At 39.2% G+C, this 117,464-nt stretch overlaps 2 protein-coding genes and 1 long non-coding RNA gene across 3 annotated transcripts; 2 read left to right on the forward strand and 1 right to left on the reverse strand.

Moving 5' to 3' along the window:
• The first annotated feature begins 4,529 nt into the window (after window positions 1-4,529).
• LOC124262615 (cortactin-binding protein 2-like) lies at window positions 4,530-85,317 on the forward strand. Its single transcript, XM_046697122.1, is given in 24 exon segments — window positions 4,530-4,806; window positions 10,256-10,357; window positions 27,613-27,852; window positions 31,236-31,343; window positions 32,460-32,564; window positions 32,567-33,062; window positions 33,064-33,629; window positions 41,842-41,959; window positions 60,008-60,238; window positions 61,199-61,298; window positions 62,217-62,367; window positions 63,435-63,632; window positions 64,361-64,478; window positions 65,516-65,815; window positions 67,162-67,257; window positions 68,343-68,419; window positions 72,631-72,717; window positions 73,729-73,828; window positions 75,978-76,127; window positions 77,207-77,294; window positions 78,458-78,754; window positions 79,736-79,905; window positions 80,746-80,941; window positions 83,117-85,317. Coding segments are annotated over 24 exon segments (4,566 nt in total). The 5' UTR covers window positions 4,530-4,734; the 3' UTR covers window positions 83,517-85,317.
• A 5,346-nt stretch (window positions 85,318-90,663) lies between these two features.
• LOC124262616 lies at window positions 90,664-92,389 on the reverse strand. The gene is made up of 2 exons (XR_006894653.1): window positions 92,145-92,389; window positions 90,664-91,229 (listed from the first exon to the last, which is right to left on the reverse strand). It is a non-coding gene; the product is annotated as an uncharacterized LOC124262616 (long non-coding RNA).
• A 9,837-nt stretch (window positions 92,390-102,226) lies between these two features.
• On the forward strand, window positions 102,227-110,100 carry LOC124262605 (betaine--homocysteine S-methyltransferase 1-like). The gene is given in 8 exon segments (XM_046697111.1): window positions 102,227-102,265; window positions 105,037-105,243; window positions 106,324-106,410; window positions 106,412-106,519; window positions 107,355-107,466; window positions 107,588-107,766; window positions 108,230-108,311; window positions 109,747-110,100. Coding segments are annotated over 8 exon segments (1,098 nt in total). The 3' UTR covers window positions 110,031-110,100.
• Window positions 110,101-117,464: the final 7,364 nt, after the last annotated feature.

A 117,464-nucleotide genomic window follows, 5' to 3' on the forward strand; every position in this document is an offset into this window, starting at 1 on the left:
TCACATTTATGTACATACACAAGACACTGTATTGATGTTGGTGTTATTATTTTTAACAGATTAAGACGAAAATGCAGCAGAGAGGGGTAGGGTGATCCTGGCACAGTCAGGCTGGTAAGGCTCATCATCAGCTCAGATCTTGCGAACCCACCAAGAACGTTCCGGAGAATATGATTTTTTATGTTGTTATTATTATCATTTTTATTGGTATTATTGTTGTAAGTGTTTTTGTCGCCATGGTACAGCCGGACAATTGCTAAAAGGTAAAAAACACAACCTTGAGATAAACAGCTTAACACTTAACGGTAAAGAGTGCGGGCAGTCAGATGTTACATATTGTTATTCAGTTAGTTAACTAATTCATTTGGCGTCCCGATGTCTGTGGGTAAGTCATTGAACATCACACGGCAAGTAAAAGGCGAACCGTCAGCCATGACAAATAACAAACCGACGTTAATGGTCTGTCTATGTACGCGAGCGTTATTAGTAATAATTCGAATGTGCACTTAGCATGCTATCGTTATTGAATATCGGAAACGGGGTGGGGTTTGAGAGGGTGTTTGTGAAACGGGAACGGGAGGGGTGGGGGTAGGGAGGGGTCGTGGAGGGCTCGACTGAGCATGTATTGGGGCAATTTTCACATGGTGCATAACATAGATACAATATTCTAATTATTATAAAACAAAAAGAGATTGTACTTCAAAATTCATACAATATAATATTATTCTATGAGCTCCAATGTTAACGGCCCGTGAAGATCCGGGTTATAACTGGTCTTGATGCTTGTCGTAAGAGGCGACCAACAGTATCGGGTGGTCAGGCTCTCTGACTTGGTTGACACATGTCATCGTATCCCATATGCATAGATCGATGTTCATGGTGTTGATCACTGGATTGTCTGGTCCAGACTCGATTATTTGCAGACCGCCGCCATATAGCCAATATTGTTGATTGCGGCGTTAAACAACAGACAAACAAACATAGCAAACAAAACCCTTGTTTCTATAGTCATGAGCCAACGTATTAATGAAAATAATTATATTTTGTTGTGGCTATCTACACCGAAGGAGGTGTACAGCCATGTTTGAACTGAATCAACGAAGAAATGGTTATTCGGTGATATGATAATTTATTCCATGCGATGTCGTGGCTACGTAATTGACCTTAAACTAAAAATGTGGTAAGCTGGGCCCCGTCTGGCATATAGCAATATAGGCGCAAGGTGGCGCGCGCAAAGGGAGCCGGGAACCAGGTTAACAGTGTGGAGGTGACTGTTTTTCGGATTGGAGTGTTTACAAACGAATTGTTAATTTTCATAAGATTTTTGTCAAATGCAATTTTCAGTTGTATACTTTTTCCCAGTCATTTTATATCCACGGTAGTTTGTGTTTGTACAAACACATAGAGAGGGATGGCAGCAAAACATAGACAAACACTGTATGTTTTTATGTATTTATGTATATAGGTAAATGTTATGTATAGTGTCTAAATCGTCTTTATATTATGGGATAGTTTTATTTCGTTTTATCCATATAACTCATTTTATAAGTTTATGTTTTGTATACTGTTGTGATATTTATAATGATGCTTTTGTGATATGTTAATATTTCATAATAAATAGTTTCTCATAATTCACAAAGGGTGGCTTTTGTTACATCGTAATATATGACTCATAGGCGGATCCAGAAGGGGTGGGAGTGGAGGGTTTTTTTGCAGGGTGCGCACCCTTTCTTTGTCCTGAAAGTTTATTAAATGACCATTGAAACTCTCGTGAAAATGAAGTGTGCACATCCCCTGTCTCAAGAGTGTGCACACCCCACACCCCTCCCCTTTCTCAAAAAGATGTACCCGCTCCTGTTATGTTCTTATGTGTTTATGTAAAATTTTAATTATGTAATGTAGCAAGGTGAGACTTCTGTCTGGGACGAGATACTTTGAACAATCCGAAGTTCGACACAAGCCCAAAATTACGAAATTAAGAATACGCAGGGACCAAGCTCTTTCTTCGAGGCAATAGTGGGGCGGTGGGGCCCTAAGTGGTTAGTTGGCTTAAAGCCGTTCACTCGTCACGCCGAGCATGGGTAGTATGCCCAGTCCCCTGCCGTGATATTCTTGGAATGTTTCTAAAAGCCGTAAAAACCACTCAGGTTAAATCGTCAACTCGTCATGCCGAAGGCCCGGGTTCGATTCCCCACATGGGCACAATGTATGCCCATTTCTGGTGTCCCCGCCGTGATATTGCTGGAATATTGCTAAAAGCAGCGTAAAACCCAACTCACTCGAGACAATAGTAAGTTTAACAGTAAGTTAAATCATTGTTGTAATGGATTCCTATCGTAATCGTACAGCGTAGTATGTCCATGAATAAAGACTGATGTGTAAGTATATTTATATATTAATTCGTCGTGTTAAAAGTTTAGCCTATTCTTCACCATATAAATAATTCTGGATCTAGTGTGTGTTGTCAATAAAGCCTCGCTTCAGGTGTAAATGCGGAAAATCCCGGTCAGTGATATACCTGATATTACTGCATTAATAGATACCGTTATCAACAGCTGTTGAAGCCCAGCTGGTATCATATTTCCAAACACATGTCCATATATATGTATGTCTTTGTATGATTTGTAACTGTAGATCACACGAATAAATTTTATTACAAATAAATCGGTCTTAAAATTCAGACTCTTTTGGTATTATTCTATCTTTTAACTACATCCGATTTCGTGAGGTGAGGTGAGGTGAAGTGAAATTGGGTTTAACGTCGTGCTTGAGAATATTTCGCTCATATGACGACGTGCATGCGTGTGTATGTGTATGTGCGGCTGCTTGTATTAGCCCAGACTATATAGTGCTAGCCCACTGAGATACCATGCCGCAGTGAAGCATGAATACCCCACTCAGACACATTATACTGACTCCGAGCCGACCAGTCCTTGTTGTACCCATTAATGCCGAGCGCCAGACAGGGACCAACAAGTACCATATTTTAACGTCGGGGATCGAACCCGCGACCTTCCGCTCTCCGGGCGGACGCTCTAGCCACTACACCACGGATGCGGTCACATCCGATTTCGTAATATGATCACTTCATTTTTGTTATTAATTATCATTATCGTCATCGTCGTCAACATTATCCTCATCTTATTAATTTTGTCGTCGTCGTCATCATCATTATCATAAGCCAATATGTTCCGTGAAAAGGATGTTACATTTGGACAAATATATGAAAAAAGAGTTACGTAGAGTAGCTATTATTGTTTGTTTTAGTTTTGTGTGAAATAATACGCACGCACGCACGCACGCACGCACGCACACACACGCACTCTGTACTAGTATTGCTGGTCAATAATAAGTAACTGGTCCTCTTTCGACTCAGATAACCTGTGAAGATCCGGGTTAGAACTGGTCTTCAGCAACCCATGCATGCCGCAGTTTCGAAAGAGGCGACTAACGGGATCGGGTGGTCAAGCTCGCTGACTTGGTTGACACATGTCATCTTGTCCCTATTGCGTAGATCGATGCTTGTGATATCAACCACCGGATTGTCTGGTCCATTCTCGATTTACAGACCGCCGCCATATAACTAATATACCATTTGTTATTCTAAGTGCACACTCGGAATGAGGATACTTGCATCGTTTCCAAATGAGTACAATTTATTAACCTGACATCATGACATAAGTAAACGGACCCAAAGAAACAGCCGCAGTGTTCTATGAAGCGTGGCGCGAGGGTTTCATGCAGTGTTGATTAGACGCGGCACTTATCGCAAACTTATCAATGTGGAGCTTTAAGGACAGACTGGCATTTATATGGCAGAATCTACAACACGCACCTGCTCCTCTCAATCTCAGTGATGAAAGCGTGGCTTTAACGTGGATGTGCCTTGGAGGGTTTTGATCAGCTGAAAACTGAAAAAGAGATAATACGATATGCTTGTTTGTTTTTGTGAGTGTGGGGCCTGAATAGGAGCGTGGTTTGACCTTCATATTGATTAAGGAAGAACTCACAGACGTAACTCATGAATTGTCATGGATGTTTAATAAAATAATATATTTTGAGAAAACATTAAAAGATTACAGTATATATTTTACTGATACATTTTAGTTCTGAATTAGGAACAATAACATATAAAGAACTACTCATAGGACTGTTTTAATTAAATGGAATATATATATGTACGTGAAAACATTTTTTGACTTATTGTCAATGAAGTTTCATCCAAAGAAGTAAAATGGACGTAACTTAATAAACAGAGAGAGAGAGAGAGAGAGAGAGAGAGAGAGAGAGAGAGAGAGAGAGAGAGAGAGAGAGACATTTGTACGCAACTATGGAGAAGACCCTTGTCGATAGCTCCGCGTGTGATTATAGCTCACTCTTTGTACCACCCAAAGTAATAAATGCTAAAAGACGAAAAGAAGAGTGGTTGGGGTGAAAGCATAAACATTTCATAAGCATCAGCATCACAATATACCAAGTTATTGTCCAGTCCATTGTTTCGAATTTAATGCATCAATATTGGTCACGTGACCAATGATGGACGAGAGATCTTGTGGCGGAACAATAATGTGATACCATTTACGGGCTCCGTGCTTTCCTTGCCATGTGTTTTTGGCGTCGTGCAATAACTGTGCCATTCATTGAAGTCATTTAAGTAATCATGAAGAAGAAATGCAGTGATTTTCACTGTTGATCAAAAAAGATCCATTTCTTTGACAAGCTTATTGTTCCAAGATGGCGTCTCGAAACGTCAACCCGATTTCTGGGCTTGATCCTTCAGGCAAACTTCAGTCTAATACGTTAAAGGTAGGATAAAGAACGTCTTTCTTGTGTTTTGTTTTATGGAAATACACACACACGTGCATCATTTCAACAATTACACGTAGATTGTATACCGATTCTGGTCCTAGTAGAATCGAAGCAGTTGCTGGACCTGAGAGTGAGACGTGAGGTTGGAAGTTCGTCGTGTGATAAAAAATATAACAACACAGATTTTGATGAGACAGTGACTGACAGTGTTATAAAACGTTAAGAGTGCCCTTTATATTCTAATATGTGAAATATTATAACCATCAGTTGATGATACACGACCTTTCTTTCCATTTGTATGATGAGAATTGAGATTGGACATAGTGAAGCATGCATTGTTAACAGTTGCATGTAGATAACTTTTATCATGAACAGAAACTGAATGCATACAACTGATATTTGAACATATTTCGAAATAGAGTAACATTTATGATACTTCAACTTTTCAACACAGATTTCATGTGCTGATGGAAAAGATATGAAAGAATCACAACTGAATTACAAATTCTATATCCCAAGAATGGAAATTGTGAGGTTCCAAATTTATACAACTAGATATTTGAACAATAGATTTTCTCAGCTCTCACATTGTAGATGTATGTACTGCTCCACTTTTCCCTTTATAGCCACTGCTAACAAACAAGTTGGAGGATCCCCTCCTCCATAACCATTCTCATTGATTGCAGTAAAGAAAATAATTAAATAATAATTCAACATCTTCAATATCCTGCTTTTCGAAAATTTGGATGGAAGATTCTTTTATGTCAGAAGTGAACAAATCTCTGAACATTTTGGATGACAATATGTCATTGTCCTAGAAAATGAGCTAATATGAAACAGTACGGTCTACCAAAGTCATCTTGCAGGAGTCTTTTCAAATTTCATGAGAGTGCACATGATAACATGATATCATAGATTTTGTTCCCAAACTATTTGCCTGGGAATACAGCCATAAAAGTTACCATGGTATTCTTTAAACTGATAATAATTAAAATTCTGTCATGTCAGTGTAATTCTTTCATTCTGATTTGCTGAAATGGTCATTCATTGTTATTGCATTCATTTCCCATTGATTGTAAAAAACAAAGAGCCACGCCCAATAAAGTGGACTATTTTCACCACTGTAGATTGTCAGAGAATCCCATTTATAGTAGAGGGAGTTCCCTTTCTGTTTACTTGTTCATTCGTGCACAGAACATTTTAGCGATATTCATACATATTCTGGTTTGCTCGGAGGAATGACGCTGGCATGTTTTTTTTGTGGTACCATCATCCAGGTTGTAGGATAGCCAATGGTTAAAGCATTTTCACCAATAGGGAACAATGTGTTAAGCCCATTTCTGGTGTCTTCAGTCGGTTCCCAATTGTGTAGAACGATGCTCATGGTGTTGATCACTGGATTGTCTGGTCCAGACTCGATTATTTACAGACCGCCGCCATATAGCTGGAATATTGCTGAGTGCGGCATTAAACATTGTTAAAGAACAAACCAACCAACCAGTCTGGTTTCTTCTGCCAACACCTCACATTTGACAGTACCATGCCTTCTTTGATTGGGTGTATTATGTTAAATAAGGCATATTTATATGTAAAATTGTAATGCAGGCACTTGGTGACATATTCCCGTAGATCCAATATCGACACATTAGAATTATGAGCTGCCGTCGTTAGGGTAATCCTTTTAAGGGTCCCCATTACAGTAAAATACCTTTATAAAGAACTCCAAGGGACCACTGAAATTAGTTCGTTATATCCGTAGTTCGCTATTCACTTTTTTATATGATAATATAAGGTTTATTCGGGACTTTTAAAACAGTTCGCTATAGCCGTCAGTTCGTTATATCCATGTTCATTATAAAAGTATTCTACTGTATATCATTGACAATGAAAAGTCTAACCACTGATGTTTTTACGAGATTAGGTGTTAGTACTGTTACTTATAATTTGAAGTACCCCAGTGATGACAAAAATCATCATTCTTAGAGATGACTCTCTAACATTGTGCTTACATGCCTCTGGAAGAGAGCTCTATGTGCATCTTCAGCATATTAAGTTCAGTGTTCAAGTCTTTACTGACTCTTTACATTCACAGATTTGCCGAGACTATGATGTTTGGTTTGTGGACACTGTGTCCATGCTTATGGGTTTCGTCAAAGGAGTCAATTTCTAACACTTACTTTTAAACTTTAAAATTTCCCCAATATAGCTGACACTGGAATATCATTCAAGTGCTATTTTGAAGCACTGTTAGATCCAACATTCACATTCAACAAAGACAAAATCTACCCTTCAGATCTCCATATATTTTCAACACTTGGGCAAATTATTCTATAGCATTATCATATAAAGCAGCACATGTACCATATTTTACATGGTACCTCAATTGCCATCCAGTGCTGACTTGGTTGACATGTCATCGTATCCCAATTATGTAGATCGATGCTCATGCTGTTGATGATGGGATTGTCTTGTCTCTATTATAACAGACCACTGCCACACAGCTGGAACATTGCAGAATGCAGCATAAAACTAAACTCACTCACTCACACCAATGACCAATGGATAATTTGACACATCCTCAAAATGATGAATGTGCTTTTAAACGAGTAATTTTCTTGCTGTTATCAATGTCCTTTTTATGCTTAATGAAGTAAACCAGAACCCCGGCTGGTTTAGATAGCTTATCAAAATATGATTTTGAAAGCCATATCATATTGAAAGCCTATTCTATCAAAATCGATTAGCCATGGTTAACGTAATTTGAAACTTGACCTACTATAGTTATTATAACAGGATCTGTGGCAGTATGACATTCTCCAGTGATGCATTTCCACTGAATAAATAATCCCTGAATACATTGATGACAGTTAACAAGAACTGGGTCTCGTTCCACAAAGTGTTCGTAATGTTACAAGCTAAAGTTTATCATAAGCCTACAAATGGCATAGTATTACAAACGCTTTGTGGATAGAGTTCTTGAACTTTACGACATGTTTTTTATGAGATGTAGGCGCAAGCAGTAGCTCTTAAATATTATTACAAACAAGAAATAAGTTGTTATCCATTAAAGTTTCATGCCTGCATGTTCTTTTAACTTCTAAATGAAAAGATTTGATTCTTTATGTGCTCAAGAGTGTCAGCAGTGAAAGGGATACTGAATTTTAAGATTTGTAAGACTTTGACATCTGGCACCACCTGAAACGACTCTTCTTTCAGTTTCATCCTTACCCATATTCACAGTCTTGATGAAAATAAAGCTAGTAGAGTGAAAGGTTGGACAAAAGTAAATTGACTAAGTGCGTGTGTATAGTTTCTTGTAGTCGGTCATACCCTGAAACAAATACACCAAAGATAGTTCATGCAAGTCTAGAATATGTGTCATTAGTGGACTGAAGAAATTCTCTACAATCTTTTTATTATATTATATGAATATACTTTAGGAACCAATTTTTCTGTAATATGCTCATTTTGGAGACAAGATGTTTCCTAACGTTTCATGCCACTGTTAGCTATATTTCAGCAGTTGCTCAGTTGGATGAGTGAACATTTAAAACCACGAGGCTGTCCTACCGCCCCTGTGTCATTTACTTCTGCTTGCCCAGACTTGTTACTTGACATTATTTCTAGTAGGTTTTCAGTTATCAATAAATAATTATTTAGCCTTCAATACATGACATATATGCTCTTTATTTGGCTTTAGCTCAAAAGATCATTGATTTTGCTTGGAACAATTGATATTAGGACATTTTCATGATTTTTCGTTTTCAAGTTTTCACAGGATATGAAGTTCAATGTTCTGAATGTTTCATTTTTCCAAATTCTGAAATATGTTTATGAATTTTGGATGGCAAAAAGTCAGTATCCGTGAAAATGAACCAACTTGAAACCCAGCTTAACTGAAAGAATTTTGACTAGACCTGGCTGTGGTTCAGTGGCTAACCTCACTGTCAGTTCGTCAGCAACATTCCACAAGATCTTTTCACTATTATGATAGGCAAGTGGGTGGTTTGGATTAACAATGGTAATATAGGTGTTTTCATTCTCTTGTTTGCTGACCAAAATGATGCAAGAATTTCATACTCTACTTGACATTGTGTCTGTTCAAATCAAGAATGCATGAGTGAATGTTTGGGATATGCAGCATCAGCAGGTTTAGAGCTATTCGTGGTGAGCTTATTGGAAATTCAAGTGTAAAATTTATGAGACTTTGACAAAAGGGGGATGTGGTGTTAACCTGAAGAATATTACAGCGTGGCCATTATAAGTGAATCTTCTTCATGTACGGGCGTCTCACACCCAAACACCCTGCCTTGCATCTTGTGATTCTCTGTGAATCATTTTTGTTATTTCCTTACACAAGTGATAGATCGAAAATATGTCTCCATTCACACTGCAGTAAATGGGTACCTGGTAGGATAATATGATAATGTAACTGATTACCTTAAAGTGCTTCAAAGGCAGCTTGAGTTGTGTAATTAAAGCTGAGAATTAGAGTCACACAAATGTAAAGAAGGGTATAAATGTAGCACTTTGAATATAATTGAATTTGGTGCTTTATGAATGTGCACATATTTATTATAATTAAAAGCACTTCATGTGTTCTTTTCTTGTTTTGATGAAATGCTCTATAAACATGATACACATTGTCTTCCTCTGTTGACAATTAACGTATCTACCATATTCATTGTTTACGGTAAGTACAGTGCTCCAATAACCTCACCATGACCAAATTCTTGACAAATCTAGGTGATGGGTTAGCTTAGGGGCACTCCCGAGGGGCAGTGGCGTAGCCTTGTGGTTAAAACGTTTGCTCATCATGCCGAAGACCAGGGTTCGATTCCACCCAATGGGTACAATTTCTGAAGCCCATTTCTGATGTCCCTGCCATGATAATGCTGGAATATTGCTGAGAGCTGCCCAAAACAGTCACTCGTCATGCCAATGCCCTGGGTTTGATTCCCAAAATGGGTACTCTGTTGGAAGCCTATTTGTGATGTCCTCCCACCATGATATTGCTGTTAAAGTGGTGTAATGCCATCCTCACTCAGCAAACATTTGAGAAAATTGATCTAAATTAAGCAAATCTTAACTTACTTTGGCAATGTGTGTGTGTGTGAGCGAGTTCTGTTTTACTCCGCTTTTAGTTTTAGCTATATTCCAGCAATATCTCGGTGGAGGACACCAGAAATGGGCTTCACACATTGTACCCATGTGGGGAATCGAACCCAGGTCTTCAGAGTGACGAGTATTTGGCAATGAAGTTAATTATCAACATGGACAATATTTGTTGAAAGTGATGATCTCAGCCGAGATATGCGCTTTGTTAATCAGGATTTACTTTAGAACATATTTTCTGACCAACAGCAGTTGGCAGGAATGAAACATTTGCTGCATTCTCATTGATGTCAATAGTAAATAGTATTTAATACTTACTGCCCCTTTCCAGAGACAACCCAATCCGGACTGGAGTAAAAATGATTTGTTGCGGCTGTTGAGCTACTTTGAAGGGGAACTTCAAGCTCGAGATGTTACCATTGCAGCTCTAAGGGTAAGTAATTTTTAATATACTTCCAGAATTCTTCTTATGAAATGGGTCATCTGAATAAGTGGATTGTAGTGCTTTTGCAGCAAGTTCATTTTTGGTGACTGTGAGATAACAAAGGCAAGGATTAAGTAAATGATCATGATGTGTGAATAACCTGAAGTACTTGAGTAATGAGGTGGTTGGAATTAATTCATTAGTGTCTTGGACGTGTTAAGTGTACTTATTTGTACCCTTTGAGGACTCTTGGCTATATCCCCAACAACCTATGCTTGTTGAAAGGCTACCAAATATTGGGTGCCCATACTTGCTGAATTGTTTAATCTCATGTCATTGTATCCCAGTGACATGGTTCGTTGTTCACTCTATCAGTCACTGGATTGTCTGGTAGACACTTAGTTATTTACAGGCTGCCATCATGTAGCGGGATATTTGCTGAATGCAGCATTATTAACAAATATAGTTGTGATGACTTTTTTCAGGCAGGTTTTCATTAGGTTTTTGAATTAGAGAGTATTTACACAGCGCTCAGTCACACTTTCGGTTTTTGTGTCTCACATCATGCTGATATTCTGGAACATGTTTTTAATATGCATTATCTACGAGGGTGAACATATCGGGGTTCATATTTTTCATATGATGCCCTAGGGCAAAATATCACTTTGTCATGGTGACGTGACGTCATGAACAAGGCTATGACGTCACGTTTCTTTCTGTGACGTTGCGTTCTACATTCAGCGACGGCGGGGAGCCAGCCTATGTTTGAAAGTAGATTTGGGTTTATTTTCCTCAATTTGACGACTTCGGTAATAAACAGAATATCATATTTGTGCCCATGTCATACTATGTTTACTACTCTCGTGCCTAAATATGGGTATATCCCTCGCTCGGGAAATACCAAAATTTAGGCACTCGTGTCGTAAACATAGAATGGTATGACATGGGCCCGAATATAATATCCTCTATATAGTTGTGATGACTTTTTTCAGCCAGGTTTTCATTAGGTTTTTGAATTAGAGAGTATTTACACAGCGCTCAGTCACATTTTCGGTTTTTGTGACTCACATCATGCTGATATTCTAGAAGAAGGTTTCCATTGGTTGGTGTACTAATCTGTGATGTGGGATAGAGGTCTTGCTAGTCATGGACCCACAACATATTTTTAATATATAATTTCCAAGTTCCCTTTCATTTACGTATCTGATTTATATTTCCCTGTATTAGTTTCCGTTCATCAGTGAATATTCAGATTGCTTAAATGTAAATTAATTTATTAAAACTTACATGGGCTGGGCAGTCTTTTAACATGGTGTGATAAGTGCATATCCACTGATGCTATATAATCTTAATTCAGGGTAGCTCACTTTTGATACAGTCAGTAATGAAGTCTTTTTCAATACAAAATATGCACATATATTTTGAATGGTCCAAAATAATTTACTTTGAAGACTGGTAATAGTGGTATCCATTCTTTCCAAACACTTATGAATGGTTCATGTTTTTTTATATCTACAGCGAAATCCCAATTTAACCTCATCCCCATCTTACCCCACCTCAACAACCTCATCGACACCCAAACATTAACAGTTAGATCTTTTTTCCCGATAAGATACCACTTTGTGTCAAGATCAGAGGTTACATTGGCAGAAGGTTGCATCAGGCAGACTATCTAATCAGCCAATCAGAGGCTTCTAAAGTTTTGGTACAAGTCAGTAAAGCATGCAGATCAACATAGCTGATTTCTGTATGTGGAAAGCAAGCTCCAGTGACCTTTCTCCAGTGAACATAATGAAGACTGCCATTATTTTGTTGTGGATATTTTATACACCCTGTTGAGTGACTGAGGTCAGTGGCATCTACACTTTCAAGGGAGTACGATCAAAGGATATGTGTGTCCTACTTGTATTTTCTTTTGTCATAGTGCATTGTCTGTAATATGTGCTGGGTGCTTTGAAATTTGCCAAGTCGAACAGAGGGGTTTGCTTATGTAAACCTTTCATGAGTGAGTGAATGAATTTGGTTTTATGCCGTTTTTAGCAATATTCCAGCAATATCACAGTGGGGGACACCAGAAATGGCCTTCACACATAGTACCCATGTGGGGAATTGACCCTGGGTCTTCGGTGTGATGAGCGAACGCTTTAACCACTAGGCTACCCCAACGACCCTGTGAGCTATGTTTGTTTAAAGATTTAGTTGTAATGAAAACTTAGGATGAAGCTTAATGTTTTTAATAATAGTTACTAGGCAAGTATAAAACCTTTCTGTGCTGCTTTTTTGCGTAAAAAGTGAATCTGTGATATGCACAAGAAAATAGTAAATACTGTCATATCAATTTTCATTCAAGTTGAGGGTTGATTATAAGGATGACTTACACTTACTAAATTGGTCAGTAGCGGTTATACAGGAACAGGATGCTTGATATGGCTACTGATTTATATTTCCATACAGAAGCATTGCTTTTGGAAAGCTTACGTCTCAATTTGGCTCAAGAACCTATACGTCATTCATAGTCTGTTCCAAATTTGTGTGATCCGGGGTAGAATAGGTCTTCAGCAACCCATACTTGCCACAAAAGGCGACTATGCTTGTCGTAAGAGGCGACTAACAGGATCGGGTGGTCAGGCTCGCTGACTTGGTTGACACATGTCATTCATCGGTTCCCAATTGCGCAGATCAATGCTCATGCTGTTGATCACTGGATTTTCTGGTCCAGACTCGATTATTTACAGACCGCTGCCATGTAGCTGGAATATTGCTGAGTTCGGCATAAAACTAAACTCACTCACTTACTCCAAATCTGTGTGCCTGATTTTGGCTCATAGCATTATTTGTTTTGTGGTATGATGTGCACTTCAATTAGCTAAGCTTACTAGACCAAACATAATGTTACTAGATTCAGGCTTCAGACTAGTGACTAAAGTTACAGATTACCTTCAGTTTCACAGGCAGGTGAAAGGTCATTCAGGGTTCACCTGACAGCCCATGAAGTGTCCTTCCTTGCTGGACTACAAGATCTGATTTTCATGAGATTGACCTAGGTAAATACCTATCATTTGTAGAGCATGTCAACAGTGACAGAAATACCTTTGGACTTCTGTGTAAATCATGTCCAGTTTATGACTTGTTACACGTCTGCTATATGTTTGTGTTGATAACAAAGCTGTATAACCGTCTGCCCAAGAGGCCAAGGGTCCTTCAAGCATCAACTCTTACATCAGTAACTTCTTTCTGCGATCTCATGTCACTGATCCAGGCTATAGTACCTGGGTGTTTACAACCAGTGTGTTTGTGTGTATATAATATGCATTAATCGGTTGAAGTCCAAATCATGATCCTTGGATGCAGTACATGTTGATGGTGGAGGTATTTTGATACAGCAGTATCCTCAAGAGCTTCCATTTAATCTAGTTGATTTTCTCATTTGGCACATTTTCTCTGTAAGTGCTCCAAAACATATAATATTTTGCATGCATTTTCAGAACAGAATAATTTTCAAATTAAGCATGAAAATCTAGTACTCTTTGGCATAACCCAAATATACAAAGCAAGCATCAAGATCCCCAGGAACTTTTAACGCTCATGTTGAATAGTCTTCACATGATCATCAGATGCTATAATGCCTTAGGTCTTTATGTTTTGTCCTGCTTTACAGATCCACTGACCTTAATGAAAAAATTCGGAAAATGATATGATCAGAAAGGCAAGATTTTTACTTGTAATCCTGACAGAAACGACCACTTTAACAAAAAACCCAAAACAAAGTCATTTTTACGTGACTAAAATAAATTTTGTCATTTTTATGAATACATGATATAACTCGTTTATATTTATAAGTAGGCTTATAGCTAGGTCTCTGTAGTACATAGCCATCAACACCGCAGGCCATGCCGTTGAGCTACAGACACATACAAATAAACCAGCTTGTTACAACAGTTTTCATGATGGATTCAATCTTCTATTATGTGCAATGAGATGAAAAGGTAAGTCCTAATGGCCTGAATGGCACCAGTTGACATATTGAAGCATGCTGGACTCCCTGCACTCAGATTTATGTCAGCAAATCTCCCACAGTTGTGTTGATCATAATGATGCAACAAAGCCCTACCATCTGTTTGCATTTCGCTCACTCGCCCACAGTTTTTCCATCCAGGCTCACCAATTATCCCCAATCAATTTCCATCCCGCTGTCAATAGTCTGTTGAGGGTTATAATGACGCATAACTATTCTCCTGCAGCCTCTGTTTATCCCTGTCGTTTTGGTATTTCCAAAGGCAGAGTTTGTTGTTCGGAAGCACGGTGTTGGAGTCTCCTCGGGGGACTTGTGAACCTTCGCTCCTCATCGCTCTTGGCACTTGCATGCATTGGCTGATAAAAGTCTTCATAGCTTCTGATAATCCTCCTCCAAATACATGCAATATTTTTTATGTTTCCAGATGAGTCTTTGAACTTGATGTCAGTGTATCCATTCTGACAATACACGATGAGGTTTCTTTAGGCTATTTTAGATCAGAGCCCTCTGATGTTGTTTGATAACTGGAAGGAAGTTTGAGTTTTGGTTGAAAAATACCTTGGTTTCCTAAACTTTGTCAAACTGAAGGACAAGATAATTAAGTCTGACCCGTTTTGAAAACTGATAAATCACTACCATATGCTGAACCACTTGCATGGATTTGTACCGTGTCCCAAGACGCAGGACTCCAGGAGGTAAATGAAAATTGATAAAAATACTTTGGATGTTGCTGGTAATTAGAAATGTGAAAAACTTCAATATTGATAACATTAGAGTTCAGACATCATTTGTAGCTGGGTTTCTTGCTGAAGTAGAATCCTACACATTGTGATGCCCTTGGCCAAAATTAAGAAAATGTTTCTCATTGTTGTGCTGGTCGCCTTAGAATAAAACTGGTGGGTCAATGCTTTTTACCCAGTTCTGAATTCAACCATTCCTAAGTTTATGCATTTAGATTTTTCGTCTTTAAGTAGAGTTATCTTTCCCTTACTGTATGTGCCATGTTGTGTTCCATCTCAACAGCCCAGAGATCATGTAGCTTTTAATGTTTGAAAACTTCCCTTTTAATTAAATATTTGTATTTAAGTTTTCTTCCATAATCTGATCTTCTTTCATTCACTGATTGCAACCAATGTGATAAAATACGAAAGGTCAACTTGCCATTTTTAAAATATTAATTGATCGGAAACATTAATTTTTATAAATGTCCTTACGTATGACACCTGATCTCAATATGCACAACATCTTATTCCATAAGTTTCATTCAGTTGAACTAAAACTGGAAAGACAACTTGGTTACACACTCAGAAAATAATCTTTGACTGTTGAGCGCAGTACACTAAAGTGATGTATGTCACAGTGCAGAATTACATATCTTCAGGGCTTGACATTCCCCCAAATTCCCGAACAAGACCACATGACCAGTAACTTTTAAAAATCACTGGTCCTTACAGATTCTTACTGGTCCTGCTAAGCAACTCCTATTGACAGCCGTAAATATCTACTAGACCGTCGGGATAGCACTTTCCAAATTGCACTGGTCCTGTGAACATTTTACTAGACCCGGGCCAGTGGGATAGCATGAATGTCGAGCCCTGATCATAACATTTAATCGTAGGCTGGATCCTGGTTCATCCTGATAATGTTATGCACCACATTCATACTTGTAGGTTTCACCATAGACTAACGCTTAGTTCTTGAATATATATAATTTTGATAGTAACAAATAAACCCATTTAAATTGAAAAGGAGCCCCAGTGAGTTAGGAAATTCTAGACTTACTTCATTTAGGGCTTTAGCATTGTAGGGAGGGCTGGGCAGTAGGGATAATAATGTGGTTCAGGGACTGTGACAGGCTAGTTTCACCAAACTGGTAACCAGATCACTTCTGGCTTTCCTCCTACATGCACACATGCCGTGATATAACTGAAATAAATACCGTTGAAAGTGATATTACTCCACACTCACTGTCTCACTGCTGGTCATTGGCACATTACATAATAGCTGTCATGTAGGTATCTATGACTGCTAATGTGTGTTATTTACACGACTTCACACTTACAGTATTATGATGCACATGAACATGTTCTATCCTGAGCGATGCTTATGCTTAAGACTTATTTTGATTGGATGAAAAAATATGAATTACAGTTCTAGTTTACCATTTTAATGTTTCGTAGCTAATGGGAAGAAACAAGTTGGGTACAAGAGAAACAGGCATTTGTCATAATTTGTTGTGAAGTTTTGAAGTATGTTAAGATAAATTTTCAAAACGTTATGATGATGATATTTTTGTTGTTATTTATGTTTATTTCATTTCAATTTTATGGTGTCAAAGATCCGTCAAAGTTTTAATAAAGTTTGGCTTTAGTGGGTATTGCATTCTTACAAAATGTGCTGTTTATGCTTGTTAAATGCGAGTTCATGATGGCCATTAGTGACATTAAACTTATCCCAGTCATAACATTTGGAGCTCTACTCAGTATTGCAGAAAACAAACACAAATGTTCCTGCTTACTGTCTATTCAGTGAATGACATAGTTTAGAAATGAAATGGACACGATAATTGCCCATCAGTAAGTTTAATGTGCACTTGAAAAATTGAACGACAAGAAAAGTGCAATGGTGCTACTAAGAACAAACTAAAGGTATAGGACTTACATAAGCGTTTTGCTTGCATGGACTCAGCCATTGATTAAAAAGAAATGTTGTTATAAAGAGCTAGTTGAAAACATTTTGTAGGCCATATTTAAAAGAATATTCCATTGGTCCGAAGAAGTGAGATGAAATCACTTTTTAAAGTTTAGGAGTGAAAATAATAAAAGAGTTAAAACCAGGGTTCCAGATAAGGGCCGTATCAGCGAATGTACGGATAAAAAATATGCACAATACAGTAGGAATTAATTAAGAAAACGCAGCAGATACGCACCACAGCAATCAATGGTTTACGGTCTTAGAATCATTTACAGACGTATTTATCTGAAAAAGTATTGTTTTATTATTTATTGACCTGTTTACACAAGAGCAGCAATGTTGTGGTGCACATATGAAACGAAACACAAGATTACTGATACTCCATTAAATTCCATTCAGTACTCTAAATGTACTCTTAAGGTTTACCAGTACTCCTGATGTTAAAAAATTATCTGGAGTCCTGTAAAACATAACTGGATCTTTTGTTTTATTGTATTGAACTCTACTACTTACCATTCACGTTTAATGTTTAATACATTAACCAGAGTGATATTGTTGTATTTGACTGGTGGAAAATTGTAAACTTTATTCCAAAACATACTGCAGTGTTGAGTCAGCTATGCGTTACACACACAGGAAACAGGTTTTGATTTGTTTGGTCATCGTGACCACTTCAGTTGTGAACAAGTGTTCACTAACAGTTGACAGACATGAAACTCATGACAAACATGAAACATGAGTTTCATGCGGTAGTCACTGGTGATTTTGATCTGCTCGTTATGCTGTGCATGTCTCATCACATCCAATAAATTACCATATCACTCACTTCCTGTCAACATGCTCAACTGACATTTGTACTTCATAACAATATTGTTTTTGACAAGTGGTGACTGATATTATCACATGTTGTTGGTTTTGCTCTTGATATTTATAGTACCTCCTACATGCTTAGACACCATGCACTACATCGAACCCGTCCACTATTGCTTTTGGGCTTAACAGCAGTTGGTGCCAAAAGCTTTCGCGTCTTCTCACCCTAACCTAACTCCTAGCATCAATTTTAGTCCTTTAGTGTAACATTGTCAGGGATAGAAATACTTTTTTTCTAAGTGTGCCTTTGGGCACCAAGAAAATATTTTAAATGTGCTTTTCAGAAATCAAGTGTGCCCACGTTTTTAGAATAAATACCTGTAGCAATGATGATGATCTCTTGAAATATTTTTGTTAATACACAACAAATGTAACCTGTTTTCTGTTAACACTGATATATCTTCTGTTTCAGAAGAACATACACAATTTCTGTTTCAATAACCGAACTATCAGTACTCCCAACACTCTAAATGGAAAAACAACCAGATTTCTTTACAGTGATTTCCGGGGCGATAAAGTCAATAAATGTTTTTGCTTGTTTGTCATTTGCCTCAGTGTTTTGTTTGGGGATTAAATGACTAAAGATGAGTTATGTCTATAAAAAATTAGGCGTGCCATAAGGGCACCGGGAACATTTTTATCCATGCCATTTCAATATTTGCCGTGCCATGGCACGCTAATATATGGAGTATTTCAAACCCTGATTGTCTTACCTGGTCCTACAAGACTTGGGTCAGGGGACATCCAATTTCAGTAGTCCTTAAAGGAAACGTGAAGGCCCTGTAACATTATGGAATGGTGTAGTCTACTGAAACGTAAGATTATGTGATTGTTTGGATTACAAGGACCTTATATTTTTTGTCAAGAATTTGGCACAATAAATATTTTGCATACCTCGGGACGCAATGTGTTTTTCTGCATCCATTCTGTTTTTTTATTGGACACACATTATGTGACACATAGAACCCTGGTGTTATATATATATTATGTTAAATAAGCTTGGACGTATATGAAAAAATGCATTTTACTAAAGCTTTTTTAACTTGTGGCAGAGGTTGCAGACTGGAACAGTACTTCATTTTGGGAGAAAACTACTTGCGCTTTCATCCTTTTATTTATGTGTGACTGGCTGAATGTCTCTCTAGAGACTGTCTTAGACCAATTTTGTTTCCGTTGAACTTTATGACCTTCAGATGGAATTATGCACTTCACCTGACCCACCAAGTTGATCTGCTGCAGAGTTGCCATCTACCTTAATGGTGAAAGCAGTAGTCTGCCAGGAAATGTTACGCGTCCTTCCTGAATTTTACTTGTCCCGGACTTGCAGACCTATGTTAATGTTGAACCTATTTTGAGATAATATAGGATCTCTTTGATTAGATAGAAAGAATATGTAAATTAATTGTTTTGACTGTCACTTTTGATGCAGGTGTCACGAGCCTTTTCATGAAAACTGTCATTTCTGAAACATTTGTTCCAGATGATGTTGAAATATGTGAAAATGTGCATATTTTAATTGCTTGGAAAGAACAATAACAGTGCTAGATTATTAACTCTGTAGATAAGTATGCACTTGATTTCTTTTCTTAGCTGCCAAGGGCATATAGAACTCAAGCTGGCAGTCACATTACCATCTCATCCTACCAGGTACCCATTTATGACTTGGTTAACAGAGGTATATTTCAAACAAAGTCACTTGGAGGCACCATGTGTTACATGGGCATAGGGGCGGTGGGGTAGCCTAGTGGTCAAAGCGTTGACTCGTCACGTCGAAGACCCGGGTTCGAATCCCCACATGGGTACAATGTGTGAAGCCCATTTCTGGTGTCTCCTGCCGTGATGTTGCTGGAATATTGCTAAAAGCGGCATAAAACCAAACTCAGTCAGTCAGTCAGTACATGGGCATAAGTCATTAAGTGAAAGGGAGAATCCAAGCTGCCGAACATGGTCACCCTTCCAACCACACTTCATTGTGAGGACGTCGGGGTAGCCTAGTGGTTAAAGCGTTCGCCTGTGATGCCGATGACCCGGGTTCGATTCCCCACATGGGTACAATGTCTGAAGCCCATTTCTGGTGTTCCCCGCCATGATATTGCTGAAATATTGTGTAAAACGCAACTCCCTCACTCGCTTGCTCTTCATTGTGTACCTTCACCTGATTTGTGGCATGTGCACAGTTTAGAGAAGTACGTGTGACCAAATACACACAAGAAAATTGTGATTGTTAGCTGATGTTTATTTCTGCTTGACCTCACAGTGACACATCAATACAGATTTTTGTCCCCTGCTTCCATACAGGAATCCTCACCTCTTTGCTTAACACACTGTGCTGGTACAACACGAAAGTAATTGTAGATCATGTATTGATTTGCTTTCATCTAACAGTCTGGACGATGTCTTCAAGGTACGGCTGCCATGAGTCATACCACGACATGTGCGAGTTAAACCTTTGTGTGCGTACATCACGCTTTTACCAGGACAGTGGGATAGTTCAGTGACAGTTTGTTGTCAAGGACGATCATGTCCGAGCCGATTGACCGGGAAAAGTGTTAATCCTTTACCCAACAGATGTGTGTAAATGATTCTTGTGCAAGTATCCGATGATGTAATTTATTGATTTGCCGGCCAGTGGATATGATGACATGAGGGAAGGGAGGAATGATACATTGGAATCAATTGGCTGAGTTCTGCCGACTTAACCAGCATGATAAATTTATAGCTTTAGAATGGGGAACTAGTTAAGTGCTCTTCTCAGGTGATGGTGTTTGAACATTGATGCAGGTGGTTCACCTTGTCGACTAACGCTGTAACAAATCCATTAAGAGGCGAATATGATACATATCACGCTTTTGGATTGCCAGATACGAATATTGGGTAACAAATACATTGACAAGCAGGGATGGAAATAACTTTAAAATTGCTAGCGTACTCCGGTACAGTGGCACATGTAAAATCACTTGTCCCAGAGGACCAGATAAACTGCATATCCGGGTAAAATACGCATAGAAAATTTCCAATTACGCACTGAAAAATAATTGTTGCGTACCAATTACGAATTTAAAATGTTAGATACGCAAAAGGTTTAAAACAAATGCGTACGGAATATATTTATAAAAATCGCTTGCGTAATGAAAAAGACATCGATTGCTATCAAGTTGTACTGTTTTTATAGGACAAGTGTTGTACAGTCAGTATAGGATGAGTGATTTTTTATGAAATCATTTCCATCATATTTAACTTGGTTTTAATTAGGTATGTCATAAGGCAGACCATACCTGCTTAGTAAACTTACTCAATGACATAATACTTAGGTGAGTAATATGACTGAAATACGCACATATTTGAAAGCAGTGGGTAACGGAAAATGAAATACCCACTCAACATTCATAATACCCACTCCAAAAAAACACAGTGGGTACAGTACCCACATGAGCTAAATCTTATCTGGAGCTTAGACTGCTTGTCCTGATAATTTTTCCACTATACCGGCCATTTTCTTGTTGATTTTTTAAATAAACAACATAATTAATGTTGGAAAGTCAACTGGACACCTGTACAGTGTGATACACAAATTTGCTTGCCCGACAGAAAAAAACACTGGACTCTGACATCGGGCAATGGGTTATTTCCACCCCTGACAAGGTTTATGTATTTTTCATTGTATTGAGTAAAACAATAAAATAGATTGTTTGACACGTTTTGATCTTGCTGACAGTAGTAATTTATCACGGCAGTGACCAGTGACCATTTTAGTGTCATATTTATTATATAAGAGTGTTGACTGTTATCCTGCCTGGCTTGGATATGTTCCATTTTCAATCTTTGTTTTGATAAATAACATCAAAATTCATGTAAAAACAGTCCTTTTTAAAACATTAATGAATATTTGTTTCTAGTTAATTGCATGATTGCGAATAACCAATTGAATTCGTGACTTGATACAGTTGGATTCACTGAGTATGTAAGTGAATTGTGACAGCATGTGACGGTATTTTGTTTATGTCTTTCAAATGACAAGTTTTCTGAGTCTATTTTGGACTGTTTAATGTGGTTAGTACCATGTTTGTCCATAGTCAAACTCATGTAATTTAATAAATGTGACTCTAATTTCTTCTTACCAGTCACTTGTTAGTCTACAGAACTGTAGTTTCAGGAAGGACGGTCGTCTCGTGCACGACAGATATTGAAAGCTAAGGTGGTGATTTGGTTTCATTGATCTTGTTGAGCATTCAGGTTCCAGATATGTCTCGGGGAGGCAAGACCCGACCCGACAGTAACTGAGTCACAAAGCCATTCTTAGTCCTATTACTTACATCTCTAAGTAATTCATCATCATGACTCAGTAAATCCTCTGTGCTCCCCTTTAACCCTTTTGTTTACAAGAACAGGGTTAAGAAAAGCATGTGTAACAGGAGCACAGATCGGTAGGTGCAATCATTATTAAACCGTCATGTCAGTGATATTCAGGTAGCCTAGCTATACTAGTCTGTTTGCAGTGAAATTTCACTTTAAACAAAAAAGTGAATCATATAAAGTGAAATTAAGATTGTGAATCCTCATAATTTTACCTTGCCAACTGAACATTTAAATCTCAGAATTTTATTCAACTTAGGATAAAAGTTGTTTAACAAACGATCATAGTTTCAAATCACTAATATTGGTTTGTTAAAGCGTTCGATCGTCATGCCAAAGACCCGGGTTCGATTCCCCACATGGGCATAATGTGTGAAGCCCATTTCTGGTGTCCCCCTGCCATGATATTGCTAGAATATTGCTAAAAAGCGGCATAAAACTGAACTCACTCACTCACTCCAGGTCAAGACTATTGCATCCTATTCATTTGTTAATTGAGAAGAGGCACAAACAATTTACATTGGCAAGCCCTGATCATGATATTGCATGACTATTGATCAAACACAAGAGAAAATGTGAAAATTATATTCGTTTTTGAATAGCTGAAGTATGCGTCAACTGTATGTTGGAAGTTATTGTTGATCAGCTAATTTTGTGTTTCATGGATCATGTTATTGTATGTCAGATCAGTGATAAAGGCTGACAGTCATGATAATTACTACAAGACACTTCTTTTGCAACATGAAACGCCTTTAAAAACAAGAGCTACAAAGGAATACCGTATTCACCATTATAAGAAACTAGAAAAGTCATTTGGAGCATGGTGTTTTATGTGGTACATGCACTACAAATTTGATTTTGGCGTGGCACAGGCAGAAACAAGAAATATGTATATCAAAAGATAATTGTGCATTTTTTCTTATTCGCTGAGTGATTATCCTTAAAATGTGAAATTACTAAAACCATTAGATATTTGCTGCCAAAGAGCTTGATGATATTCTGACTGGGGTAGTGTTTAGATGAGACTTGATACTGTGTGTGGGTGGCTCACTATTGGTGAAACTGACCACATTCTCTGCGATATAATCCCAGGACTCTACAAGTCTTGGTTGATATTCTGACTGGGGTTACTAAGTGTTTAGATGAGACTTGATACTGTGTGTGGGTGGCTCACTGTTGGTGAAACTGACAACATTCTCTGCTACATGGTCCCAGGACTCTACAAGTCTTGGTTGATATTCTGACTGGGGTAGTGTTTAGATGAGACTTGATACTGTGTGTGGGTGGCTCACTGTTGGTGAAACTGACCACATTCTCTGCTACATGGTCCCAGGACTCTACAAGTCTTGGTTGATATTCTGACTGGGGTAGTGTTTAGATGAGACTTGATACTGTGTGTGGGTGGCTCACTATTGGTGAAACTGACCACATTCTCTGCTACATGGTCCCAGGACTCTACAAGTCTTGGTTGATATTCTGAGGGTTACTAAGTAGTGTTTAGATGAGACTTGATACTGTGTGTGGGTGGCTCACTGTTGGTGAAACTGACCACATTCTCTGCTTATGGTCCCAGGACTCTACAAGTCTTGGTTGATATTCTGACTGGGGTAGTGTTTAGATGAGACTTGATACTGTGTGTGGGTGGCTCACTGTTGGTGAAACTGACCACATTCTCTGCTGCATGGTCCCAGGACTCTTCAAGTCTTGGTTGATAGTGTTCATCCCAACCAACATTACACATGACCATCCAGCTACCATCCAGCTCCCATCCCTCCAGGCTTTAATTACCCTGATTGCATGTTGAGCTGTATTAGCTGAATCAATAAGTAATCCCACAAGACATCGGAGGTGGCCTACAACCCACTTTGTGTCATACAGATATGTATTGATCACTAAAACACCCTAAATGTTAGCGTTATCTATGGTTTCATAAGTTGTCAAAGCAAATCACTGATGTGCTGAAATGCGTGTTCTCCGTTCTGGGATGCTTAGACGTTTGTTGTAATTTGTCATTGAATGTGAATCCTTTGTCCATAGAGCCATTCATATGGCTGGTATGTGTGTGGTAAGTTGTTATTGAATGTGAACCATGGCTCCAAGAGATGGCCATTCATCTTGGCAGTATCAGTGTAGAAGATTCTGGTTTTCTACTTGATAAGCACATCCTCAGCTATAGATATTATGGTAAGAATTGAGGTCATGTTTGATGATTGAGGTTGATCTGGATCATGGTTTTGGGTTTTATTGAAATGTTTGCTTGTTTTCTCATTCAATGTTCCCTGGTGTTTGGAGATAAATATTGGTTTATTATTGAGGTTCTGATCATCTTAGTTTCGTGAAGTGCAAGGAGGTGTTGATGAGGAAAGGTCTGATCACATTTCGAAAAGAACCTGAATCTGTGAATGGAAGTGTATAGTATGCTGGTTCTTCTGATTGATTTCAACAATCACTGTCTGCTAGTGCTGGTTATCGCTGACAATATGCAAATAGATAAACAGAGCTGAGTAATCGATCAATAATCATTGTAATCGTAAACCCCACCACTAAACTCATGTGGGCAATAAAGGAATACAATCATAACACTGTACTTATGAAACAGGCACCGATTGATAATACTGCGATCAAGGCGGGTCGAGGATACTTCGTTTTGAGACATGTTTGCGAGTATGTTGTTAAATTGCCGTTTTAAGAGTCGGGAAGCTGTGTGTGTGTCTGTTTGTGTCTTGATGTAACAAACATAACAATAAGAAACATACTCTCTGAAGTTTAGTTTCATGTTTCATTATTTTTGAATGTCAGTTCCTGAGCCCATCAACAGTCGGGGGAAGGTGGGTTAGCCTCGTGGTTCAGGTGTTACCTCGTCACACCGAAGATCCAGGTTTGATTCCCCATACTGGTTCAATATGTGAAGTCCATATCTGGTATCCCACAGGGATTTACATGGAGTCCTGTATTTGAGGGTCCCTGGGACTCATACTCTTAATTTTCAGGGGTCGCGGACTACAAAATATGGGTCCAAGACACTTAAATATTATTATCAATACTGTTATTGTATTGTGTATCATGATCATCACATTGTTACAGTAATTAAATTGCAAATAATACCACAACCCAGCTAGCAGCAAACTCAGTGATAACATATTGTCACTTGATTGGAATTTTTAAAAAGTATTTAGACTATTTCTGAGTACCTGTGGACGTGCTAATATATTTGTTGTGTCTATTTTCAATTTTTATGTGTATAGGCTGCAGGAACTCTCGTCCTGTAAACCCGTCCACTGCCATGTTACTGCTGCAGTATTGCTAAAAATGGCATAAAACTAAACTCACTCACTCACCTTCGATAATCATTCACGCAAGCAAGATTGATCGCAAACTGTCTGCCATGATGCATAACTTCTTTTAAGATGTATCTGTATCCGTATCATGTTCTTGAAATGTTTGGGCATACCACATGATCTTGCCAGATAGATGAAAGCATTATAAGGTCATATCCAACTAGCAATTTGTACTATGGTTATGTAAAATATATTAGGCCAGACCAATTTTATTTCTTGTTTTACAGATTTTTGTCCTCAGAAAACTTAAAGGCAGGAGGAGGAAAATTGTTTTTAAAAAATCACCAGTCAAAGTAATATTCCTTTTAAATGCTAAAGTATTTTACTTTGGCAATTCATGAAGTGTATATACGGCAAAAGCAATCTAAAAAACAATTTCTTGTAAGTTTACATTTTTTGGCCAATAAAACACTTGGATTTTATTTTTTGAGCGGGGAAAATTAATTTTTTTTTTTTCTTATTCTTGAAAAAATGCCACCGGAGAATCCGTAAAACAAGAAATAAAATTGGTCTGGCCTTATTTGTTTTAATGAAACAACTAGCCCTTCCAGATTTTCATTAGTCTATGACTAACAGACTACCGTCCATGTCTGTTCCTGATCTGAATCATGTTAAAATGTTCTGACCTGTATTATTATGATTATCCCAAAGAAACCTTGTGTGGTATTTATGTTTATAATTACAGAAATCATCCTAGTACTAGGCTTTGCATTTAGCTCACCTGGTCTGTACTGTTGACATTTGTCTCGAGCATGATCACTGGAAATCTTGACCTCTGAATTTGTTTCAGAGCTTTGAATCTGATTTTTTAAACACATTGTCATCGTGATAAAGTGCCAAATCTATTTATGGCGTCTTCTAAGTCATTTCTTCTTAAAATGTATTGTCATGATTTTATATTCTCTAAAATTGCAGTTTGGGCTTTGTAAACATCTCTGAAATTGCCATATGAAGGGAGCTCATCTTTGGCTATTAATGGTTAAAGCGTTTGCTCGTCACGCAAAAGACCCGGGTTTCAATTCCCCACATTGGTACAATGTGTGAAGCCCAATTCTGGTGTCCTTCGACGTGATATTGCTGAAATATTGCTAAAATCGATAGTGTCGTTAACATCGTCAATAACGCAATACGAGTGCATCAATACAAAAGACATTTAGACCACATATCAGGATATTTATATCACAAGGGTCTATGATACATTGATGTATCGCCTCAAGAGGTGATCTTTCCCGATACAAGTTTTAGTCATTTTATCTACAATATCTGTTCTGTTTTTAGAAATTGTAAAGTATCGGGATACTTATCGTATCGCCACCATTTATCGTGATGATAAATGTCTCGCAGGTTCCTTGCTAATACTTTCATGATAAATCGTCTGGCCTTATTAAACGGTATCCGGATATATATATATATATTCTCGCCACTTAGGCCACAATACACAGCTCTACCATATTTTGTTTATATCATGAGAATTTTAGCAAAATAATGATGAAAATTGCATGTCATTATAAGAATATTTTTCTCAAATTACGGTTTTTGAGGCTTAGAGTTAAAACTTTGTTTTGTTTCAATGTTTACACAAGTCCATAATTACAGAAATCAATGAACATGGCGAAATTGTTGGAGTGGAAAAATTACTAAAAATGAACTGAAAATCAATACAGAATTACAGGAATTAAAAGTTAAACACGGTTTGTATGAAGATTCATTTCAACAATGTTAGATTACGAAAAGGAAAAAAATCAAATCCTGTAATGAAAAAAGCTTCACAAGACTGTTGATCTCGTGAACGGGATCTCACAGATCTCTCCAAATCTTGAGCCCTGTTTCGAAGCTGTTCTTTGAATTCTGAAGTTAAATTTGAATTTGTTTAAAGTTGCCATTTGATGTTTTCTCAAAGCAGAATCACTCCACAAGTCAGCAGTTTTAGATTGCTAACAGTTTCAGGAGGAGCAAGATGAGCATCATGAAGTAATTATCCCTTCTTCTTTCAGGCTGAGAAGGCTAAAAACCTTCTGTTTCAAGCAAAGTATGGTCGTTTTGGACTAGGCGATCCCTTCATTGCTCTGCAGCGGGACTCAGAGAACATGAAGGATAACAGTTTTGATGAACCAGCAATCAAATCAATGTATGACAATCAGCTAGCTCAACTAGAAAACCTCATTGCTACACAACGCAAAGCTCAGCTGAAGATGAGGGAGCAACTGGCATCAGCCGAGAAACGCTACCACAAGGTAATGTATTGTCTAGGCTATGTGTAATTCAGGATTTTCTTTCGGGACATGTTTAAAAGAAAATGAAAAAGATCATTTTAGATGAATCACTCATTAAGCTTGATTGATAAAAATTGATTAGTGTGACTCATTTTGGAAAGAAAAATGTTGGAAAGAAAGCAGTGAATGTAATGTCACTGAGTACAGTGTAGTGTTACGAGAAGGCAATTGTTAAATAATGAAAAGTTCTATTCCACAATTGGTCTAGTGTCCTACAGAGCATGGGACCCGTGAAGATCCGGGTTAGACTATTGATCTTCAGTAACCCAGTTACCAGTCGTAAGAGGCGACTAACGGGATTGGGTGGTCAAGCTCGCTGACTTGGTTGACACATGTCATCGGTTCCCAATTGCGCAGAATGATGCTCATGCTGTTGATCACTGGATTGTCTGGTCCAGACTCGATTATTTACAGAGCGCCGCCATATAGCTGGGATATTGCTGAGTGCAGCGTACAACTAAACTCACTCACTACAGAGCATGGGTTCCCTTGGCACCTGATGCACAGCAATTGGCTGTACGGAGTTGCAGCCCTTGTGAATGCCAGGCACCTATGGTCATGAACTACCAATTTGCCCAGATGGTTCTTTTTGGATTCTTGCCTCCCTCTGGCATGATGTGATATAACTAAGGCTGTAGCGATGCATCAAATTATCGATGGATTGCAATTGTTGAATCTCCGATAGCAATTAATCGATGGTAGAAACGAAAAACTATTGATGCATCAAAAGTATGTGTGACTATCGATAGTTAAGTAATTGACTTCTGTTGATAGATGTGCAGCACAAAACACAGGAAGTACCAGATTCAATCACTTTGATTTAGAATTATCTGCCCTTGTTACCTCTTAAACAAACATGGCGGCAAACATGGTATGCAACTCGGAGTTTGAAATTGTGAATAACAATGTTTGTTTTAACTGTTTACTTGATATCAGATCTGGGTTTCAGGTTTTCTTGTCAGTTGTTAAAAGAGACTGAAACTACTTCAACTTGTTTCTATTTCATATAAACTGTGGGTTCATTTGGGAAATGACTTCAAATGAGACAACTTAAGGAGAAAAAAACTACCAATAGTATTCTACCGCTATAGCAATAGTTATTTCCCCCACAATAGTCACCCCTAGATATAACAGGAATACTGTTCATGCACTCAGTAGTTGCCCATTATAAATTGAGAAGGATGAAGTATGTCACACCTACATTGTCATCATGCTAATTTCACTATTGCAGTGCTACTACACAATTGCAGTGAGTGGTTGGGTAGACTAGTATTTAGAGCATTTACTCATCACACAGAAGACCCGGGGTCGATTCCCCACATGGGTACAACGTGTGAAGATCATTTCTGGTGTTGCCTACCTTGATATTGCTAGAATCGTGCTATTTGGCCAGACCAATTTTATTTCTTGTTTTATGGATCCACCGGTCATATTTTTTCAAGATTAAGACAAAAATGAAAATTAATTTTCCCTGCTCAAAAAATACAATCCTAATGTATTGGCCAAAGAAATTTTTTTAGATTGTTTTTTTTTTCCCCCTATATACTCTTCATAAATTTCCAAAAGTAAAATACTTTTAGTATTTAGAAGGAATATTACCTTGACTTTTTTTTTTTTCATTCCTGCCTTTAGGTTTTCTGAGGACACAATTTGTAAAACAAGAAATATAATTGGTCTGGCCTAAGCAGCATAAGACCATACTCACTCGCTCTTAATGACAGTCACTCACTGACACTATATTTAGGTAGCCTGGATCACCATGTTCACTGGTAGTGGGTCTCTTAACTCCAAAGTTATTCATCAGTTTAAATACCCTTGAAGATGCGGATTAGAATTTGTCTTCAGCAAACCCATGCTTCTTGTAAGAGGCAAGTATCGGGATCGTGTCTGACGTGTCATCTATCCCAACAGCATAAATTGATGCTCATGCTGTTGATCACTGGATTGTCTGGTTCAGACTTGATTACTTCCAGACTGATGTCATATAGCTGGAATATTGCTGAGTGTGGCATTAAACAATTACAAAGTTTATCAGTTTGAATTTGATCACTGTCAACAGATCAATAGTAACTAGTGCCTGTATGGTTGGACAAGTTAAGACGCAGAAACTACAACAGGGGTGGAAATAACTTTAAAACTGCTAGTGTACCCCGGAACAGTGGCACATGTAAAATCACTTGCCCTGATAATTTTTCCACTATACCGTCCGTTTTCTTGTTGATTTTTTAAATAAACAACATAATTAACATTGGAAAGTCAACTGGACACTGGTACAGTATACAAATTTGCTTGCCCGACAGAAAATCACTGGACTCGGACGTCAGGCAATGGGTTATTTCCACCCCTGTACAAGATCAGCCAAATGCAATTAAATCTGTGATATGCAGATTGGTGTCAGATTTCTGAAAATTTATGTCCACCAAAATTGTAATCATTTTCAGCCTAAGAAATTTGGCAATTTAATGATTATTGGCCTCAGTTGTAAGTGTGCATTAAATTACATAACTTGTTTTCATTTGCCCAGATTTCATGATTTGATTTGACAAGAAAGCAATGTTCATATGATGTCATTGTGAGATTACGAAGACTGAAAGTGTTTGCTCATATCATGTGAACTATTTGTGGAAGTAATATAATACTTATTGTGTATATATAACACTCAGATCTACATTGGACTCTGGTGAATGTTTCACTCAGCTATCATGAGACCATGACAATCATAACCCTGTGGCATAAGATAGAGTTACGACAGTCGTAGGGATATGATCAATTTCTGAAATGGGACCCAGATCTGTTGAAGGTTACCTGCTGCATGTTACGCTTCTATTGTAATATGTTGTTGTTACAAATTAATCTGTCATGAAGAAGTGCCTTAGTGGCATGAGGTTAACTCCTGCATGACAGGTCATGGAGAAAAGATGTCATGGTGGTATTGATGTTATTTTGTTCACATTGCAGTTTCACGATTCAGGAAACTGCCTCGGTTGTTTATGTCTTGATTTAACAAACATAAAAATATTTTAAAGTTTAATTTGATGTTTCATTGTTCATGAATATCGATCAGTCTCCGGAGCCGATCGATAATTGCTGACTCAAGCGAGATCAATTGATTGACCGATTGTTCCATCAATCGTTCCAGCACTAATTGGAGGCATAGATTTTGCTAATTTAAACATCACTTGGCCATGATCTAATGTAGCAAGGAGCTTGTTTGACTTTAGGAATAAGAGATGGTTCATTATACACTAGACTTGCAACTTGTTAGCATGGTGAAGATATGTGTAAGGAGAACATGTTGTAGGCAATGGTATTCTAATGTCTCCTCTGGCAATTCTCTGTGGTAGGTTGTGGCTGAGCTAGAAGACGAGAAACGTAAGCATGCTCAAGACACAGCTCAAGGAGACGATGTCACCTACATGTTGGAGAAGGAGAGGGAACGCTTGAAACAGGAGGTGGGCAGAAGGGTAGTTATATGTTCACTGGTCTCGAGGGGGACATGGGCTGATGTACCCATGATTTTTGTTTATGTTCCCTAAAGAAACATTGAGGGTACATCAACCCGTGGGCCCCGAGGGACCAGTGAACAACGTATTTATCTTACCGAACACCTCAATGGTAATTTTGAACTGTTTGAAGCACGGGTATCCTAGTATGGAGTACCAGACGACAAGCGAAATAAATTTAGAGTTATCTCCCTTCCATCGATTTGCATTGGCAAAACATCGGTAATTTCCATACATCATACATGATTCAATGTTGTTCGAGATAAAGCATTGCTACTACGAAGTACAAAATGAGTTCGGCATTCCCAGCGAGGTACATAGAAAATGTTACTTGCTTGTAAGCGGGGTTCATCGAAAATAATAGAAGAGCGCTCAGCCAATTAGAAGACAACATTTATGTGTGAGGCAAGATAAACTTGAATGTAGGATTATTCTTGTATATATATGTACTAGACAAATTCATAACTTTTTCTTAATGGTAGGTCTGGCAAATAGTGTTGAAGGGGTACACAGTTTCTGTATATGGATCATGGTGACCGTTTACCTTCTGTATTGCAAGAAGCAATAGTACTTCTGTCCTATGGGGATTTGAGGATAGAATGGGTTTCAGAAATTTATGCTGGTTCTGAAAAATGGCCGAAAGGATATGGGTCAGGCTGAGTGACTTAGTTAATTTCCCATCTTCATACTCCAATGGGTGGGTCATATATTAAATGGATTGTCTGGCCCTGAATAGATTATGTGCAGGCTGCCATCAAGCTGGAATACTGCAGAGTTCTGCATTGTACAACAAACATTTTACTCCTGAATGCAATAAGATAAAAAATTCAGCATATCGGGTAACCTTGTATTTCTTATGCCTTTTATTACTTCTCATAAGTTTAAGAAAACCAACATGAAACAATAAGAACCTTTGTTCTTGGACAATTTTCATTTTCATTTGACACAAATACCCATAGCTGACTAGAAAATATGGATTGTATATAATTTCCTTTTGGAAAATTATCTGTATTCTTGGAAAATCTGTCGTACAATTGACTTCATTGCAGTGAAATCTGTTCACAGGTTGATTTTGAGAAAGGACAGACCAAACGTATGGAGAAAGATCTGAAGAAGACGTTGGCAAGCCTTGAAGAGGAGAGAGCTAACTCTGCCAAGCACAAACAGGTGGCGCGCTGATGTTGATAAAGGAACGTAAGCGTCTGATGGAACGTGTGTTCAGTGAAAGGAGCAAGACGAGCCAGTTTGAACAGATTCTTGGGGAGGAGAAAGACAAGGTGATGAATATGGCCGAGGGACTTGTGCAGGAAAGCAAGAAGAGTCTCAAGATGGAGGCTGCCATGGAGAAACAGCTCAGCGAATTTGATGTGGAGAGGGAACAGCTTCGCAGCAAGCTTGGGAGAGAGGAGAGCCGCAGTAAGGAACTACAGGCCACAATAGACTCTCTTAACCTGCAGATTGATAACTCTCAGAAACAGATGCATTCGATGATGGAACGTTCCGCAGCCAGAGACGCTGTACAGAGCATTGAGATCAAGTCCAGCGTGACCCCACCGAGTAGGGGAAGTAACTCTGGCACTGCCAGCCCCATGTTCGTTGCAACTCCCGGGTCTGAAACCAGTTCCCAAAACTGCCAAACCGGGAAGTATAGACAGTCGTGGTAATACCAGTTCACCTGAGAGAGACTTTATAGCTAGGCCTGATTCTGGTCCGCGGAAACCTGTGGCATATGGGAGCCCAAATGTGTCATCTACCTCTTTGGAGAGAATAGACTCTCGAGGCGAGCAGCGTTTAGCGCCAGTTGGTGCATCTGCAGCAGAAAGGGCAGCTGATGGCAGCCCAGTGCATCGTGTGAATATACCTCCTGGTTCTAGTGCTACAGTAGTGACTCCGTCTGGCGGCAAAATTCAACTCCATGTTGGAGGCGGAGGGTCGCCCAGGAAGGTAATGCCTGCTGGCAGAGGTGCTCCACCCCCCATCCCACCAAATAAACCAATTCTCAACCCGGGCACCCCAGGACCAAAACCTGCTCCCCCTCCCAAAGTGGGATTATCTATGTCCAAGGACCGTGTTAGTGTTTCAGGGGCCGAAGTGGGAAGTGGGGAACATTCTAGTCGGATTACAGCATCGCAGAAATCGGTGCAAATTCCAGTGAATGTAGTTGGTGGACAGAACGTGGCCCCTGGGTCTCGTACGACGTCCAGGGACAGCTCTCCCATGAGGAAAACTACCCAGGTTTGTGTCAATGCAAAATGAAGGGAGGGCATGGCAGGTGGTTGAGGAAGCAATTCTGTAGACATGTAATGCAATACAAATTTAGCCACCATTGTGAGCATTTGTCCATGTGCTGCCTTGACATTGTTCTGTAATAAGGAACAACCATCTATATCCAGTCAGTTTAAGTAATTGTTAACGGAACTTACCCACTGCCCCTGTTGCTAATGTTGACTCAGTTATGCTTAATTCTGCCTTTCTCCCTTCATTTTTGTTTGAAATTTCTGGGTGACTGGTCTTGAAGTTTGTTTTGCTTACCTCAGCTTTGTTTTCTGCCATTTTGCACACATCTTCTCTTTTCCAATATTTATTTTCAAGCATCTTTCCACCACAATTCTCTGCTTCTGTTTCCGCCTATATGGAAGCAGTTCACCTAACAGTTTCACTCATAACCATGAGGGAAAGGTCAAGGCTGTATGAGCGTTAAGAACTGATATAAATGCCAAGTTTGTGTTTGTCTCTGTCCACATGATAAGAATTAGACGTCGGTATCGGATTGTGCAATATATTATGACTATTAACAGAATCTCATTGTGTTCAGTACATATTTTTAAACCAGCATTTACTCTTTTAAAAAACATATTATATTGCTAATAATGATGATTTATTATAAATTTGTTATTGGCGTAATGGCATAATATCATTAGTCATAATGAATTGTGTTAGATGCAGCTCACACATGAATAGAATTCTATGAATTCCATTACTTGTTTATTATGTTAGTTTTGTTTATATGTTCAACATAAGTGATAGACATTAGAATGCAGTACATCATGACTTTGACAATCATTAGTTGCAGTGCTTTGCATGTGTAGAAGTCACCTGATTCTGTTGTATAGCAAGGCACAGGCTTTGCGTAAGACGTAACTTTGACCAATTTGTACACAAGTAATGAATAAACTAAGGATATCTTTGTATCTCTCTCTTCTTTCAAATCTATACTGAACTGGAAGCAATCCCCACTTTTCAAACTGTCCATGTTTCAAGTTGACTGTGGATGCCTGTGCTTGAATGTTCCTTGAGTGTCACAGCCTTTGCAGACATTCATCCATTTCTAGTTTCAGTCCATTATTATTATTGTCATGATTTCAGTTCGAGATATTTTGTGAGGAACATAGTGGTGAAATCTGGCTATCATCATGAACATTTTGTTGTGGATTTTGGAATGATCATTGGGAGGTGTCATGCAAATATGTCATTTATGTTGGGTTCATGATGTATAGCTTGCATGATTTCATATCCTTTGATCATTGTTGATGAAAATGATAGTGTATACCAACATCAGGTTATCATGGAAGTGTCATCTTCATGCTGTCGCTCCATCAGATGTTCAGGTCACCATCAACTTCACAATAACACAATGTATGTCAAGCTTTCTCCTTCTGCATACTCTATAGCTACCTTGACCTGACCCACTTTCCTTTGGCCTTCACCTCTCCAGAAATTGACCTTGTGTTTCGATGTCCTTGACCATGTTCACAGTGAAATTCCCTATCAGTAGTTGACCTTGCTAAAAGTTGACCTTTATGGATTCATGAGACACTTGAATGATCGTGTATCCATAGCTTACTCATGTCAAATGACCTTTCCACAGAACAAGTCAGTCCAGTGACCTTGACCCTAATTTCCACATCCCCCCCCTCAACTATGTTGACATTTTCTGTCCCATGTTTTGTGGATCTTGATTAAATTCTTAAGTTATTAAATAGTGTGAAAGATCATAGAAAGATACTTAAGCCTGCTTGAAAGTTAGCGTATATTGTAGGCAGGTCTACTGTAATCATGACATAATTTAACCATTTCCCATAAGATCACCCTGCTGGATTGAATCCCACATGTTTGTCCAGAGTTAATGGATGTTCTGAAGAATCTACACCATGGGAATAGATTCCCAACATAACCATGATTACCGAGACAATTCTGCAGGTTTGCAAGACAGCCAGGTTGTTTCTGTGAATGGTAGTTCCATCTCAATGGCTACAAAGGGTCATTCTGGTGGTTAAACTTGAAGTGTTTGCTTGTCACGCTGAAGATCCGGGTTTGATCCCCCACATGTGAAGTCCATTTCTGGTGTCCCCTGTTGTAATATTGCTGGAATATTGCTAAAAGCAGCGTAAAATTAAAGTTACCCAATGGCTATTACTTCCTGGTTAAAAAAATGATCCACTATTGCCCACTGGTCTTTTCCAATTTGCTTCCCTTAAATCTGAAAGATATTGTGTGAGTCTTATTATGGTAAGTATAGAGTATGTAGACATTTGGTAGATTGACAACCACATAGGGTGTAAAGGGTTTCACAGACTCATGGAAATAGTTCAGTGATGGTGCACCACACATGCGTGCTCCAGGTCAAGCTCTTCATCCATCGGACACATTTCACTTTAGAGATTAGGAGCTACTATCACATGACAGCAACTCTAAAACAATAGTCTGTCTATATAACATAAAAAATGTTTCGTTTGATAGTAATTAGATTATTTTTGCAAAAGTGAGTCATTTCGTATTACATTAGTAGTTTTTATGACTTAGAAAATTAGTCTACTTTACAAATGAATAGATAAAGGGATGAAACAGATTTGCTAGGTTGTAGTTGACACAAATACACTCCAGAGGTTTTCCTTTTTCTGGCCCGGCATGAGCTGCAATGCTACTGGGAGCATGTGACTGTTCTGTGGTGCAGTTTAACCACAGACAGGTTGCCATGTGTGCATGTAATCCGTTCATGCATGATTCAGTAGACAGTGTTTGTTGTCAGACATTTTTATTGACTAATGATAAGTGGTGGTTTTATGACACAGGGCAGAAAAATAATAGGTCAGTGTCATCATCATAAATAACTGATTAACTAATAATGCTAGGGAATAGATACTGGAAAAGAACCTGGAAGGTGGATGATGATGATGATGATGATGATGATGATGATGATGATGATGATGATGATGATAGGGTGTGCATGGACCAGTCTTAGAAAAATCAGATCTTTCACTCGGACACACAGGGATAAGAATTTTTCCACGGATCCGCAGAATTCTGGGAATTTCATAAGGCCAAGGGTCATTTTTGTGAATTGTCTAAATCCGAGGAGAAAGAGCTCGTGCTCATTTTCCTCTTTTTTCACTCATACCCATTCTCATCCCTGGACACCCTACTTCTCTGTGTGGACGTCTGGCTTCAACTCCATAGAAGGTTGTGTCTGGTGAACACTGAGCATACTTAAGCCAACCAGTTACATTTTCAAAACCATTTGGCGTAATTTTTTAACCGCTTGGTTAAATATTTTGGTCATGGCAAAGAATACTGCGACATAGTGAGTAGTCTCGTAACACTACACCCTTTTTATATGTAGACGCCATACTCTTGAAAACAATACTATTTATGTTCAGGACAATAGTATGTTGGGTTTTTTTGCATTTGGTACTTCACATTTATGTGTGTTTTCAATATAAAGAAATCTGATATGCTTGTCTGTATGCTTCTCTCGCTCACACTGAAAGTTCAGAAGCCTTGATGCTGATTGGCTGATTAGAACGTTCACCTTGACCTCCTCTTGGGCTGTCCTCAGATCTTCACACAATGAGGTAGCATCTTGGAATAAAAGATCTGAATGTGATGAGATTGAGCATGGATTGAATGAGAAATTCTAAACAAAAGTATCAAAAAAGTTACTGATGTTATGAACTGACCATGATGATTAAATTTAACAATGACTAACTAAATTATTCTAATTATCATTCTTATGATCATGATTATTGAACAATTTGCATGGACTAAATAACGTAGTGTAAGACTAAGAAAATTAATCTTACAAACCTGTTATCAGTCTGATATGAATCATTGTGCATGAAATGTTAGTATTGAGAGCATGAGAATTTGAAGCTATATTTTTGTGTCGCTATAATTCTACTAATTTCACTGTGGATATTATCATGGTTATAGGGCCTGAGACATTCTAGACGTTATTACAATAGAAGCTCTACCATTAGGCGCTTGGCTGCAGTATTTGAACGGCCATGGGGCTCATCTGGATCATGGCAGTCGGAACGGCCCAAGGTACTCGAGAATGCATTCATGCATGGCCGAATCTCTCACCATTCCAGAAGTCATGTTTTTCATGCTCTGTAGATCCTTAGTCTCTCAAGGTTTTCAATTTGCAGTGAATGGCAGTTGATTTTTTTGCTACAACTATATCATCCTCTGATATTTGTCTTGTAGGTGCTTTTTTTTTTGCATCCCAACTTTTTAAGTTTTGTTTCTAGAAAAGGTTTGACATAGATTGGTGTAGATACCGGTTTGAAGGTAGGTCGTGTCTGATTGATAGCTTTTTAGCAGTCTGTCGCAGTCGTGTGTTATGGCTTGAACTCCTCTTCGCCCAAGCTTTGATTGGCTTAGGATGATGTATGGCATAGAGACAGTGTAATTTTTTCTTGGTATTACTGATTTTATGCCACGTTTCTATCTTGTAATCATATGGTTTCTGATTTTAACATGGTAAATACTAAAAGTAGAGTAAGATCTTTAGATAAGGCATGGAATTATGTTCACGTTGACAGTATTTTTCACAAATTTCAATGTGTTTTGGTTAGTTCTGGTTTTAGTCTGGTAACCATGGTAACATGTTTTTGTATTGTAATCAGTTTGTAAACTATGCTCATAATCATGATAATATCCTGGTACAAAATGTTTAAAATTTGTTGAATTAATCCTTGAGTACATCATATTCATATAGAAATAACATATTTTTTAGTTAGAAAGTTTTAGCATGAATACCTTTATGTAGACCCATGCTCTCTTGAGTAGAAATATAGCAATAATTACTAAGTAATCGTCTTTTCAGCATGATGCCAACTGTAGGCAAAATAGTTACAGGCAATATTTTGGTGGATAAGGTTGAACAGGTTATTGTTTTGTCTGGAGCCTGTGAGGTGAAGCAGTGGATAGCTAAGTTTAAAGTCTGATAACTGTAATCATTATATTGTAATATACAATCTTGATATGTTAAACACGCTGAGTCATACTGAGATAAATCGGGCAGACCTGTAGCTCTATATACTTTAATTATTTCTGGACAGATTTCATCGCACATCACTTTCACTCAGGAATTTATATGCTCAGGAAGAGCTTATAAACATGCTTATTTATAGAAATTAAAACCACCTCTTTTATGAAAGACATTTCTGAAAACCTCTTTGTATGTTATTGAAGCTTAAGCAGTTGTCCAACTCACCAGACCATGGCTAACCACTTCAGAGAAAAATGGCACATTATGCTTCAGTCAAAGTATGGGTGTTGGTGAAAACACATACAATAAACTCTCTGTGTGCTCCACTTAAACGTTTTCTTTCTCAGTTGGGATCAGATATACGCAGTTATAGAAAACTGATGTAGAGGTATTCAGTGAGAACACACAAATGTGAAAATGAGATTCCAGGTGGGGTTTTCATGAACAGTTAAGTTTGTCTATCATTCAGACATTTTGTTTTGGGGGTTTTCAGGTTGTTCAGTCTAATACTGCTTAGTAATGAGATAAAAATACATAAAAGGCTTGGTAAAGACTGCTGTCTTAGAGTTTTGTCAGTGTAGTGACATAAAGGAAAACTAGGTTGAAGAAAATGTATGATGAGAGTTACTTCCCTTCCTTTGACATTGACATTGACCTAATAGTTTTTTCTATTTCTGAAATCAGTCTACAGTCAGAGTTGGTTTCGACATTTATAAATTTTGGAAAGAATTTTGATCTGTAATTTCGTTAAATTAGATCATGCTAAATTCAACATTGAAGTTGAATAATATGTAGCTTCAAAAAAGAAAGTATTTACTTAAATATGTGAAATTTTATTTACTGATATAATCCAAACCTGGGTTCCACTGGAGATATCACTTAGTTGAGATCATGCAGTCTCTGCAGATATAACTAACATGAAACCAATTTCTTTGCCACTGAAGCTTGTTAGATTCATTTTTTATTTTTACACTCAAGACAGTGGTTTGTACTGTTCACAAAGTGAAAAGTTTGAAGAAATAATTTGCTTGAGAAATAGATGTTACCTCACCTTTGTGTCTTTTGAAATCAAATATATTTATATATCACTAAAATTTTAAACCATCTGCAAGTTTCAACTTTTATTGACTGTCATGATATATTTAAGGAAACTCTTTTTCTGTCGAATCTTAACTGATATGCAAATTGCATCATTAACTATGAATAATTGTAAACTAGGTAAAGGAAGGAGTTTGGTCCATTAGACTAAACATTCAGTTATGTGAAACACCTTTTCATTATCGTCAATTTCCATCAGTCTTAGCTTCATCACAGGGTTGTGTTTTGTGGCTTAGCATCTTCATCATAATGTTCCCACTTGCGTATCATATCATGTCATATCATTATCATATCTCATATCATATCATCTATCACATCTCATATCGTATATCATATCATATCTCATATCATATCATCTATCACATCTCATATCATATATCATCTCACATCTCACATCTCATATTTCCTATAAAGAGGTAACTAACGGGATCGGGTGGTCAGGCTTGCTGACTTAGTTGACAAATGTCATCGGTTCCCAGTTGCGTAGATCGATGCTCCTGCTGTTGATCACTGGATTGTCCAGTCCAGACTCAATTATTTACAGACCATAGGCATATAGCTGGAATATTGCTGAGTGCGGCGTAAAACTAAATCACTCACTCACTCATATCTCATGTCATGTCGTATTCTAATAGTTGTAGGATCATGGTTGAGTTGTGGCATTTCATATCACCATGGAAACTAATTTTGCAAAATATTTCAGAAATTGTAGAAAGTTTTGCTTTGTGTTCCTTCCAGTACACGATCTGGTGTCCCCCGCCGTGATATTGGTGGAATATTACTGAATGGACTTACTTAGTTAAATAGCTGATACCTTTACTGAATGGATGAACCATACCGATGAATGTTGGAACTTGTGCAATCGTTTTTGATTGGTAGTAATTAGTTTGTCATGTGCTTTTTGTCAATTTGTTGCACAAGCATGCTTTACAGTCACCAACATAGATTTCTCAGATGATTGATTTCATGTGTGCAAAGATTGTCACTAACAAAGATTTGTTTTTATTAGAAGTAATACTTTTGTTTTTGTATTTGGTTCTGTTTTGATATTTTATGTGCTTGGTTGAAAATGTAATCATTACCTGGAAAATCAGTGAGACTTAATCTTGATGCAAGTTTGGAAAGATTCAAATTTGTCCCTTTTCCAGGAAAATGACCTTCCAAAATTTCCAGAAAATGTTTTGAAATAGAGTTATGATACAAAGAAATATTTTTTTGTTCAAAAGTGTACAAAAGGAACATCTAGGGGAATATTTTATAAGAATTGCTGGGGAGAAAATTCAAAAGTCCTGATGTCCTGACGTCTATTGTCTCCAACAAAATCACCGGTTCATGCTAAAATCTAACCTTGGGCAAGACCAATTATATTTCTTGTTTCACGGATTTTTGTCCTCAGAAACCCTAAAGGAAGGAGGGAAAAAAATAAAAAATAAAAATCACCAGTCAAAGTAATATTTCTTTTGCAAACTAAAATTATTTTATTTTTCGCAAGTTATGAAGTGTATATGGGACAAAAAACAATCCAAAATTTTTTTTGTAAGTTTACATTATTTGCCAATGAAAGCGTAAGCATTTTATTTTTGGAGCGGAAATAATTTTTATTTTTTTTCTTATTCTTGAAAAAATACGACTGGCGGATCCGTAAAACAAGAATTAAAATTGGTCTGGCCTTGTTAAAGAAATCATCATATTAGATAGGTCAGAATTACAAAAAAGACATTGCCCAGTAGACGTTATGATTTGCCTGTTGAATATTTCAGTTTCCTCCTCGACCTACGCCTGCTTATTTTGGCATCTATTGATCATAAAAGCAAAGATGGTGATACAGCTCTGGAAGGAAAGTCAGATTTATGTTTGACTGTGTTGGAGCAGTGTGACCTAGACACAACAAGAAGCCCATGCAGTACTTGTTCTGTTAAGCCTGTCATGTTTAAGATGAATTACAGTAAAACAAGTGGATTTTTCGAAGAACGCTTTCAACCAAGCACATTTTAGTTGATGTTGTCTTTATTTCATCTTTATTTGCATGATTTCAGTTTTGAGTGTGCATGTCGGCATGTGCTTGATTTCTTGCAGTTAATGCCCGGTCAGGCTTTCCAATCAGCCGGAATTGTCTCCCCTCACACGCCCGCGTTGGATTTTCTGGGGCCTGAAATGGCCGACTTGCAGCAATTGCTTGCCACAATGACCAAAGGTAATCGGGGCAACAGACAAAACGCAAACCACAAACTAAAACCTACAGTACTGTGTTCGAGCTCAGGCTGCTTACAAGCTGCATTGCTTTCAATATTAACCTGCGAAATCATACGATCAGTGGCGATTTTCACACAGTTTCGAGAACCTGTTTAATACATGCCTCTGTAGAGAGACCAAGCTCGGTGCTGAATCTGAAAAACATTTGGCAGATGGTGCTTTGCTTTAGTTGTTTAATGGAGTAGAGCTTAAGGATGTCTTTTTTTTATTTTATGAGTTTAACGCTATTTCTTACATTATTTAGAATCAATTTTAATTTTTTGGATTAATTGTGGTGATTGATGTTTATAACCTCATTTATTATGCAGTTCATGTATAATGATTAACAAGTCCAAGTCATCAAGTTGTGAGGGGCATAAGTTAATTAGCCATCTTTCAGAGGATTTACATGTCTTCTTTTATAGGTATAACACACTTTAGCATGATGAAATCTTGAAAATCTCTGCCAATTTGTAAAGTGTAATTTTGCAGTATCACATTATCAGACACCTTTGACTCTTCAGGATAAGTGATATCCATCATTTCTAGACGATACACAGCCCCAATTCCTGCATCATCACCAATACACTCACATTGGATTGGCTGTGCATGTTCCCTACATGTGTATTTATGCTGCTGTTGGTGCTTAATTTTGTACAGTATTGTATTACGGGTGTATCCTTTCAGACGTGGTGTATAGCGACTAATGTCCAAGGTTAAGAAAATCCAGAGAAAGTATTGTTATCGTTTGTAAGCCATTGTTCCAAAAAGAGCTGTAGACATATCTGATATTTATTGACAGACAGATCATTTCCAGTTTCACAGACACACACCAACACATCCCATTGCCAGGCTTTGAAGGGTTCACCAAAGCTGTGAATGTTTATGACTATTACTTTCACAATGCATTCAGCCATCATACAAAGCCATTCTGAAGCAAAATGATTTTCCAGACAACTTTCGACCACCCTCACTAGCTCACCATCAAATCCCTCTATGAAACCAGAACACTAACTCACCATGATATTCCTCTATGGAACCAGAACACTAACTCACCATAAAATCAATCTATGAAACCAGAACACTAACTCACCATCAAATCCCTCTATGGAACCAGAACACTAACTCACCATCAAATCCTTCTATGAAACCAGAACACTAACTCACCATCATATGCCTCTATGAAACCAGAACACTAACTCACCATCATATGCCTCTATGAAACCAGAACACTAACTCACCATCATATGCCTCTATGAAACCAGAACACTAACTCATCATCATATTCCTCCATGGAACCAGAACTTATCATCATATTCCTCTATGGAACCAGAACTCATCATCATATTCCTCTATGGAACCAGAACTTATCATCATATTCCTCTATGGAACCAGAACTTATCATCATATTCCTCTATGAAACCAGAACTTATCATCATATTCCTCCATGGAACCAGAACTTATCATCATATTCCTCTATGGAACCAGAACTCATCATCATATTCCTCTATGGAACCAGAACTTTTCATCATATTCCTCCATGGAACCAGAACTTATCATCATATTCCTCTATGGAACCAGAACTCATCATCATATTCCTCTATGGAACCAGAACTTATCATCATATTCCTCTATGGAACCAGAACTTATCATCATATTCCTCTATGGAACCAGAACTTATCATCATATTCCTCTATGGAACCAGAACTCATCATCATATTCCTCTGTGGAACCAGAACTTTTCATCATATTCCTCCATGGAACCAGAACTTATCATCATATTCCTCTATGGAACCAGAACTTATCATCATATTCCTCTATGGAACCAGAACTTATCATCATATTCCTCTATGGAACCAGAACTTATCATCATATTCCTCTATGGAACCAGAACTTATCATCATATTCCTCTATGGAACCAGAGCAATACAGCAATTATTCTCATTATTTATCCACTAAAAATACATTTGATCTTTAAAACAACATGTCACAAAACAGAAGTCGTTACATTGACATCGGTGCAGTAAAATGTGCTATAAACATCCGCTATAAGCAGTAAAGGACCCACGACCATATTACCATAAGAGAACCTCTTGGCACTTTCATTCCTGCTCCAACATGCCGAGTAGATGCAATCAATTATTCCGGTATGTGCATTGTTGTGTGTGCATAGCCCTCTCAGCCCCAAGCTCCGCAGCACCATCACTGGTCAATAAGCATGGCTTACGCCACTAGTAGATGCCCGAAACAAATATGCCCAGCAGTGTTGATCAGCCACATTCATGCAGTATTCATACATAAGTCACACCATGCTTGTCTTACGGCCAACATCTCCCATGTATTTATAGCTGAAAAAAAGTAATCTGAAATGTAACGACTTGTAATTTTTTAGATTTGTGATGACTTGCGACAGGCATCACATCAATCAAAATGTGTTAAGGCAATTTGGTAATTGTACACCCATTACTGCTAATGGTTGCTTCTGATTTACATTAATAAAATTGCTCCTTCCTGCTCACATCAGATTCTTTTTCAAGATGGAACCTAATATTTAAAGTACATTATTTGAGTACAAGGATTTGTATAAATTGTATTGATTTTGTTGGGGGAGTTGGTGAGTGTTAAGAGTATTTGTATCTGGCAAGGACGAGAATATTTGGTGGAGTTGGTTTCAGCAAGAGCAGCTTGTCTTACATATGCCATTATAATACACATACAGATCATATAATGCATCAGATACCCTGACTAATGAAAGAAAAACGTCATCACAGATTATGACCTGTGACAAATTTGGATGACTGACATATCTTAAAAGTGCTTTCAAAAAGTTTGGTCAAGTAAAGAGGAAAGTTGGCCTATGTCAAAATATCAATGTCTGTGCAGCAGAACTTGAACTTTTCAATAAATGTTCCAGTAGATCTTTCAATGAGTCTGTGAAAGTAGTTCAGGATTATATTCAGTGTATACTCAGTAAGTCCGTAACAAACTGTTTCCTTGTGTCAAGATTGAAGAAAAAAAACCTTGGCCATGAAAAAATATTATGCCCAGTGCATTTGGATGTTCAGCCTGAAAAGAAATTGTACAGCCAACACAAAATGGGTGCTTCTCACTAGCTGAGTGGTATTCAGATATAATCAGGATATTGCTCCATCTTTAAGTGCAAAGTTATGTGGTGTCGTGATGTGCAAATGGATCTAGTGTCACAAAGCCCTGATAGATTTATACACTTTCTTCAAAAACAACTTGAAAAACATGTCCGTCTGCTCTGTTCTTGAAACACAGCATGTCCTGCTGTCAACCCTTACATCAGTCAGTGCAAATATTTTAGTTTCAGAATAAAAACATGGATGAAATCCACTTCCACACAAAAATTGAGAATAGTTGACCTGTAACTCATTTGATTTTAGTTCTTTGAAATCTGTATCTAAATCCTGAAAAAATTGTAGTTGATATTAAATGACAGACAGGGCTGTTATGATGGGAAGGTGATGGTGCACGAGAATTCAATATGACACTCAGGATGGACAGGATTGTAACTGGATTTCAGTAATCTAGTTTCTTGATTAGAAGCTTAGCTGGCCATTATAGACTAATGGAACAAAAGGGAAAGTGGAAGCCCCGCATGAACTGTTGATGGTGTTGGTAATCACGTTATCATCGTTTTCGGTAATTTGACTTGAATATAGTTGTACTCCAGTAATATTAAGTCCAGTTAACACTCAGCACAAGATCCCAGTGTCTCATGAAGCAGAAAAACTTACAGCAAAGGAGAATCGTTCACATGCTCTTGGGACTAAGAAGTCTGTCTGTTTATCTTTATTTGAATGAATGGCTAAGTCGTATTTGATGTAAGAAGCACTCAGGGTGTTTAGAAAATTGCAAATGTTGTGCTTATTGGGACTATTTGCTGGGGGTTACATTTTTCATCATCTGCAGATAAATTTTTGTCAGAGATGGGCGATAAAAAACAAGCTCACTCAAAGGTTAACTTCACTTCAAAATAGAACTGATTTATGTAACCATTGATCATTGTATAAATGGGTTAAAACATGGTAGAAATTCTCTTGCAAATTGTGTTTTCTTTGTTCCATATAACACAGACAACTCAAGTAATTATGTGGAGTGATTTAAAAAGTACAATGCACATCTTAAATTATGACTTTGTTTTAGTGGACCTATGTAACCTTTAGGTCTTTGAAAATGGCCGAAGTAGTGCAACCCTGTCATGTGAAACACTGATAACAATAAGCAGTGATATCTGAAATGAACCTGATACTGTGACCTGTTCGATTTTACAATTGTCTGATTACCATGGCAACTAACATGACATGAATTACTGGGCTGTCGACATCCAGGTAACGAGTGACATGCTGCTTATCAATTAGCATGATGAATTCTGATGTTAAATGGTTGAGACTCATGATGGTTGCTGACAGTGGTGTGGCCCGACTTCGCTGGCTTTGAGAGGCTGTCCTGTTGAAGATTTGTGATATATCATGATATACACTAATATATCATGTCTTCTCTCTTTGTTATGAAATACACTACATATATCACAATATTCACTATATATCATAAAATACCCCACATACATCAAAATATACACTATATACCATGAAACAAAACACATATATTATGATATCCACTATATCGATATCAGGATATCCACTATATATCATGAAATACACCACATATATTCATGGAAACGAATAAGAGAACACATGAAAGTACAAGTGTTCCTTTAATCTTTTTCCAGGCTCTTCACAAGGTATGTATTGCAATGAAGTATATTACTTCATTTTAATGCATATTTCATCTGAAAGTGACATTCAACGACAGATTTTATTCTGGTGTCATTTATTGTCAAAAGCGTGGGAAATAATGTACAGTTTGTGAAAATGAATAATAATACATTAAATATGTAATTTTAATTGTCTACAGTGAAGCGACTCATTTGAAATTGATTCACATTTGCATAAAGAGATATATCATGTTCTAAGAAATCGTTATACATATGCATAACACTAGCGAATTGCTAAATGATCCGAATATTGATAGTTATTGTTAGTAAATCATGGAGTTACGTGAATCTGTTCATGAATCCATCCAACATCATTTGTGGCCCAGTATGGCTGTTTCCTCTGCCAGAGTAATCATTGTGGTTGTGAGGGGAACATTGTTGTCTCACTTGCCAAGGCTCTGTAATTGGACTGGATTTACTTCCCTTTGCCGTTCCTGAAATCTGATCTCGGATTTTAAATCCCAATTTGCTCTGACAGCGGATTTCATAACCTGCACCATAGACACGCTGTGATGTAAACCAGAATACTCTTGCAGCATTACAGCCAACTCACCCATATTTCTAATCATTCCAGGGGCAGTGGGGTAGCCTAGGGGTTAATCCACATGGGGTTGAAAAGCGTCGGATATTGCTGGGATATTGCTAAAATTGGCGTAAAACCCAACTCACTCAACTCTAATGCTGAAGGCCTGGGTTTGATTGCCCATATGGGTCCAAAGTATGAAGCCCATTTGTAGTGTCCCCTGCCGTGATATTGCTGGGATATTGCTAAAATTGGCGTAAAACCCAACTCACTCAACTCTAATCGTTCCAGGAATTAACAGACATTCTAAATCATCAGTTGCTCATCGTGCCATGGATACTCACTCATGCTATCAACCATCGTTTGTCTGGGCCAGACTTTGCCTTATTCACAGGCCCCTGTGATATAGCTGTAATATTGCTGACAATGACCTGAATACATGATCTGGGGCAGCTGCATTTATTAATAAAATCTGGGCGTTCAACTGCTGGTCAAGGCAACAATTGCTGTATGTCGTGGCAATGTCTTCTCCTTGTTGGTTATATCATCTAAGTCTTAACAACTTTACATCATTTCTATCATCTGTTTCACGTCTTTAGACTCACATGCACACTTACCGTATTTACCGTAAAAAGCACCCTAAGTGCTTAGAAAATTAACACAGGCAGCAATTTAAACCATACACATTAAGTTAAATTTGTTTTCAGAGATCGAGCGGTTGTGAACAAATTTCGCTCAAGGTAAAATGATTTTGATAATTACTATAATTATGTACACCATCTGCGCTGCCGTTTTTCTGTAAAAATGTTAAAAAGAGAAAATGTCATGTAAAGTTTTTGTCTACTACTGGGGTGCTTATGAAGATTGATAACAGATTGGTCTAGAAGGTGGTCGTGGATGCTTATCGGAGATGGGTGCTTTATACAGTGAATACGGTAACTATTTTCACAGTTCCAGTATCAGACTAATCTGTCCTGCTTCTTTGAATCTTGTTAATAAATGATTGCTGCACAATGTGTCTGCTTCCCCTCATTATGCTGAATGTTATGCTTGAGTATGCCTGTTGAATATGTTAGATGTGCTGCAGTTCTCTTGATGAATTGTCTCCCTTTGTGTGTTCAGGAATTGATGTGTAGCTGTGTAACTGCATTGTGAATAACGTCATTTTTGAGTAGATTAAATATCAAGTCATTCAACTATCTGTACAGAAGTGACTTAGATTGTGGTTAGCTTTATGGTTATGGTGTTAGCTTGTTATGCCAAAGGCTTGGGTTCGATTCCCTTAATGGTTGCAATGTGTGAAGCCAATTTCTGGGGTTTTCCAGATGAGATATTGCTGGAATATACTTTAATATAGTGACATAAATCTGTACTCACTGATTTAAAAGTTTATTGTTCTGGAAATTATCTTCATGCCATGTTATTATGTTGTATTGTAACTGTTGAAACATTCAACAATATGAACTGAAGGGTGTAGGTCTGTCTAAAATGATTTTTGATATTGTTGATAGGAGCTATTATTAATTTTTATTGATATGAAAATTGTGTTATCTATAATATCATACATTAGATTTTGTGAAAGAAAAAAGGCTGGATATTCTCACACAATATACAAATTTAGGATTCCATTCTTGGCCTGCTTCTAAACTGCTGACAGCTAATGTTTATCAAACTAGTGACAACATTACTGTCCAATTAAATATGTAAGAGTGTTTACTGTTATCCTGCCTGGCTTGGAAGGAACAACTGTTTTGCATAATTGCTTTGATAAATAACACCCAAATTAAAATGAAAACAAGCATTATTTAAAAAATCAAGAATATTCATTGAATGTTGGTGGTCTTTGTAAAATCATTGGAGTTGTAACTATGCTAGGTATTGGTGATAATAAAGCACTATGACTCTCATCAGTCTATTAGACTTAGCTGATGTGTTAGATAGCTTTTTAATAGTCTTAGGAACTGTGACTTTTGTAACTCCATCTTCAAGAATAAGAGTAATTGGCAATTGAAAGTCAAAAATCTTCATGGAACAGTGAGGGGCGATGGGGTAGTCCAACGGTTAAAGAGTTTGCTTGTCATGCCAAAGACCCGGGTTTGATTCCCCACATGGGTACAATGTGTAAAGCCCATTTCTGGTGTGCCCCGCCGTGATATTGCTGGAATATTGCTAAAAGCAGCGTAAAACCATACTAACTCACTCACTCACTCATTCACCCCTGGACCGCCTTCGTGGTGTAGTGGTTGGAGCGTCCGCCCGGAGAGCGGAAGGTAGCGGGTTCGATCCCCGACCGCGTCATACCAAAATACGTTGAAATATGGCACTTGTTGGTCCCTGCCTTGCGCTCGGCATTAATGGGTACAACAAGGACTGGTCAGTATAATGTGTCTGAGTGGGGTATTCATGCTTCACAGCGGCATGGTATCTAAGTGGGCTAGCACTATAAACCAGCTTCAGTCTGGGCTAGTACAAGCAGCCGCACATACACATACACACGCATGCACGTCGTCATATGAGCACGGCGTTAAACCCAATTTCACCCCACGGCGTTAAACCCAATTTCACCCCACCTCATTCACCCCCACATTCACTCATTGAACAGGAAGTAGTACGGATGATTAGCCCAGTAGTCCATGTTTTTGCTTTACCATGAACAATACTGTGTTTGATTCCCCTCTGTGCCATTGCTGCAAGATCTGTGGAAGGTGTACACAGTACTCTCTCGCTTTGTTCTGCAAGCACTCAGTAGTTTTAATGCTTTGAATATGCTTTTAGGCAACAATTTGGTATATTTCTCTGCTTGATCTGATGTGTGATCAGTGTTTACAATTAAGTTTAACATCAAGGGGTCCTCCTAACCCTAATGTTAAAAGATTTAATGACCCCAGATTCAAATATTACATTTCAAAATTTCAAGGACCCTGCAAATCCTCTTAATTTCAAAGTGGCGGTGGGGAACCCTAGTGGTTAATGCGTTCCCTCATCACGCTGAAGACCCAGGTTCAATTCCCACATGGATGCAATGTGTGAAGCCCATTTCTGGTGTCCCCAGCCATGATATTGTTGGAATATTGCTAAAAGCGGCGTAAATCCAAACTCACTCACTCACTCTTAATTTCAAACACTGGTTGCTATGTCCAGTATTGTCCAATGGCTGTTGTGTGGCATTCATATAAATCTATCATCCGTGAACGAGGACACATCAACCCTGTCATGTCCCAATTAATGGTATTTCACATGTACCACCTTGAATGTCAAGGTCACGTCCCATTAGTACCATTATTGTTCAGGGTTTAGCTGAATGTCAGGGCTGATGCTAGGCAGTGACATTATCATTTCAGCACTTGAAAGTTCATTCCTGAAAAAATGAACTATGCAATTTTAATTTTAATTGTGGTGGTGAGCTCCTAGATAATAAAAAATGGATTGAATATTTGTAATTCTAACCCTCTGTTGTCAGTCAGATGTAATGTGCAGTGTGTGTTGTGCAGTCAGTGTTGTGCTAATTCAGTTGTCTCCCTTTGTACATTGAGAGTTCCCTCCCTTTGGTTTACCTCCGTTTGTGACAATATTTTTTTGTTATTTTTTGTCTTCATAGTTCAGTTTCGTTTTTGTAATCTTTCAATGTGGCATGCATAGTTCAAATGGAATTTTGTTATTGCATGGATTAATATGCAATTTTTAGCACATTTGTAGGCATAAAAAAACTAAATATTTCAGATCTCCATTTTGCAGCCTGGTTATTTTAAGCTGGTGTTACACAAGGTTATGTGATCATTATAAATTTATAAATACAGTATTAGAAAATTGAGTTAGATACCCAAACTCTGGGCAATATAATTATTTTTTTTTTTTTCTATGCTTCATGTTATGGTATTCATAAATTGACGTTTTTATTGATATATCTTTGAGAAATATTCTCAAATAACTTGAGAAACAGTATTTTGACACTGAAATTGCATCTATGCTTTACATGACCAGTGTACACCTAGATAACCAGGCTTGCTTTGAATCGGATCTGACCATTGGTCAGTGTCCATCAGGAATAAGAAATCGGACCAATCAAATTGCAGGAGAGAGCCAGTCTTGTGTAGCAGATACATGCGAGTTTGGATGATCCAAGGATTGGGTGAAAGGTACATCTTTGTTTACAGATAAATTTGTTCACCTGTATCACTGAATTATTTTTGGATGCATTATAGTAACCTTGGTTTGATTTGTTTCAATAAAATTTTGATGATTTTATCTTTTAACAAGACTGCACAACATCGCCTGCCAATTAAATAGTCTGTCTTTTCCTTTAAATTATTTGTAAATATGTTTTTGTTTCTCATATTCTGTGATCTATGATTTTAAATATGGTGAGCTTTGATACATATTCAAGGGATGCTAGTTTGTAATAGACAGATGCTTTACCATCAATTATTATTATGGCTTTTAAGTAATGAATTTTTTAGTGTTAAATGAAGGAACCTTACTGATGGGTTTAAAATTTGTGTCGATCAGCAAAATGGTTTATGCTTTATGGTGGAAGCGGCATTCCATAATTAAATGTTCCTTATTCCTCCTGATTATTATTACTAGTGAAAACTTGTCCCGAGCTGGCAGATTTAGGTTAGTTTTTAACCCCACCTTAGTCAGCTGCTGAGTCCAGCTGTATCAGGTATGCCGTGATTGGAAAGATTCATATAGATAAAGATGATTGTGAATCCAATGAAAGAACCTGTTGACATCACTTTAGACATTTTATTGGATATTGCTCGGTTTCAAATTATTTTTCTTTGACTTAATCCAGGACTTTTATCCAAAGTTTCCTAAAGATATTATTAAATTATAGTTGTTGTTTTTTTGGTCAAAATTTGCAAATTTCACTGAATGTAATGAAATTTGTTCATAAGTTATGTCTGCCAGTCTTTCAGCTCTGTAGGCTACTTTGTTGCTGAGAGGAAGAGGGAATGGATGCCACATAGGGATCGACAGTTACCTGAACAGAGTTGTGTCCCTTTACCTTGCCAGTATCAGCTGGTTTATAATCCCAGATATGCCCAGGTTATGATCCTTGGTCTGTTAACACCACATAGTGCTCCTTGGCTATCAAGAGGGTTGTCCATAGGATTATCTAGAGGGTTTAGATATGGTATTCTTAGGGTCGTCCTAGCATTATGTTGGGTCTTCCTTAGGGCTTATAGGGGTGATGGGGTAGCGTAGTGGTTAAGCGTGTTCGCTCGTTATGCCGAGAACCCGGGTTCGATTTCCCACATGGGTACAATGTATGAAACCCATTTCTGGTGTCCCCTGCCGTGATATTGCTGGAATATTGCTAAAAGCGGCATAGAACTTAATTCACTCACTCACTTTAGGCTAATAGCAGGGTCATCGGTAGGATTATCAACAACCTTACTTTATGAACTAATTCATTATAATGATTATCCCCAGAAAATGTATATGACTACCTGAAAATTTGTTGCGAAAATATATCATCAAGCCAGCATAAAAAAGAATGTAAGCTCACCAAACACAGCTTAATTATTAACATACCGGTAATTAATATTTTGATGTTCACTGTTAATTTGTATCTGATCATTACTTTTGTTTGCTCAGATTTTACAATGATTCACAACGTAGGCCTCCGATGGTAACAGACCCCAAGAAACACAAATAGAGATATAGGGCAACATCATTTTGTCCAAATGTCCAAATGGAGATTCCAGACAGGCCCTAATAACCTATAACCTATTCCTGGGTTCAATGGTTGCATTAAGTGTCCATGGGTTGCATGGTCTGGCATCCCCATTTTAGCATAATGTTTCCAAGGATATAAAATCAGTGAGCTAAATTTAAAAATTAAGATTAAAAAAGTTGTTAATGGTTAATGCACTGTAGAGGCGGTGGGGTAGCCTAGTGGTTAAAGCGTTGGTTCGTCACTACCGAAGACCCGGTTCGATTCCCCACATGGGCACAATGTGTGAAGCCTATTTCTGGTGTCCCCCTGCGTGATATTGCTGGAATATTGCGAAGTGGCGAAAACTAAACTCAGTCAGTAATGCACTGTAAGCAGGAACATTGTAATTTGAAACTGCTGTACCATAGAAATACTTCCATATCTTAGTCGCGGGAGCCGAGACATTTATTTACTTGAGCTCCAGTGCAGTAGTCTTTGGGCATCTTGCCACGATGTTTATTATTTTGTGGCAAGATAAGTATGTCGGTAACAGTGCTAACGATTGTCAAGGACATTGCTCTTGGCACCTACAGTATACAATGCCACACTACTGACGTCAGTATTTCAGAACAGTGAAAATCAGACCATGACCTTATTTCGCTCTTTTGGTATTTTTTTTTTATCAGGTTACACATCTCGTCAGGTGAAGACATTATGTAGAAAATAAATCTTGGATACTGGATAATGGCTATTTTAGGGTATTTGTGTTACTTTCCTTAAAAAAGATGATAAAGTATCAGTATATTTTTATCTATTTATCATTTTGGCTAACACAAGTATTGTCAAGAATGACTTTATTTCAGTTAACATGAAGAACACATATTGAAAATAATACTTAGAATTTTGGATACCATTTTGAAAATTATACTATTTTCCCGAAGAACAATGTTAACAAAACCTTCTACAACCCTATTTAAGTTTCAAAGCAAACAGTTTTTATGTGGTTAATGTGATATATCAATGTGTAATTATCAATACAGTAGATAACCAAATAAATATATTGTCGATGTTAGGGTGACATATGCTTTAAACATAGGTTTGTCATTATAGAGACCCAATTTGAATATCAACATGCTACAGTGTGTTATTCCATTGTATGTTTGACATGTATGGAAAATTGCTAAATATGGAATCATTCTCAATCATTCTGTTGAATATAGCAGACAAATATAAAGCTACAAAATAAAGTATATTCCATCCGAAAACAAAACCCCTAGTCTGTCTCACTGGCTGAGTCCCTGAACCACATTATTTTCCCTACTTCCTAGTCCTCTCTGCAGTGGTAAAGACCTAAATGAAGCAAGTCTAGATTTCCTCAGGTTCTACAAAACCCAATTTCATGTGTCAGATTAATTTAAGTCTACAAAACCCCTTAAAAAGCTTCTACTTCAGTCCAGTATGTAAGCATGTACCACCCAAAAAAAAATAATTAAAAATTCCAAAGTCCAATCCTCAGTACACCATGTCATACATGTGATTTAATCATCCTGTGTGCTGGTTGACTGCGTCAGTGGCGGCATCAGTGACAGCGTCAGGTTACAACAACACTGAGGATGTGTTACCACCACCACCACCAGCATAATGATACTCACAGTGTCTGTAGCACCCACAGGGAGCATCAGGTCGCGGCGACCTCATTAGTGTTCATTACCATAGAAGCATCAGTATCATGTCTGCCAGTCACTGATGGCCTTGTCAAGGATCCTACTGAAAGTCCTCATGCGGAATAATGCACAGGAACCATTGCTCAGGAGACAGAAGAAACCACAATGTATATGCAAGTTGGGTATTGTACTTCATCACAGCTGTGACTAGCTCGACCATTCGCTTGTTCTCTCAAGTATTCAGGTTATATAGTTAAAGGTTTCAAGATTGTTACCAGCCTTCCAAATATTTAAAATTTTCCCTACTTGAAAAGTGATTTTAAGAAAATAGATCTTTAATGGAAGGGAGGTTTTATCTATTAACTTTTTTCTTGTGAGTTGATTTATCCATTTCCCCACCCCCAATTTCCACCTTTACAAAAATGTTTACAAAATAAATATTGAAATAAAATATCTATATATGACAAAAATATAATTATTAAATTTTAATTTCAAAGGTTTCTTGGTGGTTGTTGGGAGAATATTCTCAAAACTTAAAAGTCATGTTTGGTGATATGTTGGGTCATCAGTAGTTAAAAACAAGTAATTATAAACAATAATTTGAAGAAAAGTGTATGTCAGTCAGACAAATATTAGGTATTACATGAAAAATCTGTAACTGTAACAGAAACCCAAACAGAAAAAAATATGTACCCATAACATGCATACTAACTGTAGCATAAAATATCTAAAACCATATCATACATCTTAAACTGTAGAATAAAAAATCAGTGACCATGATGTCCAACTTTATGACAAAAAGATGAAAATATCAGCAACCATAACAAAAAAATCCATCTGTAACCACAACATACAAAATCTGTAACCATACCACAGAAAAATAACCTTTGACCATAACACATAAAAAAAATCCAAAAGTATAGCATAGAAACTCTGTATCCATAGCATAAAAATAATACAATATTTTTACAAAAAGAGATCTTTAAAATAGTAATATAGAAAAGTATGTCCTGTTGTACCATTCAGTATTGATATGACATCCAGATTTGTGATCATGATACCTAGACAGTTCACACAGAGATATCTCAGCAGTAGACTAACACTTAGTCTTGGAATTGGTTAAAAATCTCATAATTGATGATTGGTTCATTAGTACCGATCAATCATCAAAAATAATTGGTTTTGCGCCATTTATGAAATTTGTTAATGCACATAAAAATAAGGAAAAAACCATGTAGTTCTTTTGGGTTTTTGGCAAATTTTCAAATCTTTAAAGAATGACTAGTATGTTAGGAACATAAATTTCTTGGAATCTTTAAGATACATTCAATCATCACTTGAAACGAGCTTGTAGTATTTTACAAAATATAACAGACAAAACCAACCATGTGAAAAAATATTGTTAATGAAAACAAGTGTTCCAGAATTGTTTGTGTTCGATTATGAGAAATTATGATCGATTGCTTGGTCGCTTAGTCACTACGACCAATCTTCGATTATTTCAATTAATCGGACCACCACTACTGGAATATATAAAATTTTAATAGAAACCAATAATTCCTTTTAAATTTAAAAGGAGCCCCAGTGAGATGGGAGATTCAGAACCTGAGGAAATCTAGACTTGCTTCATTTAGGGCTTTAGCATTGCAGGAGGGCTAGGCAGTAGGGAAAATAATGTGGTTCAGGGACTGTGAGACAGACTATCTCCGCAGCATCAGCAGCAGCAGCAGCATCCTGAGTAATATATATGCTGCCTGGCCATTTACCCAGAATTTGCTTCTCTGCTAGACACATCAGGGCAAGTTGGAACCGGGAGGCTTGTCCTCTGGGACTGCTGGAGTGCTTGGGTTCACCAGCGTTAGGAAGGATGTTATTCACCAAGCGTTGGTTATGGATATTAGGTGGTATTAGGCTGCATGTTTACACAGTGCAGCTCCTGCATGTAGATGCAGGTGTGAGCAGCAAGTGTTTAGAACAGTCATCAGCTCTTTACCATGTTTCTTCTAAAAAGACAACCTCTTATATTACATTTTTGGTTTGTTGTTAAAACTGCTATCACAGCAGTATTACAGCTATGTGGACAGCCATATGTTATTGAGTTTGGATTACACGAGCCAGTGATTGACATGAGCATTTAGTGGCCTTTCTCAGGATCCTCACAGATCATTTGATATTGTGTATACTTATTTTATATATTTAAAAAATATTTGTACCCCATTAATTTGTTTTTCAAATTGCCCCATTTCTGGAGCACGTGTGACACACCCAACCCAGTCATAATGTCTGTACATTTTGAGCTGAAATGTTACAAAATATTATTAACTCCCTTTGCGGATCTGTAAAACCGATAAGTAGCATAGTCTGGCCTACAGTAATACCAATGGATATCTTCACACACTATTTCACCAAGTTTGATATATGAATATTGAATTAAATTTGTAATAAAATTCATAAAAGATGAGAAAAAAGTTAAGTTTAGATACACAATGAACTTTACCCAACAGTGAAATTATATGCTTGAACTGCGTCTTTATTTTGGATTTGCTGACACGGTGTTCTGGTGTTACATGCCCATGTCTATGACTAGGGGGGCGGTGGGGTAGCCCAGTGGTTAAAGCGTTGGCTCGTCACGCCGAAGATCCCGGGTTCGAATCCCCACAGATATACAATGTGTGAAGCCAATTTCTGGTGTCCCCCTGCTGGAATATTGCTAAAAGCGGAGTAAAACCAAACTCAGTCAGTCAGTCTATGACTAGGCATAGGGAAAAAACATCAAATTTCACTATGGAGTGTGTTTTTTATTTTGTTTTTAAAAAGTGTGCACTTTACACAAAATATGGTAGTTTAAAAGATGTGGAAAATTGTTTTGCTCTTTAACATTGGCTAAACCTGGTATGAATGAAATTAGTTATTTTGAGATTTTGTTCATAAACCAAATGTATTATTTCCAGTGCAAATTATTAGATGAATTACTGTACTGATTTGCCCTGAGAAGCTGAAACTAAGGTCAGTGAAATACAATCTGAATGTGTTAAAAATATATATTATAATTTTATGTGATCACCCCTACAAGAATCATTCAAACAAAAATATTTATTAATGAACAAGTAAGTGAAATTGTACATCTAAATAACACTATAAAACCCAGGAAAGTATTCAAAACGCTACTAGGGAAGATATGTTTGCCAACTAATGTTTACTTGCTAGCCACCCGTGAAGATCTGGGTTAGAACTGGACTGAAGCAAGCCATGCTTGTCGTAAGAGGGGATTAACGGGATTGGGTGGACAGGCTCGCTAACTTGGTTGACACATGCCATTGTGTCCCAATTGTGTAGATCAATGCTCATGCTGTTGATCACTGGATTGTCTGGTCCAGACTCAAGTTATTTGAGACTGCTGCCATATAACTGGAATATTGCGGAGTGCAGCGTTAAACAACAAACAACACTCAGTCTGTATGTTGTTAATATATAACAGTGTGTTTTAAAGGCATTGAAATATAATGAAATTAGTACAATTGCATGCAAACAAACAAACAAACAAACGTGTATGCATTGGGGATTGAGATGAAATAACGTGGGAAATGTCAAATATTCAAATAGGATCACCAACATCTTTAGAAGTTTAGACTATATTTAGTAGTTTTTAAGTAAAATTTTAAGGACTTATGAAATTGGTAGACCCTGCCAAAGTTGGAGTTTTGCTATGCTGTTCGAATGCTATCTTTCTTTGTTACTTGTTTGTTTACACTTTTTGAATTTTGTGAAGTTCTGTTTTTCATGTTTGCATTGTTTTCATGGTTTGAGCCTTTTCATGCTCTTTTTCATGTTTTTATGCTTAAATTTTAGCTCACCTGAACCCATGGTTTATATGTGCTTGTGAAATTGTCTGTACGTCCATCTGTTACTTATTGGAAAGCGAGGACACTGAACTTTGTATGTAATGAAGAAAGCACTTTTCTAAATTAAACTGTTAGGATTGATGATGCTCTGTTAGGACATATAGGTTCATCAGTTTAATGATATTTCCACTAAATGCATGTTTAGAGTGGCCAGTGAATTCTTGGTTCAGAATCACCTGCAACAACAATACTACGACTTCAATATTGTCAATTATATGAAAGTCGAAAAATGGCCACTACAGCAGCCATTTTGAAAATATTTCCTTATGTATGTCTGTTTCGTGAAAATGTAACCTTGCATAGAGCATTTCGTGGATTGACCCTTTCAAAGGACAGTTAAACATACACGTGAACTACAGAGAGTTACGAATCTATTTTTCCATTTCTTTGAGGCCAAAGTAAATGCATCAATAAACATTCATGGTGTATTATTTGAATTGGTTGTGAACACGAAATGGTAATTTCAGAAATCATGAATAACTGTTTTCCATCCAAGTTATAATGTCCAAGTCATATTTTTTCCCAGCAAATAATGACTCAAGTGCATTGTTTATATTTACAGGATTATTTTTTGTTCATCCTTTTAATGATTAGATATTATAACACATACAGTGAAATTATACTGATAGAGAAACTTCAGTGTTATTTATGTCAGAATCTTGGACATTTGTATTTCTAAATTACTCAAATGTTGCATCAAATATGTGTATAATCAATTTCATGGCGTTGTAAGTGATATAATTATGAATTATATGACATGGTACGTGACAAATTTTATTTTGTATATTCAGTCTATCTGTAATGGGAATCCTAATATCTTGAACCCTATGGTATTCAAGGGCAGAATTAATTCCCACTATCCACGCTGGTGATTGGTTGGTCACAATGGCCTGTTCTCATTGGTCTCTCCAGAATGATATACTAGAGACCTACTCAGTCCTCAGATCCCATATGGATTTGTTACCTGAAACGTATATGAAACAATGAAACCTCAGTTATGATTATTTGTGCAAATTCCGGATTTTCCGGGATAAAGCAGGATTTATCGGGACCTGCTCAGAAGTAGATAATCAGCTCAACGTCTGCAGTAAATAACCGAAAGAATTCCCATTTGAATTAATTTATTTTTTAAAGTTTGTATTCAAAATTTATATTCTACCAATTCAGAATTTATGAAAATATAAAATACCTGATTTTTGACACAATGTCACAATATTTTTTATGATTTGCCCATCACGAGGGTGAAATCGTAAATAAATCCTAATGATGATATAGTGGACACTGGAGTTGTGCTGGTAGGTGGCGGTTTCATGTCGTGAGATAATTAAAATATCTTAAAGCACCTATAAACTCACTCACTCCTCACAGTAAATGATGCAGTTTCCTATAAACCACTGATGATGTATATGGAATATTTTGCCAGAATGTCTCATGATCTGTTGCGTTTTTTGTCTGCAGGTGAAGCAAGTCCGAGTGATTCATTTAGTCTAGCGTTGCCAGTATCTGCCCCCTCCCCATCCTCTACCTGTTCTGTCGACATCGTTAAAAACTCTCCTGTACACAAACACGCTGCATGTGGTGACCTTGACCTTCTCAAAACGCTTATAGTAGAACGAGATGCTGATGTGAATTTACCGATGAAGGATGGAACGACCCCCATTCACTGCACTGCCGAAGGGGGACATGAACGTAAGTGCCTTGGCCACGTTTTCTATTAAACACATGGAAGTCATTACTGTATTTATTATCCCAAGTGACCCTTGAAGGTCCGGGTTAGAATTGATCTTCAGTAATCCATGCTTGTCGTAACAGGTGACTAACGGGGTTAGGCTCTCTGATTTGGTTGACATGTCATCGGTTCCCAAGTTGCGCAGATCAATGCTCATGCTGTTGATCACTGGATTGTCTGGTCCAGACTCGATTATTTACAGACCGCCGCCATATAGTTGGAATATTGCTGAGTGCAGCGTAAAACTAAACTCACTCACTCACTCACTCACTCACTATTATCCCAAGTACTAGAGATGTGCCTACTTATGAATACATATTGCTGTACATTTGGAAGATACCAGTATATTTTTCAAAATCATGGATATCTTTTTCTTTGAAAAGTTGACATTAGTGACATCAAGTTACAAGAATTGAAATTATAAAATTAGCAACTTTTTTCCTGTGATTTTAAAAGCCCCAAAAGTATTAGCAACTATTTCCAGTGATAAAAAACACCACAAGTATTCGCAACCAGCTGCAGTTTCCTTTACATACTGTGTCTTTTACTTCGTCATTTGTTACCATAGCAACATCCAGCAAAATTGATGCAGTGGGGTAGCCTAGTGGTTAAAGGGTTTGCTTGTCCCACTGACGACCCGGGTTTGATACCCCACATGGGTACACTGTGTAAAGCCCATTTCTGGTGTCCCCTGCCATGATATTGCTGGAATATTGCTAATAGCGGCGTAAAATCAAACTCACTGACTAACTCCAGCAAATACAAAGTGATCAGGTGAATTTAAACCTGTCCTCACTACAAATTGATCCTCAGTAATCACTGGTGATGAGGAACGAGGTGAATTTAAACCTATAAAGTATTGACAGTGTGTTACTTGATGACTTGTCAATTTATACAATAAGAAGTCACTATTGTTACAGATTGTTTACAGTTTCTGTTGGACAAGGGAGGTAACCCAAATGCTCTCCGGGACGACCTCCTGAGTCCAGTACACCTGGCTGCTGCAAACGGCCATAGTAGGTGAGTGAAGGTCGCACAGGCCAAACTTGTGTCTCTATCTCAAACATCTCATCTCCGTGTATGTATGTACCCCAATGAAGTCTCCAATCCTCCTCTGACTCTCGGGCGGCGGGTAGCCTAGTGGTTAAAGCGCTTGGCTCGGCACGCCGAAGACCCGGGTTCGATTCCCCACATGGGCACAATGTCTGAAGCCCATTTCTGGTGTCCCCCGCCGTGATATTGCTGGAATATTGCTAAAAGCGGCGTAAAACTAAACTCAGTCAGTCAGTCAGTTCTCTGACTGTCTCCTCACCCAACACAGATCTCCAAACCAACCGTCTGACCGAGCCTTCTCCTGTGCCAGCCCTAAACTGTGGAACTCTCTTCCAAAGGAAATCAGGAACACTTCATCGAAAGAAACTTTTAAATCTCTGCTTAAGACCCATCTATTCACTGCTGCCTTTCTGTAAAGTTACATGAACTATTTCCTTCCCTAATATTGTCACAGCGCCACTGAGCATCTCTATGGTGAATATTAGGCACTTTATAAATATATTATTATTATTATTATTACTTACCTGAAAGAGCTGAAAAGTGGAAATATATGAATTTGTAATGTAATATTTTTCGTATTATGCCAAAATCAAATTTTGCCATACCAGAAGAACAAAATGTAGGATAAACAATAGGAGATCGATGAAAAGTTGCTGAAAATGATGGCAATATGTTGAGATTTGATTTTGAATAACAAATATGTAATCTAAAATAGCCATTGTTTTGAAAACATATCCAGAACTTCTTTATCTCCTGACCAGGATTTTTATGTCTGTAATCCAACTGATCGTGATTGTGCATCATGTTGCTCCATAATTCTGTTGTGCTGTCCCGTCACTATAGATGATGATGATGATGATGATGATGATGATGATGATCTTTCAGCTGCCTAAAACTTCTTCTGGACAAAGCTGCAGTGGTGAACATTGGCAATCAGACCAATGAGACACCACTTCACCTCGCTGCCACCAGGGGGCATGCCGAATGTTGCCGTTTGCTGCTGGAACACGGAGCCCGGCCGTTGTTCACAAACATGGTGGGTTCTTTCTGGAAGAGAGACTTCACAAATACTGCCTGGACTCAAATAAGACTATAAAGATTAACAGCTACTTTCAGGGTTTTACTGAGATTACTTTTTCCATTCATCTTAAATTCTAAAACCTACTGCTTCCTACCTCAACACAAAGATCTGACAATATCCACATACAGTTCATGCTGGAACTACTTTTGCTCCAGTTAATTAGAGCATCACTTATGAGATTCCGCAAGTGAAAGTCTGATGTATTTCCTTAATCAGAAAGTTTAACATGTGACGTTCGGCTTTGCAGTTGTAGGCTAAATGATTGGTTCCAAATGCTGGACATCATTTATTTTAATCGTATAGTTTTTTCTAATCAGAAGAAGCTCACAGTTGTGGAGGGGTGGTGGGAGCAGCATAAAACCATAGTCACTCAATCACTACAATTGTGGAAATCACAAAATTTCATATCAACACCGTTTCAAATGTTGTCGTTTTGAATGTGGGCCAACATTCATATGTCCGATGTAGGGAGAGAGAGTAACCTCCCTTGAACCACTGATAATGCAGTTTCACTGAATTTTCTTTGGTTCAGTTTTTAGGTTATAAGATTGAACTTTTTTTTTTGTATGGAAATAAGCAAGTCAAAATAACTTCTCAGGATTGTACTGCTTGGATTCAGGGGTGCACTGTATGCTAGTATTAACCCTACTGTTAAGACAAGGTATCCTCATCCATTTTCCACATTATTGGGGTGGTTTGGTAACTGAAAGTTTGGTTAATGCTTTCTCTCTTCACCCTAAAGACACGGGTTCATAATCCAAATGGGTAAAATGTGTGAAGCCCATTTCTGGTGTCCCCCACTGTGATTTTACTGGAATATTGCTGTAAGTGGCGTTGATTGAAACATATTTTATTCATTCAAGAAAAGGATTGGGCACGAGTTATCCAACTTAAGAAAGCCCTCTCCCAAATGGTGTAAAACCATACTCACTCACTTCCACAATTTAAACTGCAAGGACAGACAGTTTCACTTGTCATGGGAATGCAGATGTTAATGGCTGACGTGTTTTGTTGTTTTTCAGTCCGGACTGACCCCACTCCACACTGCTGTGATTGGCAGCCATATCGACTGTCTCAGGCTCATCCTGCAACACAGTATTAAACGCCAGGGCATCATGGCCGACTCTGACGAGCAGACAGAATCTCTCCAACATGTGGTCAGCATGGCTGACAAGGGTGGCTGGACATTGGCTCACATGGCGGCCTGCCTGGAGAAGGAGGTCAGTCACATACGTGTTCTCACTGATGTGTATTGAAATATTATGTATCTTATCATGCTTACGTATCATATGTTTGGTTGGTCAGGGTATTGGTCTTGAAGTTGGTAAGGTTTGATTTGCAGAAAATGGCATATCCAACATACTTAGCACACCTTCATTAAATATGAACCGATATTAGAAATATGTAGCATGCAGAGGACCCCCCCTTCCCTCTTTCATAAAAGTTCTGGTTATCTGAGCCCCGTTCCACAAAGCGGGCGTAGCGCTAAGATGATCATAACTCCCATATTTTTAACATAGCTTAGCGCTAAGATGATCATAACTCCCATACTTTAACACAGACTTATGACTGTCGTAGCGCTAAGATGATCGTAACTCCCATACTTTAACACAGACTTATGACTGTCATAGCGCTAAGATGATCGTAACTCCCATACTTTAACATAGACTTATGACTGTCATAGCGTTATGATTGCTTTGATGAACAGGGTCCTGCTGTTTTCAGTCATTTGACAAGCATGTCGGGTCAGTTAGAAGTTAGAAGAACATGAATGCATGACAGTTTTTATGGGACTGAACTCTATAGACGTAATTGGATTATCTTGAAACTTGTATACTGTATGCGAGCTTTGATACTGCAGATCTGTTCTTGGACTGTATGTATGTTCACACACTGTACGTCTGTTCTACAATCATAAGTGTGTTCTAACACTGTACGTCTCTTCTAGGACTGTCTTCAACTGCTGATGGAACATACGAACCTCGACCTGGAGAAGAAGGACCGCCTCGGCAGGTCAGCTTTCAGTGTGGCCTCCAAACTGTGCAAGCACTATCTCAACCAAACAGGTAAGCTGGTAAAAATTAGTTAATCAACTCTGTCACAGTCCACAAAGTGTTTATAGCGATATGACATTATTATCCCCCCGGCATGTAATGTGGGGGGATATAGTCGTCGCCTCGTCCGTAATCATTTTGTTTCCAGAGCTTAACTAAAAAAACGTTCAATATTTTTCTTCAAAAATTGGTAGATATATCAAACAGAACCTAAGGTGGTGCCTTTTGCTATTTACAGATTTTTGGCATTTTTATTTTTCCCGGTTTCCATGGAAACCAAAAGGGAGGGGTAGGTTTCGTTTCTGGAGCATAACTCAAGAACCGTTCAATATTTTTCAACAAAACTTGAAAGATACTTAGTCCCAAAAGCTTGGGTGGGCTTAGTTTCCGGAGCATAACTCAAAAAACATTCAATAATTTTCAACAAAACTTGGTAGATATATCAAACAGATCCTTAAGTGGTGCATTTTGCTATTTGCAGATTTTTGGCATTTTATTTTTTGTGGGGTTTCCATGGAAACGATTCAGACTTAGTCCCAAAAGGGAGGGGTGGGTTTCGTTTCCGGAGGGCACAACTCGAAAACTTCTCAATATCTTTCAGCAAAACTTGGCAGATATGTGAGGCAAATACCATCTTCTGATGACTCTTGTTAACTTACGATGAACCATAGAGTTACGATAGGTCGTAATGATATACGAAATACTTTGTAGATAGGGACCATGGTGTATAGTTTCTGATACAGGTGATATTGTATTCCTCAAGTCTGAATAGTATGTTTCAAAAGAGAGGAGTGCAATACTTTATTTTATGATGCAGAAATTACCCATTGGGTTCTGTGTGCGTATTTTGCAGTATTCTTCATCATTTATTCACCAGAAACATCATCTGTTATATTTATGATTACATTTTCTCAGTAAAGTACAGATTCTAGTACTTTTGTTGGGTTGATTTTGAGAGTCAGGCACCTCATCGCTAGCACACAAAGTCAGCGATCTAACCCACTCAGCCAACACAACTTTTAATGGCTGCTGTTTCCTTTTCACCCCAGGTGCCAACAATAACCACATAATCTCAGTAACTGTGGAGCTTCATATCCCCAAGATGGCTCCATCAGAGAGTGACCCTGACAGCCATCATCATTACGTGATCGGGACGTTGGAGGTGACGCCGTTCTTCAACTGGTGCATGCTGGAGGAGAAGTGTTGTCGTCTGCTGGAGTCGTACTACGTCACGCTTGACACGGGGCTGCGGACTCGCAAGATCAACCGTCTGGAGCCGGAGTCCCCCACAGACAACTCTGGCTTCACACTAGGACTTGGGACATCCAGTATAAAACATTTCAAAATTAGTAAGTATTAACTGAGTCGTGTGTAGATGTGCATCAAAACACCTACAGCCAAGCCAGATGACATTTTCGAGTCTTATTGTCTTCAAAGCTCTTGTTACAACATGGCTGACTCTTGATGCTAAGAGGCGGTAAGGTAGCCTAGTGGTCACACCAAAGACCTGGGTTCGATTCCCCACATGGGTACAATGTGTGAAGCCCATTTCTGGTTCCCCAGCTGTGATATTGCAGGAATATTGCTAAAAGCCGCGTGAAACTAAACTAACTTACTCTTGATGCTGACAGTTAATGTGCAATATTCATCCAGATGTGGATTTGCAGTAAAATATAACTTGATATGACTGAATTGACATGACTAAAACATAACATGTCACAATTCGGAAATGCCATGAGCCTAAAGTGTTAGAAAATAAGTAGTTTCTGTTGTCCTTGATGTTTTTGAGTTTTACTGTTTTCAAAGCATGTCACAACGTGGCTTACTGTTGATACTAAAAGTAAAGTGGGGAAATAATCTGAATGTGGATTTAAGGTAACATATAAATGCTAACTCAAATGAAATATGCTACAACAAGGAGATGGCAAATGTTTTAGTGTTATAAATTAAGGAGATCTGTGGCCCTTGACAGTTTCTGTAAATTAATCTCGAGACTTAAATCTTGCTTAACACAAGGATTATGACATGGTATATAGATTCAAAAATGCCATGCCTTTTAGAAAGTGGATTCGAACCTACACTCTTGGAATCAGGCACCTAATTGCCAGCACACAATGTCAGTAATCTTAACCAGCTCAGCCACTGCAACCTCCACAAAAATTGAAATAATGAAATCACATGAAATCATACAATTGGTAGTCTAGACAATTTCAAGTGTCAAGAGTCCCTGAATGGGACTCAACCTAATAAAGAGGAAGAAAAGTGCTTTAATCTGTACTTTATTGAGAAAGAGGTGAAATTGGGTTTAACGTCGTGCTTGAGAATATTTCGCTCATATGACGACGTGCATGTGTGTGTATGTGTATGTGCGGCTGCTTGTTCTAGCCCAGACTGAAGCTGGTTTTATAGTGCTAGCCCACTGAGATACCATGCCGCAGTGAAGCATGAATACCCCACTCAGACACATTATACTGACTCCGAGCCGACCAGTCCTTGTTGTACCCATGAATGCCGAGAGCCAGGCAGGGACCAACAAGTACCATATTTTAACGTCTTTTGGTATGACGCGGCTGGGGATCGAACCAGCGACCTTCCGCTCTCCAGGCGGACGCTCTAACCACTACTACACGGAGGCGGTTTGAGAAAGAGTAATCCCAGCTGTAACATATGTTACATAGGTTAAATAATGTTTCAGGTTACTACGAGTGGAACCCAGGAAACCCTTCTGACAAGCTGCCATATGAAATAGTGAGCAACAACACGTCCAACACCCTCAGTGTTACACTCAACAGTAAGTACACCGTATCTCATGGATTCCGCAAATATACTGTGAGCTTTTGTAGTGCTTAATAGTGTGGGGCGGTGGGGTAGCCTAGTGATTAAAGTGTTGGTTCGTTACGCCGAAGACCCGGGTTCGAATCCTCACATGGGTACAATGTGTGAAACCCATTTCTGGTGTCCCCCGCCGTGATGTTGCAGGAATATTGCTAAAAGTGGCGCGTAAAACCAAACTCAGTCAGTCTAAATAGTGCTGTTCCCATTAATTGAAATAATCAAAGATTGATCGCAGTGGCCAGACTGCCAAGCAATCGATCACATTTTCTCATAATCGAACCCAAACAATTTTGGAACCACTGTAATAAGAGCTTGAAATACTTGAACTTGACAATGGAACATATCTAGGATGTTGTCAGGGCCTGAAAACATGGTTAATTCTTAGAAAACTCACTTCACTGACTGAAAAGTCATGACTGATTATTTCTTGAAGACTCTGGGAAGTTTATGTTCATGATATATTAGTCAACACTTTAAAGTAGCAAGTTGCATCATTTTACATTGGATGTGAAATTTGTAAATGCAATTTGCACAGTTTCTAAATAAAACAAAAAACAACAGAGAGCCAAATGTTTTTTCTTTATACTGATCTGCAATAACAACCTGAAGATGAATATCTAAAAAATGATGCTAACCAATTTTTTTCGATGATTGCTGATTGGTACTGAAACAATCATCAATTGTTAGCTTTCAACCAATTCCCAACACTACTTCTTAAACAATTTTCATTTGGATATCATTGTTCAAAATATGCCTGTCCATGGTCCCGAGGCAGGTAGGTTTTATGTTGGGCCCATGTTTCAACACATACAGGCCCTAATGCCTTGTAGTAAATTTCCTCACTATTTATTTGTCACAATAAACTGCAGGGTCTTTTTTAAATTTGGGCCTGGAGAGTTTAGTCATGGCCCGTACTTTCTAAAGTCTGCTGATCCAGATGTGATCCTCATGTGTTCAGGGATGCTGGGACTTTGTTAAAGATATGATATCAGTCAGTGTGTCAGAACAAATTGTTGATGGTGGCCATGTTGTTTTTGGCAGGTAGTGAAGACACCTCTGTGTCTGTGGCGTTTGACACTCTGTACCCACTCAGCACCATTAGGAACTATCTTCGACTGGTAAGTTGTTCTCTATGTTTGTTGTCGATCTATGTGTATTCAGCGGCGTCCGTCCGTCCCGATTCTTGTTAACGCGAAATCTCATGAAATGTGGTACCCAATGTCTTCAAATTTGGTGACAGCCTACATTGGGGTATTACACAGACACCAGTCGATTTGTGTGACCTTGACCTTATTCACCACGACACTTTGAACACTTTTCAAACTCTTCTTAACACGGTATCTCATGAAATGTTGTACCCAATGTCTTCAAATTTGGTGACAGCATACATTGGGGGATTACGCAGACACCAGTTGATTTTGGGTGACCTTGACCTTATCTTCAAGATCGCCACGACACTTTTCACACTTTTAACTCTTGTTAACGCGATATCTCATGGACCGTTGTACCCAATGTCTTAAAGAACCACTAAACTTTGTTTTTTGTTACTCTTTTAACCATTACATATGAAAGATTTGTGGTTAGTCTTATGCGGAACACCAAATTTATTCTTTAAAAACTTGTGGTTAATTAATACCGAGCGATTAAAAGTGGCCCAAAAGTCGCCTGCTTCCCTCTCGACCGCCAACGAAACCACAGACAGGTTACGTAACTCTGTCGCCAGAGCACTGCAGTGACGTCATATGAGGAACGATTTTCAGTTAGTTGTATAGAAAATGTGTAGCACGCTCATCATTTTGATGATTTCTCGACATCAACGACGACATGCCGAATCGTTGCTTTGTCGCCAATTGCTCCTAGGGGTCGGGCGATGGTGTCCCCATGCACAGATTTCCACAGGACCCGCGCAGTTCGTGCTAAATGGGTTATGTTTGTGAGTGCGGCTTGGCGTTGTGGAAGCCTGAAACGAAATCTTACTTGTGTTCAGATCGCTTCACGGAAGTTAAAGAATCAAAACTACTTACTAGTTGTAGTAAAATATGCATATGATTGATGACCATAAAGATTTTCTATGACAAAACTTGTAACATAACGATTTCTTCCTCGAAGTGAGGTTGTGGTCGAAGTAACAATAATATTGTAAGTAGTATTATATTGACACCCACCTGCGCTGCCACGAGAGAAATTGTTATGATATACGCTATGTCATGCAAAATCCTATTGGCTATCAATAAAATATATTTTACTACCAGTAGAAAGTAGTTTTGATTTTAGTAACTCGGTGAAAACAAACCTAAATACCATTTATCCTCAGACTGGCGGATGTTCCCGACAGAGGGCTTTCATTTTAAAAATAAAAATCTGTTAGAATTAATGAGATTATAGTTTGTTTTCATCAAGTTAGAAAATCAAGACTACTTTCTACTCGTTGTTAAATATGTATTGGAATCATAACCAAACGGATTTTGCATGACACAACTTATAACATAACGATTTCTTCCACGGAAGGCGAGGTGGGGTCGAAGAAGTCACAATACTGCGCGATAAATTTCTTTGCTACATTCCCATGGTTAATGTCCACTCACCAGTATGTAGATACTAGTCAATGTGCCTTTATATTTGGTCTTATAATCCTAATTAGTTTATTATCACACTTGTATGCATTTTGAAACTAAATAAAAGCAGACGATCTGCTGATACTTATAGTGAATTTATAACAGAACTGTAATATCTAGACATTTTATAGTTTGCCAATGTGAATCATAATTCGCACACACACCCTAGTGCATGTTGTCTGTCTCATTACACTTCACAGCCGAAAACAATGATTCTGTTGAATGCTCACGACAAATGAATAAAACAAAATGCAAATATTAAAATTAAAACAGATTAAAGTTATAGGAACAATATCAGGCCACTACCTTGTTCGAGGAATGTATCCATCAATATCCACAAAACTGTTCCAAATGATGTGTCTTTTAACAGTTTAATATACTGAAAAAAGTGATAAATCTTTTCAGGTATCGGTGTATAGTCTCATTGGTCACCCAAGATAGCACACCTGGCAACTAATTGCATAATGTCCGCCTTTCTTTAAAAACAGTAATTTAGTTAGCCAATAATGGGCAATCAATCAATGTATTGCCCGGTTAATCCTTTGAAAGAAGGACGTTGTTTTTACTTGACACCGCATTACCGACAGAGTGTATTCAGTATAGATTAGTAAATCTACATACATAAACACTACCTTTTGACAATTCCCGCTGTGTAAGATAAAAGTAATTAATCAATCAGCGTGTTATCGGTTAATCCTTTGATCGATGTTTATAATGTTGAATATTTACTCCAGACACAAGAAATGCCAAATGGGAACCTTTGTCGGGTAATCTAAGTGTGTTACCACTAATTATAACTGTTATAAATTCATTAACTGACCATCAAGTGAATGATGACAAATAACATGTGTAGGTTTATACCACCTAACACGGGTTACAACGAGGGAGTATTAATTGCTGTATTGCATGTGAAAACTTATGGGCCGACACTGTTTTGAGAATACAAACAGATTTTTACATGACATGATTAAATATCGAGGTAAAACAACACAGAAATGGGATCAATTTAGATCAGTCATTATACAAATAGGGCCTAGCGACACCAATCGATTTTGACAGAATCGTCTATGAAAACAAGTTGTAACTCGGAAACTAGGCAAAGCAGGAGACAAAATTAAATGACAGTAGATTGTGAGAACATATAGCTTTCATTTTCCACAACAATTGTCACGATTTCAGGTTTATACAAGCCTGTAAACACGATAATTTACCCCCTAAAATGTAGATGAATTCTGCATCGGCTCTCAAAGGTATTCCTCATATGACGTCACAGAGGCGCGCCGCTCTGATTGGTTGAAATTTCGTTCGCGGGTGAGAATTGTGTACTGTTGTCAAAAAGGTCGATTTAAGTCAATTAAAGGTCGAAATGAGTAGTTTTAATGACGGGGTTTCATTTATAACGATGCCAGTTAGTGATTTATGTATTTGTACCCCCTAGGGTTTATGTGACCTTTAAAAGTCACCACGATACTTTGACCGCTTTTTAAAGGCGATATCTCATAAAACATTGCACCCAATGTTTTCAAGTATGTTGACAGCCTACATTGGGTGATTATGCAGACACCAGTCATTTCAGGCATCTTGTATGTAACCCAAAAATAAAAAGTAGTAAACATCGATATTCCATTCTTTAGCGGCGGGGGACATAGCCATATCAGTGGCAAACACTTGTTGTTTACATGATGCCGCTTGAGTCTGGACCAGACAATTAGTGGGCGGTGTTTAGCCTAATAGTTATAGTGGCCACTCATCACGGGTTTGATTCCCCACTTGGGTACAATGTGTGAAGCCCATTTCTTGTGTGTCTAGCCGTGATATTGCTTGATAATTGCTGAAAGCGGCATAAAACCATACTCACTCACTCACTCACTCACCAGACAATCTAGTGATTGACATCATGATTATTGATCTGTGCAATTGGGATACCATGACATGTATCAACTAAATCAGCATGACCACCCAATCCTGATTGTCAGCTCCCAGACAAGCATTCGTTGCTGGAGATTCAATATTAACTCATATCTTCATAGTGGTTAGAAAAGATCTCCAACTACCATACTTTTTTTAAGGACCGCCTCTGTGGCGTAGTGGTTAGAGTGTCTGCCCGGAGAGCGGGCCTGGAGTGTTTCGTCATGGCCCGTACAGCCCGGAGAGCGGAAGGTCGCGGGTTCGATCCCCGACCGCGTCATACCAAAAGACGTTATAACATGGTACTTGTTGGTCCCTGCCTGGCGCTCGGCATTAATGGGTACAACAAGGACTGGTCGGCTCGGAGTCAGCATAATGTGTCTGAGTGGGGTATTCATGCTTCACTGCGGCATGCTATCTCAGTGGGCTAGCAGTATAAAACCAGCTTCAGTCTGGGCTAGTACAAGCAGCCGCACATACACATACACACACATGCACGTCGTCGTATGAGGAAATATTCTCGAGCACAACGTTAAACCCAATTTCACCTCACCTCACCTTTTTTTAAGATGTGACCATGTAGATTAGGTGGTCAGGCATTGTAATTCAGTTTGTAATGTGTCTTTGTAACCTGATGGCATAGATGGTTGTTCACAATCTATCATTGGAATTCATTGTCCAAATTTGGTTGTTAACAGATCAATGACTTACAACTTAGTGTTCCATGAAACAACACAAACCCTGCGTGTAAAACCACTCATTATCAAATACTAATGTGTTGAAGGAAGTAATCTCCCCTGTTTCAGCTGGAACAGTACAAGAGTGTCGTGTTCTACGGACCAGCAGGCAGTGGCAAATCCTACCTCACAGAGCGACTGGCACAGTGCATAGCGGTAAGCCAGCACAAAATGACAGCCTTTGTAAGGCAAGGATTGATCTAGGATATCAATCTATTTTTGTTAGCGGGTATGGAAGCGTATTAGTACCACAGTTTAAAAAGCTGTTATCATTCTTAGATGATATTTGCATTTCCGTATATGATATTTATAATCCACATACTAAAAGGTATAATCAGCTGTCAAATTTTCGAGTTTGGTAACCATATTTTCTCAAGTAATGAAAATAGTTTCAAGTCAGTTTAAAGTGACCCGTGGCTTAATGAATTACTGACCAATTCAGATCAAGTAACTCTTCTATTCAATATGTGAAAGTTTTGTGAAAGGAATTTATTTGTAGGGTTCATATTTTAATTTGACAATGTGAAAAATGATTTCAGCAAGTTGTGAAAATAAGAAAAGGTCAAGTTGAATTGGGCTATGGCAAAACATCTTGAATTTGAGGAGTAACATGTACTATACGTTGATTGTGAGAGGGTGATTATTACGAGAAAAGTGTGAGTTGGCTGTTATGAAGTGCATCTACATCTATGATTACACAGGGGTGGTGGGGTAGCCTAATGGTTAAAGCATTGGCTCGTCACGCCGAAGACCCGGGTTCGAATCCCCACATGGGCACAATCTGTGAAGCCCATTCCTGGTGTCCCCCGCCGTGATGTTGCTGGAATATTGCTAAAAACGGCGTAAAACCAAACTCAGTCAGTCAGTCAGTCTATGATTACACAATGCCATTTAGAAAGTGGTTAAATGTAACATATGTTACATTTGAGATTACACTTTCTTAGTACAGTACAGATTCTAGTACTTGTGTGGAAGGTGCGGTGGCTGAGCGGGTTAGGCTGACTTTGTGTGCTGGCAATTAGGTGCCTGACTCTGAGGGTGTGGGTTCGAATCCTGCACGGGACTCAACCCAACAAAGTACAAGAATCTGTGCTGTACTAAGAAAGTGTAATCCCAAATATAACATGTTACATGTACATCAGTGAATATGTATGTTGTCTTACCCAGACAAGTGAACGTGCTGCTGGACGGGAACCAAAGATCTTCTCACTGTCACTCCAGTCTGGATTCTCAAACGCAGACTTTATCTCATTTCTCAAACAATCAGGTACGTGAGACTCAAGAGTACGGATTATAGAAACCTGGGCGATCATTATCATTTTTGGACTAAGATATTCATAACTCTATATGAATGATCCAGAACTCTAACTTGAACACAGGCCAGGACTGTCACAAGACTATGATGACTTATGGAACAAGGCCCAGAGTCCAATTTCACTAATCTACTGTAGCACTGCGATTATTATAGCTGCCACAATTTAACAGGTTTTCCACAGCCATAGTGTTACAATGGCCTTGTGACGTGGGGCATATGCCTGTTACATAACCATAGTCTGCGTGAGGTAATGTTTAAGTATCACTGTTGCTCATTCTATTTTAGTCCGTTTGGCTCACAAGCAGACCTATGAATTGCAATGTAACTAGAAAACTAATAAACATATAATATTCAATGAAACGCTGATCATAATCAAAACATCAGACCAACTCTGTGAGTTTTTTGCAGAATTGATGTCTTAAAAATTAAAAAAGTTGTTTAACAAACTATCATTAAAATATTTACACAGTTCACTATTTGTTACGAGGGAGGAGTGCAGAGAAAGGGACAGCCAGATGTATGAGAAGAATGAGCACAAGTCCCTACAAAGTTATTGAGTCGTTTACCTGTGCTGTGCCGTCTCCATCCTTTCTAGCACACCTGGCTGTCCCTTTCTCTGCACTCCTCCCTCGTAACAAATAGTGAACTGCTTGAATATTTTAATGATAGTTTGTTAATCAACTTTTTTATTATTAGGACATAAATTCTGAAAAAACCCTCACAGAGTTGGTCTGATGTTTTGATTATGATCAGCGTTTCATTGAGTGTTATATGTTTATTAGTTTTCAAGTTAGATTGCAATTCATCAGTCCGCTTTTGAGCCAAAACCGACAGGTTGAATATGGGCTATCGAAAGGCATTCTTGAAATGATTGTAGCAGAATAATGATCACAGATGCTTTAGTAAACACATGCTTGTTTGGCAGCCCATGTACCCGTGAAGGTCCGGGTTAGAATGAACCTTCAGTAACCCATGCTTGTCGTCCCGTGAAGGTCCGGGTTAGAATGAACCTTCAGTAACCCATGCTTGTCGTCCCTTGAAGGTCCGGGTTAGAATGAACCTTCAGTAACCCATGCTTGTCTACCCGTGAAGATCCGGGTTAGAATGAACCTTCAGTAACCCATGCTTGTCTACCCGTGAAGGTCCGGGTTAGAATGAACCTTCAGTAACCCATGCTTGTCTACCCGTGAAGATCCGGGTTAGAATGAACCTTCAGTAACCCATGCTTGTCTACCCGTGAAGGTCCGGGTTAGAATGAACCTTCAGTAACCCATGCTTGTCTACCCGTGAAGGTCCGGGTTAGAATGAACCTTCCGTAACCCATGCTTGTCTACCCGTGAAGGTCCGGGTTAGAATGAACCTTCAGTAACCCATGCTTGTCTACCCGTGAAGGTCCGGGTTAGAATGAACATTCAGTAACCCATGCTTGTCTACCCGTGAAGGTCCGGTTAGAATGAACCTTCAGTAACCCATGCTTGTCTACCCGTGAAGATCCGGGTTAGAATGAACCTTCAGTAACCCATGCTTGTCGTCCCGTGAAGGTCCGGGTTAGAATGAACCTTCAGTAACCCATGCTTGTCTACCCGTGAAGATCCGGGTTAGAATGAACCTTCAGTAACCCATGCTTGTCTACCCGTGAAGGTCCGGGTTAGAATGAACCTTCAGTAACCCATGCTTCTCTACCCGTGAAGATCCGGGTTAGAATGAACCTTCAGTAACCCATGCTTGTCTACCCGTGAAGGTCCGGGTTAGAATGAACCTTCAGTAACCCATGCATGTCGTCCTGTGAAGGTCCGGGTTAGAATGAACCTTCAGTAACCCATGCTTGTCTACCCGTGAAGGTCCGGGTTAGAATGAACCTTCAGTAACCCATGCTTGTCGTAAGAGGATCGGGTGGTCAGGCTCGCTGACTTGGTTGATACATGTCATCGGTTCCCAATTGCGCAGGTCGATGCTCATGCTGTTGATCACTGGGTTGTCTGGTCCAGACTCGATTATTTACAGACTGCCACCATATCGCTGGAATATTGCTGAGTGTGGCATAAAACTAAACCCACTCACTCCAAGCCCATGTTTCCTGAACGCACCCTGCATATTGCAGGTTGTATCCTACCTCTGCAGCAGTCAACTGACAAGCACTCACCCATCTTGCTGCTTGAGAACATGGAGAAGGTCAACATTGCTCAGCTGTTCGGGAAACTCCTTGATCCTATAGAGTACCGTGGGAAGATGTACGCGTTTAGACTTAAAGGTAGGTGCACCCGTGAAGATACAGGTTAGAATTTTGTCTTCAGCAACCCATACTTGTTATAAGAGCCGACTGAGGGGTCGGGGTCGGTGGTCAGGCTGCGCTGATCTTAGAGCTGAGTTGAAAATCTACTGGTTGACACATGTCATCGTATCCCAGCTACCTAGGTCGATGCTCATAATGATGATCACTGGATTGTCTTGTTCAAACTCGATTATTTACAGACCACCGCCATATAGCTGGAATATTGCTGAGTGCAACGTTAAACAACAAACAAACAAAATGGTAACTCTTATTGTACCTTGACCGACAAAATGAGGGACGATGGTACCACCGGTTTCTTGTGACATTAAAAGATTGTAAGGATTGTTACACTGATTGGCATTCAGCATTATGGGATATAAGGATTGGTTGCTACATTCAGCATTTTGCGACAGTACACAGGGACTTGAGATGGTTAGCCATGTTGAACAGTGGTAGGGCAGTTTACATGCATGCACATTGTGATATAAATGCTTTTATCTTATATACGACATTAAACTCCATTTTTTCATCTCACTTTTTTACCATGTGTTAAGGTGAGTTTAAATCAGAAATAGAGCAGGGGTAGAAATTTATCTTAAAAGTTAACAAAAATTTGGCCATTCCTCATTCTTCTCATCTTCATTTTGACACTGTTCTGCTCCATCCTGCTCCTATGGTCACCCCTGTGAGGATTCTTTACATCACTTCTTTACTTGTCCTAATTATTCCAATATCAGATATCACATGTATTTTTATATACAGGGATATAATTTAAGTTCTGTCTTAAATGGAAATCCAAGCAAAAATAAACTTATAAATTCTTTTATACTAAAATCTGTCCATACTTTTATCATAAATTCGCATAGGTTTGATAAATGAATACTTATGTTCAATACGCAGGTTGCTTGCTTTCCCTATGCTGCATATTAGATAATATTTGTTGTATTCATGTATTAATGTAATTGAGAGGTATTCAAATAAGTCATTATGGCTTGTTTACGATCCTTGTTCAATTTATTTTGAATAAAATATGTTTACACTACACTGTTCTGCTGCAGAGGGCTCCGTCAGTGACATTGACGATGACAGTGATAGCTACTACTTGCCAGACAACTTTTACCTCCTTGCCACCATGAACAGAACAAGGTATTATCTTACTACAGTTTTCTCATAAAAAACCCACATTTATCTCATAATCGTTGTTGCTATTTATGTTTTGTTCTGAGTTATACCTAAATCGTACACCCAACATCTTACAACAAAAATCCAGCTGGATTGTTGGAAAGCCAGCTGGATTGTTGGAAAGCTGACATCTGATCATTCCCCACATTGGTACATTGTGTGAAGCCCCTTTCTGGTGTCCCCTGCCGTGATATTGCTGGAATATTGCTAAAAGCGACGTAAAACCATACTCACTCACTCACTTGTTGGCCTGTTCAAGTGTTCACTTGTGACTCCTCATATCTTTTCAAATTATTATTGGGCGGTGGGGTAGCCTAGTGGTTAAAGCGTTCGCTCGTCATGCCAAAGGTTCGATTCCCCACATGGGTACTTTGTGTGAAGCCCATTTCTGGTGTGATATTGCTGGAATATTGCTAAAAGCGGCGTAAAACCATACTCACTCACTCACTTTTCAAATCATTGACTGTGGATATGAAGTCTTTGAACGGCATTTTGAAATTATACACATACAAGGTGAAAATTTATGGATGTCAACTTCTGTTTTATAGTATTTTGTTATTCCTTCATCAGGCCAAATACTCATCTGATACATCTGATGAAAGAGTAAGAATATACTCTGAAATGTTGTGTTCCTCATAATAAAAAAGATTTGACATTATCGATATGAAATGAGTATAAAGGATCAAATTCCTAATGAGAATTAACAAAACCTGTGTTTGATCACATCTGTCACAATGATGCAAGCTATACCTTAATATTGAATCTCTGGCTTCTGTCATCTAAATAAAAACATATTTCTTGCCAATTTAAGTCCTATGGTTGCAACAAGCGGAGTATTGCCTAAAAAACATTTGAATTTCTGAGGACTAGTCTAAACATTGTTTCAGTGTATGTAGTTAGTCCTGCTTGAAAAAGACAATAATAAGTACTGTTTATCTTTCTGTCAGTTCTGTTTTGTTCTCATTTGTGGCAAAATGGAAGCATTAAGAACAGGCTCAGAATCAAATGGTTGTAGTTGATGAGGACCACCATCATTGGACTTGAGCTTGTCCTCAAATCCATGAAATAGTCTTGGGCCTGTAGACAAGTATGAATTTTGATGACTCCTCATATTCTTTCGTCCTCAGATCAACTGGCCTTGACCTATGCATTCAACAACGATTCCGCTGGATTCACTTTCGCCTTGACTCGGAGCCGTTCCGCAACCATCTTGCCCGTTACATTCACCGTCGCCTCCTCCACCTGTACGGGGGGCAGTTGCCGTCACCCGACAAGCCTGTCTTCCGCTGTGCCGAGTGGGTGATCTGCCTGTGGCAGAGACTCAACGACAGCCTCACCAAGCTGGGACTGCCCGATCTTGCCTTCGGTCCCTGTCTGTTTTTCAAGTGTCCCCTGGAGAAGCTGAGTCAGGAGGCTGTACTGCAGTAAGTTCATCTGTCAAATGTTCCTTGTCTTGATTCTTGGGTAGAATAGAAATATTTACAATAGTCAGACCCTGAAGATCTGTGTTAGAATTGGTCTTCAGCAACCAATCTTGTCGTAAGAGGTGACTAAAAGGATCAGGTGGGCAGGCTCGCCGACTTGGTTGAGACATGTCATCGGTTCCCAATTGCGTAGATCGATGCTCAAGCTGTTGATCAGTGGATTGTCTGGTCCAGACTTGATTATTTACAGAAGGCCGCCATATAGTTGGAATATTGCTGAGTGCGGCGTTAAACAACAAACAGTATACTGTGTTGGAGTTTCCTTCTTGTTCAAGCATTATGCCAAAGGCCTGAGTTTGATTCCCACACTGGTACCATCTGTGAGTCCATTCTTTTTACCTGGGTGATATATTGCTAAACAGCGAAATAGTTACTCGTAAAGAAGTTGCAGAAATATAATCAGTTTACAGGACCCAGTTGCTATAATCACCTTATTACTGTGTGTATTGAATATATTGAATGGGTCTCATGTGGCCCATCCATTGAAGTGCACTAGTTCGGTGTGCACAAAGAAAGGCAAGTGATTTCTGGCAGATCTGGATGTTCGTGACCTTTGTCAAAGTGGTAAATGTTATTAATAAATTATTATTATAAACCTCCCACATCAAACTGAGACGGGGCGGTGGTGGTTAAAGGTTTCCTTGTCACGCTGAAGGCCCAGTTCGATGCCCCACATGGGTACAATGTGTGAAGCTCATTTCTGGTGTCCCCTGCCGTGATATTGTTGGTATATTGCTACAAGCGGCGTACAACCAAACTCACTCACTCACTCAACTTGAGACACTGCAATATGACATGAATCTGACATTAAGCGATGCTCTCTCTCATCATATTTAGAATTATGTTGTTATGTTAAAGACCAGTGACCTTGTCCTAGATTCTACCCGCTCCCAGTTCTTACACCATTGTCCAATGTTCCAGGTGGGTCAAGGACATGTGGAATGAGTTGATCGCGCCGCAGGTCCGCGATGCCGTCAAGCGAGGTACAGGCAGCGAGACAGCCTCTGATGGTCAGCAGAAAGTAGCCAATACAGCTCTCTACGTCCTTGTCCAGAGATCAATCGTCCTTGGCTGCCCCCTGACAGGAAAAGGTTAGTAGCTGAATCACTTGTTATTTTTGACACCTTGTCCGTCTGTAATCATTTTGTTTCCGGAGCATAACTAAAAAACCGTTCAATATTTTTCAACAAAAATTGGTAGATGTATCAAACAGAGCCTAAGGTGGTGCCTTTTGCTATTTACAGATTTTTGTCATTTTTATTTTTCTCGGTTTCCATGGAAACGTTTTGGACTTAGTCTTAAAGGGGGTGGGCTTCGCTTCCGGAGCATAACTCAAAAACCGTTCAATATTTTTCAACAAAACTTGGTAGATATATCAAACAGATCTTGAAATGGTGCCTTTTGCTATTTGCCATTTTTATTTTTCTCTGTTTCCATGGAAACGATTTGTCATCCCAGATATAACATGTTACATTACCATCTTATCCTAAGAGGTCCAATTCACTGCTGGGCAAACACATGCATAGTTTGATCAGAATCACTTGCTTTCCTTGTGTTAGTTGAAAAAGCAGGAATATTACTTGCGATTAAAATGTGCTTTTGACTGAAATGCCTATCTCTAATGTGAAGTTCTTGATATTATAAAAGTTAAGCAGATTAGCCAGTTAGTACCATAATATGATCTTAGAAGTGATGCAGGGATCGGTTTCACTATATCCAGGCTGCACCAGTGTAGATACAATATTGCAAGTGGAGGTAATTTTCATTGGCAGGTAATATATTTCACTATAAGTGCAGGGAGAACTATTATTGGAGTAAATCATAATACTGAATGAGTCTTGTCCTATCGTGTCTATAAGTAGAATCAATTAATTCCGCTCAGTTTGGAATCCCAAGTAAAGGTGCTTTCAGTTGGTAACTTTTCTTTCCAGACAAGGAGGTTTACATGAGTGGTTTCAGCGGCAGCAATGAGCTGGACATTCCTCTCAAGATTGAGAAAAGACGGTCCTTAGGGAATCAAGTGAATAGCAAAGAGCAGAAGCAAGGGGAAGACAACTCTCCCAAGGACAAAGAGCTTCGGGTGGAGATCATTACAAGCACAGGGGTCCGGCTCCGGAACAAAAACAGGTCTGAGATCTTGTAAACTGATATTCAGGACCTCATTCAGTACCCCATAGATCTGTGAAGATGAAGATGTAGTGGTTAGAGCATCCGCCCGGAGAGCGGAAGGTCGCGGGTTCGATCCCCGACCGCGTCATACCAAAAGATGTTAAAATATGGTACTTGTTGGTCCCTGCCTGGCGTTCGGCATTAATGGGTACAGCAAGGACTGGTTGGCTCGGAGTCAGTATAATGTGTCTGAGTGGGGTATTCATGCTTCACTGCGGCATGGTATCTCAGTGGGCTAGCAGTATAAAACCAGCTTAAGTCTGGGCTAGTACAAGCAGCCGCACATACACACACACACGCATGCACGTCGTCATATGAGCGAAATACAGTCAGACCTCGTTAATACGAACACTTTGGTTTTTAAAAAAAACCGTTCGGATAGTGAAACGTTCGTACTGCTGAAACCACAGTATATGCACCGAGTTACTTCCCCTTGATACAACTACAACTTAAATAAAATTATTTTTGTATGAAAATGCAAGCTTACATTTATAACGTCCAGATAAACCACGAAAGAAGCAAAAACTAAGGCGATTTTTTCCATTTGTGACATGTCATAACATGCCCGTGCCTTTTTCGTTTATATTTTCATTTTTACGTCATCAGAAAATTATTATAAAAAGATTTCTTAAATAATATGTATGGTTGCCTATTTCCCGATATCTGTGGCTTTCCGCTCGGTAACATGACATAACAACGGAAAATACCTGCGTTTTGAAGCATCATTATGAATAACATGGGAGGCGAATCGTTTGATGTCGGGTATCATTCGAAAGCTCTGAACATCAACAACATCACTGAACCCTTGCGAGAGTATTTTCACAGTTGTAAGAAGCGATTTTATTGGATACAAATTGGTTTCTAATGACGCTTTTTGACTACAGTCTGCTATAAGGGTCGTGATTGGTCAAAATCAGACACGTGACCTAAGGCAGCCAATTATATTACGGCAATGGATACCGTCCTCGTAAACGAAAACTTTTAGATTTAGACGAAAGTTTTGGGTAAAATAATGCTATTTTGAACATATTAAGCAAGAAATCGCTACCTATACGTAAATTATGGAACTTATTGGACGTATCGTGCTAGGTTATGACCTGTGACCAAAATCCTTCATGTATATATTTAGTTGATTTTATTCATTAGTTTAATCAATTTATTCAATGAATTCCTCGAAACATCGTTACTTTGCTCTTTGACAATGTTATTGTGGACCCGCTGCCGAAGCATGTGTCCGAGTCTGTAGTCGCTAAACAAACAACTTGTCACTTTGGGTGGACCAGTCAGTCAGCGCGGTCAACTTCAATCGTTCGGATTAACGCAGCTGTTTACAACGTAATTAGTCCAATCCGTTCCGACTGACCAGCGTTCGGAGGTGGAAACTGAATCATCGGATTAACGAGGTGTCAATTATATACAATATATAGGGAGATGATTTGGTGCCCAGTGAGTAGCGTTCGGAAGTCGGTGGATTCGGATTAACAAGGACCGGATTACCGCGGCCTGACTGTATTCTCAAGCACGACGTTAAACCCAATTTCACCTCACCTCACCTCACCTCACCTCTGTGAAGATCCAGGTTAGAATTGGTCCTCAGCAACACATGCTTGTCGTATGAGGTGACTAACAGGGTCAGGTGGTCAGGCTCACTGACCTAGATGATGCATGTTATTGTATCCCAGTTGCATAACTCGATGCTCATGATGTCAATCACAGGATTGTCTGGTCCAGAGTCAAGTATTCCTAGACCGCTGGTAACATTCCATTGGCGGGTAATAATGGTTCAATGTTTGACACAACTCACCAAAATTCCTGTTATAGTTGCGGCACTCTTGTAAGTAATCAAATCTGGACCAGACAATCCAGTGCTCAACAGCATGAGCATCAATCTGCACAATTGGGATATAACGACGTGATCACTTGATCCCATTAGTCACTGTTTACGACAAGCATGGGTTCCTGGGAACCACTTCAAACCAAAATCTTCACAGGTCTGTATCTTATATTGATTTATCTGTATTTAACTCAACTTCATGTCACCAAAAACTCTTCTTCCTCAACTTGCTGATTGCTTATCACAATGACATATTTGTTCTAAGAAAACATATTTTACAAGGAAAACTCTTTTTACAGAAATGTTCAGGAATTGGTTGAGACTGGCCTGAGCAACAGCAAGCGGCGAAGTCTGTCAGAATCATGTGTAGACCAAGCCTCACGTCTTGCAGAGGAGAGCCTTGAAGCAGACCCTCTTGCCTCACAACCTAAGATGCCCAAACTCGAGATTCGATCTCCTACCCTAATGGCGTTCTCACAGTCCAGTTCCTCGTCCAGTTTTGACCACTCATCAAACCATGGCTCAGGCAGAGTTAGCCCCCTTTTCTCTGGACAAAGACGGCAGTTCAGTTCCCCAATGGCAGCCAAAAATCAAGATCATCCGAAAACATATCCTCCAGTACTATTTATAGCTACGCAGCGAAACGACGATCAGCGAGTCCTTTCTCCTTCTCCCTTACGACTCCCACATCAAGTCTGAATTCCTTCAAATTTTTAGAAGTGACAAGTCCACGCTCCCCATCTAGCCCATCCTTAGACTTGTCTCCAGAACCAGTTGTGTTTACAGCAAGTCCGAAAGAGAAAAGTTCCAGCGTCAAGAGTCCAAGCAGAACCAGAGACAGTAACACTGAAAAACATGCAGGCAATGGCTTCGCTCATCCAAAACATAACAAGAAACGTTCAAGTTGAAAAAGTGAAAATTATTTATTGTTGTTTACCACTGAATTTTTTAATAATTTATTGGCAGTTCAAAAATGGAATGATTAGAAGAACTGGGCCCAGTAGCATGAAGCTGTCTTAGCGTTAAGATTATCATAACTCCTATGCTTTAACATTGGCTCACCATAGTCGTAGCGCTAAGATCCCTTTGCTTATTTGTTACATCTTAACTGTAGGTCCAGCCTATCCAATGGTCTATATTTTAAGTATTTAACTTATGTTAAAAGAATGTAACTTTTTCTGTGATGAGTATTTCATGTTGTCTCCTCGCTGTGGGAAGGAGGGAGGGGTTAGTGTGCATTTTGTAACAAAACATGTTCTTGTTTAACTACAGTGCCAAATTCAGAAATTACTATGAAGATTTACAAGGAAATAACTATGGCATCAGTTTTACATAAAATATAATGAGGATTGAACAGTTTATCCATGTTGTAAAACAATTGTAACACATTTCTCTGTTAATGTGCTATATTGTCAAAATCATTAAAATGTGCACATTTACAAATTGCAATCAGTTTATAAAGTGCAGACATATTCCATTCCCAGGTGATATATTGAACTTAATTCTCTGCTTTATAACTTCTAAACAGTGATAGATTGACTTCTTATATAATGTTAGAAAACTACAATGCTTAATGATTCCAAGGCAGATATTGTTAAGGGTGTTTCCCATCTTCATTTGTTCCTGAAAACAATTTTGAGGTGTTTGTGAACTTTTCATGACATTATTGGAGGTATTTATATCACATGCTGTTCGAAGTTTGAAGCATTTTCAAACAGTATCAGTTTCGATGTCTCCACAAATCACAGACAGACGCATGACACTCTTGTTATATTCAAGACAATTTCGTTTTAACGAGACCCTCTTTGGCTTGAGAACAGGAGCATCTCACTCTCAGGATGAAATATTCGTTCATCACCATTAACTGTGTTACTGCCTTCCTCAAACTGACAGATTACAGTTACCTGTATCTACCATTGAACAGAAGGGTAAATACAGGTAATTGAAAAAAGGTAGGAACCGTTTTGGGATGGGGACTTCATCAAGTACTTACAATGTGTCTCATTTACCGTCTTCCCCGTCTGTCTTTGCATCACACAGAATTATATTTGTTCATGAGGAACAGGATGAGTTCTTGTTTGTGACAATCCTATCCCCCAGAAGCCTGTTGGCATATTTCCGTGTATGACCCTGTGAAGGCTTTGCATCAGTGTGTGAATGTTGTGTTATTGACTGGAGATCTTCATTCCTGGTTGCCTGAATTTCTTGGTTGTTGTCATTTTCACTTTGAGACCAGCCACTTACATGAAAACTAACCCATGGAGATCTAGGTTAGAATTGGTCTTCAGCAACCCACGCTTGTCGAAAGAGGCCACTAACGGAAGTGTGTGGTCAGGCTCGCTGACTTGGCGGATACATGTCATTTTATCCCAACTGCGTAGATCGATGCTCATGTTATCAACCACTGGACAAACAAAGTGAACAAAACATTGCTGAGAACTGTTGTCAGTAACCCATGCTTGTCGTAAGAGGCGACTAACGGGATCAGGTGATCAGACTCGCTGACACGTCATTGGTTCCCAATTGCGAACATCGATGCTCATGGTATTGATCACTGGATTGTCGGGTCCAGACTTGATTATTTACAGACTGCCGCCATATAGCCGAGTGCGGCGTGAATAGTGCGGCGTAAAACTAAACTCACTCACTGTTGTCAGCAAGAACTAAAAGATAAGGCGAAATATTTGAATCTAGTCCAACCGAGTCTCCGAGAGTTTATTTGTTGTTGAATGCAGCACTCCAGAATATTCAGGGATGGAACTGCCATTTGTAAAGTTGTGTTTTGACCAGACAATCCAGTGATTGACATGAGCATGGATATGCACAACTGGAGTAAGACGACACGCATTGGTTCCTGAAGATCAAATTTAACCCAGCTTTGAGTGTATGGAATATATAAGAATTAGTTGTGATATTGAACTTGAATCAGTAAGGCTTTTTTTTCCCTTAATAGTTGTAATGGTTATTAAAAGTAATAACAGAGATAAAATATGTTTTTGTGTATTTCGGATGTTATGTCAGTATTTCGAAAGATTTCAAGAAACATTGAACAAAAAATGGCTGTGATCACTTCCTGAAATTTATACAAGTATATTTTACACTTTTTGGTAAAGTTTTATTTTTAAGTTTGTTTCATGGCCAGATGGGAATGGTGAGAAACACAAAGGTCTCCAGGGGTTACTGTTTGTTTCTATCTCCAAGTGAAAATGAATTATGTTTTGTTGTGAATTTACTGTGTGTTAGTGCTACTGTTTTACCTGTCCAATTCCTGTGTGTCTTACTATTGTAAAACATGGGGCCCAGTGTAGTGAAGCATTTCACACTGGTTTTGTTTTAGTGCTCGACTGTCTGAAGTGTGTGCTATTTGACTTGAGTCTCAGCATGGGAAGCATTTGCTGGTTTTGGTTTCTTTTGGGTTAAAAAAGACCTTGATTTAATTCTTGAAATTTTAAACTAAACTTTTAAAACTTTTCTGAGATTCAATGATTGTTTGATTTAAAGGAGTTTTATTTTTTAATTTTTGTTTCCAATGATAACTATAAATGAAAATTTATGAGATAAAGAGAAACCTTTTAATAATGAGTGAGTTTAGATTTACGCTGCACTCCACAATATTCAAGCTGTATGGCAGCACGTTTTAAAGACTGCTGCCCTTTTCTTTAAATTATTATTCTCCCAAAGTAATGGGAAGGTTTATACCTTTAGACTGGCATGGTGGAGTTAAGATTGTTGGGGGTATTGTTTTGGTTGAGAATTTTCTTTTTAAGTGAATTATTGTTTTACTACAAAAATAACATGCCTTACGAGACATCTTCCATGTGTTCAAATGATCTTAATTCCAGAACTCAGGAACTACATGCACTAATGGTAGCAGGTGCAGCAGGTTTTTTCCAACTGTTTAAGAGTCATTTTTACCGTACATTAATACTAATTCTTGAATTATTTTTATACCCCTTAGCTTACCTTTTTTAATGAAATCAACTTGTTTTTTTAGATGCTGTTCTAAAGTTTTCTATTTTTAATTTATGTAAGGAATTGAAATTTGGAGTTCATACCTCTTGTATGTTGTGAATGGTGTATATATACTGGACTCCGCAAAACTAATTTTTCTCATTGACCGATGCGGTTTAATTTGTTATCAAAATCAGAGAAATGATGCATAATACCTGTACATAAAAATAACTTATTACATCTGTGTATTTGTTTTAGTTATGTATTGTTTGGCTATGATCTCATGGTTGTCATAAAAAGCAATTTTTCAGAGCCAGTAGGATTGAATGTTGGACCTAGATTTTTCATCCACTGTTTAATAAACTTTGTTCAAGGCGTTGTCGAACTCCAATGGCAAGTTTAATCAAACTGTCCAGACACTGGTTTGTCATTCCTTTACTGATGTTACTTAACATAAAAATCTTTGTTATTCAAATTAAGTTTGATTATACTTGCAATTTTTTTCTCTCATTCATGTTTTTTGAACATACTCAAGTTAATTTTTGCTTCATTTGTTTAAAATCGGGAGCTAGCATGGCAGTTTCTTTAATGGCAATTACTAACAGGCATAAAGGCACTGGTGTTTTCATATGCAGATTATGGTTTGAACAATGGCAAAAAGGGCAAGCATCTTGAAATGGGGTCACCACACATTGTTAGAGTTACCTCCCTTGTATGTACCAGTAACCCATGATAATGGGTGTGAATCTCTGACTAAGTTTCTGCCTTTTGTCGGCACTGTCTTTGAGACAAAAAGATATAAATGAAATTCTGCTGAAATCAAAACGAAATTATGTTGATTTTGGCACTGAAATAGGACACTCGGCTAAAATCCTGGCCATTTGGTTGTTACAGGTCAAATCTTTATGGCCACATGTGTTGTAGGATTTTGGCAGTATTAGTGGGCTGAATTTGGCCTCTGAGCAGCTCAAGATGAATCTCTGAAAACCTATTCATTCAACCCTATACTTGTCAATTTTGCAAAGAAGACTTTGATCTGCTACAACATTTGCGCAGTAAATGATGTGCCTAGCGATTGGTGTTGTATGGAGGTACGCAAGTATCAACGTCTTCCATGTGATGTTCAATGTGCGCAAGAATAAATTTTTAAGCATGCTTCCATATGAGGTTCCCAAATGTAACACTTGTATGTGTTTGACTGGTGTAGGATATGAATTGCCATCAAATGGCGAGCATGGTTGTAATCTAAATCTTATTGCTTTAAAGCAGACAATTCTTGTGTAAAGGGTTTGTGACGTGTGCAAATATTATTTACACCAGTAATAACATTTCAGGTAACTTATATATGTTCATTATTGTGAAATGAACATATTTAGCCTGTTGCAAGATTTGAGCTGCTTCCTTGAATAATTTACACTGGCTAGTTTTGAAAGATTGAGACCTCATAGAAACTCAACAGCTGCCATATTTAATTCCAAAGTCTGCAGTGATGTTGGTGTTCCCTCAGTAATTGTCTTGTCATGGCAACATGTATACCATTGATGCCTCCTTCAGATAATTCAAGATGGATGTGCCCGGTATTTTACAAACACAGATTATCAGTGCAGAGAGAATGGCAATATCAACTAATCTCCCGATTAGTGGGTTTGCATAATTTATCCTAATTTCTTTTGTGAATTCTTTAATCCATCCTTCACCACCAGCTGTTCAAGGTCGTTTCGTGAGGAATCTTGACCTGGTACTTACTTCACCAAACTCAGATCAAATGCTGATAGTTTATTTCGCATCATTGAGTACATATTTATATCCAATTCCATAAAGGGGTGTTATTTGTAAATGCATGTTATATTCATTGTGTTACCTCTGCTATTAAGATCCTATTTATTGTATACAATTTCTGAATGTTATCTATGCATGAAGCCCTTAGTGTGTCATTGTTTGTGATATGTACATAGCCATTGTACAGACGGCTCCAGAAACATGGAAAGGTTTACGGCAACACTGAGAAGTACGACTGACTGAGTTTAGTTTTACGCCGCTTTTAGCAATATCACGGCAGGGGGACACCAGAAATGGGCTTCACACATTGTGCCCATGTGGGGAATCGGAGCCAATGCTTTAACCACTAGGCTACCCCACCGCCCTGAGAAGTACGAATTAAGGAATGATTAACTGTAGCAATATGAACAAATCAGGTGGTATTTAACAATTGTTCTAGTAGTACAGCTGAAGTATTGTCCGTTTGGGTTCAAATTCAGATGAAACGCAGCACAGCCAGGTGAGAAGACCCCAGCTGGTCAAGCGCGGTTTCATCAGCCATTTGTCGAAAATGGGGATTTACTGTTATATAATATTCACACTTGGCTAAGGATCAAATCATGGATTCAATAGAAAACTATGTGGGGTCAAATTTGGTTTAAATGCCTAAGTTTATTATGGATCCTAGGTTTCAGTATGTTATTGCATCTTGTGGACCTGCTATTGACAGGTGTTTATTTGTCCATGATTTGCTAAATTGTATCAAGTGCATAAGGTGGTTGTTTGCCTAAAGAGGGGTTATTATATTATTTATCCAGTTTTAAATGGATACAATTATAAATCTACGTTTAAGTAAAGTTGTGATTTTTGTGCGAGTAGTATATTAGTGGCATGGCATAACATAAGGCACAAGTCTTGGAAAGACATGTCGGGTACATGTATGTTTGTATTGAATCAAGAAAACATCCATTAACCTTAAGATGTTGCTTGGGATGGTCTCATCACCTGCAGATGTTAAGTCATGTGACTGTCCGTGTTGTGTCAATAGAAGCACTAGAGATTATAGATTATCTCCCACCTAGGTAGCTGTGATATGAAATGTGTTGTATATACAGAATGATTACATGTTAAAAGAATATGAAATGAGTTTCCATAACAGGTTCAACCATAAGTTTATTATATCCAAATGCTAAGCTGAAAAAAAGGTCATGTAAATCTTTTCATCTGTTGTGTGAAAGAAATATGGTTTGTGATCATTAGGAGCACAAACGCATCTGTGAATGGCCAGAGGTGTATGGTGGTGGTCAGGAGTGATGGTTGTATACTGAATGACAAGTGTTTGTTGACACTGGTGCTGAAATATGTGATTGGATTTACATTTGTGATCATGTCATTTTCACCCATGGAATAAAATATTGTAACAAGTAATGCATTGTTTTAAGTTCAACAAAAAGGCATTCAGTTGCAGTACCAGGAATAGATTCACACATGAACTTTGCTTGTGGGATAAATTAAAAGTCTAGTTTAAATACGAAAATATATTTCTCCAAGGGTGTCATGATGCAGATATTCGAGAGCCATTGGGCCCAATTTTTGCACATGGGTGTCTGCCAAGATTTGTGTGGTCAGGGGTGACTAACTGCCCTCTGAAACTCGGTTTCAGTCCCAAATATTTTGGATAGATTGATTTTATACCGCTCCCCATTTGCATCAATTTGATGTTGTCAAAACGTGTCCAACAATGGAGACAACAGAACTTGGTCAAAATTGCATACACATCACTTTTACCATGTGATTATGATTCACTATCAAATAGGGATGAAACCAGGTTTTAGCCAAATGTTTGCTCCAGTTTAGAGACCCATCACAAACACATGCAAAGGCAAGTTACAATCTGGGTTTTACATTGCCTTTAGAAGTGTTCCAGTTCGATCAATGTGTCTGCTTACTTTTGTGGAAGGGATGGGTATGATGCCCAAGGTGCTGTTGTACAAAGCTTAGCGCTGAGGTTGTTTTGTACAACAGCACCAAGAAACAACTTGGCGGATGTCACGACCATAAAATCCAGGTATGCCCAAGGGATGCAACTCTGCACAGGGAAATGCAGCGCCACAGACGAATAAATCATGAACAAGAATTGGTATTACCAGTTTCCTTGTCAATAAGTATTAGATTCGATTTGATGAAACGTGCTTCAATATAAACTTACGGATAGAAAGTCAAAACTTAGTAAGTCAGAATTGTGCATTGGCTTTTGAGTCAGGTGGACACTGTCCCAACCAAACCCTTCCTCGTATAGCAGTTGCACCTTGGCATCCTCTTCAAACGCCTCTTCCTCGGCTCCACATTTCGTCTATAGGCAGACACCGTTATGTTATTCAACTAGACCCTCAATAATACGCTTCCAATGATCCCGGCCTTTTTGCACCACAGAGTCCAGAACCAACATAATCTGGACTTGTCTCTGGAGATCAGTTGTCATTCTCTCCCACTTGAACAAAACGCCTTTAAACCTTCACATCATGGGCATCGACCTCTTCATTCACCCGAGTGTCACCTCACGAAACTTTCCCAGGAGGGCCCGGATGACTTTCCCAGGAGGGCCCGGGATGATAGTCGGTCATTTTTCTCTTCACTTGAAGGTTGGGCTTGCAATAGACGTTCTTTCCTCGGCGTCCCCAAAACGGATGACAGGTGTCGTCTCTGGAACAAAACAGCTGGTAGAGTGAGTGAACATGACGCTGGATTAGAGGGGTATGTAGTGATCATTATGGTGAAACTAAGTCAGTCTTTAGGCAAGTGAGAGTGAATCTAGTTTTACGCCGCTTTTTGCAATATTCCAGCAATATCACGGCGAAAGACACCAGAAATGGGCTTCGCACGTTGTTCACATGTGAGCAATCGAACCCGGGTCTTCAGCACGCTTTAACCATTAGGCTAACCCACCGCCTCTTAAGTGCAACAACATAAATCCGACACAATAATTGTTGCACACGCACATGAAATAGATAAATGTAACGGTTGCAGCCAGCGATGACCTGCGCCATCCTGACAACAGCAAGTTCGAACAGTGAACCCCTCTGCTTCTGCTGTACAATCAATGGGTTGAAACCACTATATTGATATTTGGAATTAAGTCAATCTAACGAAAACAGCATGGGTTACGATTTTTCCATTTGCGATTATTCCATTTATGATAATTAAAAAAACACATACACTTACGTAGAAAGGCAGAACTGGTCATTGGCGTTTTGGGTCAAGTAAGGGCCATCACCAGCTGGCAGTGCAGCTCCCATTCTCGTATGCAGGTTGTTCCATAGGGTGAGTGAGTTTAGTTTTACGCCGCACTCTGCAATATTCCAGCTATATGGCGGCGGTCTGTAAATAATCGAGTCTTGACCAGACAATAGAGTGATCAACAGCATGAGCGTCGATCTGCGCAATTTGTTCCATAGGGTCGAATCTTGCCTTGCTCCAAGGCTGTACTGAATGCTGAGCCCATGGAGGTATAGTAATTCTATCCTTCCAAGAGGCAAGTCTAGATAAGCGGACAGTACATCTAAGGACCCCAGTGTGCTATTTATTTTTAGAAATTATCATTTGAACTATTAATTTTACCTCAGGCTTGTGCAAGTCTAGGTCGCATCCAGACGGCGTCTTAACATCCTCTTCAGACGCCTGTCCGCCTCCTCCACCTTCCGCCTTTAGGCAGACACGTTCCATGGTTTTACCCTTAAAAAAGACTTCCTAATCACTGACTTAGCCGGCCGTAGTCACCGCAGGTAGTTCAGAGGATCCAGCAAATCCTGAACCAGGTTCTGTGGTTCGGTTGACGAACACACGTCATTCTCTCCTACTTGAAAAAAAAATGCCGTGAAAACCTGCTCCAAGGGTTTCCATCTCTTCTTCCATCCGAGCCAGTCTCCCCTTCAATCCAATCCACGGGCGCGCAGATGCCTCATGCAGGGGGCAGACTGGTTGAAGTCCCTGAACGAAGCTATGTCCCAGGATGACAAAGTGAATTGGTTCGAACAGGTCTGAAGCAGGATCTTTAAACGAAGGACAATGGCTTGAACGAAGTATTCAACGATGATTTCTGACAATGGGTGGGCGAGTTTAGTTTTACGCCGCTTTTAGCAATATTCCAGCAATATCACGACGGGGGACACCAGAAATTTGCTTCACACAATTTACCCATGTGGGGAATCGAACCCGGGTCTTCGGCTTGACGAGCGAACGCTTTAACCACTAGGCTTCCCCACCGCCCTTTTCTGACAATGAATTGTGTCAAACAATTATGTATTCTGGTATTTCTGTCCCTGAATATGTTCGTGATTGCAATGATTTGATTGTATGTGAAATCATCAGTGTAAGCATTAAATCACTTCAGGCGCACTGTCACTCCCTGTGTCATGAGCATACTATATCTTTTCCTCAAACTAAAGAACTCACGGAAATAGAAACAATGTTTTTTGGCGTTTGTTTATTACTTCATTAAATTAGGTAGTTTTAACAAATACGAAAATAACTTTTTCCCAACCAGGCCTTTTAATTTGGTCCTCTAATCATCCAAAATACCATATTATGAACGCAAACCTATGAAAAGTACATCGACATTCGCATACTATATCTTGCATCAGAAATGTACATTTTGAGTAATGAAAGTGAGTGAGCGAGTTTAGTTTTACGCCGCACTCAGCAATATTCCAGCTATATGGCGGCGGTCTGTAAATAATCGAGTCTCCAATCCAGTGATCAACAACATGAGCATCGATCTGCGCAACTGGGAACCGATGACATGTGTCAACCAAGTCAGCGAGCCTGACCACCCGATCCCGTTAGTCGCCTCTTACAAGCATGGGTTACTGAAGATCAATATTCTAACCCGGACCTTCACGGGTCCGAGTGATAAAAGGTCAAAGGGTAAAAATGACACTATTTGCTCTCCTGCAAACTCATCTACTCAGGATCATTTTACAAAAAGTTGTGAAAAACGGTAGTCATAGAATATTTAACAATCAAAATTTAGTTTTGTTCAAAACAACGAAATAAACGCCAATAACAATTTTCTTTCTATCTCCGTGAGTACTTTACACGGTCCTCCCAGCTGAAACTTGGTCTGAAGCCTCCTCGCATGTTAACTACAATAGTTCGGCGCAAAACTGTACTTAACAGGTTGGGGAAACCTACCGATCGGCCTATAATAGGCCAAACGGGATATTATGGCCGTTCTGCCTATTTTACTATAGGCTGATTGGCCTATAATTACGATATTTATCAAATAAATTGGAAGTGGTGCATTTCCGCATGAGGATATTAACATCATTCAAGTTTTGATGTCCTAAGGTTCTCATTCAAACCATTTTTGAGAATTTTCATCACATAATAAAGAAGTTTGGAAATTGCTAATTAAATATAAGTCCATAATATTTTTGACAATTTTCACTGAAAATTAATGACATAAAATATTCAGCTTTAGATTTCAAAAGGAAAATCTATGAAAAATTGTGGTCTTAATGAAACATCTTTTCCTGAACATGATATAAATTTCCATTTTGTCCCAAAACTTAATTTTTTCAAGCTGAGGAGGTCGATTACCTATTCATCTCTATGATCAAATATAACCATTTCGTGCGGAAATTGATAATTCGTGAAATAATTAGAAAAATGTTCAAATATAGCCCGATCGGCATATAGCAAAATAGGCAGAACGGCCTATAATATCCCGTTAGGCCTATTATAGGCCGATCGGTAGGTTTCCCCCAAGATGCTTAATATAACACGGTAGAGATATCTTTTAGTATAGAAGAACAATATCATGTTTATTTTTAAAAGTCACATAAGCAATCTGATTATTATGAGTGAGTTTAGTTTTACGCCGCACTCAGCAATATTCCAGCTATATAGCGGCGGTTGGTAAATAATCGAGTCTGGACCAGACAATACAGTGATCAACAGCATGAGCATCGATCTGCGCAACCACCAGAGACAAGAATACAATCCACATTGGCCCAAATTGAGCACATATACCAATCTAAATGTGACTTGTCCATGTTGAAGGGCCCATGTTTTGACCAAACATTGCTCTGACCAAAAAAGAATAATATAAGTTGTATGCTTCTCTCGAGGGTAATATACGGTCTGATGTACGCCTTTTTGTAGTAGTGTACTGTACGCTTCTTTGACTGAACCAAATATCACACGAACGCATACAATGCATAGAAAAGCATAAAACCTGCATATAACATTGTTGTGAAAGCCTGGAGATTGGGGAAAGGTGCGTACCTGACTTTATAAACGGATAAATATGGGAGATCAGACTTTGCTTAGATTCGATTCAATGTGCTTCTTTCACCTTGTCTGGTCGGTGTCGCGTCCTGATCTGTCACCTGTCAGATTTGGCGGAGGAAAGAGTTCCTTCCGTTTCCCCAACCCAAAACTTAACTCTAAAGCTAACCTTAATTAAATTTTGGACTTTTAGTCATTTTGTGAGTTCTCTAGTAATTGTTGCGTTAAGTTTTGTTAATAAGTTTAGTATATTTATAAATATTATTTGGGATGGGGGAACGGGAGGAACTCTTACCAGATTTTTGCCCGTAACCCCCGGTTTATTTTATCAATCTATATTAAAAATTTGTTTAACCCTAACACTATTCCTGAACCTAACCCCTAATCCTAAACCCTCGATATAATCCTAATATATAGAAAACATTTAAAGCGGGTGGAACTCTTACCTTTATCTTATGTAAAGGTAATCTGTAGAAACAATAAGACAGACTGACTGACTGACTGACTTTGGTTTTATGCCGCTTTTAGCAATATTCCAGCAACATCACGGCGGGGGACACCAGAAATGGGCTTCACACATTGTGCCCATGTGGGATTCGAACCCGGGTCTTCGGCGTGACGAGCCAACGCTTTAACCATTAGGCTACCCCACCACCCCAGAAACAATAACAAATACATTATTTACTAAATGAACTGAAACTCAGTACTTCAAATGAACGACTAAAACCTTAACTTTGTGTCCACCCCTCCATATCAGTCCAGCGCCTTTAGGACCTGGCATGCAAACGTTTTTCACTGTAAAATTCAGTCAACAAATATCTATCTGAAAGGAGACTAGCTTCATGTTTCTGGTAAATGTTAAGGATGTATAAGATATCCGCTTTTTAACTGTCTTTTTACTTACATCAGTGACGCTTGGAGTGTCGGTCCTTTCGCGTTCGACGCACATACCTTCTCTGATTGTCAAGTGCATCGCGAGCGAGGTGCTTCATATTCTTGCCACGCACGGGATATCCGTGCAATATTACCCAGCAGTCCCTAAGTGGCAGACAGCGAATTAGGCATTCGTAACTACTCGTCTCTTTCCGTGACCCACAAGGCTTGTCGGAATGACACGAGAAGCTACAAATTCTAATTGGGTGGAAAGTTTACACTTGTTTAAATGTTGGTTGTATATTTTTTTATGTATTTAAGTATTTCTGACACTTAAATGTGTTTGTGATAGCGATGTTTTTGTCGTATGTGAAATGTGTGAACTTATTTCATTTTTCGCTTACTTGACTGAAGACAGATTGTTATGTTCTAGATTTATTGATTTTAATATTGATATTAATTAAATTGTTCTCGTCATGATATGGCTGAAATATTGCCGATGTGACGGTAAATATTAACTCACTCACTTACCTGACTGAAAGTAAGTTTACTCTGTGGCGTAAGGTTGTACCCAGCTAACAATCTCACGTTGTCGCAACGTTATTATATGCTTTCGTTGTTACAACGTTATTCTGTGGCCTCCCATTTACGCATACTCAAGAATAGTGGACATAGACAAGGTGCGTCACATTTCTGGAAACGCATGTAAAATATCTCGTTTCAGCAACAATTCAAGTTTTACATCACTTCAGCCGCTTCAGCCAAATATTTTATGGATGTTTTTTCAAAATTCAGTTGCTCATTCAGTAATAACATAAATGTAATAAAGGAAACATATATATTTATTACACAGACATTTCATCAAATTTAAAAATAGTGACAAATAACTGGACAGACAATTCCCATGTAAGGAAAAAGGCAATGATTTTTTCAGGTTTTAGATTTAGTTTCACGCCGCAGTCAGCAATATTCCAGCTATATGGCGGCCTTCAAATACATGTTGCGTTTTCACTTAATGGTTGAACGAAGTTGGCGCCATTTACACATTATTTGCCATTTTTAACAAACATCTCGTTTCGTTGCCTGTGTTTTGCACCCTTTGGACTCTAAGTGGTCCCTCAATTCAGGCACACTGGCCTGATTGACATCAAGCTGAGGCAATGCCACATTTTCCACTTCCTCCCTTATTGCCTGTCGTTTCGATTTTCTCATAGTCGGCAAATCCTCTTCCCAGAATTGCAGTTTGCGTTTTGTGTATGTCCTTTTCTCCCTCACATGGTGTTGGTTCCCTTCCATGCGTTTTCGTATCTTCAGGGCGTCAGCTGCTGCATCCCATTTATTGGTTTTTCTCTGATGAATGCTCTTTATTTCACCATTCATCTTTTCAATACCCTGGCAACTAAACTGACGCAGAGGTCCAAATTTGGTATACATGACAGCTGCATGGTAAGCGAGACAATGAATATAAGGAGTTACATTGGCTTTGCCATATCCCATCTCCTTTTCCCCCAAAGACAAGAACCGGTTTAGCCATGCCTTACCTTTGTTGAAAATAACCTCCCCGGTTACCCCTTCCCCACCGTAGACAAGATCATGGAACACCTCTCTGAAACCTGTCCAAATTGAAGTGATGGTTTCGACCGGAGGAGTGGGTAAAACATCCTCGAGTTTTGGGGGCAGTTCATTTAAGACCTTTTTTTTGTCTATTCCTGATAAACTCGTCCAGTTCTGTTTTCCATTATTGTTTTTTTCTTCCCAAACCGAAAATGCAACCCCACATGCCCGAAATGCCTGGATGAGTTTATCAGTGTACTTTGAACTGCATTTCCCTTTTGTCTGGGACTGATCTAAATTGCGTGCTTGATTTATCAAATTCCTTTCCAGGACATCAGTGATCCGAAAGTAGCATATGCAATTCATCTACTACAAAATTGCCGGTTTCAATTTCCAACAAAGGCAAATGTTTCACACCATATGTTAGGCTATGGGCACAACCTCTTAAATCTGAAAATGATCGTGTAGTGGCGGGGCACTCATGAAAGTGATTTCATGTCTGGTTGGTCTCCCAGCGGTCATCTTTGTGGATTTTGCACCACGGACAAGCAAAGTTCCCAGTTGATGCACCTAGCTCTAGTACTATTTGCATCATTTTCATATCGGCAGAGAAAACTATATTGACACTAACATTCTCATCCCCTACACTAATCTTTCCCTCCCTTGCTACTTCGTTGATATCTTCAAACAAGGCTGACAAACAATCCTTTAGACATAGGTACGACTCTGGGCAGCTAACTATGGCCAAGGTAGAGTGGCGCAGGGATGACATATTCTGTGCAGGATCAATTACTTGAGAGGAGAAAACTACAAAGTTTGATTTTCTACTAACCCTTGTTCCACCCCGTCCCTATCTTCACAGTAAACTCTTTTTTAGACGGGTTTGCTTTTAGTTTTTCACCAAGTATATTTTGAAGATCTTCCTTGAAACTGACATATGCCCCTACTATATTTCCGGGAACTCGTCTGATGTTAAACTGAGATATTTCTTCCCTTTCACTGACCACAGTGTGTGTTCGAGGTAGATTACAAAATGCTTGGCTGAGCTCATGGTATGCGGCATCGCTAATCCCATATTTATCCAATATGGCCACTAACCCCCAAAGTTTATCCGCCTGTCCTCGTCCAACTCTTGATATGAAACCGCATCCTGACCTATATCCATGGTTAGAGATTTCCCTCTTATCTTAATTGACAGTGATCTCGGGTTCAATCCCATTTCATTGAGGAATGACAAAACCTTCTTCACCTCGTCCTTCACTAAGGATAATCTTCTACCAGATTGTCTGGCACCTATATCTTCCCAATCCTTTCTGAAACTGCCAACTGATGGTGTATCTATCATATGGGCCTGTAGCTGGCTCCAAATCTGTGAACAACGAGACTCTTATTCTACAAGCTCAAGTTTGCATCTCTCAAGTTGATCTGCCAATTCAAAGTGACTCTCAGTTTCGTGCCTAAAAATTGCTATCCTACGTTGGTTTGCTACGTATTTCTTTCTAATTGCACCTGAATTTGTTCTGCGAACCTTTAAACAGACCTCTGAACAAATACGCCGAAAATGTTGTTCTAATCTGTCACGCTGCAATAGTTTCATTGCTGTCAACTGCGTATTGTCAATGCAGATGTAAGAAAGATCTGGATGTGTACATTTGACCTGTTCCAGCTCTTTTAAGAAAAGGTTTGATACTTCAATGCTAAATTCTACACTTGGTATCATATCTTTAGGAAGGTAGGGACTGATACCCGCAGTGTGACAGATGTCAGTGCTGAAAGGCAGCTGGTTTGGGGTTTGAGGGGATGCCATAGTTATTGATACAATGAGGGTGCTATATACATATATAAACATTGAAGGAAAATTAAGATTCGTGAACCAACCAAACATTACATCTTTAATAGCCACAACACAATAGCATAGTTGTCATTTACCCCCCAAAACAAATCTAGATTTATTTATTCCCCAACTATGTAATGAACAGTTGGTTACGAATCTTCTTAGGTTAATCTTTATATTCATCATGTAAGCACAGGGAAACGTAGGCTTGTCACCCCACATGCTGAGATCTGAGCCTTAATCACAAGTGTCTCCACGGGTAAGTGCTCGCAAATTAATTGTCCATCTCTAGCAAGCCACATTTTTCTAAACCTGAGGTTTGGCCTTATCCGCATTGGAAACTTTATGCAAACGCCTTGTCCATGTCTGTTCAGTTTGTACCACCAACTGATACCCAGTGGCAACTTAGCGAAGTCTGTGAGTTCTATCAGCTTGTATCCATGGTTAAGTCCAAACACGTAACGGTAGATATCCAAAGGGAATTTTAGTCCTATGGTTGAATGTCCAGACTTAAGTCTACCCTGAACAGTGGTCTCTAGAACCCCAACAGCTGCGGTGAGACGATCCTCGCTGATGGCTGGTGACGGGAAGCTGTCCAGCAGGTGGTCAGAGAGATGACTCCGGAGCTCCCACGTTGCAAGATGTATGGGATAATCACGCCACTTCACCAAGTACTCCGACTTCTAAAAATATGAACAAGTGCAAGTAGTACAAGTAGATAGGCCACATATCAACATATTAAATTTATAGCATTTTTCTTACCTTTATGTGAAGCATGCAGTCTTTTTTTATGATGAATTTAGTTGGACTTGCCCTTTGGACTAGAAGAAAAATTTATTTAAAGTTTCAGGCCACAGGCCCATAGGTAGTCTGTCTCACAGTCCCTGAACCACATTAATTTCCCTACTGCCAAGCCCTCTCTGCAGTGCTAAAGCCCTAAATAAAGCAAGTCTAGATTTCCTCAGGTTCAGGTTCTGAATCTCTGGTCTCCCTAGGGCTCCTTTTCAATATAAATCGGCTTGTTTGTTACTATCAAAATTATATATATTCAGAGACTAAGCCTTAGTCTAGCCCATAGGACATACATATTACACAGAAATACAATGAATGGTGTATAACACAAAGAGATACAATCAGTAACTCTCGTAGTTTAAAAGCATGAAAAAGATATTTTGACGGTTGTGACGTGACGTTGTGATGCGTCATTTTCACGTCGTCACAATGCTCAAGTTATTTGATGCTAACGTATTATTTTTTCTTTTTCATAAAAAAATATTACATCCAAATTACAATTGCGGACAGCGCAATAACCACCACTTCTAAATTCAAAAGGAAATATCACAACAGATTGTGAAGTGGCAGTTCTACCAATAAAATATTAAAAAGTGAAAGAATGAAATATGAAATACTGAAAAATGAGCAGATAAAGTTCACTAGGTATGCGAAAAGTCCAACACGAATAACTTGATGTCCTTGAATTCAAACACAGTTATTGAAGCACTCATAAAAGTTCACAGAAACGACTGTATTTCTCCATCAAGGATATCTTAAAGCACTTCCTTGAATGTCACATTGTCCTTATCTGCCAATTTGTCCTGATTTAAGTGCAATTTCTGCTTTAGGAGATGAAGTATCGAACGCCTCACAATCTTCTGATGTTCCTGTTTGAAGTTCTGAGTACAAGTGTCAATTTCTTCCTTAATAGATGTACCGACCCGTGAAGATCCGGGATAGAATAGGTCTTCAGCAACCCATGCTTGCCACAAAAGGCGAATATGCTTGTCGTAAGAGGCGACTAACGGGATCGGGTGATCAGGCTCGCTGGCTTGGTTGACACATGTCATCGGTTCCCAATTGCGCAGATGCTCATGCTGTTGATCACTGGATTGTCTGGTCCAGACTCGATTATTTACAGACCGACACCATATAGCTGGAATATATCTAAGTGTGGCGTAAAACTAAACTACCTCACTCACTCACTTAATAGATGTACCAACAATCCCTTTATCTGTCTTCTCCAGTTTCACACAGAAGCTGTACGTCTTCCATTCCCCCTTCTTTTCAATGACATCCTTGTTTTCTTCTGCCCACGACTTCAAGAAAAGTTCTGGTACTTGAATCTTCCTGACAGGCGTACTGGTTGACTGTTCTATCTCTGGCATGGCTGCCAACACTGCATCAGAATGAGAGGTCTACTCTGCCCAGCTCAGGGGCTCTGTAGACGCTGCAGGACTCTTTCCTTGTCTTTGTCCTTATGCTCTCCTTCATCCTGTTTCCTTTTCTTTTCCTTTACATCCACATCCATGACCTTCTCTGAATCATCCATCCTCAGAATCATCTGATTCATGCACATCTAACTCCTTGTTAGTCCGGAGAGCGGAAGGTCGCGGATTCGACCCCCGACCGCGTCATACCAAAAGACGTTAAAATATGGTACTTGTTGGTCCCTGTCTGGCGCTCGGCATTAATGGGTACAACAAGGACTGGTCGGCTCGGAGTCAGTATAATGTGTCTGAGTGGGGTATTCATGGTTCACTGCGGCATGGTATCTCAGTGGGCTAGCACTATAAAACAAGCTTCAGTCTGGGCTAGTACAAGCAGCCGCACATAAACATACACACGCATGCACGTCGTCATATGAGCGAAATATTTTCAAGCACGACATTAAACCCAATTTCACCTCATCTCACCTCCTTGTTAGTCACAGGGGCTGGATCAACATTTGGACACTTAGCTCTGACATGTCCATGAGTATGGCAGTTAAGACAGATGGGAAGTCTTCCTGGAGCCGTGATCAGCATACTCTGCTTTCCCCCGAATTTCACAACATGTGGAATCTTAGCTTTCTCGTCATCACTGAGTTCCATCTTCACGATCCTCACTCCTGAATATATCTCCTCTCCGTCCCACTCTTCATACTCCCTGAACACGTCGACAACCTTCCCATACTTGGAGAAATAATGCTTCAGGAAAGAACTCTTGATGGTAGCATGCAGCCAGTGGATCCTAAGGGGAACAATGTACTTTCCATAACTGTAAAAGTAGATCCTGTCCTTCTCTGCCTGAACACACTGAAGCTCTAGCAATCTCCTGGCACTCACAATATCCTTCATGATGGCATGATGACGATGTAAACTCTGGCACAAACATCATGCAGTCTAGAAAGTCCTTTGTCGATGAGACCTTGGCAGTAAGGTAGACACTGAGACTTCTTCCAACAACGTCTTGGTCCACAAACTCCTCAGGAATGGGAGCCTCATTGACTACTGCTGTAAGAGCCATGTCGAATGTGTGGATACTACTAAAAGTCATACGATTAGCTGGTAATCGATGCCACACGTAGACCTGTTAAAGCAAAAGAAGCGTCAGACAATCACATGTAAGACTGTAGGCAAAAATCTGCAAAGACTCCCTTAGGAGATAACCGAGACTGGTTTTGCTAAGATACTACACTTTGATCTTAGCCAAAAGGCCGATAAGCGTATATATGTAATGCTGCTGTCATTTTTGACAACGTTATAAAATAGCGTAATACTAACGTTGTGACAACGTTGTGTCATGACGTTACCAATCTACAACCTTCCCACAACGTTTCGAAAACGTTGTATGTTAGCTGGTAACGTTAACGTCCGCCGTTTGTTTTGCTTTCTTCTTTCTGTCTTCTCTCAAGAAGGAGGCCATATTTGTTTTCATAATTCACCTCGGCTACGGACATCTTGGGTTCTTATCTCCAGGAATACTTGCTCCGATTATGTGCCTTGGCCTGTCAACTCTAAAGCTGTGTTTGTCCATGTGATCTGTCACCCGTGAAGATCCGGGTTAGAAGAGTTGGTCTTCAGCAACCCATGCTTGTCGTAAGTGGCAACTAACGTGATCGGGTGGTCAGGCTCGATGAATTGGTTGATCCATGTCACCGTATCCCAGTTGCGTAGATCGATGCTCATGCTGTTGATCACTGATTTATCTGGTCAGACTCGATTAGTTACAGACCGCCGCCATATTGTTGGAGTATTGCTGAGTGCGGCGCTAAACGACAAAACAAGGTACTGGTGTCACAATATCCATCAGACAATTCCTCTCCCTAATGAGTGAGTGAGTTTGGTTTTACGCCGCTTTTAGAATATTCCAGCAATATCACGGCGGGGAACAGCAGAAATGGGCTTCACATATTGTACCCATGTGGGGAATCGAACCCGGGTCTCCAGCGTGACGAGTGGATACTTTAACCATTTGGCTACCCTACCGCCCCCTCTCGCTAATGCAAGGTATTGGATAAGATGACTAGTTTGGTATCGTGTCATTCGAATCGGGTCTAAAACGTAGCTATTATTAGCGATGGATATCATATAACAGAAAGAACAAATAGACCCTGGACAATCGGAGATAAGTATGCCTACTTTGAGAACTACACCACCTGGTAAGATTTTATCAGAGCCACGTCCACGTCTCTAACCTCTTATAAAAAACATTATTCTCTCTTCAGACATTGAGGACAGAAGAGGCTTCGTTTTTTAATTTACATACATTACCAAAACTTGCCGTTACAATGCCAACGAAAGGTATATATATATATAGTGTGTGTTTTGTGTACTTTATATTTCTATGTAAGTGAACTTTCTAATTTGACGGTAAGTTTTCGGTACGAGTGAGCAATGCACTTTGACCAGCGTATATATTTTGTGTATCCAGAATGGGGCGGTGGGGTAGCCTAGTGGTTAAAGCGTTGGCTCGTCACGCCGAAGACCTCGGGTTCGAATCCCCACATGGGTACAATGTGTGAAACCCATTTCTGGTGTCCCCCGCCGTGATGCTGCTGGAATATTGCTAAAAGCGGCGTAAAACCAAACTCAGTCAGTCAGTCAGTGTATCCAGAAAATGAACTAAACCGACAGTTTCCGAATGTATACAAAAATATCAGATCATTGTATTGCTGTGGAATATTGTCGACAATGTACCTTCCGGGTGCCATAGCATCTAAATAATCTAAGAGGAACCATTGAAGAAATATATTTGCAGATTTTCTCTGATACACATCGACTTCGTGGAGATAATGAGAAAGCTTATGTCTGTCTGACTGAAGAATATAACACACAAACGCGAGAGAATATTCAGCGTCGATCATCTTCCGAAACAGATTCCATTAGGCGTAAAAAGCAAAATATTGGTCAAAACTATGTGACTGGATCTTTGAAAATAATAAGAATAAGCATGTCTTGTTTACCGGCAGCATCAAAACTTAGACATGATGCCTTAAGATATTAAAATGTGTGTTTGTTTTTTAATGTGCTTTTATTGTGTGTGTTTTGTGTGTGTGTGTGTGTGTGTGTTGTTTTTTTGTTTTTTTGTGTGTGTGTGTGTGTGTGTGTGTGTGTGTGTGTGTGTGTGTGTGTGTGTGTGTGTGTGTGTGTGTGTGTGTGTGTGTGTGTGTGTGTGTGTGTGTGTGTGTGTTTAGTTTTCTTATGTTTTGTTTTTGGGGGCTGCCTTTTAAGAGTCAAAGCATTATTCCTGTCATATAGTGTAGTGAAGATTGGAAGGCCGAAGTCCGGTCAGGTTGCATGACGCAACCTTTCATGGTTGTTTCCTGATAAGGACGCAGAGAGCTTCTACGTAAAAGATATCCCACAAGGAACAGACTGAATATCTGTTAAGGTTTAGGTGCTGACTGACCGAAAATTTCAGCTAGTCTGGGATAGGAAGATACAATCATAGGCCAGAAAGTAGAGTTGTTTTGTGGCTACAGTCGAATTTGGCATTGTGGCATTGTGTGTTAAGGATTGTGCGGAAAAAAGCAAAGACATTTTGAAAAATAAAATTAAGGTGACATAGAAATAGTAATACTGTTAATACAGGAATAGTGAGTGAGTGTTGTTTTATGCCGTCTTTAGCAGTATTCGAGCCATATTACGGGTCACTAATGTCACTCATACGTTACTTCATTAGCACATATTGACTTCTTATCAGTTGCTTTGTTTCAAAGGTCTGCTTCAGCGTCTACAAGACAAAGAGGATATTGTTGTGGCGGAGGGATATGTGTTTGAATTTGAGAGAAGAGGCTTGCTGAAAGCCGGAGCATTTGTACCGGAAGTCGTCATTGAAAGACCGGATCTGGTGAAAGTTCTCCACGAAGAGTTTGTGAATGCCGGAAGTGACGTCTGTTTAGCTTTCACGGTAGGTAAATGATTTGCTTTTCACGACTGTGATCTTTCGTTAATCAAAGAAACTCACAGTCTCATTGCTATCAATTGTCTTATGGGATTAGGGGGGATGAGGTCCTCTATATATTTATTGCAATTATGTAGTGAATGCACATGAGAGTGTATCAGTCTTGACTAATGGCGACTGTTCGCTCATCACGCCGAAGACCTTTGTTTGATTTCCCACCCATTTCTGGTGTCCCCCGCCGTTATATTGCTGGACTATTGCTAAAAGCGGCGTAAAACGAAACTCACTGACATTCACCCAGAATGGTCTTCAGTCATCTGTGCTATAAAAGTCGACTGAGGGCATCTGGTGGTCAGGCTCGCTGACCTGATTGATGGGTGTCATTAGAAGTGTGACGATACAGAAATATCACGATACGATACGTATTGCGATATTTTGGCACGATACGATTCGATTTGATGCATATCACAATATGCTATCTTTAGTTATTTTCTTTCAAAATGTATATTTTGATAGCAAGTAACAGTGTAAATTTTGACATAACCGCCAATTCCTTGTGAAAATTAATAATTTTAAGGTCAACGATACATATCACGATACAAAAAAAGGTATCGATGTACTTATCGTCAGATAAAGTATGGCGATTATCGATACTACGATATGTCGTCACAGCTCTAGGTGTCATCGTATCCCAATTGTGTCGATCGATGCTCATGGTGACCAGGCATCGGATGCTGAGCTTCGGTTCTGCAGGCAAACCTTCTATCCACTTGACAAGGTGGTCTTATGTTTCACGAAAAAGGTTCATATAGGTACAATGTGTGAAGCCCATTTCTGGTGTACCCCGCCGTGATGTTGCTGGAATTAATATTGCTGAAAGCAGCGTAAAACTAACTCGCTCACTCACTCACTCACATTCACTTGACAAGCTGGTGTTATGTTTCACGAAAAAAGGTTCCCCTAAAAGATTATGGAGGTAGAAGTACAGACAACTGATGTTCAAGTGGCATTGTCTTAATCTTATAGGAACATTTATACAATGAATTTATGTTTCCTCGTTAAAACAATATTGCATTTATCCAACAGTACTACGGTCACAGAGAGAAACTCAGAGTTATCGGCCGTGAAGGTGACCTTGAGAGGTTGAACAGAGATGCTTTGCGGATCGCGAAGGCAGGTAGCAGACGACACCGGGACGTTAATGGCGGGAAATCTCTGCAACACGACGGTGTACAGGAAGGATAACAAGGACGCCATTGAGACGACGGAAGCCATGTTTAAAGTGAGTGCGCGAAAATTTCTTCCATTTTGGACGGTAGTAATTAAACATACAACACTTAAACCTTGCGAACATTGAGAAATTAGCGTCCTTGAACAAAGTCTAAGTGATCACTTCTGTAAGTCCTCGAGTTGGGTTTAGCACAAGTTTGATCCGTAACATAGGCGGATCCAGAGAGGGGGGGGGGGGGTTGCAGGGGTGCGCATCCCCCCTTTTGTGCTGAAAGTTTGTTAAATGACCATTGAAACTCGGGTGAAAATGAAGTGTGCACCCCTCCTTTACTCAATAGTGTGCACCCCCCTTTCTCAAAAAGCTGTATCCGCCCCTGCGTAATACTAAACAACTGTAAGGCTTGTCAGCTGTGGAATAAATTGTGGACTCAAAACACTAGACATTTATTTTGAGACGTATTCAACGAACACGGATATGGTGATGATACGGTGGGGTAGCCTGGGGGTAAAAGCGTTCGCTCGTCACGCCGAAGGCCCGGGTTCGATTCCAACATGGGTACAGTGTTTGAAGCCCATTTCTGGTTTCTCCCGCCGTGATGTTGCTGGAATATTGCTAAAAGCGGCGAAAAACCATACTCGCTCAACCACTCATAAAAGACTATTATTAGAACCAATCTGGGATGCAAAGGAATTTACATCTGAGGGATGGAACTCTCTCACAATTGAATTCGAACCCTCAACTCGCAGATACAAGGGTTATATCTCTTCATGGCATATGTTTCATAAAATTACATTGCACTGTTAGATTTGAAATGCGACTTAAGATATACATTGAGATGATGCTTCAGTAAGCGTTGAAACCTTTGGGTAATATTCTCTTCTACCAGGAACAGATCGAGTGGGCGGTGGAGGAAGGCGCCGACTACATTGTTGGAGAAACCTTCAGCGAGTTGGGAGAGGCTATGCTTGCTCTCGAGTGTATTAACAAATATGGAAATGGTAAGATGATGCAGAATTTGCAGTTAATCAGATAAAATTCTGAATAATCACATTGCGTCATGAATCTTCTTCAGCGGATTTTTTGTTCGTGAATCTGAAAACAGAGCCAACTTCATTCCAGGACTACCAGCGGCCATTAGCTTTAATGCCCATACAGTGGACAAAACGTCAGACGGTTTGGCTTTGGGTGTCGCCTGCCGCAGGCTAGAGGATGCAGGAGCGGCGGCAGTTGGATTAAACTGTGGGCGTGGTCCCAGGACGATGCTGCCTCTCATTAGAGAGATCAGACAGGCCTGCAAGGTAGCCCTGGCTTTTATAAGTGAGTGAGTGAATGTGTGATCGAGTGTCACGCCGCCATGAATTGTACTTCATTGATATCACGGTGTGCCAACTAAATGTAACTTGAGAAATGTAGCCATTACCTTCTATGGGGAAACTTTAGAGCACGGGTACCATGCAAACCAACAATTCCAATCAGATCAGGCCGAACATGGAACTTGAGCTAACGATCATATGATTCTAGCAGACCTAAGGGACGTAACTCAGCATCACAGCATGTAAAACCGTAAAATGGACCAGTCCTGATCCTGGTTATATTGTATAAACTGATAGCAAATGGATGGTATCTCTGGCCAACGTAAGACCGTTCAGCAGAGCCATTTTCGATACATGGATATAGGCAATGTCTGCTACATTTTTTAATTGGCATATTCATTCACATTTCATTTACGTTTATATCACAAAATCCGTTCACTGTTTATAGGGACCAGTTATTGCATTGCCGGTGACGTACCGCACATGTTCAGATCATCCTACGTTCCAGTCGCTCAAAGATCCACTGACAGGTACGTGGTCTGCATGCTCTGAATGTTTACATACGTGTTTCCGGTACGTGGTCTGCATGCTCTGAATGTTTACAAACGTGTTTCCGGTACGGAGATTGAATGTTCACAAACGTGTTACCGGTACGTGGTTTGCATGCTCTGAATGTTTACAAACGTGTTTCCGGTACGTGGTTTGCATGCTCTGAATGTTTACATACTGTTTCCGGTACGTGGTTTGCATGCTCTGAATGTTTACATACTGTTTCCGGTACGTGGTCTGCATGCTCTGAATGTTTACACGTGTTTCCGGTACGTGGTCTGCATGCTCTGAATGTTTACAAACTTGTTTCCGGTACGTGGTCTGCATGCTCTGAATGTTTACAAACGTGTTTCCGGTACGTGGTTTGCATGCTCTGAATGTTTACATACTGTTTCCGGTACGTGGTTTGCATGCTCTGAATGTTTACACGCGTGTTTCCGTTACGGAGTTTGAATGTTCACAAACGTGTTTCCGGTACGTGGTCTGCATGCTCTGAATGTTTACATACTGTTTCCGGTACGTGGTTTGCATGCTCTGAATGTTTACATACTGTTTCCGGTACGTGGTCTGCATGCTCTGAATGTTTACAAACGTGTTTCCGGTACGTGGAATGTTTACATACTGTTTCCGGTACGTGGTTTGCATGCTCTGAATGTTTACAAACGTGTTTCCGGTACGTGGTCTGCATGCTCTGAATGTTTACAAACGTGTTTCCGGTACGTGGTCTGCATGCTCTGAATGTTTACATACTGTTTCCGGTACGTGGTTTGCATGCTCTGAATGTTTACAAACGTGTTTCCGTTACGGAGTTTGAATGTTCACAAACGTGTTTCCGGTACGTGGTCTGCATGCTCTGAATGTTTACATACTGTTTCCGGTACGTGGTTTGCATGCTCTGAATGTTTACATACTGTTTCCGGTACGTGGTCTGCATGCTCTGAATGTTTACAAACGTGTTTCCGGTACGTGGTCTGCATGCTCTGAATGTTTACAAACGTGTTTCCGGTACGTGGTCTGCATGCTCTGAATGTTTTACGGTACGTGGTTTGCATGCTCTGAATGTTTGTTTCGGTACGTGGTCTGCGGTACGTGGTTTGCTCTGAATGTTTACATACGGAGTTTGAATGTTTCCGGTACGTGGTTTGCATGCTCTGAATGTTTACACACGTGTTTCCGGTACGGAGTTTGAATGTTCACAAACGTGTTTCCGGTACGTGGTTTGCATGCTCTGAATGTTTACACACGTGTTTCCGGTACGTGGTCTGCATGCTCTGAATGTTCACAAACGTGTTTCCGGTACGTGGTCTGCATGCTCTGAATGTTTACAAACGTGTTTCCGGTACCTGGTTTTCATGTCAAGAAACACAGAAAAGTCTGTGAATTTAACCCACATCTGCTTCAATGTGTCTGTTGAAGGTGCCAGGGCGTTTCCGGTTGACCTTCCTGGGCAAGCGTGTGGGCGAAGTGAAATCGCCGACTTTGCCCGAGAAGCCAAATCCCTGGGCGTGCAGTACGTCGGACTATGTTGTGGAAACGCTTCTCACTACATCCGGGTGGTGGCGGAAGAATACGGGCGTCGACCCCCCGCGAGTAGATACTCCCCCGATATGTCCCAGCACTTTATTTTCGGGAAGAACAAAAGCAGCGAGGATCCTTACCAGCAGGCACTCAAGAAGAAAATTGCAGGCATAACAGGCTGATGAAAGAGAAAACAAACTATCACCATTCTGTAACTAAGTTAATTTGACATTAAACCTTCTTGCTTGTTTATTTTATAGCATGTATACAAAAGGGTTTTAACATGCATTATGTAAAATTTTAAGTTGAAAATATCTTACGTTAGTGATATTACAGGGGCGGTGGGAAGCCTAGTGGTTAAAGCGTTTGTTCGTTACGCCGAAGACCCGGGTTCGATTCACCTCATGGGTATATTTCTTGTGTCCCTACCGTGATATAGAGCCCGTCAGTAGGTCACAGAACTTCGGAGGACCTTAGTACATCCGGTGACAAACAACCTTTCATACCTTTTCATGGTTGTCAGTTAGGGCTGTGCAATATTACCGGTAAAATGGTATATACCGGTACAGTATCTCGCGATACGATTATCGCGATATTGTTCAGATTCTGTAATATAATGGGTCATCCAGAGTTAGCTCCGTTTGAATTATGCGCCCTTGATTTCCACAGCAAACACAGGTGTTCTAAAAGTGCCAAATATACTTTTATTTCTGTTGGTTTTATCATGGAATAATAATTCATACGAAAATTCATTATTAATTATAGCCACTACAAGCAATATACTAGGATTCAGATATTAGGCAAATATAAATACAAAATGTATAGAATATTAGTTTCATCATGTGTCAGTAAAAGCTTAGAGAAAGACTCCAGTCAAAAGTAGTAAAACTCATCTCACAGACATACTATTGAACAAGGTGTAAATTACGACTGCACAATTTCACAGATGTTCAAGATAAATCCTAGCCTAAGGTATCAAAGACTCAAGCTGTTAGACAAACCTTTCAGTAAGACAAAGTTATGTCTAGACGGTCTAATAGACTGTTTTGATAAAGTAAACATGTCATCATCTATATTACAATAACATTAAGCAAACATCAATTTAGGGTCATTAAGACATGGCCCAGAGTAAACGCATCTATTGTAATCCAAGCACCTATAATTGACACATCAAATTAGGCTCGTTAAGATCTAGCCCAAGGTAAGCATCCAAGCATCCAGTAAAAGTGCCAACGAGATTAGTGCCAGTTGAAATAGGATTAGCAGGATTAAGTACTCCCCCTGTCTGGTCATTAAAGTTGTTCTTGTAGGACACACCCCATTCTGTATTTTTATTGGTTATTGTAGGTTACACCCATTTTTGTATCAATCAACGAATCATAATCTCTTCCTTGTTTCAATTTTAGATAAATAATCACCAACTCCATGGCCAATTATTTGTCAGTAGGGTTTAGACTCCCAACACATGTCAGCTCTAGCCCTTAGCCCAGAAGACCGCCTCCGTGGTGTAGTGGTTACAGCGGAAGGTCGCGGGTTCGATCCCCGACCGCGTCATACCCAAAGACGTTAAAATATGGCACTTGTTGGTCCCTGCCTGGCGCCCGGCATTAATGGGTACAACAAGGGCTGGTCGGCTCGGAGTCAGTATAATGTGTCTGAGTAGGGTATTCATGCTTCACTGCGGCATGGTACCTCAGTGGGCTAGCACTATAAAACCAGCTTAAGTCTGGGCTAGTACAAGCAGCCGCACATACACACACACACACACACGCATGCACGTCGTCATATGAGCGAAATATTCTCAAGTACGACGTTAAACCCAATTTCACCTCCCCTCACCTCAGCCCAGAGGGTTGTACAGACTCTCTGTGGCCACCCCATGTTATTCCATTCTTGGAAATAAAATTGTGATTGGCTTCTTGTGACTTCGGATTCTTTGCTGAGTTAATCCCCCCAAGCAGACCAGCACGCTAGTTAGAAATGGGTTTTCACCTGCTCCCTCACTGGGACCAAAGACCCTTATCATAGTAGTTTCATGTAACATTTTACATGAGGAAGTGTCATGATAAGTGGCTCCAAAATTGTCAAATAGTCTACCAAATACTTTACGTTTTGTGGGTTTGAATGGTTTCATTTGGAGGAATTAAGTGGCCTCAAATGGACCAATTTTTATTTGGACTTATTAGTAGAGCCTCTGGCTCTGAGTGACCATTTCACAGTTCACAGCATTTGGTTATTTTTGTTTGTTTCATAATGGGGCAGATGATATCAACTTATCCTACAGGCCTGAGTCTTAGAAAAATGTATGACTGTATAATGACATTCCAGTCAAGGATCTTAGCTATTGGAAGTCACATGCGATTTTAATCTCAAGTAGTTCAACTAAATCTTGTTTTTGTTTCATTTGGCAATAGTTCATGGTAACACATAGAATCTGAATGAATCACCTAGAGTGACAATAATTACATACTGCATTGAACTGCATTCCGTTTAAGCAAACAACACGGACTATGAAAATCATGTTATACTATTACCTTTATCATTATGTTCGCAAAACGTTGGTGCAATTAATATATTCCACATTAAGGCTCTATATTATTTTATTTACCTGTAAACGATTGGCACACATAAATACACAATGGGGACGGGGAGCCTGAAAGTATGGTGTAACAGCAACTGAGAAGATGATGTCGCACACAGAGAGCTATTATGAATTTATGTTGTACGCACTTTGGCAGAAACCTTCCAGTCAATATATCACAATATGTATTGCAATATCTCTTAAATTTTTGCAATATATCGCAATATGAAAATCAGGGCAATATCCAGCCCTATTGTCAGTTGACAGTAAGGAACCGATCAGCCTTGTAGGAATAACCCATTTCCGATCTAACCATCCACAAATTAGCCAATTATTACGACTGTCAACAGCTGTGACAGCCAAGCATGGTTGCACACTTGGTCCGGTCTAGTAAAGTCTATATTTGGTGATCGCGTATTTGGAACCATACGCTTGTATTGGCATGTTCTCATTTCGCCTACATCCCAATTCGCCTACAGTCTTAAAACAACATTTCATGGTCTGTTGACTGTTGATTACGCAATGGTAAACTAGTGGCACCCTTATGATCTAAAAGAGGACTCTTCTAGTTGAAGTAGTTAAAGGACAAAAAGACATTTTTAAAAGAATTTATTTCTGTTATTTGTCTGTTATTTATTTACACTGTTAATTGTCCATTTTTCGATCACAATGGTATTCACATCATATAACATCATATTACATATGCTTAGTGTTAAGGAAGTTTACTTGTGCGGATGTCCATTCTCACTTCATCACGAACACATTGTCTCAGTCTGGTGAGGAGTCTGGTCTCTTCTTCATTCATCAGAGGAGGGTGCTTGTGCTCTGTGACGGAAGATACGTGGTCACCAATGGTACTGCACTAGCCTTTACATTTATCTATGACGCACTTCCAGTGTGGCTACTTGTCTCACAACATTCAGTCGATACTTGTGGCCATCATGTAGTACCTGTCTTCCTCCTCTCTGAGACAAGATGAACTCTGCCCTCTGCAGGTTAGCCATTGTGACTCACAGTGGTTGGCGAACGCTCCATTTTATATGGTTAAGTTGGTTTAAAGCCTATTAGTAGCAGAACTGAGTATTTTATTATAACCTTGTTTGAACTTCTTAGAGGATGCACCAATCCTCTTTACTGAACTACATATCCTTATAACAACTGATTATTTTACAGTGAGACATTAACTACATACCATCATTGCATTTACAATTTAGCTTGTGCATTAATCCCTTTCATTTTATTTGAACTGAACTGAACTGAACTTTATTTAAACTCAGGCCTCAGACAGCGACATATGAGGTTACAAATATGTTACAATTAAATATATTCATATAGTTATATACAATGTATGTGCAGTCGAGTATTTCATATATACAGATGAATAAGTAATGCATTATATATATAGATAGATTGCAAATCTATCTGCAAATAGATTGCACAAAGATAATAGAAATATACTCTCCCAAAAAAGAAACGCATATAGGAATTTCAACTGTATTTTTATGTTTATTTTGTAGGCTTTATAAGTCAATGAAATATAGCGAAATTGCACACTGGGAACGCAGACTTATCCGCCTTTGGCACCAACTCGAGGAAAGTCAGTTTGAGTGTCACATGGAGACGTGTTGTGGCGCTGAAGTCAATACCTCGTGTGACCACCATGGGCATCCAGAACTGCACGGCATCGCGTCGGCATCGAACGAATAAGTCTCAGAATCTCGTGTTGCCCAATCGCAGCCCACTCTACCTGTAGTGCCTGTGCGAGTTGCTGAAGTGTCTGGGGCTGAGGGTTACGGCGTCGCACCCGTCTGTCCAGGGCAACCCACAGATGTTCGATCGGGTTTAAGTCCCGTGATCTTGAGGGCCAGGGGAGCACATTGATGTTGTGGTTCTGGAGGAAGTCTCTAGTGTGACGTGCTGTGTGGGGCCTGGCATTGTCCTGTTGAAACATCTCCCTCTGGCGACCAATGATTGGAAGGAGGTGTGGGCGTAGGTTTCTTCACAGTACCGTTGAGCTGTCAGGTTGCCCTGGATCATCACCAACTAACTTCTCCTACGGCAGGTGATCGCTCCCCACATCATAATACTGCCCCGGCCGAATCTGTCCACCTGGGGAACGCAAGCGTCGGCGAAACGTTCACGTCGACGTCTGTACACCCGCATTCTTCCATCGCGTCGTTCCAATAGAAATCGTGATTCATCACTGAACCAGATTCTACGCCAATTCGGTAGGTTCCAGGCCTGAACGTTGGTGCACCATTGAACTCGATGCCCACGATGTTGTTGTCGAAGCACAGGGCCAAAATAAGGTCTTCTGGCACGTAAACCAGCCTCTCTCAACCTGTTCCTGACGGTCTGTGCAGAAAGCCTCCTCAATCCGGGTATTTGTCGAGCGGTACTGGTCGCCGTAGCTGTTCGATGACGCAGGTGATGTACCAGGATGTAGCGATCCTGCGCCGCAGTGGTCGCTCGAGGTCGCCCACTACGACGGGCATCTGCTACCGCATTCTGCCGGCGATATCTCTCCCAGAGCCGTGAAATGGTGCTTTGGTGAACATTCATGCGTCGGGCAACTGCACGTTGAGACTGGCCAGCTTCAAGCAAACCAATGGCGATATGACGGTTGGCTTCACTTAGACGTGGCATTTTGCGTTCGTCAACAATACTCCAAATACAGTGAATAATCGACAGACAGCGATCAACCTTTTATACCCATCATTGAGACTATCTGATCCCCAACTTTCACGTGCATTGCATGTGAAGTGTGTATTCTGTGACACTACACGCCGAAATTGAAAATCATGCTGTTAAATACGGGTATTTTACGGATGGTGCGTTTTGTTGTGATATTTCAAAACATAAACACCATAGGACTCATAAACAGAGCAAAACCTTTTGTAAAATGAATCTCGTTTTAATTCATTGCTACATGAAATTGCTATTTTCATGATGCGTTTCTTTTTTGGGAGAGTATATTTAGATGGAATATTTTTACTGAAGATTCTTAAAAACATTTATGATAATATAACAGAATAAACAGAGTTTTCTGAGAATACCTTTCTTATTGTTATTGAATAATGTATACATTTCATGAAAATTTGGTTTGGAATAAAAATATGGCTTTAAATATCTAACTCTTGCATTTATAAAGTGAGAACAGATAAATAAATAATGAGATTCATCGCCAATGTCGTAACCATTACAAAGTGTACATATTCTATCACGTTTTTGACTATTGCTCCAGCGGCCTGTTTCAATGGGCAAGTTATGATTTGCTGTTTAATAACGTGACAATACCTTTGAACAAGTTACATAAGGAGTTATATAAGATATCTTCTGATGAATGTTCTACCGTAGACAACCACACTTGCTTATACGCATCTTCTAGTTTACATTTAACTGTAATTTTTAGTTTATTCAAATGTTCAAAATTTTGGGAATTCCAGATACAACTTAGTCCAATTTCGTCAAAAAAAATATTTAATATTCATTATCCTTTTATGCTTACTTTTCCAAAATGTGTGTCGTTAAAAAGCAATTCAGACATGAGTAAGGCTAATTTGGAAGATTTACCTAATTAGTATGGCACTGACCAGTGAGTCAGGTTCATTATAAGTGTAGGGGTGCATTTTCTAATCCCAATTAGCCTACATTGTTTTTGTATGCGGAATGGGATGTAGGCGAAATGAGATGTAGGCGAATGGAGACTAAACCGTTGTATTAATATGGTACCGGAAGTAAGCTCGGCCTTGTCTCTCATATGTAACGTTGGCGCGCGCAAAGGGAGCCGGGAACAAGCTTAATACCGCAAGTAGCGCCTCGCGAGACTATTGCTGGAAATATTTATAAGAGCGGCATAAAACTAAACTCACCGATATTATAGATAAATACTTAACTGTTGAAGTCAAAACATTGATTACATAACAGTCTCGTTTCCTGCTGACTGGGTTCCGCTGACTGGGTACCTATTGGGCAACTTAGTACAATAACCAGTCCAGAATTTTGTTTTGGACTGTTCTGTGTTTTCGTAGGTAAAGTATGTTGCATGTAAAAACAACAACAAGAAATCAAATTATTTCAAACACGCACCTTCTAATCCTTGCAAACACACCGCGCAGCGTGCTCTGATAAACGGCGTGGAAATCTCCAAACGAGGCTCGGGCGCTAGAAAAGTTTGGCGGTCTTGTACGACCTTGACATTATATCCAATCACATTGTACGTTACAAAAGTACACTTAATAAGCGCAAAGAACACATAACAGGTGTAACCAGTCAGCCAGATGACTTGTGAATCATTTTACGACTTTTCCAAACAGGGGCAGTCTGTGACGTCTTAGTTAAGGTCATGCTGCCTAAACCTCGTCATAAAATATAGAAATTCATTTGTAATTTTTTTCTTATGAAACAAGGTTTTGGAATTTCGTGTAATCATAGTTGTTTGTAGTGTCTATTTTCACTTTCACACGAGAAAATTCGGATCGGCTGAAAAGTAGGCCATTGTCTGAATTGGTTCATGAGACTCATGTTTCGGTTTGTGACAGGAGTCGAAGAGTACATCTAGATAGTTATATATATTTTTAATAAAATCAAAATCAAATCAAAAACACTTACACAAATACAAAAATGTTTTTGAATGATAAACCCTGGACTACTGTTGAAATCTAATTTGTTTTTACATTTTAAATTAAGTAGGGGTTATGTAGTTGCGAATTGATTTCTTATACCAATCTAATTTGCCACAAATGTACCAAGCCGCAGTCGCAGCTATATTGCTGCCATGTGTGTTGCTATATTGAGGTAATCTTGCCAGCGACGTAAAACCTTATTTCACCTCAAGTCGTTGATCACTGCATTGTCTGGTCCAGACTCGATTATTTACAGACCGCCGCCATATAGCTGGAATATTGCTGAGTGCGGCGTAAAACTAAACTCACTCACTCACCTATCCATGACAGTAAACTCCGGTTATAACGAACTCCCCGTTATGTAGCTCGAATATTGCCGAGTGCGGCGTAAGAAACATAGTCGTTCGTTA

The sequence above is a fragment of the Haliotis rubra genome, unplaced genomic scaffold (genome assembly GCF_003918875.1).
Source record: "Haliotis rubra isolate DU_JTF1 unplaced genomic scaffold, ASM391887v1 Scf847, whole genome shotgun sequence".
Taxonomy (NCBI): domain Eukaryota; kingdom Metazoa; phylum Mollusca; class Gastropoda; order Lepetellida; family Haliotidae; genus Haliotis; species Haliotis rubra.